The following is a 143,427-nucleotide window of genomic DNA, read 5'->3' as shown; positions in this document are numbered from 1 at the left end:
TTCTGTCTTTAATGGGCTCTGTTGCTCTGTGTGTTAAGACATTGGGCTCTTTGTGATGAATGAAGCAGGAATTTAATAAATAAATAGACCCGTGGAACCGAGAGGGCCGTCTGTATCTTTATCAGCAGTTCGGCAGCGGAGAACTGTAAACGGTTTAAGTTTCCATCCAGTTCAGATATAACATATCTTTTTAATTGAGGGCCCCTGCATTTATGGGTCTATACACATGCACACACACAGACACAATTAATTAACATAGAGAAATACACACACACACACACACACACACGTAAACATAGATACATACACATAAGTATACCGTTTTCTTGTTTTTGTATATTTGTAGACGTATTCCCGTGTTTTAGTTGAACTCTCCCAGAACGTTATTGGGTCTGGGACTGAATGTTTTGGGGTTCAGTCCCAGAACTCAAAACATACCTCTGCTATCGCAAACATAACTTCAAACGTAACTTTTTCTTTTAAAAGAAACCCCTCCACACATCCATGTTGACTTCCCCGGTTGGTGCATCAAGGAGACAGCGGGGAGGTCCACCCTCCGCGGCCTTGCCTTTGTCGGCCCGGCGCAACAAAAAGAAACAATCACGAAAGCGCTGGAGGGGAAAAAAAATGCAGAAAGCACAGAGCTATTGTCTCTCCGAGTTTCCATCCAGCACATAAACATAAGCGCTTCACATGCAAGTATGTGTTCGCTAAACAAAAACATGCCACTGGAATCTCAGGACCGTTAAAGCGCTACAATGCCAGGAAGGAGTTAGCTTCCCTCGAGGCCAACAACCTGCATGACATAACGACGCGCCGGTCATTAGGATCAGCGTGTAAACTACTGCTGGTAGACGCAAAGGGATCCTGATCTCAACTGTTAATGACACACAATTACACCAGCCTCAATGTTTCTGCTTATTGGCCTTGTTTGTACATGGGTGTGGGCGGACTTTTGTGTGTAAATATTAATTGTAACTATAGCATACAATTATATACAAATTCTATAAACTGGTTTATAGTTTCACTCTAAGAATCATGTACAGCCGTTGTCATAATAAATATATGCTTGGTAAATTGCTGCCTGTATCTTCCAATAATCATGGTCCAAAATTAAATCACAAAGCGGAAAAGGCTACTTCTGCTTCAAGAAGAGTCCAAAAAAATGTCGTTATGCATTGGTATCTATTTAAATGAGTCATATGGTTTTAAATAATTAAATTAAGTTAGATTAGACGTTAATACTGTATGAAAAAATGGAACAAAATATGTTATTACTATTGCAAAAGTCTGGTTTTCTGTGTATAAATATAAAATATAGTATGGGTATGAAAGGTATTTTTGTGTATACTTCTATTCATAAAAAACAAGAACTGGACCATCATGAGGTAGGATTACTCTCATAGTTTCTTTAGTTTATGACCAACAGCAGTTTGTTTTGTTAAACGATGAAGCCGTTGCTATTGCGTAACAGCATGGTTTTCAGTGTTCTTAGGGAATATAAATTATACTATATAGAGAAATTGACGAGCAGCTTGGGGAAAACAGAATTAATTACCGAGAGAAAAAACAACAACAAATACTGGACGGTTCCAGGAACTATTTAGTCGACCAAAGAGGCTATAGCCACCAGCAAAAAGAGCCAGTTAGTCTGCTCTCCTTGACAACTGTAACTGCGCACAGAAAACTTGAAGGAAAAATGCCCAGAATAATAGAAAAAAAAGATGGAAAGAAAGGGAAGGAAGAGAGAAAGAAAGAGTCCATTGGAGGGCCACTTCAGCGGTGGAAGTGTTCCAGCACCACGAGGTAAATCTGGCGCCCTATTGGTGGAAAGCTGGTGGAACACCAGACATGGCAGTGAAGCAAAGAACCCCCAGGATCTCTGCAGTTAACACCAGCAGAATCAGCTCAGGACAGACTGTCTTCAGAGGCTTTGCTCCACTGTTTGATAGCCACTGTTTTATTTTGTAATTATGTTGTAAGATTATACTTTACAGCATATTGACAGTTTGAAAATTAAGGATGGGGGGGTAGGACAGAGTAGTACGGTTTATGTTACTACTCTGTACGACCAGCCAAAAGACAGTAGGTTTGATCCCCCACTACCTACAGCCTATCTGTATATCTTTGAAAGCTATGTATCGTGAAATAACTGAAAACCTAGCCGAAAACATACAGCAGCTTTTCAAAGCAGAAGTATAACTTGACATTCAATGAATCATCCTCAACTGGTTAGATTTTGTGAAATACAGTATAAAAATCAACTTTTAATCATTATGTGCCTTCGTTCTGTATTCACTCTGCAGGTATTTATGCAGTACATGTTGATATTGTTTTATGGTTGATATGGATGTTTAGATAGGCCTCTGCAGGGTAAAGGGGAGAAGGGGGTAGTGGTGTGGTTTGGGGGGCTTCAGATAGACTGATAGCAGGGGGTCTGTCACAAGACCCTCAGAGGTCATGACCCTTACACTACCCACAATGCAGCCTACATGTCCCCTGTGTGTTTGTGTGTGTGTCTGAGGGGGGGGGGGGGATTGTGGGAGGGGGTATGATGATCCCCTGGCTATGCTCTTGTCTCCTACTTTTAAATAAAGATATGATCCATTTGAAGCCAACATAAACACTGGCTCCACCGTTGGTCAGTTTTGGAATGCTAAAAATGTCGTTTCAGATGAAGGTGTGCTGAAGATGGACCGATACATTCTGGAAGAGAACATGATACCTAAGCTGACAGTCAGTGGTGTGTCCAGAGTTGTAGGGGGGCCCAGGAGTGGCACATAACAAGATGCTCTTCACTAGCATTGAAGATCGGTGCATAGAAACATTTACAAAACGAACTAGACAAATGACAAATATTGCATACCATAAAAACAATGGATAACATTGAGAAGTTAAAGAGGAAGTGAACCCCCTGTTTCCGCTTGAATAACAACACTGTACTGTAAGATAAAATATTAATATATTAGAGAGTTCTATGAAGGGGAGGGGGGGGGGACTGTTACGACCTACAGCAACTTTACAATTTTATTGGCTACCTGATTTTTTTGAGTTGGAAAAATATTAATTAGGGGGGGCATGTGCCAACCCAGACCCTGCCATGGACACGCCCCTGCTTACAGTTAGCCTGACAGTGTGTCATCATGGGCTAGCAAAGTACAGGCCATCTGTACATGAGGTTTCACAGCTAGTCTATTGTTAGTTGCCACTACAGCTTTCCTGGCAGTTGGCCTCATTGTGACCTCACAGGTCTCAACAAACAGTCGGACTTCAACGACAAGTTCCCTTTTACTGGCTCTCTTTAGTGGCGACTAGACTGCTGGCGCTGGTGCCAGTTTGAATTGTGCTGTGTGATAGGATTCTGCTCCGGTTCCTGATTAGGATTACTGACTGCATTTTGTGGAAGTGAACTTTTAGGGAACTAGTTACATCTCTCTAACTTTGTAAAAAGTCAGTTTTGATTACAAGCCTTATTAGCTTATCTATCTATCTTATCTAATTTGAACTTTTCTTATAATGAAACTGAGGTTTCCTGTTAATTTGTATCCATCATCGTTTCTCAAAGAACCAAACAATACCTTTCAGCGTGAGCTGTTTTTATGTTTATTGGGTTGAGGAAACACAATGTAATTGCGTTAAACTGCTGGATAATGACCTCTTCCGAGTAACCAAGTGTGGTATTTCCGTGTTGTTTAGTTTGAGAGCAGAGGATAATTCCCATGGGAAGGGAACAGGAGATCTCTGGCTTGTCTCAGACCCCAACAGCACAACAAACTGTCTACGGTGCCTGAGAGGGTCATTTATGGCCAGGGAAAATTGATAAAATGACCATCAGGGGAAAGTTTATAACATCAAGCATTACAGTAAAAATTCAAGGGTTATTTTACTTACATAGCCTTGCATTTTCTTTACCTTAACTTGGAATAAACAATGTTCCAATAGACCTAAACAATGGTTAACACACTTACTAGATCCAAGATGTTATCAAATTCAAATCTTTCCCACTAATTACCTGAACAGGAAACAAGTTACCTGAACAGGTACCTTATCGGTTTTAACGGTTTAGACAGACGAGGCCTCCTGTAATTAAATCCTGTTGATCTGGTTGAGGTGTGGGGGTTTTGGGGATTGGTTTGATCAAACAGTGGTGCAGTCTAGCCCAGCCCCACGCCTTATAATGGACATATGAGGCGTGTGTGTGTGATACATATTGGCAAGAAGCAGACATTGGCATATCCTGTCATTGAAGATCTCATCATTAAATATACTGATAAAGAAAACTCAACAAACCAGGAGATACAGGGAATGATTTCAGCTTTATCAAAAAGAGACAAAAACAACAAAAACACAACATTGGCTGCTTAAAATATATCATTATCTTACATTCTACTTTGTACAACGATTAAAGGGAGGAATTGGGTTTGAACACACTGATTTTTTTGACACATGGGACAACAAACTGGAAATTCTGTTGGCAGGAACATGGGAGGGGAAGACATTTGCATAATCATAATTTGAATAACAGAAGTTCTAATAAGGAAGTTTTGAGGTGTCAGTATCAGGTTTCACCAAAACAGAATGTTAGGGGAAACTATTCCCCTAACATAAAGTGTATGCAAATATCTTAACGCCTAAAAAAATAATACACAAATAAACCTTTGTAAAACCAAATTGCAAATATATTAAATTACAAAAGAAAAAAGTTTGGAATATGGTGAAACACCTTGAATGATAAAGAGTAAGAGAAGATTCTATAGAAAAACTAAAGTTGGTCGTCAGGGAGTGTTAATCTAGCAATAGGCAAACTGGACGTTTTTAAAAGAGCTCTCCTTATCCCGGTGAACCTCTGCAGAATAACCTGCTGACCGTGTAGAAAACAATTAATCGAACTGAATTTGAACTGGAAAGATAGCAAATCACTAATTTGTGGAAAATGACAATTTCAGTTGGATTATGCTGAAATCAAATGTTGTAACCACCTATATGTTTCCATTAACAAGTGGACAATGCTAATTTGGTAATTAGCCAACTAAGTTAGCATTATCGAGTTAGCATCATCGAGTTAGCACTATCGTGTTGGCGTCACCACGTTAGCAATCACTGCGTTCGAACTACCCCATTGGCGTCACAGAGTTAGACAGAACCGCATCACAGAGTAAGCACTACTGAGTTAGAATCACTGCATTAGCATCAACAAGTTAAAATCACAGAGTTAGTAGCGATCCATGCTTAGTCAGTGGATAAGTACCTGACCAACCATGGTAACATACAAAAAGATACATTCAGTGACACTTCTACCATTATTATTTCAGAAACTTTACTTATTGCTATTCATCACATAAATTGTAAAATATTTCCTGTTTCCAATTGGTCTGTTCCAGCAACGACAGCAAACAGCCCTGTATTGACATAAATGTAAACTACTCTCACATGATTAAACTCCTTTTACACATTCAAAACAGACCCTAAACTCATCAGCCAGTGAGGAGACAATTTACTCAGCGTAACAGGAGCATATTCGGAGGTGCTTCCCCCGTTTGCTTTCTGCACTCCGTGTGCGAGGAGCGGAACCCAACGCCTCCACCCTAGCATAACGCGCCGTGTTTGGGTTAGCTTCAGACCACTTGATCTTCAAACCCACAGAAAGAAGCAACCCCACCTCCCTCTTTCTATGTTTCCTGCCTTCACCTCCCCAGCTGCATGTCTTTGAAGCAGTGATGGACTCAATGTTGACGTAGGTCAAAGGTCAACTCTTGAGCTCCGCCCGGGGGTCTGTGCCGCCGTGGTGCTGCTCGGAGAGTCTTGGTCGAAACGGCGGTCTCTCCACAGACCGGTCAGTTTTTGAAGGCCCCGTAGCGGCTGGCTTTGCTGATGAAGTTCTTGAGGAGCTCGTGGTCCATGTCGGTAAAGGCCTGCGTCTGCGTCACCGCCGTCAGGTGGTTCACACAGAACTTGAAGCAGAACTCCTCCAAGTCCTACAAAACCAAGAGCGCCAACCGGTAAGTGCCAAGAGCGCTACTGTTATTATGGTCACAAGATCATGTTCTCCCACTGTGCTCCCGCGACCACGCCTGAGATGGGCAGGAACCATTCTCCCTACACAGCCCCATCGTCCTTGGGTCAGCTGCAGAAAGACCGTCTCATCTCACCGCCTTTACTGACTTCAAAAACCTCCTGAAGGTTTTTGGAACGGAATCTGATTGTCTGTTGTCTTTGCACTTGAATCCTCCATTTTCATCGCTAGCTGTCCGGCTCTGTTCTGTGTCAGATTTTGCCCCTCATTGTGCACTGCCTGGATAGTTAAAGTGCTACTAGCGAGGAGCAAGAGTAGAGGAGAGTCGCCGCAGTGGTGACATCATGGCTACGCTGACCTCGGACCCCCGTGTGTAAGAGGCTGTGAGCTTACCCGGGCCTCGTACTTGACGGCGGCCGACAGCAGCTTGACGGCGTTGTCCTCGGCGATGCCCCTCTTGATGGTTTCCTGACACAGTCGCTTCAGACGCGCCTCGCGGTAGTACGTGGCGAGGTCCAGCAACCCTGATGGACACATCACGCATTAGAGACGCTGGCTCACTCCGAGCATTCAAAGCCCAATTATCTATATCAGTGGTTTTCAAACTGTGAGGTGCGCTACGCTGAACATTTCTAAACGTCATTTGCGCTGGGTATTTGTGTGACGCAGACAGATGCGCCAACATCATGTAAACAAACCAGGCACTCACGAGGACAGCTGGAGGTTGTATTGATGTTGAGTGTTACATTTCCTTGATCAAGTTTTTTTTTTATTAACTTTGAATGTAACATTTTCTATGTTAAATCCCAAATAAATTGTTGACATTTCTAAACGAAAGCTGGAGACTCCATCATTAAATGTATACTTTTTCGTGGTTATTCAGCTTCTTCTTCTGCTCCGGAAAAACACGAGCGCATTGCATTGTGGTATACGGGAGTAACATGTAGGGAACATGGTATGTTCACTCAAATTTTGGGTATTTTAAGTCCACTATATAGTGAATGAAATTTACCACTGAGAATTCGAACACCACTACAAAATGGCGAGCACCCTATATAGAGCACTTTATCCGTGATAGGGAACGATTTCGAACACAGCTAAAGACGCAAACTCATTGCTCCCACTAAAGTAGAAGTGAGCTAAAAAGGAAGCTAAACTGGCAGTTTACAGATTAAGCTGTTCAAGTGTATTTAAAAAAAGTTAAGCAAAAATATGCTTAGATAAAGATGTTAAAATGTGTTAAGAAATGTGTTTAAAAACGCACAAAGATGATTAGAATGTTTCAAAAATATCTTTAAAATGTTTCAAAAATATGATCAGAGATATTTAAAATGAGTAAAATACGATCAGAGATGTTTAAGATATGATCAGAGATGTTTAAAATGTTTAAAATAATTAAAAGATCTTTCAAAACACAGGGATTTAGAACATTTTTTTTTTGGGGGGGGGGGCTCAGCTGAAATTTGTTCTCTGAGGGGGGGCTCACTCTCTCCTACTTTGAAAACCCCTGATCTATATCAATATATGTTGTTGAACATATTTGGTGTACAGATCATTTTTTGTAATTGAATGTAAAGTGTCCGTGTGTCACGTGTGTGTGGAGAATAAAGACACCTGAATCTACAGACGTCTTCCAAGAGGGACTACACACCGGTTCACACTTAGGAGTTTGTGCTGCCATCTCCAGGATGCGACGTGTAACAACCACAGTTCCCTTTGCATAATGACAGACAGGAATCATCGGTCTGGAACTAACTGACCCTCTAGGAGGATCCTTTAGGAGCAGCAGAACATGGTCATAATGATGGGCCCATAGTGAGACGTTTATCAGTACACCCGTATCATGGGACCTTGATCAAAGCTGTTCCGTCGAGGCTTACATCACAGAGTAAAAATTCACCCAGCTATCAGTTCTTTGCTTTTAAAATAAGAACCCCTGAAATAAATATATGTAATATGGGTTGATTATTATATTAGATATAAGACTCTTATTTAGGGTTAAAACTTTTTATGGTAAAAATGATAAAAAAGGGGGCAGAACGGTCTCAAAAGTATAATACCTGTTTAAAAGGTAATATTTAGGGTTGAGTGTCTAGTGTGTGGTGTGTGGCGTGTGCACTTACCAATGGCGTCTTCGGGTGGCAGGTTGATGGCGTCTGTGTACAGGTATTCCAGGAAGGCGCGGTAAACCAGGTAGGAGAACTGGTGAATCTCAATGGCCGCCTCATCAGAGTCGTTCAGCAGAGCACGGAAATGCTCGCACCTGGCAGAGGGGCGAGACGGCAGAGTTTAGTCCTACGCCGTGGGGGTCCACTCCCAATCAGAGGGCTGTCCTTGATGGATAAAGCGATGGAGACTTTGGTTATCCGACAGGGCTTGTTCTTGGGGACTGAGCGACACCACCTCTGAGATAACTTACAATACATTAGACTCTTGCTTGTACTTCATTCTCCGTTTTGGGCAATTTCAAACCACAAGCCCCAATGTCACTAGTCCACACCCTCATTAATGACATGAATGTGATTTTGAAATGATGAAGTAGTGGTGAATAGTGGGTAGGAGTAGAGCTGCAGAGTACAGTGAAACTTTGTATGTATAGAATCCTATTTTGATTGAGCTAACAAAAAGAGCATGAATGCAGTGTGGCTGTGTCTTTGTCTGCTTTGGGCTTTGCAAATTTCCACCCAACATAGGGCTCAACATTATCCCATTTAAACTGTCATCTAGGTAGATAATTATAATCGACTATTTTGTGGAACAAGATGCAATGTGTTTTTGTTTTGCAGGGGAAGAGAAGATTTATCTACTTAAATTTCATTGCACGGCGTCTTCTCCATTGTCTCAAGCAGGCCCATAAATAAGTACAGAGCCAAGAGGTCAACACCAGGAAGCCCCATGAGATGTAAGACAATAGAGGACACATGGGCCACGTCTGTGAACCTTCAGAACACAATCGGACACGCCACAGGAAACCCAGTCTAAAACAAGCAACAATTCAATAGGTATGCACACATCACATGGTGGGCTACTTTTTTACATTTTCTTTTTTTTCTTTTAGCGCAGTATTCTCTGTGTGTGTGTAACTGTTTGTTTATCTATTCTTTTTCTTTGACTTTGTATATCCTGTATGTATTGACTGTTGTGCTTATCTTGTTAAACTTGTGTAAATGTTTATATGTTTACAGGCCTCTGGTGAAATACTAGATCTGGTTTCAATGGAGATTTCCTGTTAGAATAAGGATACATATTCAATAAAAATGTGATAAAATTAAATTAAAAGTAATCTGACGAAAACTGTTGAGATATAAATAATTGTGTTAAACATTTTGCGTTTCAGGTTTCGACCACAGTGGATTAATGGAAGACCTATACCATAAAATATGTTTACTTTACAAAAAACTTGATCTATAAAGACGAACGATAAACGTGACACATGGACGAACCTGGCCTGACCTCACATCTTTCTCTCTGTGTTAATGTTAGTGTGCAAATGTGTGAAAATTCGTCTTTGTATGTCTTTGTGTGTATGGGGGTGTGTGTTAAACATTTCTGCGAATAAGCCTGTGAGTTTGTATGTTTAGGTGCTAGTGTGTGGTTAGAGTGTGTGTGTGTGTGTGTTTGTGCGTTTATGTAATCATGTGATGTGAATGTGTGTGTATGTGTGGCTGTATCTTAGTTTCTGTGTGCGAGCGTGTAAGCGCGTATGTGTGTGAGCGTGTAAGCGCGCGCGTGTGTGTAAGCGTGTTTGTGTGAGCGTGTGCAGCCCGTGCAGCCAGCCTGGCTCCTTCCTCCTGTCAGCAAGGGGTGGCGGGGGTGTCCGGATACAAGGGGTCTGAGCGTGTTCATAAAATGATGGCGAGGAGAAAGCTATATCTGGGTCTGTGCAGGGACAGGAAACAGGCGGCCGACTCACAGACAGATGTCCCTCAACAATACACACCAGTGCCAGAAACCCGTGCCATGTTCCAGTTGGTCCACTTCTGCCCTAAATACTAGTGCACTATCACAGCTTTCAACAAGTTACTTTAAGATTTTATTTTTTTTTACCTTTTTAAGACTATTATAAAAGTTATTCAGGACTTATTTCAGGTCTATAAAATGACTTCCAAAGTCTATACATTTTTTCACATTAGAACAGAAAAAGGTCTTTGCAAAGCCACAAGTTATTTGCAGTGACAGCATTATTAGTCAAAGAATAGTTTGAACGTCATGGTTATCAGCTAATGTGACTTTAATTGCGACTACAGTAACTTTCCTGGCTGAAGTCAACTTTCGTCCAACATAAGCACGAACAAGCCCTTAATAACTTCTAAATCTGCCATTCCAAATAGTGGAATAATGCAAGACGTCTTGTCCTTTCCACACTTGAAGGCTATAGCGATGTCAGAATCAGGGAACAGTGTTTTAAACTGCATACCTATGTCTTCATTGCTTTTTTTACGACCGATGTTTACATTCCATGTGTATACCACAGGGCGTCTAACATGGACAACTTGTTTATTTCACCGGTAAACATCACACTGATAGATTTCGGGCGCGTTTCTGAATCCCCCTATACGCGTTCCCTCAACAGTAGACTATATAGTGTCAACTCTATAGCGATTAGGAAAGGAGGGAACAAATGAGCCAAATCAAAACGCATTCCCAGACTAGACCTTGCGCTGGTACATTGGGTTCTGCACCATTCAAGAGTCTCGGCTCCGGTACCTTATTTTGAGCAGAGCCTTGTGAACGTGGATGGACTTCCCGTCCACCATGAACTTGAGGTCTGAGATCTCGGGACTGTCAAACTCTCTCTTCAAGGACTGGGCCACCGTCAGGTAGTCATCGCCGTCTGTAGTACGGTAACAACAACAAAAAGATCAACAACAACGAGATCCAAAAAACAACAAGGGTAACCGATCTTATACGGTTTATGAGACAGAATCAGAATATGCAGACCAAATATACCATAACGGATTCCATAAAATACAGAAACAAAGCGGCAAGAAAGACAGACAGAAAGGAAGGTAGACGGATGGACAGGCAGAGAGAGAAAGAGAGACAGACAGACAGAGACAGAAGATGCATGGGCAGGATGTGGCCTGTCCAATCAAGGACACGATGGGTGATGTATGAGGTCATAGGTCACCCACCAGAGGTCGTAATTCTACGACATAATATTAGGGTTAGGGTAAGGCAGGGCGGCGCTGGGGCGCGCTCTTACCTACTGTGAGCAGGTGCCAGGTGACGGCGGGCGTGGCGAAGCAGGCGAACACGTCGTCGGTGGAGCTGAAGTGGGTGAGGTGGGGGCTGGCCACGGCCTGGCTGCGGCACTGCCCCCACATCAGCACCTGGCCGCTCTGCGTCCGCGCGGCCGACGTGTGGCTGGTGTGGCACGCCGCCACCTCCACCATCCTGCAAGGAGGCACACAGAGAGGCGTCTGCTGAGTGACGCACGCACGCAAGACGCAAGGCCCGGAGAGTCTGACCACTGAAAGAAGCTTTAGGAACGTTGGCTTATAACCTCCAAAAGAAATATCCTAAAGAAGCAGTTGTTTTGAAAATGTTTTACGAGCCACACTGGTTCAATCTATCCACCATTTGTTGATGACAGGTGTTCATTTTGGAGTAATTTGCACGTGTACTCAAAAACTTTTGCAACAGCAGAGAGAGAGCGCAGAGATGGTTGAAGGTTGTACTGACGGAACAAACCCGTTTCCTATTGGAGGAAAATGTAATTGGCTGTCGTCCTTACTCAGAAACAGCTTTTTTTGCCCGGGATAAAACTGATCCTGATTGTTATAAGTTCTAATAAATCGTGGATTTCAGTCCATGTGTTGGAAAAACACAAGGCATACCTAATTCACAGGACCTCCTCCATTTTCCTTACACGAGGTACTGGAATCTGTTGTGCATTCTCCTCTTGAGGGACGTTGAAGGTATATCCGGCATTTCACAGTCCTCTGTGAACCAATGAGGAACGGCCCCTCGGGTACCCGCCAGTTTGACCCCTCGTGACCGGCCAGCGACCTGCTGCTAATTAGACCCTGGGTGGGGGAGGGTGGTACTACCAACCTCTCTTTCTCTGTGTTGATGAGGGTGGGCAGGGCCTGGTTGCTCTTGTTGCCCGTGCCCAGCTGGCCGTAGGAGTTGGCCCCCCACGAGTACACCATCCCCTCATCCGTCAGCGCCAGCGTGTGTGCGTAGCCACACGCCACCTGTACACAACATCATCCCACAAAATCAAAATCATGGAATGACTGAGCCCTAACCAAAGGCTAGGACCACCCTATGATGGGTTATTGATAAAGCACTGTATGGAGTTATGCAACAATCTGGATCAAAACCTAGTTGTCATGCGTTCCCTCACATCACAGGACACACATCGGCCCCACCACACGGGGAGGAAAGAGGGGGCCGTAGTGCTTATTCTGTCATCTATGGGTACTAGGAGACCTCTGGAGCTACCTGGATGATGTTGGCCCCCTGCAGGGCAGCGATGCGGCAGGGAGTCTGCTGGTTTCCGTTGTTTCCCAGCCCTAGCTGACCGTTGCAGTTGTATCCCCAGCCGTAGATCTGCAGACACCAGGGGTCAAAGGTTAAAGGTTAAAGGTTGAATAACTGCCTCATAACAGAAAGATGGACATTTTGTTCATCCCCGTGGGGGAATTTTGGACTTAACAGTAGAAGAAAAAAGAAGTTAATAATAAATGAGTATAGAACAAAAGGGAACTAAGTTCACAACATTAATGCTTTACTACATAGAACATTAAGTATATCTCTGGATATAATCTTTTGTGATGGTGTATGTCTTTTACAGTTAATCTGACCCTTAAAAGGGAGACCATCAACACTAAACTCAACCAGTGGTTTGATGCCACCAAAAAGCAGTGCAATCGCTAGTTCTCACTGGTACAAATAAAGTGAGTGACTTCCCCTGGCACCAATTTGAGGCCAATCAGAAAGCACGAGCCGAGGCTGACTTTTGCCTATTGTCCAGCCCCACACTAGTGTGTCATTTCAACAACAACCCGCGCTACTCATTATGAAGTCACCCAGTGTTCTTATGTCCTCCAAATTTCCTGATCCAAACCAAAACAAACCAGAGGTAAACACGTCACCTCGCCGTTGTCCAGCACCGCCATGGAGCACAGCTGTCCGCAGCCGATGTTCACCACCATCTTGTTCTGCAGACAGCTGCTCACCCGCCGCGGCGTAGGCTGGTTGGCCGTGGACCCGGAGCCCACCTGGCCCGAGTTGTTGTAGCCCCATGCGAACACCTGGTTTAAACAGGAGAGAGGGACACAAACACCTGGTTTAACCAGGAGAGAGGGACACAAACACCTGGGTGACACATGATACACAAGTTCGGAGCAGAAAGGTTTTCTTCTCTGGCATCCCCAGCTGCATGAAAAAGTATCCTTGAGCAAGGCATGTAAGCCCTACCTGCTCCCTAACACACACCAACACACTGCTACATGCTACTATACATTGAGCCGTCTGCTCTTCATAAATATTCATTGTAGGTAGCATTGGATTGATAAAAAAGCAAGAACCGGTCATCAGCACCTTTGAGTTATGTTTTCTTTTTTTTAATCTTAATCCACAATAGATTTGATCCATCATTATATCTCATTGATTCGAGGTGATGTCGAGCATTTTTTGACTCTTTTGAATTTTTTTGACTCTGAAAACTGTTTCTAAAAAGTTACATGCCTCTCTCTCGGTGGTGAGGGCGATGGTGTGGTGGGAGCCGCAGGCCACCTCCATCACTTTCTTGTTGAGAAGGTTTGTGGAGACCAGGGCCGGTATCAGGCCATGGTTGGTGGTCCCGTTGCCCAGCTGGCTGTAGCCATTGTGGCCCCAGGCAAACACCTCCCCATCTGTATGAAGGGAGAGGAGCTTGATATACCATGTTGACATAGTGGTTGAGGTTAACATTGTATAGTATTACACTATGTATCACACTTAGATTAGGATAGTGTAGTGGGTATTTTTAACAATGAAGTACGGATCCAACTCTGGTCGGAACAGAGGATTCCTAAACGTGTACCATCAAAAATGTATGCATCCAAAAACCATTGAGAGAGATATATATATATATATATATATACAGTGGGGCAAAAAAGTATTTAGTCAGCCACCAATTGTGCAAGTTCTCCCACTTAAAAAGACGAGAGAGGCCTGTAATTTTCATCATTGGTAAACCTCAGCTATGAGACAAAATGAAAAAAAAAAATCCAGAAAATCACATTGTCTGATTTTTTAAGAATTTATTTGCAAATTATGGTGGAAAATAAGTATTTGGTCACCTACATACCAGCAAGATTTCTGGCTGTCACAGACCTGTAACTTCTTCTTTAAGAGGCTCCTCTGTCCTCCGCTTGTTACCTGTATTAATGGCACCTGTTTGAACTCCTTATCAGTATAAAAGACACCTGTCCACAACCTCAAACAGTCACACTCCAAACTCCACTATGACCAAGACCAAAGAGCTGTCAAAGGACACCAGAAACACAATTGTAGACCTGCACCAGGCTGGCAAGTCTGAATCTGCAATAGGTAAGCAGCTTGGTGTGAAGAAATCAACTGTGGGAGCAATTATTAGGAAATGGAATACATACAAGACCACTGATAATCTCCCTCGATCTGGGGCTCCACGCAGGATCTCACCCTGTGGGGTCAAAATGATCACAAGAAAGGTGAACAAAAATCCCAGAACCACACGGGGGGACCTAGTGAATGACCTCCAGAGAGCTGGGACCAAAGTAACAAAGGCTACCATCACTAACACACTACGCCGCCAGGGACTCAAATCCTGCAGTGCCAGACGTGTCCCCCTGCTAAAGCCAGTGTATGTCCGGGCCCGTTTGAAGTTTGCTAGAGAGCATTTGGATGATCCAGAAGAGGATTGGGAGAATGTCATATGGTCAGATGAAACCAAAATAGAACTTTTTGGTAAAAACTCAACTCGTCGTGTTTGGAGGAGAAAGAATGCTGAGTTGCATCCAAAGAACACCGTACCTACAGTGAAGCATGGGGGTGGAAACATCATGCTTTGGGGCTGTTTTTCTGCCAAGGGACCAGGACGTCTGATCCGTATGACGGAAAGAATGAATGGGGCCATGTATCGTGAGATTTTGTGTGAAAACCTCCTTCCATCAGCAAGGGCACTGAAGATGAAACGTGGCTGGGTCTTTCAGCATGACAATGACCCCAAACACACCGCCCGGGCAACGAAGGAGTGGCTTCGTAAGAAGCATTTCAAGGTCCTGGAGTGGCCTAGCCAGTCTCCAGATCTCAACCCCATAGAAAATCTTTGGAGGGAGTTGAAAGTCTGTGTGGCCCAAAAACATCACTGCTCTAGAGGAGATCTGCATGGAGGAATGGGCCAAAATACCAGCAGCAGTGTGTGAAAACCTTGTAAAGACTTACAGAAAACGTTTGACCTCTGTCATTGCCAACAAAGGGCCTGTAACAAAGCATTGAGATGACCTTTGGTTATTGACCAAATACTTATTTTCCACCATAATTTGCAAATAAATTCTTTAAAAATCAGACAATGTGATTTTCTACATTTTTTTTTTTTCATTTTGTCTCTCATAGCTGAGGTATACCTATGATGAAAATTACAGGCCTCTCTCATCTTTTTAAGTGGGAGAACTTGCACAATTGGCTGACTAAATACTTTTTTGCCCCACTGTATATAATTTAAAGGCAATAAATAACATACAATCAGTGGACAGGTCAGAAAAAACACTACCCTAGACCCCTGCTCACTAAACCCAAGTCAGGAGGACCCTAGCCGGGTCTACCGGCCACATACCTGAGGTTGCGATCACCACATGAGGTCCTGTTCCGTAGCTGAGCGACACAATCTTCTTCCCACAGAGGATATCAATCCTGCGGGGCTCGATGGTGCTCTGCACGTCCCCCAGCCCCAAGCAGCCGCTGCAGTTGGTTCCCAGAGCGAACACCTGTGGATAACCACCAAGCCAGGATCCATGTTAACATGACTGGGGGAGTTATGGCCAGTTTAGCAAGTAGCTGTAGGGGGGACGGAGGTGGGGAAGAGGGCACCATTGACGTGGGTCACATGGGAATAACATGCTAATCCCTAGAGCCCTCCGCCCAAAACACCTTTTTTTTCTTTTTTTGGATTGAAAGCCCAGAGTTGAAACAGGTGGTTCACTTCAATATAAAACACAACAGAAGCTTGACCCGAGGGACAGTAGGACGATGGAGGCTGGAACTGGAGCTTCTTATTTAGACAGACTATGCCGTTAGTTGAAATACAGTGAGCATATTGATATCCTTCCCTTTATAAACCCCAGAGCTACAAAACAATCAGATAGGGAATCTCAAGTAATTTGCATACATATTTCCCAGTGTTAATCAGTACGCTGGTAAGGACATTATGTAGGCTCTACAAAACAGGTGCACGCACACAAACAAACACGCATCACCGACACACAATTAAAGATGAAATATTGATTATTTTAAATCCGGAGTATGTCTATTAATTTAACTCCTTTATGATTTTTTTAATTCATAATGTAGTGCAGTCAATATTTACATTTGGTCTTCCGTAGAACATCTGAGAGTTAAGTATCAGTTATATAAAATTTTGTTATTCTTAAGGACTTGTTATAATCCTGTTTACACAACACTACGGCGAGGTTAACGTTGGCCAGACAAAAACAGCCACACTCCAGGTTGCTATTGGATGAGAGCAGGGCCTGCCCAGGTATTAGCCTACATGGCTAAATATATCCCTTATATCTTCTTAGCCGTGCGCTTGGGGGAGTGACAGACACTGCACCACCCAACAGGAGCACTGTGTTATGTCTTATGCATTCAAATTACTTTGTAGTGCTTTGGCAGAGGCCTTGGTCCAAAGTGACTTACAGGGAATTTTAAGGAGCAGGTAGGGGTTAGGGAATCTCCCTCAGGGATTCCTTAGCAAGGATTACTTAAAACGTTGGGGTTCAAACCCATGACCTTTAGGCTGGGAGTCACCCTAACCACTATAATAACCACTATAACCGTTCTTATATAATTATTACCCCCCCCCCCCACCACCATGTGATGTCATCTTGTAGAGACAAAGTGGATAATGATGTCAGTGGTGGTTACCTCATCGTTAACGGTGACGTAGAGCGCTTCATTTGCGGCACTCCCGAAGACACATGCCTGCCGGATGAGCCGGAGCTCCTCGGGAGGAAGGAGGGCAAACACGGGCCACTTCCCCACGTCCAGCATGCTACACGGCTAACACAACATACCACACATACACACATACACAGTGGTCAAAGGTTGATCAAAAACAACATTATGACAGCATGCATTCATGCGCATAGCATTTACTCATGTCTAGTGACTCCTTCCCAGCATCTGTGCAGTGAAATGTAGCGGGATTTAATACATCTGCAGGCATGATGCTATATTATTGTAGACTGGGTAGCCCGGCCCATTCTGCCAGCGATTTGAGTTCGCCCTGCAGAAGGAGCTGGCTTTTCCCCGTGGCGCGCTAGTGGCTGGTTTAACACAATGACGACAGGGACGCGACGGCAAGCAGCTAATTGCGTACAGAGTCATTTGAACTAGGCCCATTGATCACGCCTCTCATGCTGAAGAAAATGACAGCAGCTTCCCCGGACCAAAGTGCAATCTACAATTGAGCTTGGTCTGGCAATAGCCAGGCTAATATTATTGATTTATTACTCCACTTGCTTACTTGAGTATCAATTCATCATTTTGACAAACAATGAAATAGCCCATCTGATCTGTATGAGATGCAGGATTTGTGCAGTGTGCTGTATGTATAATACTGCAAAATAGCTCATACAAATAGAACCAAGTAATAAACTGTCCGACATTTTTGATTGTCATTCCCTACAGCTTAAAGTCAGCGTGCCTTGAATTTCTGGTTGGATTGTTGTGTGCATTAGCCCCATAAAGGCCACTGATCTAGAACTTCTCCTCAATGATACCCATCACTACCTCCTAACGCAAAGGAGTGGAGGTTCTGCTTGTACGGACTGTGAGGGAATCGAGAGGGACTCTCATCAGCCTGCCATGGAGTGCGGTCCATGGCACTGCACTGAAACCCCCTGGTCATGCATTTCTTTGACCCGCTATCAACAAGAACAAGAAGGAAGCTCTATCCTTCATACATTACTTTCTTTATTTGAAACACCAACTAATTCAAATTAAACAGTCTCATTATTTATAATTGCCATCTCTGCATGGAAGGTTTAGTCTAGTTACATCAGCAAGAACATTCAAGGCACTAATAGGGGGAGGACCAGCTATTAGCAGCTATTATCAACTAGCCAACATAACATCAACATTGTTGGGAAATGCTAAATTGTTCGTCATGCAGCAAATAAAAAAAATGTAAAAAGGCAATGGCTTGCTGGCATCCAAGTCACAGTGACATGATGTGTATCAGCCCTAAATTGTACTTGCATTACTCATTCATTATGCGTGTTGTGGTAAAAATACAGAAAAAGTTGGGGGCTGAACTAGGACCCTAGACTACGTTCGTATCCAGATTCCCTTCAACCACACCCTAGTGGTCTGGTAGGAAAGAACCGCCCCAAATCCGGTTTGGATAATTCAGTACGGCACGTTTAAAAAGAAACAATATTATATATTGTTATAAAGTTATAACTATAATGAACATAATATGATGTCGATAGATAGCAGAGAGGAAACGAAACTTGGTTCTTACAAATCCAACCCCTCTCAATCTAACTGCACGTACTTAAGGTATATTTATCATTCAACACTACATATTTGCCAAAAGCTGCCAAATAAACAAACAAAAATAAAAAAAATATCCTTTAGTAATGGCCCAGATAACTCAATTAATCAATTAACGAGCGCAAAACAGACTGCAACATGAAAAACCATCACTACCTTGTTGTGGTCACTAACTCGTTATCCTTACCTTGTTGTTGCTGGTCTTCAATTACGTCGAGGGGGGTTTAACATTGACCTTGTCGTTCTTGATCTTGTCATGGTCCGGGTGAACAACGTTTGTGGTTAAACCATCTCAGCCGTGTTGAGTGTGAGCTTCATTTGTGTTGTCAAGCTAACTCGAGTGACTGGTGCAGACTTGAGCTAGCCCCCCAGAGCTAGCCCAAGCTAATGCTGCGTTCAAGTAATCACGGAAGGATTTTCCCCGCTCTAGAAATTCCAATTCAGGTCTTAAACGTCATTTGTTGGGAAATGCAACATCTCAGAGGGAGAGGCCACTAGTTAGCCGTATATTTTTGTCTGCTCTTCACTATTCACTTCTATTCACTATTCACCACCGAGCGGAACATATATATTAAAAATAAGTTATTAACCAGTCAGAGGTGGGTTATTATCAGTGTTGTGCCTGAACCGGTTCATTGAACGATAGTTCATGAACTCGTTCATATTTTGGGCGAACGTGAACTGAACATACTGTATTACTGCCTGATGAACGTTACTGTGAACTCGTTCATTCTGGTGTCTGTGAACGGCACCCTCACTTGGTATAATTTCGTTCAATATGGGGGTTATTTGTTTATCACGGCGGATGCGCGCGCAGATCGCCGTGTTGTTTGACCGGTTGCCATGGTAATCTCCGTGTGGTTAATTTGCAGTTGCGGTTTTGCCAGCTTACTGTTACATTAAACTGTAATCAGAAAAGGCGGTTATATGCTATAGACCCTATAGTATCTGTCGTATAAAGGCTGGGACGAATTTCAAATCATAAATATGTACACTTTATTTTGAAAGTATAGACCGGCGCGATTCCCATTGAAACGAATGGCGCGGTGATTATTCTTCAAAACGAGAGCTGTTAAATTGTGGGAAATTAATTAAACTGTAATCCTTCAACGCGGTTATATGCTATAGACCCTAGAGTATCTGTGGTATAAAGGCTGAGACGAATTTCGAATTGTAAATATGTACAATCCATAACGTTAGCTCTCTGGCTCATAGTTCAGCGGATTAGAATACCTCGTAGAATTATTGCTTGTTGGCCGGAAACGGAATGGGGGGCTGTTCATGTTTGGTTGTAGTCTTTTCACTCGGTTATCCGTCTCATCAGTAGGGCTAGAACTGAGCGAAAAGACTACAACCAAACGTGAACACCCTTTCCGTTTCCGGCCAACGAGCAATGAGTCTTCCAACAGAAATCAATGGGATTTACAAAATGCGCTAAATGTGGAATAAAACACGATAGAAACTGTATTTTGCTACGATACTTGATTCAACCACTCTATTTCATCCTAGACAAACCACAAAGGGGGCTCAATGTTCAATATACCTGATAAAACGAATAGCTCACAGCAACATATTGAAAAAAAGAACTATGAACTAGTTCATTTTTTGGAACTGTGAATTTAGTTCAAAATTTTGAATTATGAACGTTTAACTAACTAGTTCATTTTAAAATTTGTGAACTGAACTTTGAACTAGTTCACGGAGAAAGTGAACTTTCCCAACACTGGTTATTATAGTATGACTTGAAAGCAGCATAGCCATCGAGCCCTTGCATACGCCACGTCCGGGCGTAAATTGCGTCAGGGCTGTGATGGTACCCAGATTATTTTAAAGACAGTGATAGTATTAATTTGATTGTGTATCCATTTTTTAATTATTTTGCTGTATTTTGATTTTGTTTACTCTTATTTAATGGTTTGTGTGTTTGGCAATTTAATAAGCTTTTTCTAACACAGCAATTGAGTTGAATTTAATTTAATTAAGACAAGCAGAAAGAAAGACAGACAGAAAGACAGACGGATGGACGGACAGACAGACTCCATTCGGCGCCGTCGCCTGCGTCAAAAAGTTGAGAAATGTTAAACTTTTCAGGCAGCGGCGGATCCGTCGGCCAATCAGATCGCGGAACCTTATGAAAATACACTCCACGTATCTGCTGGATTCATTTTGCAATAACAAACAGGAAGAGCAGGGAAAAGCTCTTCTTCCACATTTTTAAGACATGTGGAATGATAGGATTGTTTTTATTTACCTGTTGTTTGTGTCATCCTTTTGTATTTATATCCACACATCGGTTTTGTAGCGGGAAGCGATTTGATTGGCAGCAGTATGCGTCTACAAAGACTAGTCCGCTATACGTCAGACACGCCCTCGGTCATCCGTCGACGGACGCATGTAGTGTGAAGACAAACAGACAGACAGACAGACAGACAGACAGACAGACAGACAGACAGACAGAGTGACTGACTGACTGACTGACTGACTGACTGACTGACTGACTGACAGATAGACAGATAGACAGATAGATAGATAGATAGATAGATAGATAGATAGATAGATAGATAGATAGATAGATAGATAGATAGATAGATAGATAGATAGATAGATAGATAGATAGATGGATGCACATATTTTAAATTGCTAGTAATATAACAAATATTCCAGGAATGAGTGTGACGGTTACATCTGGATATATAGAATGAGAACCATGTAGTAATTACCTATGGCCACTTAGGGGAGCCAAAATAATATAACTGTACGTTCACCTGACAGACGCCACTATTTATTCATCGCACTCGTTGATTAGAATAAAACAACGTAGTTCAATGCCAAACGCAAATTAAAAGGTCTCTTTTTTGTTTTACATATGTAATTAATTCAGTTATTCAGATTCTGTGGCCCTTATTATGGAGGTATATCTGTGCCATCGGATTTTGAAAATAAAAAGCAATTGAATTCTAAGCACTGAATATTTAAAAATTTCAACTTAAATATTTTCAACGTCCCCAAATTCAACATGCCAAATTCAGCTGCAAAATTCAATATATGAAAATTCAGTGTTAACATCCGGGGACCCAAGGAAGAGCACTCGATCCTAGATGCTAGATCGCGGTCAAGCAATGAGAGCGAGAATAAGAGTGCCACTAGCTGGTTCTTTCTTTCTTGATACAAACGTTAATTCTAAACAGTATTTTACACAGTAGCCTATAATAGGAAATGCTCAAAGGTAAATCAAAGTCATTAAACACTGACTGTAGCTTTTTATGGGGAGAGAAGCAACAGTGGTGGACCTTGCTAAATGCCCTATCCATTAAATCAGTCTGCAAAATGCTAATCAAATCAAATCAAATCAAATGTATTTATTAAGAACATTTAATAACAAGGTGAATGTCTGTGTGTGTGTGTGTGTGTGCGGGGGATCTCATGTTTTATGTTTTAGTTATAATGCACACCGTTTTTAGTTTTTTTTACTGCAGTATGTAATTAACGATGAACTAATGAACTGTATGTGAAGTGTCTGTGATTGCAGTGACTTGGGTGGATTTGAATTACATGCAGCGTAAGGATAATTGTAGTGGGTCAAGGAGAGAATTCAATGGCTTTTTATTTTCAAAATCCGATGGCACAGATATACTTCCATACATTTGAACCATAGTAAAATGGAGGTAGAATAGATGGATGGCCATACACTGTAGATTGTACACATAAATTCTGAAACATAATACATATCTACATGTTTAAAGTAAAGCGTACATATACTTTTTCTATTTCTTATTTGCCTAAATTATATATACATTTGTGTTTTATATATTTATTTATATATTTGTCCATGTATTTTATTTTCGATGTCTAATAAATCTTCTATACATTCAGCAGAGAAACTAAAGAATATGGATATAATGTGTATCTGTCCCTTGAACCCCTCGAAATGACTCATCTCCATGGCTTTCTCTTTCAATAAATACGTCTGCAATAATAAAGTAAAATCAGGGAACATCCATAACTAAATACATCCTTTGAACTACTCCCTGTTGGCCCCTTGGCCTCCCTACCGATGCCCCATATATATGTCCCATGGATGTACGTCCCTGCATGGGATGCGTGCCACTATCATGTGCTGTCCATAGTCCATAATACATCCATGATGTATTACTATGCCCGATCACCTACATGCGCACTGAAGACGGAAATCCTGTCACTCGTAGTCTTGGAAGTAATCGTGATCTGTGACGCGCATGCGCAGGTGCAAGTCTTGTAAGCGATGGCGACATTCCAGCCTTTTCTGCTCGGAGCTGGCTTGGATGGAAAGTTACTCGATAAAACTGGCAAAACAGTCACCGTTGAGACACCATCCCCACTCGGTCACTAGAGGCATTACTTTCGCTGGCTTTAGTCGAGGTTGTTATATCTTTTTCAGGGGGGTCGGTCTATCTATCTGATGAGAGTGTGCGACGTCGTGAAGAGGAAGAAGAAGCTCATCTTAGCATTAGCGGGTTAGCTTTAGCATGTGACATTTAGCCTTCTGTGGTGTTTAGGTTAGGCTCTCCCTCTCAGGTTGTGCTAAACAAGTCACTCCTTAAACCCCACTACCGATCACTCTTTCTGGGATAAAGTGTTCTCGGTTCCTGCCCTTTGTGAGAGCCAGTGAGAAGCGCTGCAGACTGAGTAAGTACACAGCTCACTGCTATGTACACTCTACATAGCTCTACCAGCTGTCTATAATGTTTACCTTTTATCAACCACTCTTTTTCGTTTTTAATAGGGATATATTTTCCGTATATTTGTTGTGTTTATATGTGTTTTATATACATATATATTCTTATATGTATATCTATTTTTTTATCTATGCTTTATGCATTATTATTATTATCTTTTTTTGAATTCTTATTACATTCCTAAGCGTAAGCGACATTTTTGTCTTAATTCCTTCCATTGAGTGCCCTATTCATGACATGTTAAAGTAGAGTTTTATCTGTCAATATATGTGAAGCATTCCGTTGTTCAAAGTGTTAAGAAGTGATTGAACGCTTCAGACTTAATTGACAGAAAGTTGCTCATACAAGACAAACGCAGATTTGTCAAAAAAGGATGGCCCTATGTTCAGTATTGGCCAGTGTATCGTCATTACATAAAATCAGAAAAGAATTGTATGTTCAAGAATAATTTATTCCATCAAATTATGGTGACTGACGTGGAAAGGCTATACAATAAACAATACGTGATCTAGCCTGCTGCAAACTTTCTTTCTGGTTATTTTAGTAGTGCATATTCTACCTTGCTCTGCATGTTGGCTGGATGCAAACTCTGGGTGGCTTAAACACACACCTGCAGAGTAAATATTTGAAACGCAAGATATCAGATGGCTGTCAACTGGTAGACGGTGGAGGACATCATAATTTGTTCATTGTCAGAGCTGGCCATTTCCTTTGATCTGTTTCTTATTTGTAATTATTTTATACGAATACACGAAAGACTAATAACCATGAAGACAGAGTGAAATGACAATCACTGTCAAAATGACAAAAGTGTTTTCATGATCATTTTTAATAATACATATATCTATAAACCTAAGTGCATTGTAATATCATCTTTGGACACTTGATGGATAAGCCCTTGTTGAATTAGATAGACTTACTTAAAACACTAGAATAGTTGGTGACAATAAAGACAATATATTTATTACCTGGGTAAAAAAAGTGAACAAAGTGTCACGTAGCATCATCATTTCTAAATCTCTGTGGTAATTCCCCTTCACACCAAAACCGAAAAACAGCTGTGTTTCATGTTGTCATTTGCGCTTTTAGTCACATACAAGTTCGCTGTGCAGTGAGAGGTGCTGTCTTTTTATACTAGTCTACATAGAGCAAAACAATTCAAGTTATTTAGCTACAATGAATAAGGATTTTTATAGAAGTTTGTTCCTTCAGCCACATGTGAGTATACCAAAAATACTCTTATTTGTTCACTAATGACTTTGAAATTACCAAATGTTAATGATGGATATTTTGGTAACAGCTCTGATAATATCGTGGGAATTTGAGTAGAAAATCCAAGGTGTTCAGTTACCCGATATTGGGTTACTTAACACCCGTGAGACTCCTTTGTTGTAAAGAATTACAGTAAACTCAGCTGTATCTCAGAATGTGTGTTTATCTCCGAACCGAATGTGTATGATATCCTGTAAAGAATTGGCCCGTATAACATGGTTTCTCACCAGACCAACTTGTTCTTCTTAACAAGAGCACCTGCGTTGTTAATTCTACAACGGTGTGTCCCAACTAACACCCATTTCTCTCGAGCAACTCTTTTCCATATCCTAAACCACTTGTGGCAACTCTTGGCCTGAGATGAATGGTGGTATTGTTTTGTGATTAAAGTGAGACATTTAGTGACTGTCTGTCTCCATGAGCCTTAAGGTAATGGCAAGAGAAGAGCTCTGCTCCACTGGCCTCTTCCAAATGCATCATAAAACACCATACTAATCTCCCACTGTGCTCCCCCTCGCTATCTGCACTTCAGTCCAGTTCATTGACCACCGTGCTGTAAACTGACTTTGTCTAAGCCCAAGGAGGGGAGTGGCTAAAGCTAGCAGATAAGCCAGATCACAGCCTGACTCCGGAGCGCATGCGCTACCTCCTAATTACCTCAAGGACACGTGTGCCATTTCTCGCTTGCTCACTGCCCTCCCTCTATCTTCTCTGTATGTCACTGCCTCTTTCTTGCTCTGTATTTCTCTTCCTTCGCTCTCACTCACTTGGTCTCTCCGGTGTCTATCAATCTGTCTCCGTTCTTTCTCTCTCTGTCTCTCTCTTCCTCTCTTACATCATTCTCTCGCTCTCTGTCCCTCCCTCTCGGTTTCCAAAGTAACCTCATCATAGATCTCTGAAGAGACTGTGGTCATGGGTGCTGATGTATTCACCCAGCCGTTTAATGTCCATCTTTGGGCCGTAGCGTTAGACCCACACACCGATCCCGTCACGGGGCCCTACACAGGGAGCTTCTGCTGCTGCTTGAGAAAGGGCCGGATGACATTTTCCTCACTATCATTCTGAGTTTAGTCCATTTCCACCCAGCCACATTCCCCTCCTCCTGCAGGCTCTGTCAATTCCAATAGTGTAAAACAATTACCACCATGCCTCCAGCACACCGCCTGTAGCCTCTTTATTTCCCTCTATTTCCCTCCCTCTTTTTAAGTGAGATGAATGGCTGAACCAATCATCTGTTGAGCGGGGTCATTCATCTTCTCCCACACCTCATTTCTTCAGGCGGTATAACATCAGCTCATCTCCGTCTGTTGATGCATTGCTTTGGGGATGGCGATTGATTAGTCAGAAACATAGACTAAACTGTTGAACTCAGTATGAGTTCCTATGTCAAACTGGAGCATCCAGTGCACTGGGTCCACCTGATCCCAAAACGTAGACGGGTGCTGTCAATAATAAAAACCACACCACTACACAGCACGGCAAATGTTGTCGTGCATAGCTAGATGCTAACGATTTTCAAATTGTATACTTTAACAACACATAATAAAGAAGCTTGGCACATGTTTTTCTGGGTGGCCCATTAATTGTTGTATGTAAAACGTTTCAAACAGTATAGAGTATAGCACAGAGTATAGCCTACTACTTCCTGCTTCACCAGAAACCGTCTTGGTTGCAGGTTTAAATGGCCCCACGACAGAAGTTGCATAACTCATAAAATGATGCCCAGGGAAAAACATCTGTGGCAGGAGCACTAATGTCAAATGGGTTGTACCCGGGAATTTATGCACTATGTAATATCCTTAATTTCCCATCATGCCACACAGAATCACAAAGTGCCAGTATGTGCAATGAAAACAAAACACATGGCAAACTGCATTGGATGAGATTATTTCCCCTTGACAATTCACATTCCATTCCAAAATGAAAAATACATTATTTTGCACTGGCTGTAATATTTGACTATAGCTTTGCACTCCAGAGAGATGTGGTCATGGTTACAGATAGACTATATACCGTACTTGCCTCCATTAGGCTCGACTAATGACCTAGACAATACCAATATTTTACATTGATCTATGGTTATTCTGTCCATAATTTAATTGATCGTTATATTCTCTCTGCGGCTTAGAGAGTTATATCAGGGTTCCCAATGGCCTAAGAATCAGCAAAACTAATTACAGCCATTGCAAACAAATATCTGTTCACCCCCACTCCCCCAGCAGTTTTTATGAATGCACGATGAGTTCCACCGATCATACATACTAGGGATGGACAACGATCGTCAATAGTCGGTCACGTAGAAAATCGAATAATGAATTTGACTATCGTTATTTATTACACGGCTCTTCTCAATGCTGTTCAACGCTCCATTCACTTGCATGGACCTTCACAATTTCCGGTGGTAAATACTTTTTTGATAATTCACCGTTGCTAAGCATATAATGACCGCTGTCAAGGAAAGTGGATTTTTTTTTCTGTCGTAACACTCCGCAAGTAGTCCGGTAACTTATCAACCCCAGCGTCCTCGGTTGCTAAGCGACGTCAACGTCTTTGGCAGACTATTTCTCTGCTGATCAACACTATGAATGCTGGTAACAAATAGTGTTAAAAGACACACTATGTGAAGTAATTTTTTCGGCCATAGTTTCCATATGCTAAAGACATGTCTAGTTCACCGTCATGCAGGCTGTGTTCAGTAAAATAAATGGTGATCTGTTTTCAGCGCATGTAGGCCTATCTGCCTAAGCCCATGTTGAAATAATTTTGATGTTGAATGTTGATGGCGCAGTTGTTGAAATAAACAGATTGATTTCATACAAATCATAAAAGCCTCCCCCTGTGTCATTGTGTGTGCGTGCGTGGGGGCTTCTTGATTGACCGATTTTCGAATATTATTCGAATACTTCTCAGCGAATATCAAACAGTATTTTTGGCAGAAATGCACATCCCTAACGCATACAATGTTGTAAATTGTCCAATAATTAAGTGGGAAGTCTCCGTGCACCATGCAGATGTACAGGATGCAATTTCTTAAATTGTGTAAATTATTTGTACAATTTATATGGATTGCGATGCAGTATCTGATTGCATTTTTTCAGGCAGAAGTTGCAAGCTGAAAATGACTTGAAATAAGTGAATGTACTTATTATTGCTAATATTGTATGTGTTTCATATAAAACAGTAGTATTTAGGAGAGGCGTAGATGCTGTATGACTGTTTGGTACATAATACATGCACCTCTCTGTACTTAATACTTGATCCCCCTTTGAAGTAGTTTCTACAATTTGTAAAAGGGAAGGGAATCAGAAGGGACCTCACAATAAGATATAAAAAAAATCTATCTTGGAGCTTATACGATAACTATTAGGATTCTTTAAATACAGATATTCGATAATACAGTGCGATTTTATATTTTATGGGATTTAAAGTTTTTAGGTTGGTGTTCTCCAGGTCTGGAGAACTTTATTTATATGAACGGATGGAACACAACAAAGTGGATGGAAATTGACTATTGGTAGATAATACACCATTTATATTCCTAGTGCTAACCCGTGTACCTGTGTTTCAGGAGTTCCTGCTCGGTGGTGTGAATGAGGGAGGCATGGCAGACCATACCCCACCTCTGGAGTCCGGCCAGCTTCTCAGCCCTGATCACCCCCTGCTGGGCTCCCCACCTCCGCCTGCCATGGTAAACGGAGAGGGCCCCCAACAGGTACGGCCTCCACCTCTCTCAATCCCTCTGGTCCCCTGTCTCGATTTCTAAATGAAGAGACACCAACACTCAACGTCTCTGGCCTGCGCAACAGTAGCCGACGTCGTAGGCTTCTTGCGTGCCAAAAAAAATGTAATGTCATGTTAGGCTGATGGACGTCCGGCTTCCTTTTTCCTGCTTACTTTTCTGGTTTGTTTATGATATAATCATTAGTATCATCTCCACTTCAATGAGTTCACCAAATGTCACTGAATGAGGGAAGAGGGACCGCAGAAGCATACCTTCAGGAAATGGCTCCGTAGGTTTTTATGCAGAGGTTTGATTCATCCTTGAGGCTGTGTCCACACCACAATGGATAAATGTGAAAACAATATATTTGTGCAAAGGGTTTTTCCGTTATGCCACTTTAACCGGCTAGGATGGTCTGAATCACGATTATGTCATCATTTTCAGAGATGTAAGATTTGATTGTGTATACCGCGGCGTTGCACAATTTATGAACCCAGCCTTTTCCATTTCAATAACCGTTGGAAACTGTTTTCAGTGGTGGAAAATGACAAAGTGTTTGCGGAATGCCAAACTCTGAGAAAATAAATAGCTCATACATTCATCCGGCGTACCGTGGACATGGCCAATAAAGACTCAGCATGCTTATGAGTAGCATCCATAATGGTGGTAACTAAGGAAGTGTCCATTGGAACAAGATAATGGGGAACCATTTGATTGAGTCAGCAGCTGTATTTGCTTCTACGGTGTATCACTTTGATTTGACTCACAACGATGTTTGAACATGATTTCAAGGAAATTTTAATTTGCATCGCATACACACTGGTTCGGAAGTTCTTACAGGTAATGTGGCTGTCCAAATGCTTCAAGTGTGACATATTGTCTGGGCAGTTCGGTGGCTAACTCGAGCCAGGATGAAATCAGCAGGGGAAATCTAAAACCATTAGCTGGTTCCAAAACAAAACAAGCACAAATTTTCCATCCATGGTAGATTCAAATAATAATTGTTGACACTCTTTTGCTGGCTTGATGATCTATAATGTACAACAATACATTATGGAGCTTGTAAAGCGGCAACGTACCGTTGTCTAATGATGCATTAAGATCATGTATTCTAAACAATGAAAAGCATTTGGGCCTATACAATAGAGAACCAGGCAAAAAAACGACTAGGCACAACCGGAGGGACAGCAACCTGCTACCTAACTATCCCGAAAACAAAAATCAATAGTGAAATATACAGTACAGTATGAAAAAACATTCAACTGATGCATTCATTTGGTCTTAATGGTTTCAAAGCACAAATACCCACCAGAAGGCGGCGCTCCCAAGGCGACTGCCTGTATGGCCTATGCCTTTAGCCGGCCCTGAGAGAGCGCATAATCCCAGGTGTGTGGGCACGTTCCATTGGCCGCTGAGTAGTACTCGGTTCATCGAGACAATAATGCATTTGTCCAGACCGCCCAGCACCAAGTACTGTGTTGTTGGATGCTCTCTATGATTAAGTGGATATCATCCGATCTCCCCTGGTGTCAGACGGAGAAGTCCTGACACGTCTGTCACTGTGATGGTCATCAGTGAGTCGGGCCTAAGTGTCCGTGGAGCGAGGGGAACTCGGTCCACAGACCTGTGGACCTGTTAAGATAAGACCTGCTAATATTAGCTCTGGCCCCATTAAACTGGCCTTTCTAGCCCTTTTTTTTCTGTTTTTTTTTTTTTTTTACAGTGGAAAAACCCCAGGTTGAGGAAGGCTTTGTTCCGCACAAAATCAGATTTGGCTTGTTTTGTTGGCTGGCCTGTGAGGCGGCCATTCCTGTGGAATTTGGTTACCTTGCTTCGTTCCCCTGTGGTTACCTGGTTACCTATTGTGAGGTTGTGTGTTTGGAAAAATGTGGCGGTGTGATATTGACCACAATACTGCGTCTGTGGTTTGATATACTCCTGTACATTGGGATTCCAACTGTACAGATGCCATATAGTTGTTATAGAACCGCATTACAAGTACCAACCAGTAACACAACAAACGCAACAAATGAACACTTTGGTATCAAGTTCATAATATTGAAATGGTCTTTATCTATGCTTGTTAAAATCTGGCGTTCTGGCCCTTCTGCTGACTTTATCACAGAGATAAGATATCATAAAGTACTTGTTGCATAATAAAATGTCTGCTCTTAAATGCGGGTAAAATAACAGAAGTGTATTTACATTTGGGGCATTTAGCAGACGCTTTTATCCAAAGCGACTTATGTGTACACATATAACCCTTAAAAAATATGTCTGCACGTTTGCTTGAGGTGCGTATTTCAGGTCGAGCAGAACAGTTGTTCTCTCCTTGACCGTGGATTGTGTTGTTTTGGTGCTGTCTGGGATTTGCATTGCTGTGTGTTTCATTAACCTTTCAGCTTCTGCCTATTTGTGCAGTGGAAAGCAGGGCTGGGAGAAGCCTCTTCCTGACAGCAGTGTATTGAGAGATTTGTTGAGCTCTGAAACGCAGATATGGCGTCAGAGAGGGGTTAGGTTACCTTGTTTGTGTCTGTGTGTGTCTTTGTGTGTGTTTCCCGAAAGTGTTAAAATACATATTTTCAACGAAGTCTACTAACGGCTGATCCTATCCCCCGCAGTGAATAAGCACCCTTTTTTTGTTATTGTTACTTAGGTTACTTGTCTTGAATATGAATTTACAATGACCTTTTGCTTTTTTATTTTTTTACTGCCAAAAAGTTTGCAACGCTGACAACATACAACAGCGATGTGGTATATGAAAGGAGCCACACACCGTGGGATGATACTGAGCTTAACCCTCACACAGATAGCAGAATAAAGCGCTGCTCCGACGGAGCCCGATACATCCACCCACACCGTAGCGTTATACTGAGATGCCCAACCCTCTCTCGGACGGCAACATCAAAATCAACAGCTGTCCAGAACAAGCCTCACATATCCGCACACTAAAGACTCTTTTAACTTGTTTGAGATCTACTTTTCTTTCCAAAAATCCCATGTTTCGACTCTTGTTCTGCCTCGGACTGATGCAGGACGACCGTTCTGTTTTACGCTCCTCCATGTTTTGTTTGTGTATTTGTCGTGAACATGTAGTGAACGTCAAGCAGGGTCAGAATGTGGAAAATAATGATAGAAACGATAGAGAAATATAACCAACTATTAGCGAGCTGGACAGAAGCAGCTGGACAGAGGCTAGTCAACTATTAGCGAACACACTTACTCCCTCTGTAGGACGGTACCATTAATGTCCAGTAAAGATTAAAGTGACGCTTCAGACTTACGTCGTTATTTCTTTAAAGAAATACGTGTTTTGAGTCAACCCGGCGATACAAGTAACCTGTAAGCATAGAATCCAGATACTCCCATAAATAAATACAATTCTCCGACCCACGGTACCTAGAGAAATTCCTAGACCATTATCCAGGGCTTAGTCTTGGGCAGAGCTAATTGTAGCAAAGGGCTTTTATGGCAGGGAGGTTGGGAGATGTGTGTATTATGTGTGTTTGTTTGTGTCTGTGAAGGTGTATAAATATGGTGATGGCTGGAGACGTGTGTGTGTGTGTGTGTGTGTGTGTGAGAGACGGTGAAGAGAATTTGCAGTGATGGTTAACCCCTCTCCCTAGCTGACCCCTTGACCTTTTCAGTGAAGGAAGCGACAAGGACATCCGATTCTTTACTTCCCTTCCGTCCCTCCTCTGCTGGTTAGTGACGTTGTGTTTGATCTATTGGTCTGAGTCAGAGAGGGAGTTGTCATCGGCGGAGGGAGGGAGAAGTTATTACCTTGAGACTGCTCGGGGTTGGAGATGACTTGCTATCATTGGCTTATTCCATTTCTGTTTAATTCTCCCCACCTCTGTTGTCTGGGTCTCCGTGAGCTCCTGAAAGTTTCCCATTAGCACTCCCTGCCAATTGTGCATTGATTCCATAGTCAATGTCATGGATCTTTGTAAAATGATACATTTTTGGCCGTGCAAGTTTTTCATTTTCAAGCTCTGACTCAAGCGGTACTTAGCAAAATGGGACGTGTGGTTAGCTGGCCTTCTGCGCCCACTCATTGTCAAATAAAAGCCATAATACATTTTGTGTGCTTCTCATTTTGAGTCCTTGGATGACATCCACGTCTCTCATCTAAAGCTTGACAATGACGTGATTAATCGACGTCACAGATGATTCCCACACTGAAAATGCGTCTAAACTGATATTTTAAATTTTATATTTTATTTTCTTAAATTCTTCTTTTTACTTTTTCTCAAACAAGATTTCGCCTTTGCTGAGCTGCTCTCTTTTGATTCGTCTTGTGTTGTTTCGCTGGGCATAAAGTTAAAATATTTAAACTTGGGGTAACTTGGAAGAACGGAAGACAACGCACTGTTCTATGTGGTCGGCCTCATAATAAGTATAGTATTCATTTTAACAGTGTTTCCCCTATATGCATTCAGCAGCGGCTGAAAAATAAAATTGCAACAAGTTCAAGGCACATTTGCACAATGATCTGGTCTCAGCAGATACCTTACCTCTGTTGGATGTTATGTCTAATTTGGAAGCTCAATCCACCATTTTCCCCACCATTAAAAGGATTATTTTTCTAAATTTCCTTCCGGGGGGGGGGTGCATGCCCCCGGACCCCTAGCCCCTAGCACCACTGCTACAAAAAAATTGAGGGGAAACACAGCCATTCTGGCTGCTAAGTACGCTCATTATTAAAGTCATCATCATTTGTTGGCCAACTACCTTATCTTTTTCGATGAATAAGTGTTGATTATGTTTATGCTATAATCTGGGCTCGTACTACGTCGATTGACGGGGTGTGTGCATTGGGAAGAATGGAATCATTAGTGGCAGCTCTACACAGGATTAAAAATTATGTTTTAATCAATTTGTATTATGTAGAATAATAATGTAGAGCTGTTACTTTGTCAAGTGGATCAGCTTCCTATGTTGATGTATAGGACTTATTGTAAGGTAACAAAAAACGCAAAATTCTTATTTTCAAGGATCGTACTCATTAAAACTTACTTATGAATATTATATTCCTTTTCTGTCAAGTCTTTTCCAATTGATGCTACTCAATTCTACACACTGCCCCGTTAATGTGTATATAGATGTATTTTCTATAGACGTTTAATATTTGTATGTTAGTTATCGTTTTCAATTATCTTATCTTAGATTATTGGTGTACAGGCAGGCCCGCCGCTCCCTATACGCAGAGTACGCAGAGTGCGTAGGGCAGCAAGTACCTGGGGGGGGGGCACCAAAAATTATGGTTTGTAAAAAAAATAAAAAAATAAAAATAATTATTACATTATTGAATTAAAAAAATATATAAATTAGTTATGAAGAGGCCCACCGTTGTTTTTTCTTAATTGCATAACCTATCACTCAATTTCGGCAATTATATGTTTTTACCTAATATATAAAAAGAGGCTTCCCCCCCCCGCTCGCGTAGGGCACCGAAACGGCCAGCAGCGGCCCTGTGTACAGGAATGTAGAACTTTTCTACCTGAGCATAAATTAGCCAATCCCAATGCAGGCAAACTTGTAGTCAATACTTTCATGTTCTCCTGAAACAAGAGGGAGCAGAGAGAAAGGTAAGGCCATAGAGAGATTAGATGCAGCAAATATGGTCCATTGCCCACTGAGATGGTATAAATTACTGTGGAACAGGCACAAAATGTCAGGGCGCACGATGGTGCACAACGTTCCACAATAGGCATATACATGAGAAACTCTGGACCCAAGGCAGCCCCAATAATGGCCTCTTTTTGTAACTCACTGGAACATGAGCAAGGTTAATACAAAGCCTTGTGTCTGCTCTGAATAATACCTGTGAAGTAAGCAGAGTGCGCAGTTAGAGGGAGTGCAGGAGCGTTTGGAGTTAGTTCAGGTCATCAATCTTATGGGTTTCCAAGCGTATACACCATCAGCAGCTGTACATTGCTTCAGACTACTGCCAGTTCAATGCTGGCTTTGATGTTATAGAAAGAAGCCCCTTTTTGGTAAGCCTTTCAGCTGGACAGATTATACATAGGCGAATCATACGTTTTCCCCCCGTGACTGTGTACGTCGCGTGGGCTATAGTCACTGTTGGCGTGAACAGCACAGCGGCGACACGGCGCTCCTGTTGACGTCCTTCACACTGGCTGTGTGTCATCAGCAACATACATGGGAGACTAAGAGCTGGGCAATGTGATCCCCATCACGATCATCTTCACACCTCACCCTCAGGGGTTTTGAGAGTGTGGCAGAGCTGTGGCCTACTCTTCGGGTTTCAGTATAATCTCACACACTCTGAATCATCCATCTCAGGTCTGGAGGCTTCAGTCTCCTGACACGTCTGAGGGCCATTGGCAGATGGGGCGTGGATGAGGGTTGTGAAGGTGTAGATAATAAAGGGACTTTTTTCAATTTGTATGACACATACAAATTGCTTAGATTATCGGTTGCTCGTGGAATCAGAAAAAATCTCCTTATTAGGATGTTGTCAGTTGAGATGAAGGGGTAAAGATGATTACCTTTTACTACCATTTAGTTCTCAGGCAAAAGCCTCTATCCAAAGGGACCTGTCGTCAAACAAAATTTAGAAGCAGGTTTTGTGACACACTCATCTTTAATCTGACATCTGATTCATAGCCAAATTTTCAGCACATTTAATGGAAGGCTATATTCAAAATGAGTCTACAATTTAGAGGCATGAGGCTGCAGGTCAATGTACGTCATCCAATTATAAATCATTCAATTAATTAACTCATGCTGTCGTCATATTGTATTTTTGGTCTGGCATAAAAATGGAATCAGATCAGAATTACGTAAGGGATCTTGTATCAAGCACTCTTCCAACAGCGCACACAATGAATTTGAATATAACCTTCAAATGCTTTCATGTTTCAAACTAGTACTTATCAAAACGGTTTGACCACATCAGAAACAAAGAGGAGCAGCAGCTTGAAGAACGATTCTTGATGGCAGTTTCCGGTTTGTCGATGGTACGCAAACTACTCCAAAACCACATCACATGCGAGAGTTGTAACATGCAGGCCTTTGATTTAGCTGGAAACACTAGCGTATGGCTTTCAAGCTTTCAATATTTGGCAAGTGCGATGGAGACGTATTGGATGGAGTTTGTGTGAGTGTTAATGGTTTATTGGAAGCGTTGTATCAGGCGAGGGAATACCACCCTTGTTTGATAATGACGAAGGATCCTTACTATGAAACTACTTAAGATAAACAGTTTCACTAAAACATTACAATGCCAGTATCAGAACTGAACTCTGACTGGTGCGATTAAGAACATCCAGTAATAAAATGCAGTTGACATTTGGTCTACACTAAATTTGACATACAGCATATTAAATTTTTAAATTTAAATTTATTAAATTATTAAATTTATTTATATTTCGTAGCAAATTCCTCAGCTGGATTGACAACACACAGATTAATGATTTCCTCTACGCTGGGATAAAGTAAAAATGCGCTTATGAAATATCTTTATCATTCAAAGCCGAGGCCCTTGCAGTGTTTCTGTGTTTGAGTGTTTATGAAAACTAAATTACTCTGCGATTTGAGGCGAACAGATTCGTTGCAGATCATGATCAGATAGAGGACTAACCCTACAAATTGAACGGTGTCATGGGGTAGCCACACAGAGCCATTAGAAGCCCATTAAGCTACAGGGGGCTCATGATAAGACACTCCGGCTTATCAAGCTAAATGCTTGCCCCTCCAAGAGAGGCATTTGAATATACAAATGGCGTACAGTATACAGCCTAGTTTCTCAGTGCTCCCGGAGTTGTCTTAATGTGTTGCATTAGGCGGTGTCTTCTGGATGCACAAAGCAAGGTTTCCATAGAGACCCTCTCTCCCACTGTGTCTCTCACTTCCTTCTCGTTCTCTCTCTGTCTATCTGTCATTGCTGTTCTGTCGCTCTCTCTTCGTCTCCCTCTTTCTCTCTTCCTCTGCTGTGGTTGGGGGATGGAAAATCAGTACGTATTGTAATCCAAACTGAAGAAGAAGACTAGTTTTGTTTGAAGGTACTTTACCTTGCTAATTAGCATAATCCTACCGGTAACAGCATCATGTCTTGTTTTTCGTTTGTAGGAAAGTATACTTAATACCTCAGTTCTGATTGTTATTGTTTTAACAAGAAATTTTCTGGCTTGGTCATTTTTTTCCGTGATCTGTTGGACCTGTTTCTTGATCCAACCACACGTGGTTCTATCTCGAAACAGAGTCAGGAATGGGTGATGAATCCACTGCGCTACATTGGCAACCACCAACAACAATATTCTTTAGGATGAGAATTTTGAACTGAAGTACTGAAATGCCTTGTGGAGGTGTACTGCACCGTTATCATTTGGAGAACAATGCCAGCAATGTATACAGAACAATGTCATCATTCACCGACTTCGGCCATAATAGTTCCCCCTTTTTTATTTCTTTTTTTTCAAGGACCACAGATGCAGTGAGCAAAACACGCCTGTGTTTGTGTTTCCACTGGCAAAACACCAGACTGCGCTTTGGGTTTTCCATTGTGCAAGTGATCCAGCAATATTTACAAGCAGTAAAACCCTCCGTGCGTATCTCTCTCCCTCCCTCCCTCCCTCCCTCCCTCCCTCCCTCCCTCCCTCCCTCCCTCCCTCCCTCTCTCTCGCTCTCTCACTCTCTCCGCCCTGCTTTCTCACTGAAGTATCCCAGGGACCCAGGAGTGTGGGTCATCACATTTCTTTGACTGGTACAAGCGACTCGCTTATGTCGTCAGCTCCCGCCGAGTGACTGCATTAGCTCCTGGCTGGTTCCATCGCTGCCCCCCCCCCCCCCTCCATTTTCCCCTTCGCCCCCCCTGCATCAAATTGCTCCAGCTTCCTGTCAGTCCAGCTGCCGGGCCCCGCTGGTACACGGTAAACAATTAAAGAGGAACAAATCGTGAGGAACCTGAGCCCTGAGTCACCGGGTGAAAAAGCCAGGCGCGTCAGAGCTAAAAGCTACGCGGCGGGCAGATCACAGGCCTGGCCTCCTGGGCAATAAAGCAGAGCCCCGCCGGCTGCCTCTGAGGTGGCCTGCTACTCATCCATGCACCTCGCTTCGACACGGGCAAGGACCTGCCCGGCAGCACAACCCATCGGGAACACTGTTGTATTTATTTTTCTAACACATTCACATTCTCTTTGCTTGATTGAGATAGACGTTATGGTGCCGAAGAAGGGACACCGCTTCTGCCATGAGGCGTCCACTGAATCCAACGTCGACGGACAGTTAAAACTGATTATTTAGATGCATCCAACCAGATCGTGCAAAGTGGTATTAAGTGAATGAATACCTTGATGGCCTTTTGTAACTTTTTCTTACGTACACAACTGTTACGACGTACCTGAAAGTGGTCAGAGAGGAATTGATTTGTACAACATAGGGCCGCAGGTGTTTATCAAAACCGTGGTCACTATAAAGTCTGTTGCCTACGTAGGCCTGGTCGGTACACTAGCGGTTTTGAGTCCCTGATTTATTTTGTGTGTGACCAGGAAGACAGTGCACATAAGACGCGCTCAGCCATCCATGTGATATGTAACCTTTACTGAGTCGCCATGCGGATTTAGAGTCCTCAAATAAGGCTTCATGCTGTTAATCTGTTGCTGCCGGTCCTGTTGCTTTTGCGTGTTCCCTTGTCATTCTTTTGTTTGAAACCACAGTCTTTTCTGTGTGAAAATATCCACTACTGCTGCTAATAGACTTGGCCTTTCCATTGCCGGTCAGCATGGTGACAACATCACAACATGTCGACTAGGGCTGGGTATTGCCAGGTACCTCACAATTCAATTCAATTAGATTCTTTAGGTCTTCATTCGATTCGATTTCGATTCGATATTGATCCAATTGCTTCGATATTGATTCAATAATTAATTTCATTGTGCTTTAACTAGCAAAAAGGGAATACACCATTGTATAGTATTGTTCCTGAGCTAAACTTGCAGCATAAAAATAATAATCATGACATGGACAAATGTAAAAGGGCATGTACATTTAGGAATACTCGCTTCTAGATTACAATGTCTGAGTATGCTTTTTTTTAAAAAAAAAATTTATGGAAATAATCGATTTCAAAAAAGTTCTGAATCTAGAACAAATAAATTGCAGTGCATTGATGAATCTATATTTTTACCCAGCCCTAATGTCGACAAGTTCATGGCAATTATAGCAAGAGTTTCTCAAAGACGCATAGAAACTATAGAGGCTGTGATTCAAGGTATATGTTGGTTGATTTGATAATGTGTGTGTGTGTGTGTGTCATTTCGGCATTAGCTTCCATCTTTGACATTATTACACAATTTCAATCAAACATCTTAATTCAGCTCCAAAAGAAGGTTCTGTATATTTTCTTCAGTCCTTCTCTGAGCACGGTTGAAGGGTGTTTCCCCACTGTATAATGCTCTATGCAGTGTGGTGTTTATTTGGCCATGCAATAAATTCTACAGCCAGTGGACGTCCATCTCTGCAGGGTTCCCGAACAGTTCCTCGTTGGCAGGTTTTTTTGATCCCCACAGTAGTAGTGCGGGAGCTGCCATCGTTTGGTGGCTTCCTGAGCGCTCCTGACAGCGTATTAGTTAAGGGCTAAATGGACGTGAGTGCTAGCAGATTGTATGTTGCTTGATGTTGAGGGCTTTGGCATGAGCTGTTACCAGGAGATGTTATTTATTAATCCATTGAGGGGAAACATTTGAAAGCTCTCTGCCCTTGGTGCTGGTGGTATTGGTTTTGTGCCTGGTTATTCATTTGTAAACACCAGTTGGGCAATGTATCGTGACGTTTAAGAGAAAAAGAAAAGACGATTGTGGTGCAATATGGCAGTTGAGGGGTATTTTTTTTTTACTCACACAGGCAGTTTTCTTTGGAACTCTGTCACGGCTGGTCTCTTGGAGTGTCCAACTTTCATTCTCTTTTATTCAGAAAACGTAGCAAGGAAGACATTTGACTCAAATAACTTCCAAAGGTTGAATTGTTTATCTTTGACAAACCATTGACCACAGGAAGTTTCGGTGTATGATGTTGTTCAACGCTTCACGTTTTGTCTAGTTGTGAAGGAAGCTGTGATTAATGTTTAGTAAATTACTTAATTACGCTATAAACTGGAGCAGATTTAATCGTCTGCTGTGCACATTTCTAAGGTTTTATGATATGCTTATGGCTCTGTTGTGTTTTGGTCTAGTTAAAGTAATTTCATTTGGAGCAAGTATCATATTTTATGGGAATAGATGTTGAGAAAATTAATTCAGACTGCGGTGTTGTTGAATACTCATGGTAGTGCATTAGGCAGCCGTGGTGCCATAAGTAGAAATAAAGAGAAATGGCTCTCATTGAGTGGGAGCTAGGGAGAGAGCCTGCCACATCTCGATACGGAAATGCAAATAGTCATGATTCTTGAAACCCTCCCGAAAGTCATTGTCTCTTGAATGCATCTTCCAGTGGATTCCAACACAGAAGGCGTTTAAAAAATGGTATTGTGTAAGTCTGTGTCCATGGGGAGCCTTCTGTGAACTCTGGTGCTCTGTTGTTAAACACTGCAAAGAGGGAGACAGCTTTTTGAGCGAGGCACTTTGAGGGTGAATGAAAGATGACTGGTGTCGGGGAGTGAGATAATACTTGCAACCTCAGCTCTTTTACTGTACTCCCTCATGGAGAAACCCCTCCTCTTGACTTCTGAGGACGCCAGCTGGTCATTGGAGACTGGAAGACAAGTTTTTTCCTTTTTCTCTTCTGTAATGGTTTTTGAACTGTGCTGTTGAACTCTGAAGAATAAATCATTTTTAGGACACCTCAGGCATCGATTTAGCTAGCATACAGTCAATGAGCCAAAGAGTGTACATGATACTTTGGGAAATATCATGCGCACATACATAGGGAAACTTTCACATCGTGGGTAGTAACAACAAAGGAGAGGGAGAATGACTCTCACGCAGAGTTTAGGATTGGCCGTTGCTGAAGTCAGCCATAGCGAGAGAAACCAAGTTAATTTGTGGACATGTCTGCAAGGCTGCAAGCAGGGCTGCAAGGCGGTTAAAGGAATCGACACAACAAAGAAGTCAGTAGATTGGCATGGCCTCAATATCCAACTTCGTGGCTACGGTGGCAATGCAAATGCAAACTATCTTGACACTTTTCAACATTAGCGAAGATGGTAGAGATCTCTAGGTCCAAGGAGAAAGTATACATATTCCTGTTCAATCGACTAGTATTTATATAAACAAGGTTTATATAATTTGAATATCATTTTATATTATAGTTATGTTTAATATTTCCAAGGCAAATCAGTATTAATATCCCAGTAGCAGTAGAGTATCCCAGTATTACAAGAATATCGTATTCAATCTTTTATCAGGAGTAATAGTGGATGAAGATCAGTATGAGTATAGATTATGCAAATATTAATAGTGTATCCAAATATTCGCAGAGGCCGTGTTAATATTGTAGAGTGTGTTTAATATAGTATAATATAGTAATTTTACGGATGTGTGTTAGAATAAATGGTACTAATATTTGTAGTTGGTATCCAAATATTTAAAGGGCATGCTGGTATTAAGTGGGTATCTTGACTATTGGAAGATGGTATACGAATACTGTATACTAGTTTAGATTTTCATAGTATTAATTTATCAGTGATTGAGGTGTTTATATTACAGATTATGTTACGGATTATATCCGTATTAATAGTATATTGGAACATTAAACATGCAGTATTTGAGTATTAATGTTATTATTATGTTAACCGATCAGTATTAATAGAATGCATGTGTATCGGAATATTGATAAATGGTAAACTAGTTTTTTTATATTAGTAATGTTTTTAGACCAGCATTGGCCAGTATTGACATAGTACATACCGTTATATACAAGAGTATACATGGTGTACCACAGTATTAACAGAGGAGTGGATTGGAGTATTAATAGAGGTGATGTTAACGGAGCAGTGATAAGTGTATCACAGGATTAATAGTGTGTATACATCAGAGTATTACCAGAGGATATTGGAGTATTTATCGAGTTAAAGCCGGTTGAGCAGTATTGCCAGAGGGTGTGTGTAGTCTTGTGAATGACACGGACTAAACCGAAACCATAGCTGTATTTGTGAGGAGGTGGGGGGGGGAGAGGAAGTGGGGGGCTGCCATAGCATAGTCACCGTACATGTCAGCCACCATCAATGCGTGGGATGTTCATCTATTGTTGTCTTTGGGGAAGAAAAAAGCAGAAAGAGCACCCCTGCCCATCCATTCCCCATCCCTCCCTCCTACTCCAGCTCCCACGTAGAGCATGACACCCCGTTTACCTTCTATTGGTCTTTGGGTTGTAGCGTAGCCACACTTAGCTCCCCCACCACCACCTCCGCCGACGCTGCCAGGGCTCTGTAGGCGGCGCGGTGGAGTGCCCACACCTATCGGTCACTGACGCACAGTCAACAAGAAAACAACAAACAAGAACCACAGAAACCAACCGGGGGGATCTCCCCGAGACTTCTCTCGCCCCCTCTCTAAACGAAAGAGAAAGAGAGGGAGGGAGACGCGAGCCGTGCGTCTGTGCTTTCAGCTTCCTCCTCTCACAGCGCAGTGTGGCACGGACGTCGTTGTCGTCGTTGCAGGGGCTTATTTGTTGAGAGGTTGCCGTGGAGACTGGCGGGGTGGCTGAGGCTGTAGCGAAGCGAGTGAACGGAAAGGAGGACGCGTTTTCATATTCATCTTCCCTGGGAGCCGGCTGCCGTGCTCCGCAGCGGTCGAGGCTCGCCAGGCAGGGAGACCGTAGGAGCCGGACGCAGGCTGCTACTTCTTACCTCCAGCCCCGGGGAGCAGAAGCCCTCCGGCCAAAAGTCACAGCGCCGGGAGACTTACCCCCACTCCCCCGCCCCTGCACGCCCCCCCTAGAACGGTGCCACTTCCTCCTGGGCACCACGGGTCTGTTGGCTGCCTGGGTCCGGCTGGCGCTGGGCTTTATTAGTTTTTTTGCTTCTGTAAAAGCTAGTTTGTGGAAGCAGTGTGGGCACGCGCTCGGCAGCAGTTCGAGCTAGCGCCAGATGTGCTCGCATCATTAGAAGGGTCATATGGTTTCCCATGAGGCTTTGGGAGAGGAGGGAGAGGGTCTTATAGACTCGGGAGTGCCGTCTCTTGTTTTTTTTTTTTTTGTGACCGCTTGAATAGCATCGGCTGAATGAGAGAAAGAGATGCGGGCAACAGTAAGTACTAGTCTCATAGAAGTCTCTCTCTGTCCCTGTTTGCTTCTCTCCATTTTTGCTACCTCCTTCCTCGTTTCATCCCTGTTGTAATCGTTATTTATCTAAGGGACAAGAATGGCTTGGTATTGATTTTTGGATTTGAGTTCTGAGTTGGGGGTGGGGGGGTGTGTGGAAGGGAGATGAACAGAGAGAGGGACCGAGATGGGAGGGAGGGAGGGAGGGAGGGGAAGATGAAAGCAACACAACAAAAGAGAGGTGTTTATTTCACACAGAAACAGGGTGGGGGTAACACAAGCAGCCGGCTGGGGAGAGCTTTGACTCTGATTCAATGAGATCTCCCATGGCCACCCACTCACCTCGTCCCTCCCCCTCCTCTTGCTCCCCTCACCCCTCCTCCCTCCTCCCTCGTCTCACCACTTCCCCTTCTCTCCCCCACCACCGTCACGCAAATCACAGCCCCGCTCCGCTACGCCGGCTATAGTGCTGCCATTGGTGGTGGCGTGGGTGTGCACTAGCATGTCAGCGCGAGTGTGTGTGTGGGGCAGTCAAAAGGGGCTCTTCCGTTCCGTCCGCAAGCCTCATGAATAGAGAGCCATGTCCGACATGGAGGTGCTGACGATCGCTGTGCTGGGAGACCGCCGCAGCCCAAGCCCCTCGCCGTGGGAGGCCAGGTGCTACGACGGTGATTTCTACAAGAGCGAGGTAACGGGTGCGGTGGTGGCGTCCGCGTCGGGAGCGCTGGGGTGTGCTCAGCGTGGCGCGGATGCAGCCAGATATAAGCATTAGGATTAGCCCTGGGGGGAGTGGAGGAGCTGCCTTCTGGTTGCCTTTAATAACCACCGGACGGATAGAATAGGGATTTGATTGTCACTGTGCTGCTGTTGACTTCACTCCCACTTCCACGGTGTCTGGGTCTATTTATTGTTTCTATTTAATCAAGGTTTTCTTTTCTGTTTCCGAGAGACAATGGCTTGGTGATGGATTGTTTGGTTTGAGGCTGTGTAGCGACGGCTGCAGGGTGGAACAACCTGTGGATTTTCTCCCTTTTTTTTTCTTTCCTCCTCTCCATTTAAAATCCATACCGAGCTAATGCTAGTGGGGGCATTTGAGTCTAGTACAACGTTTATTCAACTGATGTTAAAAGCTTGCTGTCATTTTATATACGTACTTTAAAAGAAATGTCATAGTTGAGTGAATGTGTTCTTTTGTGCTGCCTCTTGCCATCTGTAAGGCGAGGGGAGAGGGAACCACTTGTGGATCTGGCTGCCTTTCTCTGGCAGAAACAGAACGGAGGCTCCATTATTTAATATGGAGCCAGGCAATATAATCATTCTGGGATATGAGACGAAGAGTCCCCTGGGACCTTGGTTATTGTAAGATGGTAATATAGGTTTATTATCGTCTCAAAATGCTGCTTTTTCAGTAATGCGATCTGATCTCTGAATGTTATAAGGCTCTTTCAGATAAGTGAGACTGAATGAATGCTGGCTCTGCCATCCCATTCCCATTTATAACGTGATCCTAAATGTTGCATATCTGCGGCAATATTGTCAAATACCGGTAATAACGTTTGATCCAAATCAACTATAATTTTGTCAATATAATCAGTTTCTTCTTGCCTATTATTTCTGTGGAATTATATTTGTATTCTGCGCATCTAAAATATTTCTCTGTTATTATATATATTTTTTTACATATTTCTCATATTGCATTAATTTTGTTAATTGCTGTTAACATATCAATATGAAAACACATTTACTTTATTTTACATTTGCAGCACTGTCGTCACACCCTCGTATTCTTTTCTTATTTTTTTTTATATGATTGCACCTTTTGTCATCTGGTCAAATAAAACCTTTCACGAAAAAACAAAATGCCATGTTAAAAAAAACAGCCAGTAAATGTGGCTGGAGAGGGCAGGTGATGACGGCAGCAGCCCGCTGTTGACACGATGGAGTCACACAGCCGTATGTTAATGACGGACCCTGGGCTGCTCCTGTGTTAAAGTCCTTATTGTCCGTATTGCACCGTCATCACAACTCTTCCTGTTATAAAAATAATGGAAAGCAGTTAAGAGCCATTTCGCCTTATTGCAGGCAAATAAAAAAATAAAATGATGGAGAATAACCGACCACTGTGCAACACAATCCCTGAGCAGGGTTATAAAATGTTGTATTTCTTTCTATTTTTATTATCCTTGATAATTCATATCCATATAGGGCCATATAGTTTTGCCAGGGGGTTGGTTTTATCAACTACTTATCTGTTTTAGCCATCCTTTTTACTATATTTTCAGGGCAAATAAAAAGCAGATGCTGCCATGAGTAAACACAGTAGTGCAGCCCCATGTAACATGCGTGTTTGATTTTAAAATTGAGAAATTGGTTTCTTACCTGATTGCTTTGTGTCCCCAGGTAATCCTGGTGCAGGTAAACCCAGGGGAGGCCTTCACTATCAGACGAGAGGATGGTCAATTTCAGTGTATCACAGGTAAGCTACCCATTTCTTTCTGTACTGACCCTTCTCAATCCCATCTCTATGAATCTCTAAGTCTAACCTCTCCTCCAACTCATCTCTACTGATCTCTGTCTATTCTCTCTTCCAACTCATCTCTACCGATCTCTATCTCTAACTTCTCTTCTAACTCATCTCTAATGATCTATATCTGTGCACATCCTTTTGTTCCAACTCACCTCTACCTAGTTATATCTCTACTAGACCTTCGCCAACATCTCATCTCTACCTATCACTATCTATACTAACCCTTCTCTTCTAACTCATCTCTGGCTATTACTATCTATACTAACCCTTCTCTTCTAACTCATCTCAACCTATCACTATCTCTACTAACCCTTCTCTTCCAACTCATCTCTACCAATTATTATCTATACTAACCCTTCTCTTCCAACTCATCTCAACCTATCACTATCTCTACTAACCCTTCTCTTCCAACTCATCTCTACCAATCATTATCTCTACTAACCCTTCTCTTCCAACTCATCTCAACCTATCACTATCTCTACTAACCCTTCTCTTCGAACTCATCTCAACCTATCACTATCTTTACTAACCCTTCTCTTCCAACTCATCTCTACCTATCTCTACCGACCCATAAAGATAAAATATTATCAAATAATATTTAAATATTAATCCCAGACAGGAAATTACGGAATGTCTACCTTTTAAAAATGTTAACGTTGTTAGACCCTTGTTATCTGTGGGAAGCAGACTAATAAACAAAAACGCGATTAAGGTATCATGTGTGTTGTCACTATGGAAACACGTTGAAGCCTGAACAGATGCGAATAAGCTGAATGTCCGTTCAGCCGCTAACCTCCATGCAACTCCTATGCAATGAAAATCTAGCCGTTACATTACCTTGCATAACATTAGCATTACCTACAGTACATCGAAAAAAAGACAAATGTATGTAAATATATACTGTATAATGTCTTTATTGGACCGATAGGCGGCCACTCTGGGTTTTTGTGAGCAGTCCATAGCCATGTCTAATACTGGGATTATTAATTAGAATACATTGTGACGAGTATGTTTGTCTTTGCATCTCTGCAGAATTATTTTGTGGTGAACAAAAAGAAAATCCAGGCAGCCGTGACATTTGTTTTAAAAAAAAACAACATCATGCTCCTATTCATGTGCCATTCAGCCCTATGCTCAGCAAACAATATGAATAATAAGCCGACATGATGAAGCCACCATGTCAATTAAACTTAGCAGACGTGGTTATTTATTTATTTAAATCCTTTTCCTTTCTTTCCTTTTCTACATTGTTTTTTTTTTATTTTTCATATGATACTTGCAATATGTTGTCCTTTCCCTTAGATAGAGACAGACAATAAACCATCACTGGCTGGGGTTTTCTAGAAGCCCTTTCGGTATTTCCGATACAGTAAATATGCGACTGGGTAATACTAGGAGGATGCTGGGTGGATTTAGGAGCAGGATTGTAGTTGGTGTTAGTTTGACTCCAGCCGAAGGTTTCTGGGTTTGAACCCGAATCTTCACATACGTGCACTTGCGCAAGATGCTTAACTCCAACCAACTCCTTAAGGACGTGTTTCTATGGATGAAAGTTTAAACTAAATATAATTAAATACTGGCAGCTTCGTCATTGAACCACCATATGCTGGACAGACCAGTAATAAACGGCTGATAACCCCATAAGAACGTCCCATTTACCGTTATCCTTCCATAGCATTGTCTTAATCCTGAGTATACATACACGCACCCACACCCTATTGTTGTTCTGCTTTGGTTCCCCTGCCAATAAATCATTTTGGTCTGTAGCACCGATACCATCTCCCACTGATATTCAGCCACCACCTATCCTGCGACATATCCAGCCCTCACCGGAAATGCAAGAAATAGCCAACGCAAATCAGTTCATCTGCCATCTTCGGCGTTCGCTGCCGATAATGTGACTTGGCATGCTTCTGTCGCTATTTAATTTGACAGATGACTGAATAGGAGTCATGTGTGCCGATATGTTATCATCACGAGGAATCTCTGTTTTCCATAATTACAGTGTTGATTGTGGGGTTTCGGCAGACGGCCCGTGTTTTTGACTAAGATGTGTTACACATGCTTATTTTTCCGGATGGCTATCGTTCCCTTTCTGCCCCGCGATTGTTCCTCAATTGGTGATTGCGCTGGCTTTGTGACGGCCAACAATGAGCTTTGTGGATCCATAGCTCTCCAGGCTTTGTGAGCCCCAGACAGCCACAGCAACTGCAGCAGGAGGTGTCGCTGGCAGGCCTGTAATTGTAAATGATTATGATATATTGTGGTCGCCGCAGAAGGGTATCGATTTCCAGCCCAACTTGCTTTGTTAGTATTATGACTTGTATCATTGACATCCGGATCGATAGCCCCTGCAGTTCACTCCTTCACTTTATTTATTTATTTATTTTCGCTCTCACTTTTATTTCCTTCCCCCCCCTCCCCCCTGAGTGGCAGGTCATTTGATTCGATGAAGGATGTCAAGGAAATGAAAGTCGGCCTGCCGTCGGTGTGTTCGCTTTGTCCATTGGGACTGGCGTAGTTGGCAGCCAGGTAAACCGGCTAGGAAGCAGGCAGATGAACAGGCTAGTTAGCCGTCTAGATAGCCTTTGTTTTGCCGCCAGCTTGAATGGCTAGAGAGCACTCTAGTTAGCTGTGTGCTTTGCAGCCGGTTAACAGCAGAGTTATTAGTCTAGTTCCAATTGTAGTTAGCATTCAAGTGAAGCACTTGCTAGAATCTCACTTGCCAATGATCAATTGTTAAATACCTAGCAGCCTAGAAGGTTGCCAATTTGATAGATACTTATGAAGCCTGTGGAGGATTGTACTCATTCTCCTATTTAGCGTAGTTAGTAGTGCATATAATAGCCTAGTAATAGATACCAGCCTAAATATAAGCGTTTTTTTTTTCTTCTTTCCTTATTCTTTATGTCCATGTTTTAAAGGCTGTATAACGCTCACCAATCCTCATGCCCTCAGGTTAATACCTTTGTCTCTTTTGTCACTACGTCTCTGTGATCTAGCTGGGTGGAGGCTTTGACGTAGTGCGTGCGTGGTCTGTGACACAACACTGTGATTAGCCTTTGGTTATGGAGGAGGCTCAGGTCACTGCCCGGGCAATTCCGTCGTCCCTACCCAGGCATCCGAGCAGCGTCCTCGTCACCAGGCTTTGGGTGCAGATATGGGCGATCATAATTGATGACATTAAGATTTTTGCATTGGAGGAGGCGGCATGGGCTACCCCAAGCCCCTGCTTGGGCGCTCCCCTGCTGGGGAGGGGGCCTATTGTGGTGATACTGGTGTCAGACGGGCGCTAGCCATGACGCCTCTGAACCATGAGACCCTTCCTCCCAAGAACGCGTGCACAGCCTCCTCTCGAAGGAAGACAAAGGGCCTGCCGTGCGCGGCTGTTAACTATCCTGTCAAAGGCTGCTCTCATCCATCTGTGACGTGAATGGAGAGATGACTCATCGTGGTGCAAAGAGAGGAAGTGTGTGTGTGTGTGTGTGCGCGCTCTTTGAGGGTCGGCTAGGTGTCTGCTACGAGTACTTCACTGTGCGTGCGCATGACGCTGTGCGTGCATGTTAACCCTTAACCCCAGAATGTGTCAAGGAGACACAAGCTGAAGGAGCTGGCCAATCAGGATAAACCCGCTCACCCCGGCACCCCTTGACCGAACACAACCACCAACCCCCCACCCAGCCCCAGCCTCCCCTACCCCAGACCTATTTGTCTGTTTAGTCATGTATTTTTAGCATCTTGGTGTGCGTAATTGCTACGTGCTAGCGCATGACATCCTGCCTAATAGGAAGCCACTCTTTAAAAGGAATCGGTGGAAGAAAAAAAAACACATTAGCCTTGGTAATAACCGGCTTGGGGGGAGGGGCGGCAAGCATCAAGTGGGGGAGGCCAATTAGTGTGTTCATTAAGCACTTAGCACGCCGCCCCTCCATGTCGTCCACGCATAAAGAGGGGAGGTCCTAACGCTCGCCGCCACCGTGCCCCACTCGCAGCCTTTTATCGTCCTCCATTTTTAATCCCAGGGGGGGAGTCACGGTGAGTGATGACCTGTGAGATGGGTTCAGGGAGTGTGTTGGACAGGCTCAGCATCAGGACAGTTGAGCTGGTTTAAGCCAGTCCTTTATCTGGCTCTGTCCCTCGTCCGCGTCACTCCGGATGATTCTGCCTCCTCTTGGTAGTCAGGGTGTGCCTTGGAGCTCCTCCAGAGATAGGGTCCCTCTCTCTGCTGATGCCATGACGGCCCCCCATGTCATGCTGACATGGCCCTGAAGAGCCAAGAGTTTGTTTGTCTGTGTGTGTGTGTGTGTGTGTGTGTGTCTGTGTGGGTCTGGCCTCTGTCCGTTTGAGGCAACTGCAAACCTCTTATGTGTTGATTCTCTTTGCAAGATGGTGGTTGTTGTCTTTCTGGTCTCTCGCTCTGGTTGAAATCTCTACTGAACCGGCATTCGGACCACACCAAACCTTCTCTTTTGTCCTGGACGTCATGGAAATGGAACGGAACTAGGTAACTGAATTGCTCTATAGAATTTGGCGGGGTCTCTAACATGACCACAAGGTTGAAAGCTACTTCTCAATAAGAAAAGCTCAATCGACCAAGTTTTACCTCACCTTATAGTGTGAGGTTTTAACTATTTCAAGCATGGTAATCATTTTCACAGCACAGTCTCGTTACATTCAACTGCATCGCAATAATCTACTTTTCTTTTGTGTTGATACAATGCTGGTGAACAGACCATTGTGATCGTCGTAGTGGTTGTGGATCAGCCACTCAAAAACCCCTTCCGATACACCCACGCACACACCAGGGCCGGGAGCTATGCTCAGAGGCACAACAACCCTTTTAATCAGGAGTCGAGGGATTGAACCGGCAACCTTGCACCTGCCAGACATTCTGCCCTCCGCCATGGTGGCAGAAAATCGGAGAGATTGATTTTGACAGCGATTTTTATTGTAAGCCTGAAGTCTGTCCCATAGAGAAGAGAACATTGTTGCTCTGTTAGACAGCCCCAGATTCAACCTCCTTTCCCAATATTCCCTTTAAAATGTACCTCACTAAGATAAGTGATGGCAAAATGGAAGCATAATAAAAAGCAGCAGGATTTTTGAAAAATACCAAAAGCAATATTGAGGGTTTAAATATTGTTAAGCACCACAAGCTGCTCTCAGCTTTCTTTACAGAAAGAACTTTAGAAAAAAACACATACTAATGTGTCTTTCATAAACTGTGACTAAGACACAAAGTGCCTAAAAATAATTTTGTTGTCTTATTTAATTTAAGCTTTTTTTGATCCTCTGCCTCACAAATCACAATCGATTTACTCTTGATTTGAAAAGTGAATCTTTTTACCTCAGAAGAATTGGATCTAAAATGGCTTTTTTTTTTAAGAAATTAAGGAAATTAAATGAAAGAAAAGCATGAGTCAGTTTTTAAGTAACAGTAAGTTTGTTTGAGGACCCTAAATCTTGCATGCATGCATTAACACATGCACACATGCACGCACGCACACAGAGACGTAGATGTTAAATAATGGGAGCTTCTCATTTAACCACTACATGCTGGAAAGGCCAGTGTTTTACGTCTAATAAATCGGTGTGAGTGTGTTGCCCTCTCTGGGTCACATCACTTTGCCCCAATGCAATAAGCTTGCACTGGCTGAAGATGAAAGCATAAAGACCTCTGCTTGTTAAGCCGTTGCTCTCAGAAACCACATGCTTGTGTACATGGTCATCAATGAGCAGATGCAGCCTTGGTTTGCGTACGTCAGTTTCAGTTTTCTTTGATTCTGAAAACTACACACAGAAAGAATGGTCTTCTTCTTTCTAGAATGACGCCGACATGTTTTTTTCTTTGGGTTGTGTGTGTGTGTCTGTGTGTGTGTGTGTGTGTGTGTGTGTGTGTGTGTGTCTCATCTGTGGGTGTCTAATGCTTGTGTGTGTATGTGCGTGTCTAATGCGTGTGTGGGTTTTCCAAGCAGCCTTGCCGGGAAGCCCTGCAGATTTGATGAAAAAATTAAAAGTCCACTGTTTACTTAGTTTTCAAACCGCAACACGCAGCTCCTGTTGTTTCCTTGAACCGTTGTTTGCAGAACAGCGTCCTACATCAGCCTGTGCTAATTCACACACGCACGCCTCCCTAAAAAGATGTGTAAAAACATACTCACAAAAACACACATCTCCGGTTGGGTAGTTTCTGGTTCCGATCTGTTTATAACGATGCTGAACAAAATGCAGAACAGAAAGCTCACCAAAACAATTCCACACAGTCGGGGTATATTTTTATTATTTTTAGTGAACCTTCCATTCTTCTTCTGCAGAAGTTTTGCTCTATTATCCCCCCCTCCCCACCCAGTGTCTTGCTGCTTACGAAACGCTATGCGAGCCATCGTTTTCGTCACTGCGCGCGGAATCCATTCATGCCTCTGTAATCTGGTAATGAAACCTTAGTCATCGCAAATTACTACCCTGGAGAGAGCTGGCCGAGCTTTTCCTCACCGCAGGACTGATCAAGGAATCATGCTATGGGCGTCCTGCATTAAGAAAAAAACCCAAGCCCCCTTCCTACTCCACGCCATCTGTCAGCACCACAGCTTGGTTAAATAAGGATGTTTTTGCTTATAAGTTGAAGTTCTTGTGTGTGTGTGTGTGTGTGCGTGTGTCTGTGTGTGTGTGATCACCTGCCCGGGCGGTCATTGCCAAGGATCCTGGCCTGGCCGCAATGTAATGATTAACCTCTGTCAGCTCCTCCGCCTGTCCATTCTCTCCCTCTTCTCTCTGCCTTTGTGGATGGGGACACTTTATCAACGCTAATTAATAATCCAGGCATCTGCTTCTGCTCTGGCTCAGGGTTTAATGGGGCCAACCTGGCCACCGGCAGCCAGCCACGCACCACCATCACCCCGACCCCCTTCTACAGCTAGAACACCCTGCAAACATCCGTCCCTTACACTACACCCCTCTTAAGCTCTGCTTCTTGGTACTTAAGTCGTTAAACCTAAACCTGCTGATAAGGCATTGTTTTTATATTTGGATAATTATAGAAACATTTTGTTTTGTCCTAGTCATGGACGCGGTGGACTTGGTTCTAATTCTATAGGACTGGTTCACTAACGCTTTCCATCCCTTCTGCTGTTCACTGCCTCATCTCATCCTCCTACATTTAATTTAACATATATGCAACAGTCTATTCACAGGAGCTACATGATTATTTATATACCTTGATTGCTGTAAACACGTCATACATGTGTTGCGATATATATATATATAGTTTTCTAATATAGACGATACAGATGGATGGTATGGTGATGTGACGCTGGGTGTAGGCTGCACTGTTTTCAATTTAATGGGATGATGTGGTCCCATGGTTAAATTGTTCTGGTTTCCTCTGCTCATTACTGATGAGATAATCCCATGTTCTGATCCCATTAAGACTCCCGTCCCACAAGCGCCTGGTGACGTCACTTGCTCGGTCGTCATGCCTGCATTATTGAATTCATAATGGTGCAATTATCATACGTAATTATAGTGGCAGTGCATTCATTGTTTTTCTTCCCAGCCCAAGCTTGGCATAGGAAAAGACTCGCCTTTCAAAAGGAGGGCAATGTATTTTTTTAGCCAAGAGAATACACAGGGCACTCATGATACAACACGTCGATTTTTTGCATGCCGATAGGATAAGTATATGTACCGTAAGTGTTGTGATTCTGTACAAATGGTGATACAATATTTAGATTTTATTATTCTTTTATTTTTTTAATCTTGTGTGGTTTAATGCTGGGGTTTGGGTTTAAATTTGAATGTAACCGAATGGAATGAAGTTGATGCGAATACAATAGCCGAACACAATACAGCGGCCTCTTTAGGGCGGCGGCACTAGGCTATCCTGGAGAATTAAATTGGTGCTTATGGCTTACATTTCTTTTCTTCTTCAGGTTACTTTAGTCTTGGGTTGTTGTTTCTGTTTCAAAAAATACATAAAAATAAGTCACAGAGCTGTCTGGTTTGCTCTGGCCCACGCGATCGATACCTGCGATTAATCTGACCCTCACAGAACACGATTGGAGTCTGTGGAGGCTGGGGTAGGCATCAATCTGTCCATGCCAGGGCATACTTGCAGAGCAAAAAACAAAACATGGTCTTGTTGTGTTTTTTGCCAAGGGAGTCGGCAGTAAGCAAAGAAATGCTTAATAACATAAATGTTGTCACACCATTTATTGTCGAAGAGTCGAGATCAATATGTTTGGCTTGCCCACCTGTTCAGCCTTGGCCCCAATTTATATAATTTGTGTACACACACACACACACACACACAAACACACACACACACACACACACACACACACACACACACACACACACACACACACACACACACACACACACACACACACACACACACACACACACACACACACACACACCAGAGCGCTGCAATGCGACCATTTTGCCGGCATATGTAAGTAAATATTTTGTTGTACGACCTTGAATTTAGACTTTTGGAGTACATGTGCCATAAAGTTATGCCAGGAGTTGGAAGCTGTTGATGCACCGGCTCAACAGAAATCAAAGCACAAGTTCCAGGAACTGTATTTCACCCCGAGAGTGGCTAATGAATGATAGCGCCGGCTTTTTTGCAACTGATGAGAATCATCAAGGCTGTGATTTTTTCACTTGCATTGTAACATGGATATGATTCCCACTTATATGTTCCTGTTATGTCCAACAAATGGGTTCAGAATCGAAACAGGACTGCAGGACACGATATAAAGCTTATAACATACTTGTACACCCAGCATCAGCGGAAGCTGCTGATGCATTTCTCCCGTTCCACCTGGTCAGTCCGGGTTAAAACCTGAACCCGGAGCGCACTTCAAACCAACCGGTTTGTTCACAACATTACAGTACTGTAACATACTTTTGCTTGTTTCCAAGCTTCGAAAGCTCCTGGGAAAACAGATATAGTTGCGATTTGAGTTTCTGTCTAAAATCTGTTTAAGAACATCTATTGTTTATTTGTCAGTTACATACAAATGGCAGCAGCCCAATAGAAAAACCTCATTGTAAGAGTCAAACGATCGCCTTATTTATCCCTCAATCTTGACTTGACTTTTGACTATTTTATTTAGTTGTGCCCCTACTGTTGTAGCCTGATATCGCCAGATCAATTCGCAAATGAGTACAAGGCTGCAACCTTGCAGTTCATTATTGATTTCAAAGGGGCATTATCAACAGGCACAGACCCAAATCCCCCTTGACGCAATTGGATAGACCTCCAACCAATCAGAGCAACAAATCGTGTGACACATCAGCGACAGCCATCTTGGTTGTGTATGAAAAGTGCTGCTCTGTTCAGCCATCGTATTAAACTGCTCCATAGTAGATATATAGTTGTGATTGTGCCGATTGTGGTCAGATCTGCGGGAAATCTGAGTGAACGGCAGAGGGGCTAGACGCACAATAAAACATGAGCTTGCAGATTAGTTTGGTTCCCAGTACTTTTATTGGCCTGTGGCCCTAAAAATACAGAGCAAAGTGCTTGCATGGTTAAAAGTCCATAGATCCCGGACATCCACCAACCTCCCCCCCTACCTTCTGGACCTTCTGTTGACTCTTCCCAGAAGGAGAGTGGTGTTGTTTGTGGCTATTCCTGTCAGGGAGGGGTCACCCGTACACACTGACCAACTGATGTTTGTTTTCCCCCTGGGGTCGGCTTCCTCTCGAGGATCGCCGTGGTAACTACGTCACTGTAACCAACGCTCCACTTGATTCAGGGAAGAGATGGGAGCACAGATGGGGTTGGAGGTAGGGGTGGTGGCGGAGCTGGGGGAGGGTCTGTGTTTTTTTTCTTTTATCTGATCTCTGTCATCACTTGTGCGTCATTCTGATGTAAAAGAGTGGGCGTGTCCCGCTCTCCTCCACCCCGTCTACCTCTTTCTCTCCCTCCCCCCCTCACTCGCTCTCTCCCTCTCACTTGCTCTCTTCCTCTCCCCCTCTCACTCGCTCTCTTCCTCTTTCTCCCTCGCTCTCTTCCTCTTTCTCTCTCGCTCTCTACCTTTTCTCGCTCGCTCTCTACCTTTCTCTCTCGCTCTCTACCTCTACCTTTCTCTCTCTCTCGCTCTCTACCTCTCTCGCTCTCTACCTCGTCCTCTTTCTCTCTCTCGCTCTCTACCGCTCTCTTTGCTCTCTACCTCACTCTCTAACTCTCGCTCTCCACCTCAATCTTTCGTAACTTCCGTCTATCTTCTCTCCTTGTCTCTCTGTCTCTCCCTCTGTCGGTCTGTTTCTCACTCTCGCTCACCTCGACCTCTTAAACTCTATCCTTTTTTTCTGGTTTCTATTTAAAACGTCCGTCTCCTATCCCGCACCCCACCCCGACCCAGAATCCTTCATATGAATGAACACAAAGTATCCATTCTGCGTCCCAGTCAACCAGGGCGGTAAACATTTCTCCAAGTAGAGCAATACCGGGATGCCGTACAGCCTTCTCGAACAAAACACGTCTCAAGTTGTACGGCGTCTTCTGCTCTATTCTCGTCTGTTTGTGTAGTGTCTCGCCTCTAGCAGTTTACAAGGTGAGAACACTGTGTTTGAAAAGCAATACATGTCTGAAAGTGACCTTCTCTGCAGTCGTAGTAGGCCCAGCATTCCGTCGAATCACAACGTATTTACCACTCCCACGCCAACGCCGGCTTACCGCTTTTAATGAGCCACACATCTGAGAGGGAGAGAGCGAGACAGGGCAAACCGGCAGTGTTTGGTGTACGATTTACGCGTTGAACATGCGTTCCGTTGAATAATGGGATGACCCTGATTGGCGTCTGAGGCGGCTGTGTTAGGCTTCAATCTATCCAAGCCAAGTGATACTCTGAGAGCAGTTGCGAAACATGACAAACCGTCTGCAGCCTTAACCTGTCGGCGTCCCTGAGCAAGACATTCTGATCCCCTAACAACTCCGTAATGTCATGCGTCTAGAATAATCAGGCACTTTGGAAATGATGTTTTAATAAAAACATCAGCTTTGCATGTAAGCTCTGTTTCTACGTCATCTACTAATATAAATGTTAAAAGCTTAAAGCTAAGCAAACTGTGAATTTGAAACAAAGGATGGTCGCTATGTTCAGTCACCTACCAGATATCTTGGTTCTGAACGCTAGGTGGGTGGGGGGAACTGAATGCGGTACTGTGCATTTAGTTCCCCCCACCCACCTAGCGTTCAAAACCAAGATAGAATAAAGATGGGCGCTTGTTAAGATCGGCCCATTCAATGATCTTTGTGATGCCCGAGCAGCAGAGAGTCGGTTGGCAGTTGATCTAAGGAGTCAACAGAAGACAGTTTGAACTCCCACTCACTGGTCAGTGTAATCTGAAATCAATGAGCAGGGGCAGGTGAGGTGGAGGGGTGGGTTACGTTGGCATATCGGTCTGTTGGCTCTCTCTCTCTCCGTTGCTTGGTCTCTTTCCCCCCGCCCTCCTTTTTTATTCCCTTGTGCTTTCAGTCACTACTTGGTCTCTTAGTCTTTTGATGGTCTCTCTCCTACGCTCTGCTGCTTTCTGAATGTAGATTCCTGTCCTCACTCGACCCGTGTTCTCAGGTCAACAGATGTGCCTGACTCCTAGAGAAGAAATTTCTTGCCGTTAAGATTGGGGAACATAAATATTTTGAATTGAGTGTGAGAACGATCTTAAGAGCAAAGACGATATATATTTGAGATGGTGTGATGCTTTCAAATTGCAAAGTGAATCCAAATATGAAATGATGCACGATCCAAACGAAAAAGGGACCAAAACATATGAAAATTACAAGGAAAATATAAATATCTTGAAAAATGAGTGGAAATGTATTCTGATTGAAATGGATATACGTGCGTCATGGCGGGGATCAGGGTGTCCACCGTAGCAGTGGTAGAGCAATTGTAGGGCCTTTGGCAAAGAAAGTCTGTTTATTAGACCTATCTTGTAATGCGGAGAGTTGCTCTGTGACTCAGCCTGTGATGCAATAGTCCTGGTCCTGGGCAGACTGACCTGGCTAGGCCATACCGTGTTCACCAGCCCCGAACAGGATGACAACACGGACCACCTTGGATCTCTTCAAAGCCCTGGGTCACTGTGGTCTAATGATCACAGAAATACTTAGTACTTACTGGATTTGGTCCCTTACCACAGTCTTTTCCGATTATTATTAACCAAGTACCGTGACATTGACTTACGTGCCGTGCTGCCGGTTGGAAATCACAGATTCCCCTGCAACCTTATGGCTGGGAGCCAAACCCGCTAGCCACTTTAGCAGTCACGTCGTACTGACCAGGCTGCAGTCGATTTATCCATTTCGCACCAAGATGACACTATATATTCAGTTCACGTCAGTATGAATGAGCATGGGACCTGCCACGGCTGGACTGGATGATGAAGAGGAGTCTGATGATAAAGTCACACTAGCCCCTCAAAATAGCTTTTCAACAGAATTAAATTTACTGGAGGCGATGGCTCTGTCAATCACTCAAACCTCATTTATGTTGCACATTTAATAAAACAGATGCAGCCAAATATGCTGAACAACAGAAGGAGCTCTTGTGTTATGAATATGTTTAGAGATTGGAAAAAGGATGGCATCATAATAAGCATATCGTCAACACATTCTTTGGCCAAAACATTCAATAAATAGGTTTGTTCAAGTAACAATCATAGAAAACTCCAAACTTTTCATTGAAATAAAGAGAGCACCCCTCTTTAATATTTACAAACCAACCTACCCATACAATACACTGCTTTGTTAATAACAACAAAAAGAACAATGTATTTCCTTGACCCTACTTCCCACCCATTATAGTCCTCTCCCTAGGGGTTGGCCAGCGAAATTGCTTTTCCTATGAACCCCATGGTCTATAGCAGGTGTTCCCAACCCATGGCCCGTGACCTTTTAATTAGATCCGAGATTTCTCACAACCCCAGCTCCCGCCATTGTTATGGCGGGAGTTACTTCCCGACTTCGTCTAATCCCACTCATCACATGCCTGTAACGTCAATGTTACACTGACGTAGTGGATGGTCATTTGATTGTGGCTGATGATCATTTTGCCCTTTGTGTACAACAAACCATTTCAATCAAAAACATACCATCCAGTATCAAAGGCTTATCTAGTCAATACGCTTAGTCTAGTCAGTGAGTCTTTTAACTTATAGTGCATTAATAAAGACACATCAGATACCAAAAGTAAAAATAGATGAATGGATCATTCTGAAACGAATCAACTTCCAGTCTGAGTCAACGTGGGCTGCAAGGCTCCCATGGTTGCCAGTATGATGAGGTGTACCTAAGGCCGACACCTCTCGGCCAAAAGGAAGGGGCTAGGAATTGGACGTGTAGCCTGAGAGGTATAGCATTGTGTTGGGAGAGCAATGCGGAGGCTGGGTGTTGGCCGCGGGCCACCACCGTCCCACAGGACAGCCCCTTGTGTCTCAAACGGCCAAGCCGGGGGCTCGACGGGACAGACCGGGTCAGTCACCGTGCGTCTGCGTGCGTCTGTGTCTCTGTGTTGCCCACAACATGAACAGCCAGTCCTTTACAGTGCAACGACTGGGAGGGTAGTGTGAGTCGGGTCTACTGCTGCTCTCTTCGCGTGCCATGTGGACATTGGCTCGGCCGAGCAGAGGGACGAAGAATGTGTGAATCTGTGAGCGTCTTGGCACCGGACGCTCTCTCTTTCTATCTCTTCTTCTGCTCACTCGGTTCTTATATTGCCCTCCCTTGTGCGCTCTCTTCCTCCCCATTATTCTCTAATCCTTTCGCCACTCTCCCCGTCTATCTTTCTCCCTTTCCTTCACTCATCCCCTGCTCTCTTCTCCTCTATCCGCCCCTCTGGTTGTCTTATCGTCTCCTTCCCAGTCCTCTTCGTGTCTCACTCTCTCGTTCTCGTTCTGGCTCGGGTTCCCAGGCTTTCTGCTGAGCTGGCTCCTCTTTTCTCTGAGCCTTGGCTTCTCATTGGCCACCAGTACTCTGTTGTTGTGGTTCTCTCTGTTGTTCCTCAGCACTTTTCTCTAGTTCTCTCTCTATCCTGCGCGCACACTCTCTATCTCCGCTCGTGCCAAGACTGTACGAGAGCAAATGCTGTCGTGGATTCAGTCAGTCGTTACTTAAAGGAGGACTGTCACGCACAGCCGGTTTCTAATATAAGAGAGTACTCTTGTGAAACAAGACTCTGCAACGTCCGCTCTGTGTTCGCAAAAAAGGACTGAAAATTTGGACCATTGACCATTTCTTTTAATCCGGTCCTACTTTTTCCAAATGGCGAGTGTGACATTACCCTTTAACCAAACGGAAGTAGAGTGTGGAGACTGTGTTCTTCCTCCTCCCTATTGCAAATAAGACAGCTCCCAGTCACCTGAAATCCCCATGTCGTTTGTTATGGATTGTAGTTGTAAATGCACTATGGCCTTGTGTGACATGGCAGAATGGATTTTAATATTGCCAAAATCCTTGTCATGTAGTTCTGTTTAAGACCTTCACATTCCCCATGAATGCGGTTTGAGAGTTGCATTTGAAGAACCCTGAACAGGTGTGGGTGGTTAGTTGTTAGCTGTAGGGTTTTAAGTAGCGAATTCATAATGCACATCAACAGACAAGGAACTTCCAGGGTCCACAAAGTAAAAGTCCTAACAAGTGATTTGACTCAACCAGCTGCACTTACTAATTAGTACAATTAACCAACACTTAAGCTAATGTAGACCAATGCAGTTCAGGTAATATGATTTGCCTCCAGTGTTTGCTCATGATTCTTTCATGTGTGTGTGCATTTTTTGTATTCATCATGCATCATAGGTGTTTGGCAGTTGAAACAATGTATTCTACTCTCTTCTGTTCTCAGGTCCTGCTCAGGTTCCCATGATGTCCCCTAATGGTTCAGTGCCTCCAATCTATGTGCCTCCTGGATATGTTTCACAGGTAAGTCCTAGTCATGGATGGGCCACCGTCTTCAGTAACCATACCTCCATGTTTTCATGGCTCATATTATGCACATTACGGTCTCAGGACTATATATAGAGAGGCAGATATTGTTCAAGTAATGAATTTCCCTTGGCAAGGGAATTGGTTTGCAGCCAGGTTCATATATAGGTAGAGATTTGTCCGCAGATTATGTAAACCAATGTTAAGCATCTTAAAAATATATATTTTTTTTACATATTTCGAATTTACTGATATTCATGGGGACATGTGTTCCTGACTTTTGTCTGGCTGTTGATGGACTGCTTTCTAAATTTTGGCTGTTGGGCCGACTGTTGATTGACTTCTGTCTGACTTTTGGTCTGATTGTTACTGTTAACCTACTATTGGCTTACTGTTGACCAACAGTTGTCCAACTTTTGCTCCGACTGTTGACCGGCTGTTCATTTACCGGCTTTTTTTTCCCTCTCGCACCCAACCAGATCATCGAGGAGAACGGGGTGCGTCGGGTTCTGGTGTTGCCCCAGCAACCAGAGTTCCACCCCGGGGGCCACTCTCCCCTGCATCACCCCCCGCCTCCGCCGCATGCCCACCTGCCTGCCTTCATCCCCCACCCCGCCATGATGCCCCCTCCGCCCTACCTCCACACGGGCATGGCCGCAGGAGTGGGGGACATGGGCTCCCAGTACGTCTCCCAGTATCACCCAGCACACATCTACTCAGAGCAGGGTGAGTCCCGTGCAACACTGCAGGGGCGGTTGTGTTTTGCGCCTTATCGGACAGGCCATTAAGGAAAGGCAGGGAAGTGCGGCAGTGGCTCAGGAGGTACAGCGGGTTGACTGGTAACCGGAAGGTTGCTAATACAATCCCCGGCTCCTCCTAGTGCCGAGGTGTCCCTGAGTAACACGCCTGACCCTGACTGCTCCTGACGAGCTGGCTGTCGCCCTGCATGGTTGACTCCGCCGTCGGTGTCTGTGAATATGTGAATGAATGGTTGTAATTCGCTTTGGATTAAAGCGTCCCCTAAAATGTAAAATGGAGTGAGTTGAGGGCAGTATTTGAACAAGTAGCAGGATAAACAGTGGGTATGTAAGGTGCTCTTGTTTTGGGCTGCTCTGGGACCAGCGTCTCAGGCCTTGACCTTATCTGTGATGTGTGTATGCTGACCTGGTTTGTGTTGTTGGTGTGTGTCTTCTCATGGTCCGCCCCTCCGTCTCCTCCCTCAGTCTCCACAGATTCCCACCCCCAACACGGGCGTCCACAGTTTGTCCACCGGGACGACCGGATGAGCAAAACCTACGAGCGCCTGCAGAAGAAGCTGAAGGAGCGACAGGGTGGAGGAGGAGGTGGGGGAGGAGGTGGTGGACCGTTGAAGGACAGCCCTCCGTCCTCTCCGCAGAAGAGCCGCGGCAGCACCCCCACCGCGGCTGATGTCCATAACGGAGTAGGGGGCAAGGGACTGGAGTTTGACGCTGGGCTGGCCAGCGCCGGAGCTGGAGCCAACGGTCTGGGTGGGCGAGGCATGAACAACCAATCAGAAGGTACGAAATCAAAAATTGTAATGCTTTAATGGCCATATAAGGAGATGGATATACAGGACGTTTACGTGATTTAGGCCATGGGCAAGTTCTATTTAATGCCATCAATTAACTTAACATCAAGCAGGAGCAGTTGACCGTCAACGAACAATGTGTATTAATTGCAGAATTTCAGTAATTCAGTACACCAAGTTATATACAAACCCACAACGGTGTAAAAAATTTACTTTTATCAGCAGCCAGTAAAGTGATATTGGAATAATATACATTCAATAGAGTTTTGAGGTCTTGTGGTTAGGTCGGAGTTTGAACCCCATGTCCACAGCCTACCCTGTAGGTGTCCTTGTGCAAGATGCCCTAAACCCTACTTAGTCCTTAAAGAAGTGTATCTAAAATAATCAGTTTGGTTGTTGTCTTGGTGATTAAAAAGTGTCCGCTTTATGTACTAATAGTGCAAACACCAGACAGTTCAACGGACTAAGCTGGCACAATGCCCGAGTGTTTGAAAGGGATGGTTTGTCCTGTGTCCCCAAATAGCCAAGCACTAAAGGCAGTAACCTCGGGGACAAAAGTGATCACAGAAGCAGCTGAACACTGCTGTGGTTGGGCTGTCACCTCCGTTCCTCTGCAGGGCCAGTCAGTAGACACAGCAGCTGAACACTGCTGTGGTTGGGCTGTCACCTCCGTTCCTCTGCAGGGCCAGTCTACTGACCGGCTGTTCAATCCCGAGCCGAAAGCCCCTCTGAGTAGTTTGCCTCTCGAGAACTACAGCTAGTTCTGTGAGCATTAGGGCAGGGGGGGGACCAGAATATCACTTTGCGGTATAACCAGCTGCATTGTGGAGGATGTTTATTCTTGGATATAGAAAATGTCACCTGAAAACTTCACTGGTGAAGAATAATACCCGCGGATACGTGCACATCGTTGTTTTTAAATAGGTCCCATCCATACATTTATAGATGATGTGGAGCTATTTCCGCCAGAGACTCTTCATGACTCATCCGCATCAGGGTGAGCCGGGCTGCCTCCAGCTATTATAAACGTGGCTGTAGGGGAGAGTCGCACGGAGCCAGAGCAAGATTCTGAAACAAATAACACAGCTTATCTCCTTGCCCATTTTCTTTACCTTTTTCAGAAGTGTTGCATTCATACACCTGCAGCTAACTAATGCCAGAAGCTGTTCTAAATCTAAGTTTGTAGAAAGCCTTTCACGTACCAATAGCTGATGGATGACCAATGCATTTTTAAAAACTGACACTGAAATAATCGTTCTCAAAGCTTACCTTTGGCATCTAAAGTCGTGCAAATAAGTCAAGGATGACAAAAGTGACTTGGATTCTCTTGTTATGGGGTTATGCAGTCGGAATAATTCATGCAGAAAAGAGGTTTGGCGAGGAGGTCAGAGCAAAATGACGGGATTGCAGAGAAAGATTTACAAAGGCATACTTCGCCAAACTCTCTCTATGGTAATTCTTGCACCTGCCAACATTTCCCGCTGATGACAGCAATGCCAACAATGTGTGAAAAAAAAACTAAAAATGGTCTAATTTATTTTAGCTTATTTCCCAGTCTCCAAGGAGACCCCAATGGTCTTAACTAATCGAGTTCAGTAACCAAAACATAACCGCATTGAGTATAAACAAGTTTGCGAAGAAATTCTTCAGTCTCGGACCGAATAAAAGTTGATTATTTAGAAGTATTCTGGCCACTTTAGATTTGTGCTTGCTGCTGTCGTCCGTGTGATATCAAACTTAAAATTGCTGTTTGTGTTTCCTTTAGAACTGGAGCAAGAGGTCAAGGCCCTGCAGACTCTGTTGAGCACCATCAGCAAACCAGTGGTTTGTACCGTCCTATTTCTGGTTGTATGAATGTTGCTCTCTCCTCTCTCTACCACTTTTATTCTCTCTTACTCACTAGTGCTCTTTCTGGCTTTTGGCCTCTCGCTTTCTCATGTGTGCCCTGCACTTCCTTTTTTCTCTGGGGAAGGGGAAATATTATGAAAACAACACTTTTTCTGGGATTTGGGGTGTTGTTTTGGGTCTCTGGTGTTCCCACACGCATACAAACTTCGAAAAAAGTCTGTACATGATTTTATGAGTGAGATATGCATTTCTGAAAGTACCCCGCGTACAGTTACCAAACGAGCGTGTCAGTTTCGGCGCCCCCTCCTACGTAGGAAGGGGGCACAGTTGAATATTACCTCCCACTTCCCCACTCCCCTCCAATCAGAGCATAGCTAAGATTTTGTGGACCAGCGGACGAGCAGCTCCGGCGGGGGGAGCTCGGCGGCAGCCCAGCAGCTCAGCTCCTGGAGTACAATCCCTTTCTCTGCCGGACTTCCGCCGAGCTCCCCCCGCCGGAGCTGCCGCCGAAGCGGCAGATCGGCAGCTCAGCTCCCAGAGTACAATCCCTTTCTCCTCCATGTCGCGGTTCATGGACTTCAGAGAGTCAAGGCCAACGTTCCTTTCCCCCAATTCTTCTCAACCATGGCTGAGATATCCCCCACTACGAGTCTTACTTGTTGTGGAAGTGCCAGAGACGTCAGACGCAGTCTTTATGATTCATAATATCGTCCAAGGCGCACATAGCTTTTGGCCGTGATATTACATATAATATTATATAAATACCCATATATAATAATATTATTATTATATTACAGTATATTATATAGATAAAGAGCTCCAGGAGTCTGTAAACGGCAACAATCTCTTCTCCTCCATGCTGTGGTTCAGTCTGACAGCTCATTGGTCAATGGGCAGCAGCTCATTTGCATTACACCAGAAACATTCTGAAGCATTCTGAAGGGACTGATTCATAGGGGAGTAGCGGTAGGTTAGATATTTTTTTCCTAAAAGCTATTTCCAGCAAACAGCTTCAAAAACATTTTTTCTGGAACTCAAATACTATGTTTACTTGTTCGGAAAACACCATAATATGTCTCCTTTAAGTGTTGCGAAGCAACCAGCATGTTTTCACCTAAACCCACATTACGGACTCTTTTATTTTTTTGAACTCGGGGCGTCCAGTATGCTCCAGCTCAAATGTGAGGCGCCATGGCAGAGTAAGGTGAGGCTCTCAGCAATTCTTTGTGTTTTGCAAGCAAAATAAGTGGTTCCTATTACTAACCATTATAAAATAGCTTTCCCAAGCTGTTGAATCACATTTAGCGTGATCAGGCCTACTGAGTACATACAGAGGAATCAAAATTGCGTTTATCTCCGACCCACGGTGCAATAAAATTTGGTAAAATAAGAAAGGTAATATTTACAATAAATAAAGTCTAAATAGTGCAAAAACAAAGTGGTGCATGTAAAATTAAATAAGAAAAGTAAATAAATTGAAATGTGCAACATGAGGAACATTATTTACAATATGTGCAATATGCAGGAACATGAGTAATCAAAAGTGTACATTTTAAGGCCATTGCGATGTTCTTTCTTCTCTACTCTTCTCTCAAACTCCCTCTCATTCTCTCGAGCTCTCGCCTCATCCCTTTACCCCTTTCTCTTTGTCATTCCATCCCTCCCTCTTTGTGCGCATGTGATGTGTTTAGTAATAGTTATGCATTGAGAACAGCGATGGTTTTTAAGTATGCATTGATAGTGACAGTTCTTCATTCTTCCCACAGTGATAACCTTACCGCACCATTAGCTCCCTTCGAGCTCGGCTCCTTTGTAGCGTCTTCTAAAACCCCCCAGCATTATGAGTTGTGATCCTCACGGTGTCGTATCTTTCCTAAAGCGTCCCGATGCGCCACTGTCGGAGCCATTGAACATCTCATTACTGTGTGTGATGAATTCCCGCCAACTGCTGCTCAGTGTAATCAAACCAGCAGGCGTGGTGTCCACATGCTCCATACCATGGTGGTTTTATCGACTCTGGTGTGCCATTGGACGCTATCCACAGCATGTGATCATGTCGCATTAGGACCCTGGTGCTGGAGAACCTTAGACATCCCTGGTTCTCATCGCTGGTCTGCTTCGGGCTCTGCTGGGATCGTGTCCCGGGAGGCACCGCCACGTTTTGATATCAGTCCAAATATGGAATGTCTGTATTTGTCCCATACTGTTATGTATGCCAAACAACACTGTGGATGATGTCCTGGGGACATTTTTTTTATTGATATTGACCGATTGGAACCGTGTCGTCCAAAAAGGTCAGGTTGAAGGGGGGGAATCTAATGATCAACTCCTCATGTTAACAAGAGATAAGTTGGTTGATCCATTATTTGGGTTGACAGATGAGTAATTCAATTTTAATAGCTGACTAATAAGCATCCATTACCATGCTTTTGCTGGACACCTGCTGCTCTGGGTTTCACAAATGCAAATCCTTGGTTGCTTTTCTCAGTTTCATACTTTAGAATTCCATCCTCAACAGGGGTTTATGCCAGCTGCTTTTAAAGATTTATAAAGCAAGAAATTCCGGTAACTTGTGATGAGCATTTGCCAATATTCATGATGCACATGCTAAATGATTAATGCATGAATTTATGACTCAAATCCATTTTATTTGCACAACCCTTTATCACAGTTACGGCCACAACAGGCTTCTCAGTCCACATTTGATTAGCCCCTTAATAATCAATAGATTATGTGATTAATTAATATTGAAAAGAACCATTAGTTGGAGCCTTGAACAACTATAACCCACTCCTTGTTTAACATTTAGAGCAATCAGGATAATCAGGAATTACAAACGTATAATCCTGTCATTCGCACTGTGTGATACAGTATGGCTCAAAACTTAACGGCAGGAGAGCAAAGCACCAACCATGAGATCGCTGTGACGGCCCCCAGGGTTTGGGAAATAAACCACACACATGATGTCCTTCACCTTAAAGACGGGATGCGTCACGCAGCTCTGAGCTGCTGTTGCTGCTGCTGCTGAAAGGCAGCGAGAACCGGTCCCTGAGAAAGGTGATGGGCAGCATCGATGGAGCGGCTCTGATTACACAGAGGGACTCTGCTTCAAAGAGGCAAACACTGAGAAGAGGCTCTGTCTCACCGACCGCTCCGCAGGGGCGGGGCGGGGGAGGGGGAGATAAGGCGGGCGCAGACGTACACGCTGCAGAGCGCCTCGATCTGTTCACCGGGACTATGAAGCTACGCTCCATTTTGATTGAATGGCTTGATTGTTCTTGGCCTCACTTGTAAATGTCTTGGGATTAAAGCGTCTGGTAATTGACTACATTTATATGTCAGGTAAATGTTACCCTCACAAGCACGGTGAACAGGCCCCATGTTCTAGTGCAAGTTCGATTCGTTTATTTTTGTAGATCTCAATTTAAACAGGCCAGAGTTTCATTAAAGTGCTCCGGTATTGGTAGATGCCAGACTTCAGTGGAGGATATAAGATTCGGGCCTCGCATGTCATGCTTCAGGCTGAATGCATGAGGATGCTTTTATTGCAGGAAAAACAGAATGGAGTGGAATATACATTATATTGATTGAAAACTCTGTTGGTTGATCTAAATGTCAGCAAGAGAACACCCTGTGGTTTATAGACTTTGGTTTGATATCTTGGGCACCTCGAGCCATTTAACCAAACAGTTTTTGCAATGAAATATGGCTTATGCTTGCAGCATCCCCTACCTTCATCCAGTCCCTCTCAGTCTGACTAATAACATGTACCCCCATGGCCCCAAGTGCCCCAAGTACCCCTTCATCCTTACCATACCACAAATACTTTCCTCTGAACTGATTAACTTAATTAATGTAATTATCGTTGTGTTGTAGGATTCTATTTCTTATATAAATTTCATCAGCAGCGGTAATTTTTATCATGATTCTATAAAATAGCTAAATTATTTTTTTTTGGTTTTCATTTTTCCCTCTGAAACCTGCTCATATAATCCTAGGATACGGTTGTGCCCCCGGTTGGTTCCGTGGTCTGTGGTGCTGACCCCAGTGTTTTTCAATGTTCAATGTTAACCCCAGGTGACAGACATCCAGGCCAGGGGGGCGGTGCTGAGCTGGAGCGCCCCTACCAGGACACCTGATAGCCAGGAAGGAGGTGTGGAGGAGGTGCCAAGCCTTCCAGAGCCAATCAACTACGAGGTGTCCATTTCGTTCAGTGGCAAAGACGGGAAGTACAACACTACCTACAGGTGAGTGGGAACAGAGACACGGGGTCAATGGGAGTTCAACTTTTAAACTGGGGAGATAAGGGATAGTGTAGTGGCTAGGTACTGTGTTTGATCCCTTATGTCCATTATCTACCTGTAGGTATCCTTACGCCTACCCGCTCCTTACCTGTATCTGATTGCACTGTATGGCGCTTTTGATAAAAGTGACTGGTACTAAATGACTAAATCCCAAACAAATTTTAAGAGGATAGATATTAGGCATCTTAAGCTCAATTAAGAGGTGCAGGAAATTAGCTCACTTGGGTAGCCAAAATGGAAGAGAGATGGATTTACATTCTGAACTGTATCTAATGATGTTTTATCTTCTCCTCAATTTTGTTTTTGATTCAGTGGTGAAGAACTAAGTGCAACTTTAGAGGACCTCCGACCAGCAACAGACTACTATGTCAGGTAGGTGTCTTCACTCCAGGATTACATTTGTTTTAGTTATAATTTTTGCTTTAAACCATATCATCTTTATTCAGGGTGTTATTTTAACAATAAAACAAATGCATAACTAAAATGTATTTGAAACTTATTCCATATAATCATCTTCTAGTTTGGTATCTGATCCAAACTGATAAATATAAAAATGCTAATGCTACATTTTAATGTATGCGATTGTTAAATTGCTAAAATAACCCCTAAACAAAGTTGGACAAAGTTGGATAAAGATTATAGTTTAAGGTGACAGCTCAATCACGGAACGGCTCCAGAGGGGAGCTCCTGTCTAACCTCTCCCCCCCCCCAGGGTCCAGGCTGTGTGTAAGTGTGTCCACGGTGGCCCCTCAGAGTCGGTCGCCTTCACCACACTCACCTGTGAGCCAGAGCCCCCCAACGCCCCCAGGAAGGCCAGCGGGACCAAGAGTGCTCTCGTCCTTCAGTGGAAGGTAGTCTATTCATGCTAAATGTCTATAGCGGTAGCTCTGTACGTCATCCTTCTGTCTATATATGGTCTGTCTATAGGGGTAGCTCTGTATATCATCCTTCTGTCTATAGAGGTAGCTCTGTATGTCATCCTTCTGTCTATATATGGTCTTTCTATAAGGGTAGCTCTGTATGTCATCCTTCTGTCTATAGAGGTAGCTCTGTACGTCATCCTTCTGTCTATATATGGTCTGTCTATAAGTGTAGCTCTGTATATCATCCTTCTGTCTATAGAGGAAGCTCTGTATGTCATCCTTCTTTCTCTATATCGTCTGTATATAGGGGAAGCTCTGTATGTCATCCTTCTGTCTATATATCGTCTGTCTATAGAGCTAGATCTATACCTCATCTTTCTTTATATATATAGTCTGTCTATAGAGGTAGCTCTTTACGTCATCCTTCTGTCTGTCTATAGGTAGCTCTGTACGTCATCCTTCTGTCTATATAGCTGTCTGTCTATAGCAGTAGCTCTATAAACGTCATTCATCCTTCTATACATCTTCGTATATGTGTCTGTCTATAGAGATATCTCTGTATATAAGTCATCCATCTTTCTATTCATCTTTCCTTCTGTCGGTCTACATCTCATATGAACATCCATCTGTCTTTCTATTTTTAGCTGTGAATAGTAATAATATATAATTGAGATGAATACAAAGTATAGTGATTGTCTGTATCACGGCTCTCCAGACACAAGTAAACATATGCTACAGTAATCCTTGGCCGAGAAATGTGTGAAAGGCATAAATCACTACTGTGTTTACATCTACCTTCCCTTACATTAACAAACCAGGCCAGGCTAAATAATGATGTCACAATATGGGGGAGGGGCTGATGCATATTTAGCTTGAGTTATTTCTGCTACAACAACAAACTGAGTCATCGGCTGGAACATAGCGAAGCAATGTCTGACGTGGCTATTTTCGTCTCGTCCAACATTATTAATGGCTCTCTTCACACACTAACTTGGTGCGTGAATGCTTCAAATTAACACAACTCATGCAATAAATGCATCAAAGCTGGGTTTACAAAAACATTGTGACACCCTTGACAAAGAAATTACTATTCTGCAGTCTAGGCCTGTTTTTGTCTTTTAGTAAGTCAAAACGCTCAAGGTTAGAGGCAGGCTAGTTGAAGGGTGTTGAGCTGAAGTTCCCAGACTGTTTGAGGATAAAATAAGGGAGAGACCTTCAGCAAGGCACTTAACCTCCAGAGACTTCGTCAAAGTTGCATAACTGCCAGGTAAAGGCTTGGTCCAATAATGTCCCCATCTCTCGTTGTTGTCATAGCGAGCAGTGATTGATTGGCAGTTTAATTTAGAATTACAAAAGAGAAAACTAATACCGTTTAGTGTAAAATCTGGTTTTGATTTACACAAATTAAAACATCCATCAATTTTATTCAGTAAAACAAAATGACGCACAACAGCTTTATTTGCAAACTATCACAGACAAAATCAGAAAGAAAAACACAAACTAATCGGTACATTTTGGGCCACAATATTGAATGTTACTTTTCAGCCAGTTCACTTTCCAATCACATTTGTTTGTTCACAGGCGCCATGTGACAACGGTTCCAAAATCCAGAACTACATTCTCCAGTGGGATGAGGTAATGTTAATTTCAACTTGAATCAATGAGTCTTAATTATTTAACATTTAGTGTGTTTCCTATCAGTTTTCCTATGTAAACAAGGGGCCACGTATCGACACATATCATACCTTTTTGTTAAGGTTCAAATATTTGACTTTAGAGTTTGGGTTCGGTGCCAGATTCTTATCAACATACATCAATTCATAAATTCATATAGATTCAGGTTCTGTGATAATCGTAATTGCCTCTTTTCCTTGAAATTAGATACGATTTATGTGACCCCTTTTATTTATCTGCAGGAAAATTCAGGCGTCACAGCAGCCGAGAGAATTATAGTTAACACAAATGTAAATGAGGAAGGCTTTTGAGGCTGTTGTGCTGCTTGCTCCACAGGGTAAAGACACAGGCGTGTACGAACAGTGCTACTACGGGCTCCAGAAGCAGTACCGCGTCACCAAGCTCTCTCCCGCCTCTCGATACTCATTCCGCCTCGCCGCCAAGAACGACATGGGCACCAGGTAGGCGACAATGACCAATCACCGCTCCAGGCTACAGCCAATACCCTCTGTCCGACCAATCACAGCTCAGGGCTTTGGCGAAAGCCCCTGTCTGTCTCACCAGTGACATCTCATGTCCTTGCAGTGCATTCAGATCTCATTGCCTCCCTGATCTATTCTCTCACTACATTATCTATGATGCTCATTGCCTCCAGTTTATCTAACCCTCTCTCTCTGTCCTTGGTGTACAGGGTCTCTCTCTTTGCCACCCACACCTCTCTTTCTCTTTGTCTGTATTTTTCTTTCTCTCCCTTCCTCCCTCCCTCCCTCACCCACCTCCTCGGTCTATCCCTCTCTCTCTCGCCCTTCCTCTCGGTCTCTCTCGCTCTTCCTCTCGCTTTCGCTCTCTCTCTATCAATTGAAATTCAAAATAGTGTTTTTGGCGTAAAAAGATTTACATTGCCAAAGCAGCCATGGAATAAATACTAAGTAGTAGAATATAAAAATACCATTCTTCCTTGGTAAGTTTATTAACATACATTACAATCAATTAATGTCAAATACTAAGCATTCTCTCTTCTCTCGGCGCCCCCGTCCCTCTCCCAGTGAGTACAGCGAGGTGGTGGACCTGTTCACCTCCTGCAGTGTGCCCTGCCCCCCCCTGCCCCCCGAGCTGGTGAAGGCGGGGGTCACATGGCTCTGCCTGCAGTGGCAGCGGCCCAGTACCTCCCCCAAGGAGGACGACGTCTCCTACGTCCTGGAGATGGAGGAGGAGGGCTCGGTAAGACCCCCGCAGACCCCCAGAGGCTATCCTAGGGCCCCGTGGCTGGTGGGATGGCGGTCTACTTCCCTGATAATCCAAGGAGACCGCCACTGAGCATCCAAGATGCCCTGACCCTACCTGCTCATTTAATGCTTGTATTGGAAACAAAATACAAATATATACCTTTTGGGTACGAGTGTCTGGTAAAGGGTTAAGGTGTTTGTGTCCATCCGTCTCCGTCCAAAGAAATGATAATTGCTTTATTGTCATGAAATTCCACAGTGACAATGATATACCCAAGCTACTAAAATCGGAAAGAATTATTAATGAATAACCATGAACAAACCAAAGACAGTCTTCCAGCGTAAATCAGGTATATTTTTCCCACCTGTTGGCCAAAAATGTAGCTTAGCATCAGTTACATTTTCTACACCTTGTTGCATATCCGTGCGTCAGTCTGTCTGTGTGTGGCTGTTTCTAGCTGTATTTTCATGTCTTTCTACATTCAGCAACTTGTAGTTTCTTTCAGTGCATTGGAAACACTCCCGTCAAATGAGACTTTAAATGTCTGGTGTCTGGTTATGACTCCCCAGGGCTATGGCTTCCAGCCCAGCTATGACGGAGAGGACCTGTCCTGCACCGTCAAGAACCTGCATCGCAGCACCAACTACAAGTTCAGGGTGAGTGCTTCCTCTGGGCTGACCAGCGAGTGCTGGTGTAAGCGCTTCCTTCGGTGTGTGTGTGTGTGTGTGTGTGTGTGTGTGTGTGTGTGTGTGTGTGTGTGTGTGGGTGTGTCAAGCCTAGCTAAGTAATCTGCAGTCTTAATTAAGGCTTTGGCCTGGCTGTGTTCTGGGTGGGTGGTGGAGGGGTGGTGGTGCTGGAGCGACCCAGTGACTCATCCTCTTGGCTGGGTTGGCAGCAGGGCTTCGGTGGGAGGGGGGCTCCAGGGTGGAAGGTAATGCAGCACGCCTCTTACGCTTCCTAGTCAGGGGAAGAGAGGAATTATTCATAATTTGCACTTTGCGTCTGAATGTTTTTTCTGAATGGATTCACATATTTTGATGTGGGTGCCTGGAAGCTATGCCATGACACATGCACTGCACAGGAAGAGATGGGTAATGAGCGTTTGACTCCCAGCCTCTATCCCAAATGTCTGCAATCTCTGTAAGCATCCTGGCACAAAACGCACTAACCTTTACCTTGCTCATTCATGCATCTGAAATGCACTGTAAGTCGCATTGAATATAAGCGTCCGCTAGATGACTTGATAGTCGTACATAGTGGTACTAAATGGTCAACTGTCATCGGCAGCCAACTGTTGAATATCCTAGGCTGTATTTCAGCAACAATAGCTTTCCATAAAGTTTAATTAAATGACTATTATACATTATGTGTAATTGTGGATTACGTTTATTTCGCAACCGAGCAGGGACAGCAGGTGCTGCAGCATTAATTAGGTGAGTGCTGCATGCAGCGCTCAACTATTGTTCTTCATAAGTTTTATTCTTTCTTTCTTTCTTTCTTATTCTCCTATCTCCATCCTCAATTTTTCACCTAGATTCCATTCAAATTTTAAAATATTCAGAATAGCTTGGAATCGCGCTATTCTTTTCAGATTTTTTAAATATTTTATACTTTTTAAGATATTCTACTTCAAAAATATCATCTTTTTTTTAACATGGGAGTCTGGTACCGACTGGTACTTCAAACTGTTTAAGACGTAACTAAATCAATTTTCAACCGTTTATCTTCGTTCAAACCATTTAACAAATCTACACACTTGTATCTTCAATAATATCCAAACGGAATTTTGATATAATTTAAACTTTCCTCAGAATCACAGTTTTAGTTTCAAACCGTCATATTCTACAGTTGGTCCCATTGAAGCCATCTGCCCATTCTGACACTAAAATGACTAAGACATCGTAACTCAGTCAAATTTCAAACGTTTACCATCATTCAAACCATTAAACAAATCTACACATTTGCATCTTCAATAATATCCAAACGAATTTCGATATAATTTAAACTTTATTCAGAATCACAGTTTTAGTTTCATACCGGCTTTGTTTTCAGTTGGTCAAATTGATTTACGTTGACGCTGGAGTGTGACGACGTTCAGCAGTGTTGCCAGATTGGGCGGTTTTTCTTGCTGGATTGGGCTACTTTTTTAGGACTTTCAGGCAGTGTTGCCAGATTGGGCTGTTTTTCCCCCACTCTATTGAGCTACTTTTAATCACGCACCGGCTCGCTATTCTCTGAAAGACACACACACACACACACACACACACACACACACACACACACACACACACACACACACACACACACACACACACACACACACACACACACACACACACACACACACACACACACACACACACCGGCAGGGCAGGGCAATACATTTGACCTTTTACATTTCTGCATTTTTAGCAATCCTTTACGCTTTTCATTCAGTCACTTTATTTGTTTCCAACCATTTACTTTTTCTTAAATGGTGTGCTTATTGTTAACTCCATTTCGACTTTTGAACTTTTGTTCAAATCCCTTCACTTCATTTAAGCCGTTTAATGTTTCTTTATGTCTTAATCTATGTGGCTTTATTAAAAAATATTTTCAACCTCACTTTGTACTACAGCACTCACCGCATTTTCTGCAGGAAATGCATTTTCTAGTTTCAAGTTGCAGTCGATAATTTCAGAGTAAAGGCATCAGGTTATCCCCCTGCGTTTCTTTGCAGTCTGTTATTTGCTGTGTGTAAATGAAAGAGGTAACCAAGTCTGACAGTCAGGTTGTGTGGGAGCTTCCATGGCAATCGATCTCCCCACCACTGTCAAGGTTGTTAGGTTTTACAATATGATAAATCCTTCGTAATGATGACACAGGAATGCAGTTGAATGATCCTGTTGGAGTCCAGTATATTCCCTCCGAGAGACTAAGTAGTAGAGTGCGGTGTGGACTCTCATCAAAAAACACGGCAATGTCTCACTTGTCTGATTATGTCTAGTGGTTTGGTTTCAGATGTATTCTTGCTTTATGACCACTATCACACAACCAGTCAGATCACGGATGGGAACGTGTAAGTGTGACTCTTGCTCTCACGCTCCTGCCAGCTCAATTTACTTCTCTAAATTTCTCTCCCATTTTGTCTCTCGCTCTCTCTTTCCCTAATTGTCTCTGCCTCTCTACTTTCCCCTTTCTGTCCATTTCTATCTTCTGCAGTGCTTTACCTTTAAGGGGACAATAGCCTTACTGCTGCAGTTCTCTGGAGTCATCGTTTGTTAAATATTAATGTAACAATAAAGTGTTTTTTCAGTATCTTACTGCAGTAGTAAAACTCGAATCAAATGTATGTCCCTGTAGATCCCATTTCAGCACACATCTTTACATATTTGCTTAAACCTTGACTTGCACAGTGTAAATACAGTGAATGTTCTGCCAGTTTTGTCGGAGGCAAAGTAAACACAGCTGTATTCAGAGTACACACTACAGTACACACTAAAGTACACAGTACAATCTTCATTGCTGTCACATTACACATGCTACACTCACACAGCAGTACACACCTCACTAAAGTACCATAAGCCTCCAAAGAACTGCATTGTGCCTCGGCTAAATATTTCATTGCTTTAGTTTTCGGTTAGCTCTAGTCGTTCTGTTAGCTCTAGTGCTTCTCTTAGAGCTAGTGGTCAGTAAACTCAAGTGATTCAGTAAGCTCTCGTGGCTCAGTTATCTCTCGTGGTTCAGTTAGCTTTCGTGGTTCAGTTAGCTTTCGTGGTTCAGTTAGCTCTGGTGGTTGAGTTAGCTCTCGTGGTTCAGTTAGCTCTCGTGGCTCAGTTAGCTCTCGTGGCTTAGTTAGCTCTCGTGGTTCAGTTAGCTCTCATGGTTCGGTCAGCCTTGTGGTCCAGTTAGCTCTCGTTGTTCAGTTAGCTCTGCTTGTTCAGTTAGCTCTCGTGGTTCAGTTAGCTCCCGTGGTTCGGTCAGCCTTGTGGTTCAGTTTGCTCTCGTGGTTCAGTATGAGTAGTGTAATACTGGGTATTTGTAAGAATGAGTTGTAAATGTTAGTGTAAACGTACTGTATTCTTGTGTATTTTTCATCTGATAGGGTTGGGCATTGTCTGGTTCTACAGGTCCAGTGTGTGAGCTTATACTGGTTTAACTGAATGCAAACCGGCTGTACTGGCAAACTTCATTATGAAGACCTGGTATACTAAAGTCGCAATTTCAATGTCACATTTCAACTGGCTCAAAACAACCTGGACATATCTGTTGTCAATGCTTATCGATAGGGATTTCATAAATGTTATCAATAAATCATATCCTAGAACTGATCTGTTCACCAAAATCCTACAAAGGACAAAAAAAACCATTCTAACTAGTAATTACAACAGACGCCATGGCAAACAAAGCAAAAGTGGATGGATTTGTGAAATGGAGGAGCCCAGCTCTCGCTGTAATATGTATAGTCCATTTTCAGGCCATCTCCATGACTTTGTCCATAGTTTTGTAGTAGTTCAGGTTGCCAGAAACAAACATGTTTAAAAGCTTACATAGCTATCACAGCATTGCTACTGTCTGCCATGCTGGTTTACACTAAAGTCATGATTTTAAGTTCAAGATCTAAATTGCGAGTTTCGGTTTTGAGAATCAGGTCTGGGTTGTTGGCAAATGATTTGGTTGATGTGTGGTGTACTGGGTTGGCAAAATCGTTGTGTTAAGGTGGCGAAACACAGGGCCGAAAATCTGCGTCGGTGAGACTTGAGAATTCGGTGACACGAGTCTCTTTGGTGTGTAGGGTGAAATCGGCCACGTCGGCGTTCTTTCCAGCCGATTCAACATGTGTAATCGGCCACTAGAGTCGTTCAGTCTTTTACCATTCTGATTGGTGGAGGGCTAGCAGCTTGACTAGCGAATAAGTGAAGCCCGGAAATGAGGATGGTAAACATACCAGACAAACATAAACTATAAATGTTAAATAAAAATAAATATAAAACTATAAAACGACAAACTAAATTTGGATATGCCCCTTGTTCTGCTCGCCGTTGTATCCACAGCTTCACACACTTAGTGCGTCTAATCTTTCTCCTTATTTTTCGCTTACGACTTACTTCTTCCAAAATAAAAAGCGCAAGAACTGATAAGGCCAGTATCTTTGTATCAACATCATCCATCGTTTGACAACAGTGACTGGTGATGACAGCGTGCTCTGTGTTTTGGTCTAGAGAGAGGACCTGGTATTTCCGGTTTTCGTTTTTTTTGGACCACAGTACAGATTAGTGCCGCCTGTTGTTTTGGAGACATTACATCTGAAGCGCAGAACATACGGCGTTGGCTGTAATCAAGTAGGTGTGTACTTCCCATTTGGGTTAATCAAGTCGGCCAGATTAATAGCACAACTTCATTTACCGACGCGAAACGGGCCCGGTGTGTCGCCGCCTTAACAACCACTGAAATACCTAAAGTTACATTTATCGTCATCTATCCTTTGTTTGTAGGTTCTATTCTAAATTCAGGATTTAGTCTAGTGTGTGACGGGCACGCAGAACTCATGTTTAACTGTTTAACTGCCTTTTGGAAGCGCGCCATCTTGTGCTGAAGCTCAATATCCTGGTGCGATTTGGCGTCTGACTAATTATCAAACCTGTTTGAAAAATCTTACACTGCCCAACCCTAATGAGAGATATGTATTCAGGAACAGATCCTGCTCTCTGGGATGCAAATGTCATTCAGGGCACCCGTCATCTATTGGCTGGTGTCGCTGTGTATCCGGGGGCAACGTATGGATGACACATTCTATTGGATATGTCTATTTGCGATGGGTAATTATATGGAGAGAGGGTCTCTCGGATCCCTTCATTACCCTCCATGTCGGTGTTCAGTCAGAGTTTGTTATCTATGACCTTTATGTTCACCGTCCCCCCCACCACATACGCACACACACCCACCACACATCTACACCGACACACCCACAGAAGCATAGAATTACCCGTACATATGCATACACAGATCCACACACACGTAAACAGACTTGCACATAGATATTTGTATACTCACACACACACACACACACATGTCACGTACACATACACACCAACACACAACTACAAATATCACACAAACACACATTAACATGCTCACACACGCAGACATGCAAACGCACTTTCACACATCCACACAGTAGTCTAGATACTAATTGACTCTCTCTGCCTCTGATTCATTCACACTCTTACTTGCACACAGACACAAACACACACCTTCTCTATTACACACACCCAAACCCACACGCTCTTTGCCTCATCTACACACACACTCCCTGCCCGTCAAGCCGAAGCAAGCAGTGGCCGACCATTCCAGACCACTCAGACCCAGTGGTATATTTCTGACAGATGGTTGTTCCTCTGTCTGCCTGCAGGTGGCAGCATACAACACGGAGGGGAAGAGCAACCCTAGTCACGTGGCAGAGTTCACCACCAGTCCAGACCGGCCCGGCTGCCCCTGCAGACCCCTCATCAGGGGCCGTGTGCTACCCAACAGCTTCAAGATGGCCTGGGGTAAGCCTGGTTCCCGACCCAGCCCTAAGCTGCACTCAGAGTTCATAATGGTTGTGTTCTGTTCACTGCGTACACTTGCTTTTAATGAGTACCCCTGCTAGCTGACACAAGGTAGTTGGTGTATTTCTGTTGTATACCCTGTGTGTGAATATGAAAATATTTTTATTCAACAGAACCTCCCAAAGACAACGGTGGATCAGAAGTCACTAAATACGTGGTTGAGCGGTCCGAGGGTTTGAGCGGTACGTTTCCAGAACCACATCTATCCCATATCCCATCGTTAGTCACTATCCAACCCCTACCAGTGTCTAAATGCAATGTCTAAAACCTACCTGTCTCTATTAGGGGTGCAAACGTATTAACATGAAGCTAATTAGAAATAAAAAGAAAGAAGAATTGTATTTTTTTGCCATTTTTCTGATAATATGTTTATGTAATTTTGGCAACGTTTTGAAGCAGGATATATCATTACGTGTTCAAAAGCAAAGTCATGCATTGTTGTTGAGAGGCTATATACAATAGGTTAGTTCGCCAACGTTTAGCAGCCAGCCAGGCTAGGTGGAGTTATATATTTCACAAGCTTTGGAATAAGGGCTGTTGCCAGGAAGGTCCTGACATCAAAAGTGAAAGTGAAATGTATAGCAGCATAGCGCTGCTGGGGTGGTGGATTAGAAAAAGCAATCATATATCAATAGCATTTTATTCAGTTTGAAAGTTCTTTGTTGTAAGTCAACAGATATTGGATCAACAGATATATACCAGTATGGCTAGTATCCAAGTGTGGCTAGCGGTGTTTACCTGCCCGGGGGACTCCAAAAAAACTCATACAAAAGGACTACTCTAGTACTCGTTTTGGACCTTGTGTTTGTCTGTACATTTTTGGTGCTAGCATCCCGAGTCTGTATCCACTGTCCAACTCGACCTGCCCCTTTCTAACCCTCACCTGTCTCAGTTTTAACTGTTGACCCCCTCCCTGTCTCAGTATTGTCCAACCCCTGCCTGGTGCTGTATTCCCTGTCTTACCCCTACTTGTCCCTTAATGACCTAGCTCAGTATGAACTGTCTAACCCCTACCTGGCCCTGTATTCCCTGTCTTACCCCTACCTGTTCCTTAATGACCTAGCTCAGTATGAACTGTCCAACCCCTGCCTGGTGCTGTATTCCCTGTCTTACCCCTACTTGTCCCTTAATGACCTAGCTCAGTATGAACTGTCTAACCCCTACCTGGTGCTGTATTCCCTGTCTTACCCCTACTTGTCCCTTAATGACCTAGCTCAGTATGAACTGTCTAACCCCTACCTGGTGCTGTATTCCCTGTCTTACCCCTACTTGCCCCTTAATGACCTAGCTCAGTATGAACTGTCTAACCCCTACCTGGTGCTGTATTCCCTGTCTTACCCCTACTTGTCCCTTAATGACCTAGCTCAGTATGAACTGTCTAACCCCTACCTGGTGCTGTATTCCCTGTCTTACCCCTACTTGCCCCTTAATGACCTAGCTCAGTATGAACTGTCCAACCCCTAGCCGTCTCTGGACTAAGCGTCTCACCTCCTCACCGTGCAGGGGTCTCCTGGGAGCTGGTGTACACGGGGCCGGCCCTGGAGTACGTGTGTGAGGGTCTGAAGCCCGGCTGCTCTTACCAGAGCAGGATCTACTGCATGAGCGAGGGGGGCCAGAGCCTGGTGAGTCATAATCTCACACACACCCTAACTCGCAGGGACACGCGCACACACACACACACACACACACACACACACACGGGTACACACGGGTACGCACCAACATGAACACGCTGGCATTCAAACACAGACACACAGGTGCAGACACAGGGGTGCGCACCTACTCGTGCAAACACACTTGTATACATGCAACGTGTGTGTTCAGCCGTGCTTGAGGTGGATACACAAAGATGAGCGCACAAGCACATGCAAATAGAGTGCAAGCACTCAGTTGGATACACAAAGTTACACTGACGAATGCATACAGCCCGCCCCACTGACGATGTAGAGGAACACGCACACAGACGCACATAGTGTGCATGCACGCAGACAGACAGATACACAAATACAAACGTTCGTACACACGGATAAACAAATGTACACTGTCTCCTACAAGCGTGCTCGCATCGTGATATCAGTGAGCACAGATCGAACCCCAGTCAAGACCAACAAGAGGACTTCCTGTGACTTTCTCCCGCTCATCCTCCCCACGCACTCGTGTCGTGTTTACAATCGTACCGCCGCACCCACCGCCAGCGAGCCGGGGGGGGGCTCACCGCACCGCTGCAGAGCAGGCCGCGTCATCCCGGAGTGTGGGGCAAAAGCAGCGCTAACGAAGTCTCACAAACGCGCTCCCGGCGGCATTCACGCTCTCCCAGGGCCTGTCTCGAGCCTCATCCACCCCCCCCCTCCCACCACCACCACCACCACCACCACCGGGTGACTCTGACAAACTCAACGTGACTTCAATCCTGATATGTGCTCTATTCCTAGAGATGATGGTTGTCCTCTTTTTTTCCTTTTTGGAAAAAACCGGAAATTCCCATTCAGCCGGAGTTCTTGAGAGACGGCAGCAGTTGTTTTTGTTTTTTTTCGCAACACTTCCTGGCGCATAAGCGTACACCAGATGAAAAAAAGGCGAAACGTGCTGTTCGATTAACCCTCGGCATGGCACGAGGCGGACGCCAATTTAGTCAAATTAGTGCAAGATTTTTTTGTGGCCGTCGCTCATTAGTGTCTGGCGTGTATCGCGGGTGCGTTCTTATTCAGGGCGGAGTATGGGTGGGGAGGGTGGGGAGGGGAGGGGGGAGGTGACTCATGGTGTTCTCAACGTGACTGAGCGCGCACATGCACGCTGATTCCTCTGCCAGAGAGGCAGAGAGTCTGCCATTTAGTTTTATTTATTTATCTCCGGCGGAGCGGCGCGCCGGTCACATATGTTCCCGTTGCGCTTTCCCAGAGAGAGTCGTGGTCGGGCTCTCGTGTTTTAACGCTTAGCGACAAGCGCGGACGCACCGTAGAGAGACGGGGGAGAGGGAGAGACGGGGGGAAGGGGGAGAGACGAGGGAGAGACGAGGGAGAAACGGGGGAGAGGGAGGGACGGGGGAGAGGGAGGGATGGGGGAGAGGGAGAGACGAGGGAGAAACGGGGGAGAGGGAGGGACGAGGGAGAAATGGGGGAGAAACGGGGGAGAGGGAGAGACGAGGGAGAAACGGGAGAGGGAGAGACAGGGGAGAGAGGGAGAGACGGAGAGACCGAGTGGAGGAGACGGACACGAGCACAAGCGCCACACAGACATGCTCAATGAAACACGCGCACACAGAACAACACACACACAGAACAGCACACACGCACGCGCACACAGAACACAGATGCGCGCACACAGAACACACACGCGCGCACACACTGATAAACACACGCACAAAAAAACACACAGGTGCAAACACAGAACCCGCACGCACAGAACAACACACATGCGCTCACACAGAACACACAGACACAAACACAGAGAACAGAACAACGCACACAGTTATGTCATTTGTTTGTTTGTGCTCTCATGTCTTTAATTGGGGTCTTGTTGTTGTTGTTGTGGTTGCCAGCTGTCGGAGACCCTGCAGGTCCAGACGCCCGCTGTCCCCCCAGGGCCCTGTCCACCCCCCCGGCTGGTGGGCAAGGCCAAGGCCAGAGAGCTGCAGCTGCGCTGGGGTGAGTCAGCCGCCAGCCCTGGCCGGCGTGGGCGCAGGAACCTTGGTCCCCCATGGCTCTCTCCCCCATGCCTTTGTGTTAGGATAAATGGACAAATTATCTAGCTGTATCTAGATGAATTGGTGCATACAAACGATCTTCATCCTAATATTGATAATGCAGTACAAATACAATCCAATGAGCTAAGAATTGTATAGCCTAGCTATCCAAATTGCGAATAGGCTGAGAAATGGCTAATGGAATTGAGTATCAGTTACAGGCTTCATATTAGCGTTTGATTTGGTTTGTTTATATCTACTGTCAACCAAAGTAACCCTAAACCTAAGCAACAACGTCATCTTTTGTGGAGCACATTGTTGCAACTGCTATTCCTTATCAGCCAATCAGAGAGCATTTGCGATGAACTTTGATCATCGCTGCCCCTGTGTTTGCACTCTTTGACCATATTTTCTGGCCTACATTGAATAATGAATAATTTATGGGCTATTGCTAGGCTGCCCTACACCAAAGTACACAATGCCACATGATGCTATGCAACAGCAAAGTACGCCCTTCCACATATAATGCTACACAACACCATATAACACCATAGCACCTGATGCTACGCTATACCAAAATATACCATGCAACATGATGCTACGCTACACCATAGTGCACTGTGCCACACGATGCTACGCTAAGACGTAGTGCACTGTGCCACACGATGCTACGCTAGAACATAGTGCACTATGCCACATGATGCTACACTACACCGTAGTATACTATTTCACATGATGCTACGCTACACGATACAACGCTATACCAGACATTCTTTAACAGTGATGCTAAGCTATGCTAACGTGCGTGTGTGTGTGTGTGTGTGTGTGTGTGTGTGTGTGTGTGTGTGTGTGTGTGTGTGTGTGTGTGTGTGTGTGTGTGTGTGTGTGTGTGTGTGTGTGTGTGTGTGTTTGCCTGCCCGCCCGCCCGCCCGCCCGCCCGCTCCAGGCCCTCCCCAGGTGGACGGCGGCTGCCCGGTGTCCTGCTACAGCGTGGAGGTGAGCGGGCCGCAGGCGGAGGACAGCCGGGAGGCGTACCAAGGGGCGGAGCTAGACTGCACCGTGGGCAGCCTGTTGCCCGGCCGGACCTACAGCTTCCGCCTGAAGGCCGCCAACAGAGCCGGGGTGAGGCCGCACACACACACACACACACACACACACACACACACACACACACACACACACACACACACACACACACACACACACACACACACACACACACACACACACACACACACACACGTTGCTCGTCGTTGTTGCCATGACAACTGAGCAACCACGACGGCCGCACCACCTACACCACCAGCACCGACCGCCAGGCAAAACAAAACCAGCTAAGACTCTCGGAGCTTGGCGGACTGAAGAGTCGAGCTCGCCGAGTTGGGCTTTGTGTTGTTGTTGTTGTTGTTGTTTCTTTGTGTAATGTTCTGAACACTTTGGGATTCCGAGTTAGTCATCGGCGCTGACTAGGCGCCCACGCGCTGTTAGGTCATCACACGCGGCCATCACCGCGCATGGAAGTCATGTATAGCAAATTGTTGATCGTGCATTAGTCATCCCCTGTAAATAATTATAGATGGATGGAGGGCTCTGAACCTTTTAACTTCATCATTCTTACTCCCGGGTTAGGGATTTAATGCGTTAGCCTGGTGATTCTGTTTTTTGACTCCCGCCAAAAGGTTCTGGGTTCGAACCCAAATATCCACAGTCTACCTGTAGGCATCCTTGTGCAAGATGCCCTAACCCTTCCTGCTCCTTAATCTGAAGAACCTTCACTGTTGGTGAATGGTTGACCACGTGATACCTGTTCCTTATGCTTATTGTGTGTGTGTGTGTGTGTGTGTGTGTGTGTGTGTGTGTGTGTGTGTGTGTGTGTGTGTGTGGTGTGTGTGTGTGTGTGTGTGTGTGTGTGTGTGTGTGTAATGTGTGTCGTTCCCCCTCCAGTTTGGCCCCTTGTCGGAGTGCTGTGAGGTGACCACAGGTCCCGGGGCCCCAGAGCCCTGCAGGGCCCCCAGCACTGTCTGCAGGTCCCCGAGCTGTGTGGTGGTCAGCTGGGAGGTGAGACCCCGACCTTACCGGCACCTCCATTACCTTTACAAAGCAATCACCTTCAATGGCCAAACCATGACTTCAATTACCATGCCATTACCGAACCAAGAGCCAAATTAACATACAGTTATCAAACCATGACCTTAATTATGTATTTTTTTCCCTGCGAGCACTTTGCTCTTAAGTTGACATTTTTAAAGGCAGAAGCCACAGAAGTAGTATCCTGGCAACCAGATAAATCTGCGAGTGAATGTTTTATTTGCTCTTGTATTGGGCCCCATCCTGTTTAGACTGGTTTCCAGGACTCCTGGCCTGAGTCTGGCGGGCCTGGATCACAACCCTTTATTTATCATGGGTTGGGTTTAAAACCGTGGCTTTACAGTAGCAGGGGCAATGTTGAGGCATTTTCATAAATCACCAAGATAACAAACCATGACCTAATTTATCATACTGTTACCAGACCATGACCCGAAGTAACCAAACCATGACCTAAACTAACATAGATTCCCCAGACCATGACAGGAAATTTCCAAACCATGACCACGATCTTCCTCAATCTCAGATTCTACGAATCTCGTAAAAGAAAAAGTACAAAACTAACCTCAATCTATAAATAAACATACATGTGATTACCAGGTGACCCGCAGAGTACAGGGTCCGGTTACAAAGTGCTGATGGCTGTGTTCTCCGTGGGGGGTGTTCAGGTGCCGCTGGGTAACGGCGCCCCGGTGACGGAGTACCGTGTGGAGTGGGGGGCCGCGGAGGGAACCATGATGGTGTCCTACTCTGGCCCCGCCCTCAGCACCGAGGTCAAGGGGCTGCTGCCCGCGACCAACTACTTCTGCCGGGTTCAGGTGAGAGAAAACAACCTCTGTCTGTCTGTCTGTCTGTCTGTCTGTCTGTCTGTCTGTCTGTCTGTCTGTCTGTCTGTCTGTCTGTCTGTCTGTCTGTCTGTCTGTCTGTCTGTCTGTCTGTCTGTCTGTCTGTCTGTCTGTCTGTGTGTGTGTGTGTGTGTGTGTGTGTGTACTCCTGATGGGGTGTTTGTGTGTACCTGTGTGGTTTCAGTTTTCAGCAGTTATTATTTGGAACGATGAATTCTATGTTGTCAGTTTTGCTTTGCCTGTGGATTTTCATTCTCAAATCCGGTGCTGCTGACTCACCACACCTTGGGCCAAGTAGAAATTCTTCCAGAGTTCTGGAAGCTCAAAGCAATTTTGATCTGGCGGCCAAACAGAAAAGTCAATGCCAGGTTTTTTTTTTACAAAAAAAAAAAGAATGGTACATATATAGAGAATGAGACTGCCACCCTCAGGACAGAAGGTGCCGCTGCATCGTGAATCGCATCAACACTGCCCCCTTGTGGTTGTTACTATCCATTACACACGTGTTTTATCTTTGTCAGCGGAGACCTGTAACTCGTGTGTGTCTGTCTGCGTCCAGGCGGTGAACGTGGCGGGCGTGGGCCCCTTCAGCGACGCCGTGCTCTGCCAGACGCCCAGCTCGGTGCCCGCCGCCGTCACCAACGTGCACGCCCTCAAGGAGTCGGAGATGCGCACCTACGAGGCGACGGCGCACGCACGCAAAGCCCGCCAGGGGGACGACGACGAGGAGCCGGAGGAGGAGGAAGACGAGGATGATGACGACGACGACGACGACGAGGAGGCGGTGTCGTCGCGGCGGGTGACGCGGTACTCGCCGTCCACGTGCCTGGGCGTGCGGTGGGAGCCCCCGTGCGACCACGGCGCCCCCATCACGTCCTACCTGATCGACCTGGGGGAGCGCCAGCCGCTGGCCGTGGGCCCCGTCACCCGCCACGTCCTGCAGAACCTGCAGCCCGACACCAGCTACCGGTACGCCCAACACACACACTGACTCCCCCCTCCTCTGTCTGTTTGTGTGTGTCCCAATATTTTAGTTATAGAAATATGAAATGCATGGCCACTAATATTGTCCTCGCAGCCAGAGCTGATTAAACATGAGTGACTGTGAGGATATTATCCTCTTTACGTGCGTGTGTGTGTGTGGTGTGTGTGTGTGTATAACGTTCTATTGAAATCGATGGACTGCCATAATGTGTACCGTCCATACAAGTATGTCAATGTGTGTCCATCGTTTGCGTTATCGTCCCCAAAAGCGGTCTGTATTGTGATATCGTCCCCAAACGTGTGTTAACGTGTGTGTGTGTGTGTGTGTGTGTGTGTGTGTGTGTGTGTGTGTGTGTGTGTGTGTGTGTTAATGTGTCCAGGATCCGGATCCAGGCCCTGAACAGCCTGGGGGCGGGCCCCTTCAGCCACCCCTTCAAGCTGAAGACCAAGCCCCTCCCCCCGCCGCCACCGCGCCTGGAGTGCACCGCCTTCAGCCACCAGACCCTGCGGCTCAAGTGGGGCGAGGGGCCCGGCAAGGCCAGCGCCTCGGACGCCCTCCAGTACCAGCTGCAGATGGAGGACCGCAGCGGCCGGTGTGTACAAACACAGGGCCGCTGACACACAGGGCCGCTGACACTGCCTCTGGGGCCCCACTCTGTTGCTCAGAGTGTCACACACAGTTTGTGTTTATTTCGAAGGGGATTATTTAAGAATTCTAGAGAGAGCAAACTTTTGGTTGTCTCCAACCTCTTTGTTTGTTGAACCCAGCCGCTCTGCTGCATCACCATCAGTAGCCTTTTGGTGCTTCCCTCCCAATTGGTTTTCCGCAGTCTTTTTCCAGAAGCATGTTCCAAGCCGTCCTGCATTTTCCTACAAATGGTAACAGGTGCTAACAGGAAATGGTAACAGAAAACAAATTCAATCCGTTCAAACCTGAGGGTTTGACGCATCCATTTTTGCGAAAACTGTAACTGATCCGCTCCTTTTACAAGAACATTTTTAAGCAAACTGAGGTCTTTGACCTCAAAAAGAATGCGTCCATTGTTTCTAATGCGTTTCCTGATCTGCTTGTGTTTCAGTTTCTGATCATCTCCATGTCTCTGTCCCCCTGCAGGTTGGTGTCCCTGTACAAGGGGCCGTGCCACACCCATAAGGTCCAGAGGCTTAATGAGTCTACCTCGTACACGTTCCGCATCCAGGCCTTCAACGAGGCGGGCCAGGGCCCCTTCTCCAATGTTTACACCTTCACCACCCCCCGCTCCCCCCCAGCGCCTGTCAAAGGTATTGTCTCTCTCTCTGACTCTGTTTGTCTGGGGGTGTGTATCGCGCTCTCTCACACTTTATTTAGTTCTTCCTGCCTGACTCTCTCTCTCTCTCTCTCTCACTCTCACTCTCACTCTGCCTGGGTCTCTTAGTCATACACTCCTGCTCTCACCGTCTCCCTCGCTTTCGCACTCAGTCGTCCATGATCAAATTTTGTTTTGAATAAAAATAACAAATGGCCACCAAAGCACCTTTCACTAGCGTTGTACTCTAGCAGCTAAGAACTCGGCCATGTGATTGCCTTTGTCGGTCCATCTATTTGGCAACGGAAACGCTTTAATGCCCCCTTGTGTACACGTTGATGTGACACAGAAGTATAAATGAAGGCAGCTCCGGAAAGATCTGCGTTGTGTCTTTTCCTCGTGACGTGGATCTATGCAGACACGCTGTTATTCAAGCTGAAGTCAATCAGCCAGCCAATCAATGTCATTTAATTAAAGTGCTTAGTCGACTAATAAGTGCCCATACTGTCTCTACTCTCGCTCTCTCTAATACATATCTCTCTCTGCTCTCTCCTTCAGCCCCCCGGGTGGAGCACCTTGAAGACCACGCCTGTGAGGTCTCTTGGGAGGCCCTGCCCCCCATGAAGGGAGACCCAATCATTTACACCCTGCAAAGCATGCTGGGAAACTCTGACTTCAAACAGGTGACAGGCTTTTCTCCCGGTTTAGCTAGTCTTATTCACGAGAGGGGGATGGGGGGTTGTATGCGTGCATTGTATTAGTCACCGCTGGGCCTTAATGACTCATCGTATAAAGATCATTGATCCATAGGATGGCTTCTGGGGACGGAAGCATGCAAGTGTGCCATCCTTTTATAGGTTCTCTGTTCTATGTTTTCTTTGTAAATGGACTGCATTTAGATAGCGCTTTTTATCCAAAGCATTTTACAATATTGCCTAATATTCATCCATTCATGCACACGTTCAAACACCGACGGCGGTGTCAGCCATGCCCGGCGACAGCCAGCTCGTCGGAGGCAGTATGGGTTAGGTGTCTCGCTCAGGAACACCTCGACACTCGAGCTAGGAGGAGCCGGGGATCGGATTAGTAACCTCGCGGTCCCCAGCCAACCCCGCTCTACCTCCTGAGCTACTGCCGCCCTATGTAGGCCATGACCCCTTCCCAACACTCTGCCCTCTCTCTCCCCCCCAGGCCTACAAGGGCCCCTCCACCAGCCACGTGCTGCACAGCCTGCAGCCCAGCAGCGACTACCGCTTCCGGGTGTGCGCCATCCGGCAGTGCGCGGACGCCCCGGAGCTCAGCGGACCCTACAGCCCCACGGTCACCCTCTCCCCCGCGCGCAGCGAGGCGCAGGGGGGCGGGGCCGGCGCCGGCCCGGGCGCGGCGGGGGCGGGGCTCCGGGCCGGCGGCACGGAGTCGGCGCGGCCGCGGCGCAGCCTCAGCGACGAGCAGTGCGCCTTCCTCCTGCTGATGGCGTTCGCCGTGATCGCCATCCTCATCGCGTTCGTCATCCAGTACTTTGTCATCAAATAAGCACTTTTCTCTCTCCGACCCCTCTCGCTCACACACACACACACACACACACACACACATAAACGGACGGTCACAGCTTTACTTTCTTTGTCGGTTAGTTCATCGTTGATTGTTTGATATCTGAGTTGTTTTGCGCACCCCCCCCCCCCACACCCTACCCTCATGGTTAATTATTCATAAGAAGTAGAAAGAGGATGGGACGGTTTCAGCTCCTTTCCGATTGGCCGTCTTCGGGAGAGAAGATCACGAGAGAGCCGTGATTGGCTGAAGGAGGGAGTGGGGCGGGGGGGGAGTGGGTAGATACTCTTACTCATGTAATTGTTGATTACAGTATCTGTATAAACGTATATTTATAGAAGTTATTATTATTATTTATATTTGCATTTCTGTGTCCAGTATAGAAGCGTTTCTGTTTTTTGGTTTGTTTCGTAGTTCCAGTAGGAGAAGAGGATGTAGGTGTTCTGGTAGCCGGTGTGTTTATGGAGGGACCTAGCATGGCCAGTGTCTGCGCCAAGCGGTGCAATCCGATGCTTTCAGAGTGGTGACACAAACGCCCACCCCACCAACCTCCCTCCCCCCTCACTCCCTGCCTCTCCCTATCGCCGCGATGAAAAACGCGGTTACACAGAGACGTGATGAATCCTGAAATTGTCGTGTGCGCTATAGAACATTCATTTAGCACTTTCCAAACTTTTTGATGTTCAGAATGTCTAAGGATGCAAAAATGACTGGAAGATATGTTAGTATATTTTTGTACAGCAAGACACAAAGTTTGACAGAGGAAATTCTGGATTATGCTGGTTATAAAGATTAGGAAGAAAAAAAAATAGGAAAAACCAAACTAACACAACTACTTGTGATTATTTTTTACTGTCTTATGGTTGAACTGTAGCTTTGTTGCTATGGACATGCGGCTGCTTCACTATGAAATCATGTTGTTCTGCACACAAAATGGACGCTTTCACCTTCGGTTTATTTTTCCTTTTCAGTTGGGGGTTTCCCAGCTAGCTGATTTTGCACCTTAGTAAGAAAAAAAATGAAAAAAAGACAACCCTTTGACTTGGCTGTGACTTGGTCTTGTGGCGCGTTTTTAATCCAACACGCTTGTGCGATTGTGCGAGCCCTTCTTGTGCTTTGGGTGTTTTTAAACTCGCCGTACCACAGGGTGTGTCGGGGGGGGGGGGGGGGGGGGGGTCTGGAGAGGCAGCCATTTTCCAAGGCTCCGGAGGGAGGAAAATCAGGATGATAAAAAAAGAAAAAAGCTAACAGAAAATAAATCACATCAACACGACGGCATAGGAGCGTGTTCTGCTGTTTCTATTTGTTTTTCTTAGTTCCTATTTTTTTATTTTTAGAAAAACACTAAAAGAGTGTTTTATTCCACTTTAATTTTTATTAGCTATATTAAGGAATTAATTTGTTCATAATTTGATATTAGTTCATAATCATGAGATAATTTTCTTCTCAATCCTAGGTCTATGTTTTACTTCTCTTTTTATCTTGATTTCTTCCATCTGGTCATATATATGTGTGAAGTATATTTTTTTATGATATTGAAGTAATATAAGTGAATACTCTCCAGAGAAAAATACAACAGGAATGTGGAAACGCAAAGGCGGCAGATTCAAAAACGTGTTATCTCATGTACTTCCCGTGAATTTAAATTTGCCTTCTTTCTCTCTGCGTGTTTGTGTGTTCGTAAAACAAGTTCTCTAGCGCTGCTGCGTCGGTCCTCTAGTCTGTTCTTGTGTTCTAGTGTTGGGTTGCGGGCAGGCCACTGTCCGTATGATATACAGGTACCTTGCAAAAACGTCTTGGGGTAATTACATGATTTGGTCTTTTCAGGCATTTCGCAAATGTCTTCTCTTTGTCCTTTAAAGAATTCAAATTCCTATTTTTGATAGTGATTGCAACGTGTGCCATTTTAACATCTCTTCACCGCGGGGTCCGCTGCCCTCGACTGGAGAGATTAGCAAAAACGCTACAAAAGAAAATCATAAAATATGCACAAAAAAGACCATTTTTATGTAATTTTAATGTTTGCAGTTACCTCATACACCGTACATTCCAAAATGAAAATTTGTTATACTATACATATTACCAGACATATCACTTTAAGATGTTGGTTATGATGAAAAAAGTATAATCATAGATATGTATCTGTATAGCCATGATATCTACAAAGAATCCATGCACAATAAAAGATTTATAATTCTTTATCGTCTGTTTGTTTTTCTTTGTATTTATCTGTGTCTTTATTTCTCTCAGATTTAATAACGATCAAATCATTGTTTCCCAAATATAATAATAATAATAATAATATATATATATTGGGGGCCCCCACAATGTGAAGCCAGATGAGGCCATAAAGTAATTTTGCCCCCGTAGGGCTGCTTATTTGCTTGTGTTTTGTTCAGACTTTGTTTCAAGATAGGTCCATTCTAAAATAGAGGAAAGAATTGACTCCATATGGCCGGGTTTTAATCTTGAGCAACATTTAAGTTCAAGACATTTAAGTTTTAAATGAAGTTAAGTTACATGGTGCAGGTTTCACTGTTTGAAGACCCATTATAAAGGATGTGTTGCCAGCAGACTGACTGCCATTTGGTTATCGTTCACTTTGGGAATGCATCCCTCAAACGACAGCAAAAAAAACCCACTGTTAATCTGACATGAATAAACATGCAAACACACCGTATGAGTTAAGGTGTATTGATTTTTCACATGGTCGTATTATAAGAATGTTTTCAGGTGGTTTGTTCAAGAGATAGGTTGGTTTCACGGTTAATATGTGCTACTTCTACAATGTGACTGACGATCCTTGGTATTATATAAAAGCCATTCATATTCATTGGTTGAATTAATAATGTCATCAACTACACAATCTGCTCATATACGCTATTGTGTATGAGCAGAATGGTTCTAAAACTTCTAGCATTGACAGTCACTTACATGCAGACGAGAAATGTTGATAAATTGAGATTGAATCAAATAAGCTATGCCTGCTATTGTAAAATGGCTTTTAATTGAGATCCAGTTTTAATAAACTTGACAACCATTACATCAATTGTGCTGTTTGTAAAGGATAATTGGCATCCATCAAGACTGATTTAAAGCTTTGCTTCGAATTAATCAAATTTTGGCCTTTTATGTTGGGCATATTTAAACCTAATGTTAACTATCTTGAAAGCGAGTCTGCATTCTCTCCTCAACTAATCTTGGAGGAGGAGATGCTCCCATTCTAATCCTGCCATCCATCACTACCATCATTTGGTTAGAAATGTAATTATTTTAAAATTACATGGCACCCACATGTAGGCACGCACACGCACACACACACACACACACACACACACACACACACACACACACACACACACAGACTTGCAGGAGGAGGAGTATTAGGAGGTGGTGGTCGTGGAAGGGAAAGAGGAGAAGGAGGAGGTGGTCGCGTCATTGTTTGACTGTGGCTTCACAGCACACAGGACCGTCTCTGCCAGCCTCTTCATTTAATCGACGTGCTCCCAGACACACACAGCAGAGGACATCACCAGCACCACGCACAGCTTCTGTCTCCACAGGTAAACCCCCTTCCTTTTCTACCCTGTGTAAAGTTAGTATTATTTTGATGATGTTTTTTTTTTTTTTACGTAAAGGCAACATACTATACTAATCAATTAGCAGAAGGTTTTATCCAAAGTGATTGTGAACATGGAAGATTATGGAGATGTTGAAGATGGATAATGTTATAATAATGTTGTGGATGACGGTAAGGATAAGGGGCACGATAGTCGAGCGGTTAGGTTGTTTGAAAAGCAAAAAGGTTTTAGGGTTGAGTCCTAATGTCGGCAGTCTACATTTAGGCCATTGAGAAAAATACCCTAGCTCCTACCTGCTCCTCAACAACTTCTGAATACACATTAAAGTCTTGTTTGGATGAACAATTGGATCAGTGATTCCTAACCGGGGACTTGGGTAAGCAAAGGGGTACAGTGGCAGGTTCCAGGGGTGACTTTGCTTCATTAGACCAACAGAACTGCATACACTACTGCATAACATCAAATATTAATATTTGTTCTATATTATGCTGATTGATCAAGTTAGTGTCAGTTATGGTTATGGAATATAGAATATCAATAACCATGTTTAATTATATTGGTAAAATATTAGTTGAAGGGGATTAACCTGTGGTTTGGTGTTGGTCAAGGGGTACACAAGACATACTGACAGGGCTGTGCTGGTCCATAAGAACAGAGAGGCTGGGCAAAACTGTGGCAAATGACCAATTCTAATAATATCCAATAATATTTTTAAGTCATCGTTACCAATTTATCCAAAAGGTTTTGTCATTTGTGGTACCTATTCATTCTCGTATGTAAATGTGTATATATTAAGCTCTGTTTTCATATGTATCCATATTCATTGGTGTGTTTTACTCATCTTTTTCGGTTGGGTCCGAGGCCATCTGTGAGAGTATAACGTCTACCTCTGTCTATATATTTAGTTTTTATGTTTATTTAGATTTTGTGTTTTCTAGTTCCAGACCTAGGTCTAGACCTTTCTCTAGGTCTCCGGGTGCGTCCTCGTGGAAACCTGAGCGTTGCCTCATGGTTCAGTCCTCCGGCACCATGCCTTGGACCAGACCCCAGGTGGAGCCCCACGACAGCGTGGACCAATACCCCGCCGACCACCACCACTACGAGGGCTCCCTGTTCCCCACCTCCACCCTGGTCCCCGTCACCGTCATCTGCATCCTCATCTTCGTGGTGGGCGTGGCGGGCAACACCATGACCATCCTCATCATCCAGCGCTTCAAGGACATGAAGACCACCACCAACCTGTACCTGTCCAGCATGGCCGTGTCCGACCTGCTCATCTTCCTCTGCCTGCCCTTCGACCTCTACCGCCTCTGGAAGTACGTGCCCTGGCTGTTCGGCGAGACGGTGTGCCGGCTGTACCACTACATCAACGAGGGCTGCACCTACGCCACCATCCTGCACATCACGGCTCTCAGCGTGGAGCGCTACATCGCCATCAGCTTCCCGCTGCACTCCAAGGCGCTGGTGACGCGCCGCCGGGCGCAGTACGTCATCCTGGCCCTCTGGGGCTTCGCGCTGGTGTCGGCCGCGCCCACGCTCCTCCTGGTGGGCGTGGAGTACGACAACGCCTCGCACCCCGACCTGAGCACCGGCCAGTGCAAGCACACGGACTGGGCCATCGTGTCGGGCCAGCTGCACATCATGCTGTGGGTGTCCACCACCTACTTCTTCTGCCCCATGCTGTGCCTGCTCTTCCTCTACGGCTCCATCGGCTGCAAGCTGTGGAAGAGCCGCATGGAGATGCAGGGGCCCTGCGCCCTGGCCCGCGAGAGGGTCCACCGGCAGACCGTCAAGATCCTGGGTGAGCGGAGAGGGGGTTGTGGACGATGGAACACGGTTTGCCGAGTATGGGTTAGCTGCCCTTAGAGCCAGATTGATCATCGGCGTGCGTGTCCAACAGCGTCATGTGACGTGCATCTCTGAAAGGGTGCAGCTCCGTGCAGAAATAGTGTCTGGTCGGCGCCAGCACAGCAGCGTTGCTGTAAAACGGTGACAGCACATGCCACGGCTTGGAGTGTGGGTTACCCACGCACTTCACTAACGGCACAACACAGTGTCTTCAAATTCCACTTATCACCTTAAACATTGATACACTACTAACCCTACTCATAAACCAACACCTGAACCATTAAACCCTTGATCCTATCTCTATTCCTAATGCCTGACTTCTTCATTCACTTATTTATGCAATGCTATTAAGCTAATTAAGTAAACTAATTTAAATGTAAAATAAATACTTCTGGTTGAACACGTCACTGTCTCAGTGTCTTAACCAACCCACTTAAATAGCCTACCAAGGTTCATCACCATAGAAACAAGCCCATGTGGGAACCAGAGAAATGTTGTGTAACTATTCCATGGTAAAAAAAATATTTTATATATATATATATATATAATATATAATATAATTAAACTAACCCAACTTTATCCACCGTCAGTAAACTGCTTGAGGCAGTTGGCGGAGAAGGGTTCAGATGTGACGTCTACTTCCACGATGCTTCCTCGTTTAGTCCTGTTCCTCTGTAGTCGGGGATGATGGAGCGACGCCAGGCTTGTTTGGAAGGCGCTTCGCGTCTGACGGCTCTGATTCCTTCCTGATGAAGGAAGATGTCATTCCCGGCCGCAGCAGCACAGGCAGATTGTCATCATTGGATGGCTCCGCCAGCCCGAGCAGAAACCACAGTTTAAAAGGCCGTAACCACACTAATCCGTCTTGTCCAAATATGTCATGTCGGCGTGCTTCGATTAATCCTGTTCATTAGGGGGCCGCCGGAGTCCATGTCGCGGGCCCCGCTGCCTTTTTTTTGTTCATGTTTGTCGGCTCCCTAATTGGATTGTCATCGAAAGCCATCATAAATCAGAGCTAATGGAAGTGTGCATAGCCCCAGGGAACCGCCGCGTTTTTTTTTATTCTGTGTGGTGCCACCCGTCTGCGGGGGGGGTCTTTAATTCAAGCTTTTCCCACAAGCGTGAAACGTTGTGATGGCAATTCTGTCGTCCAGGAAGCCATTGTGAATCCTAGTCAGTGAGGACTTTTTTAATTAACTAATTAATTATTCATCAGATTTGCATCGAGTTGTAGGTGACATTTTAAGCCTCTTCCCGCCTCTTGCCTCGTGTTAATAACATTGCCAAGGCCCAGAATCCCGGGAAATATGCCACAGGGACGGGAGCTGGGGTGTAATAATAGTGTAATTTCTCCCCCTCCTGTGCGCTACAGTGGTGGTGGTGCTGTCCTTCATCATATGCTGGCTGCCCTACCACATCGGCCGGAACCTGTTTGCCCAGGTGGACGACTACCACACCGCCAAGCTGAGTCAGGACTTCAACGTGGCGTCCATGGTGCTGTGCTACCTCAGTGCCTCCATCAACCCGGTGCTCTACAACCTCATGTCACGCAAATACCGCGCCGCCGCCCATCGACTCTTCCTGCTCCACCGTCGCCCGCGGCGTCGAGAGCTCTGCGGCCAGCCGCAGCTCAGCGTCATCGACGACATCACCACCCTCCACGAGACGCTGACCGGCGTCTGAGAAGAGATTGCGGTTCATTTGAAACGGCTGCTTGTTGGTGGGAAGGCGCTCATCGGTTTTAGAATAGTCTAACGGAGGGGTGTCCGTTTTCTCCAAATAAGGGCATGGCGGTTCCGCTTGCCGAAACGTCAAAGGTTTACATATCTAAAAAGAGTTCAAAGTTGATTGTGTTTATTGTTTAATGCATAGTGTAGTTAGCGATAGGTATATATGATTGATTCAGCTTCGTCATCAATTGTACTCGTGTTTGAAAAGTATGACTAGCATTTTGTAGCCTACTCGCAAAGTCATAAAACAAAAACCGTAGGCCTACTGCAAAAAATATTTGTATAACATAGGCCTACTTGCCAAAGGTTTGTTTCGAAATTAAAAAATAAGGACATTTGCTTCTGGTACTTTATGGACTAGTTCTAAATACTCCTATGTTAGTTTGTAGCTTATATTCTGGCCACAGTAAGCCTTTTGTGAGACTATTTCACGATTAAAGATTAACAATTGATTATTTACTATCGTTTGAGAGTAAGAAATTCCCTTTGTTCATTTAGAGCAAATATATCCGTTTCATTAGGTTTGAATGTATTTATAATTGCCCATGTGTCTGTTGTACCAAATATTCCCTACTTCACGCTTTAATAGCTACAACAACGGGGCCCCTTTCACAAATGAAAGGTGCTTTGTTTAAATTGCCTGATTACTTTTTCTGTGTGGCTGTAATCGTATTCTGGTGTTCAATTAGTAGCGTGGTTATCAATTGTATTGCTGAAGTGTTTGGTTCTCATTTGTCTTGAGGGATATGAGAGGAAATATATTAACTGTTTCATTTATGTTGCCTCGGCTAGAACACTCTAGCTGTGGATTTACAATTTGGGGTTTGTGTGTGTCTGTGTGTGTGTGTGTGTGTGTGTGTGTGTGTGTGTGTGTGTGTGTGTGTGTGTGTGTGTGTGTGTGTGTCGCTAGTGTGTGCATGAGCGTGTTTGTTTTTCGTGAGGCTATTGTAGCCTATATGTGTGTGTACACATTTGTGCATATTATGTGTGTTTCATTGTGGGTTCCCCCCATCTCTCCAGATAACTCCCATTAGGCAAAACAGATTTGAATGAACACAAGGTAAACTCTGTGTCTATGCAGGTCTGATTCCAGGACCACCTGAGCCCTGCGGTTGTTTGGGTGCATACGTGCTTGCCCATGGATCTAATCGGACGCCAATATTACATTACCTGCCTTGATCCCTGCAGGACGCGTCTCTGCATCACCATATATTCAAAGTAATTGTGGCACTAAGCACATTTCAGGGACATCAGGAGAGATTGCCTATGCCAAGCGGGACGGCTCTGCATGGACGTTATTACATTCTCTGCTACAAGAGACCATTCTCCTCACCTGAACAAGGCCCTCTTAATGTTTTCCCCAGTTTAAAGGTGCTGTAGGTAAGATTCAAGAGCAGTCATTTGAGGATAATTAGTTTGAAAAGGCCTAGCTATCTATTGGCTGTCCATGACGCGCTGTGAGAATATCCGCTTCGGGTGGACCTCGCCTCACTCTGTATGAGATTGATTTTAGAACATTCCCGGCTAATTTCTAACCAATCAGGACATCTCTTCCCTGATTAGCTTGGGGATCCATCTTGCATGTCAATCACAGGTTTGTGAATGCAACACATCCCAATGACGTGTAATGAAAGGGCAATGAAATGTAGGGAGGGAGAGAGCTCTCTCTACAACTCTCAACTCTTACCTACAGCATCTTTAAATACGCAAAAGAGCAATTTTTGTACTGTCTTGTGCCAAACCTAACATTTGATTGTCTTCATCCAAGTGGGTGAATCGCAGATGAGTCTTCATCTCCCGATCGTGTCACTTGCGTGTTGTCCTCCCATATGTTACACCGTCGGAATGGAGGCTGGGACACAGCACGACTCACCCTGCCTCTAGCGTCGGCACATCGCTGTGTCTCCTGTTGTGAAGCTAGGATTGGATAAACAAACTAGTAGACCGTGCAATGAAGTCTGACATCAAATCTTCTGTTCTCTTGACGCTTTTCAGCATCCGGCACAGTGACATGTACAAACCCTTCTTCTGCGGCTCTTAGTCAAGCACAAACACTATCAATAAACCAAACTCACCGATCAGTCACCAATATCAAAAACTCCCTGACCTCTCTCGCTTTGCAGGCTATTTGATATTTTATGCAGGTTACACTGGTTTTCTTTTGATTGAAAATTTATGCACAATTGTTTTGTTTTTATTGTTGATTGGTGTATATTTATGCAGTGCATTCTCTGTATGTTTCTTAAAATCCGCAATAGGTTCATTCAAATGGGGAAATGATGCATACCCAGCAGTCCAGATGAATTAAGATGGGGTGGCCTAGAGTGTCACAGCATAAAAAAATAACTAAAGTCACTCAGGGTGGCCAATCATTTGTTTGCGGGGATATGTGCCTCCCCAGAGCCCCTACAGATACGGCCCTGCTACCCCGGCGAAAACATCAGCCCTGTTGAGTCCCTTTTGCTATGTTTTATATCTCTGTTTCTTTGAATCCATCCTTATATAAATGAATAGTCAATGCAAGATGAATGTGTGCATGTAAGCCTATAGATAGTTTGGTTGGGTAAGTTGTAATATTTGTATGTGACGTTACATTTTATGTATATTTCATTTTAATAGGAGTGACAGACAATACATATAAATATTAAGTTACTAAGCAATTAAATAAATCTTAACCTTTAACATAATATGGACTTCAGTAGGGCAGCATTCGTTTGCGTTCCCTTTCTTTTTTGAAGTGCATTCAAGTCGTAAGTCATTAGACCTAATCTACATAGGCCAACTGTCTTGAGTGAAGTAGCATATGCTGTAAGATAAAGACAACATTTAAACGTAATATTTATTTTTGTTTTAATTGGTGTTGTGAGACGAGACAACATATTTTGCAGGTTCTGCATGTTTAATGCCTGAAAATGAGTGTGTTGGATTTATTTTCACCAGAAGGGAGAGCCAAATTTTAACGTTGAGCACGTTCAAAATACATACGCCTTCTTTATTTATTTATTATTTATAGCACATTACACGTACATACTATTTTACGTTTAATTGTTTCTTTTCAAAATTGAGTAACCCTGTGAAAGGTTTTCTAGAGAGGTCAATGCCTCTTCTATTGTTATCTAATGAAAATATAAAAACTTTTTGAGTTCTGCTTTTGCTTTGTGATTATGTTACAAAATAAAATGACCTATTTATTTTACAGCTAATAAAGTTCACGTTATGTAGGTTTGGTTTTAATGGTTGCTTTACTCAATGAATAAGCACTTTAATGATTTAAAAGCAAACAATAATTATTATAATTAACTGCAGTCCTAATTGATTAATTAATCAATTACAGCTGCAATTAACGTCATGTCAAAAGAAGAGGCTCTGAGGAGTCGCGTGGGACTTTCTCCGAGTTGAAACTTTCAGCGCGCGTCCCCGCGGCATGCTGCGCGGCGACGCGGTTCTCCACTCCTCCAAGCAGTCTTGGAGCCGTTTGGCTCCAAACATCCAAACAGACCAGCCCCCCGTCTTAACCTACCACTCCGTCTGGCTCAGAGCAGGGACTTTAACTCCAAGTTGAACTCCTTCCAAAAGAATCACCATAACCACTTCGTCTCCCCAGGATGGAGGTATGTAGCCTTGTCTACCTGTTGTTGTATTCCTTAAAAGTCTTACAACGATCCTTAAGTGTTTCCTTTGCGCTTTTCTACGTTTATTTACAGCTGAAACAATGCACCATGTTAGTGGCTGGCTGCTAGCAACATATGTCAACAAACAATGGAGTTACCACTGGTCACACAAGGCGGAGCACATCACAGAATGGTTCTGCTATGAGCTGTTATTGTAATTGATGGGCAGCGGGTGGTTTATGTCTGCTGTCATCGTTGCACTTCAGTGCGAGTGAGAGGAAATTTAAATGACGGCCCATCTGTCATCCGAACCGCTCCACACACACACACACACACCATCAATCAAACCCTTTAGTTTACATCGTGGATAGTCGTTTAAAGGGAAGGTGAAAGGATGCAGCCTTGCTTTGAAAAATTATTTTTATTTACAGTAATCAAAATAATAATTATAATAATAGGTATATTAATATTAATTCATTTTAGTTGCATATCGCAGGTAGGCCATGCCGAGTCACCACTCAAACGTCATGATATAAAAATACAAATTACCAGAGCAAAAGAGAAAGAAAAGATCAATAAGAGGTTACATTTAAGCATTTAAAAGCATAGGAAATAATAGGCAGAAAGAGGGAAAGATAAGACAGAGAGTAGAAAACAGTCAGAGACTGTTGATCAACTTGATATCGACTTAAGTGAAGGGTAAATCTTTGACAGCCAAAACCAATGTGCTGATTCGAGACATGTGTGTGTTTCTGCATGACTCGAGGTTAGAGTTGCAGAACATACTTCACCCTGTAACTTTCAAACGAGTCTCCAGCCACTCGTGTGTCACGTGGGGAGAGAAGGAGGAGGAATGTCAATTTTTCCGTGACTTTATTTTGAAGTGAGCCAAGGCGCGTATTATGAGGTTATACATAAGCAGTGGTGGACCTTATTACACATGCATCCCTGTTTCAGAGAAGGGCCCAAACTCAAACTATTTGAGCACATATGTGTTTATGTCTGTGTGTTAATAGAAACCCAAGAACCGGCAGACAATCGGTTCAGCCTGGGCACCTTGTAGACAGGTTTGTCTATTGTGTGTGTGTGTGTGTGTGTGTGTGTGTGTGTGTGTGTGTGTGTGTGTGTGTGTGTGTGTGTGTGTGTGTGCGTGCGTGCGTGCGTGCGTGCGTGCGTGCGTGCGTGCGTGCGTGCGTGCGTGCGTGCGTGTGTGTGTGTGTGTGTGTGAGAGAGAGAGAGAGAGAGTGAGACATGGCAAAGAGAGAGAGAGAGAAATATAGATATACATAACATGTATATATAGAGAGAGCAAGAGAGAGAGAGAGAGAGAGAGAGAGGGGCAGAGAGCGAGAGAGAGAGGGTGTGTCCATGGTTAGACACATTTCAATAAAACCGCTTTGTAAAACCATATAGTGGAAGCAGAGGGTGGCAAAAGTCTGAGCCATATGGTATACAGATTGATTGATTATGTAATGCACGGCTAGGAAACTCTGACACCACTGCGTAGTAATGACCTGTTGTTTTCCTGCTCTCGGCCTGCCACACATCGTTACTATTGCTGTCATAGGTGTTGGAATATAACCTGGTGTAGGCCTACAGTAAAGGGGGGGAAAGTGCAGTGACCATTTCAGATTGCAACCTCAGAAATGCAACATACATCTTGTGATCGAGTTCCCCGCATTGTTCTATAACCTACCTGAACGGTGCATTAGGCACTAATCACTAAGTAATGCACCTTTCAGGTAGGCTCCTGTAGGCTTACTGTATAGGTGACCTACCTGTACTGTCATACAGGCTAAAGTGGCTCATTAGCATTGGGTTGAATGGTTTCAAGTTAATGTCTCTTGCCCACACAAGCCATGAGGCCGGACACTAAGCCCTCTCAGCGTTCTCTACGGTCTCTACGGTTGGTTCGTTTGGGCAGGATAGTTTCTTGTGTTTGGGCTGTTTGAGTCCCAGCCGAAAGGTTCTGTTTTCAAACCACAATGTCCACAGTGAGCAAGATGCCCCCTAATCCCTATCTGCTCATAAATGGCATTTATCAAAACCATTTCACTGTAAGTCTTTTACAGTAAAAGCATCTGCTCAAACCACTAAATAGTAAATAGTCCTTGTTAGGTTGATCACTCTGTGGCTGTTCTACTGCATGTTGGGTTTATCTGCTGCCTTCCAGCCGCGTCGTCCTGCTTCCAGAGATGAAAGTCGTGCCACGTCAAATGCTGCTTCCTGTGAGGGATAGTGCCCGGTACAGGCCGATAGAGAGCCTGTGGGACAGAGAGATAAAGTGTGAACTGGACAGGGGGAGAGTGTGTGGGACACGGAGATAGACAGGGTGTTGTGATCTTAAGACAAACATTGTTGTCTGAACGTGTTGTATTGGCTGCTGTTTTGAGCGATGTGTACAACCGCTCCTAAACATTGAGTACAGAATACACACATTTTAAAGGGAGCAATCTTTGCAATTTGGTCACTGTTACTAAAATAAGAACATTTATGAAATATAAAGTGTAAAATCCTACGTTTATACAAGTCTCCGCGTACCAGTATGTGAATGTTCTAGTTTGCTCCGAACTCACGTCATGTTCTCATGCCATGTTTTCTTGAAGAAGTGAACAACTATTCTGTCTGGCTGCTAAGGTTGTTGTTAGGGGGTCAACATGGAGAACTTTAAACATTAGAAGGTGACTTTAAAACAGGTCTGCTGAAGTTACATTCTTACTGAAACTCACCTTTGCCCTTTGACGCGAGACCCGAGGCTCTTCTGTAACTCACAGTCCGATCAATAGGTGGATCAATAGGTAATAGGTTTTACTAAACAGAACCCAAAGCTAACTGTTGAACATGATTTCAGGTGGCCAAAATACTAAAAACCTTTCCAACATTTTCATATCTCAAACTCTCAAAATGTATGTCAAATGATATTTAGTTCTCCATTAAACCTTTTTTAATAATCTACTCAAAATGTCTTGCTGAGACTGCCAGGGTATTGTCTAAGAAATGCACACCTCAAGTGCTTCAAGCGCCACGGTAGACATATTTTTCATATTAAAATACTATTAAGCAACAATTTTAAAGCTAGGGTAGGCAATTTATTTCGTTTTTTTATATTTCATTCGTCATATTTGTTTTAATTATCTTTATATCAAATGATCTGTTTGATTGTTCTCATGATTTTTCTAACAGATTATCCTGTGGTGTGGGTTATGTTAAGATTGTATTTTACTTTCCCAAACCTGATCGGGGCCATAGAGGCAACTGCATCTCTCGCTGGTTTCTCGAAGTTGCCTACCCTTTTTTTTTATACATTTAATTACTTAATAATCTTCCTCCTAAATTAAAGTAAAAAAAATTCTGAGTAGTGTTTCTGATCCAAGTGTGTTGTTAATGATGTTGTTAAAAGCCTGCAAAAAGTTGTGGTCAGTGAATGGTCAGTACATTCCAGTCTTTGATATTTTCGTTTGTTGAACATTTTCTTTATTAAATTATTTTAAGACTCCAAACATGACGCAGCGAATCGTAGCCGAGACTCACAAATGATCTGTTTTATTGGATCCTAAAGAGAGTACTCCACCCACCAAATAAACACACGCACAGACGCTCCAACACATACACTCATACACACACCAAATAAACACTCACACACACACACACACACACTCAGTTCTCCCCAGACAGAATGCCAGGGAAGCAAGTGGAAAATTTGATTTTCGGATTAACTTCAATCAAAAACATCACATCATGGTTTCCTGAAGACGCCGTGTGAGGGTTTCAAACAAGTGCAGCATAGAGCCTAGCACCTGTAGCCCACCCCCTTTATTCACCCCCAGGGCCTCACTCCATAGCCTACCCTCAGGGTCCAACCCTGAGGTGAACCCCCTGTAGCCTAGCCCCCTGGAGCTCCTGGCTTAGTGACCATATCCCCAGAGCTCTTGTGGGACTTCTTATGGCTAGCTCCACTAAATGAAGGGCCACACAACCAGAGCAATATGCTGAGATTATCAATATCTTATTCAATGTTTATTTTATTTTATTCATTCATTTGTTCCTATCTTTCATTTGTATTGCTGTGTAAAAAAATATATACTTGAAAAATATCGTATATACAATTATATAAATGTATACACAATGTCTACTTTCTTAAAACATAGATCACTGCAGGGCTTGTTACAGCACTGACTATAACAGCACTAGCTAACCCTAGCACTAGTGCACGACACCATGCACTATCGGACCATAGCCACCGCTAACCAACATGGTAAGCTAGTGTTGTCTGACCAAGGCACTAGCTCACTGCGTCTTTAACCAAACAACTGCGGTGCTAGCGCTCGTGGTGAAGCTGTAACAGGCGGTTACCGGTCATTTCTCAAAGACGTGTCGGAGGGTGTGAGGTCAACATCACGTTCAACAGCTCTGTGATAGATTACACAGCCTGGTGCTCCTCCTCCAGCTGCCCATTTGATCCCCAGTGGTGTCATGTGCTAATAGGTTGATATGAGGCCGGGACAAAGACACTCTAAAATTACTAACTACACAAGAGCAACATCTACAGCAGTGGTGGTTATTCTTTTGACTATGTTTTGCTTTAATTCCATGCCTGTTAAAGTGCCCCTGAATGTGAATGTACATAAACCACTTTCTGTCCATGCTGCAGGGCCTCAGTTAAATATTTATATTTAACCATAGTTTTATTGTTTCATGGAAAAGACAAATGACCATTTGAGTGTAATCCTCTGTATGTTATACCCCTGTGAATCACTAGTACATGTACTGTTTACCCACTGTATATTGATCAGAGCTGTTGACATCTTTTTACATCTGTACACAGCCTCTATTAACAGAGACATATGGAACAATTATATACACACATTCATCTAATAAATGTAATACATTTGACCTGACTGAGTGACTTCCAAGAGAGGCTGACAACAACAAAAACATCACTCTGGTTGGAACCACGGTATTGGAATCACAACGTCTCCTCCCAACAACAAGAGCAGGATTTGTAATTATGATATCAGGTGCTTGTGACTTGACGCACAACTATTGCCTAAAAGCTTAGCATAGAAGCGGGTTAGGGACCAAGCCATTCCAAGCCAGCCAGCCAGTCGTTGAGAGGTTCCTGGAATTTATTGAGTTGTGTTTTATGATCATTTAATAACCATGAAGAATTTTACACAATATTGATATGTTTATCACCAATACTTCACATTTACTGTTTAGCACACTTTTACCCACAATTGATTTGTAGCATTTGTAATTCACCTACTGCACATTAACAATATGTGCATGTACAGCACATACTGTATATGTATATGCATGAGTGTATGCTACACATGTAAAGCATGTGTACTGTATTGTGTATACTTCACATGTTTACATAGGAGCCATCTTCCTGGTTCTCAGTCGCTGGTGCAGACAGCCCCAGATGTTCTTCAGGCTAAACCAAGGAGGATGTCAGTCCCTGGTTGGCTGTGTGTAGATCTGGTTGTCTCTCTTTAGCTCCAGGGTGAATGCTTGAGTAGAGGAGCACCCAGGAGGTCCCTCTGTCTGCCTCCAGGCCGGTTCCCAGGCCTGTAGCCCCAGAAATAGAGCCCTGCCTCTCCCCTCCCTGCCCTGGAATCCACCCCCACCCCCTCACACACCCCTGGGGTCCCAGTCGTGTCTTTCACGAACATAACTGGTACCCAGGCCTGGTTTCACTCAAAACATCTGCTGTGGGACTCTGTAGAGATGCATCGAGCCCTGGTGCCTGTTTTGGGAAAGCTGTCCCGTATACTGCTGTTATCTCATGTTGTCTTTACTTATCCTGTCTCATCTCATCTCATCTCTACTTATTCAATCTTATTTTATCTCATCACATCCCATCTTAACATTCATCTTAATCCATTTTATTTTATTAGATCTTATAGTGAGCCGCACTAAGATTTACAACAGAACAAAACAAACATTTTCCCATGCTATATCATCTGTTAACGTCCTATAGTAATAAACAGTGTTACTAGATTGCACCATCTTCACCGTCTTAAATATACCCAAAGGCCCAAGTTGTGCTTTCATTGAAAGAGCCATTTCCATCAATTCTAGTTTCACTATGTAGGTCCATTCTTTTTGAGTCTGTTCGAAGGTTATGTGAACGAAAGCATTGTTGCTCACACTTCCTTACATTCTGTCTCCAAATATACATGACCTTTAAGTTTTAAACCAAATAATGATTGCTCTACACTTAATAATTGGCAAGCAGGGGTTTTGTGTGCATGTGTGTTTGTGTACACGTGCGTGTGCATGCGTATGTGTGTGTATGTTTGTGTGTGTGGCACACAGTCCTTAGTCATCGGGAGAAAAGGAAGCAGGTTTATGTTTCGCTGACCTCCAGTTTGTGAGAGTTGATTCCTGACCAGAAAGAGCTTCCTCCATAGGCTCAGGTCCAGGGCCCCTGTCCAGCCTGCCCTGGTTTCAAGGGAACAGGAAAGCGTTAAACAATTAGACGCTTCAGCAAATAACGGCTGGGTGGTCCCTCGGGCGAATTCACCATAGTAGATCGGAGGAGATATGCTTCTGAAACATTGTTTGTTCTCACATCTTTCCATGTCTACAAGGACATATGTGGACGTCTTTACACCCTGGAGCTACTTAAATCATACAAATAATAAATACATAGAAATACTCCACCCACAAACACCGTATTTGCTATGTGCAGGCTGTATACTACAGTGCACATGCTACACGTCATTTGATCTCAGTGGTGGAGAGAGAGAAAGAGAGCGACAGAGAGAGAGAGAGACGGAGAGAGAGAGAGAAAGAGAGCGAGAGGGAGAGTCAGAGACAGAGAGAGAGAGCCAGCAGCAAAGAGGGCGTTTGCAGTAAAACATGTTTGGAGCAGAACTCCAGAAATGTTGGAGCTGTTGAATGTTGTCATACTTTAGGGTGGAGGCGAGAGAGAGGGGTTGAGGTCATCATGGCAGTGTTGGGGGGGGGGGGAGGGGGGTCTGTGATTAAAATGTGGAATGCCTTGAGTTTGGTGGTAATATCTGTGGAGTGCGGTGGTTCCCATGCTCTGGAGATGAAGTCCTGCAGCAGCAGCAGCAGGACTTCAAAAAATCAAATTATATGTTCATAATCCAAGATATAGAAATATTCTCTTACTGTATATCTTGGTCAAACGATAGACATTTCTACAGTCTGTCTGTGTTCACAGACTGTGGGAAAGTCTAAAACCCAACCAGACCCTTCGGAAACAGGCTTGCTATCAGCTCTGGTGCTGAGATGGCGAGTGAGCTAATGGTCATAGGAGAGGAGGGAGGAGGTGGGAGGAGAGGAGAGGAGAGGAGGAATGAGAGGATGGAGGAGAAAGGTAGTGAGAGGAGAGATGGGAGGAGGGAGGAGATGGGAGGGGGAGGGGAGGGGGGAATTGGTGAGAGAAGACGATGGAGAGGAGAGATGGGATGGAGGAAAGGAGGGGGAAGGAGGTGAGTAAGAGGAAAAGAGGAGAGGAGTGAGGAGAAGAGAAGGGAAGAGAAAAGATACCGGAGGAGAGGACAGATGGCAGGAGGAACGAGGATGGTAGAGAGGAGGGGTGTGATGAGGGGTGGCAAAAGAGAAGAGGTGGGGAGGAGGAGAGGGACGAGGTGGAGAGAGGAGAAGAGTGGAGATGGTAGGACAGGGAAGAGCAGGAAAGGAAAGGAGAGAGGAAGGATAGAGAAGTTGGGAGGAGGTAGAATAAAAGGAAAAAAAGAAGCAGGGATAGCGGTCGTAGGGAGGAGAGGAGGGAGGTGTTCCTGGGAACAAGAGGGGAGAGTGAGGGGTCAGGGGGTGATAACAGTGATAAGGACACGCCACCTCTCCCCGGGTTCGGACGGTTAGCAGCTGTGTTAGCATTGGGGGTGGAGGACATCCGGTACCATATCTTCATCTTCTTTGTGTTTTTTTGTGGGGCGGCGACAGTTCCCCAGATGTCTGTGCTCTCCACATTACCATGTTGGGTATATTTCACAATCCCACACTCCATTTCCAGGCGAGATAGGGAAGTGAAAGACTTTCACTTTTGTGGTTTAAAAACATGAACGTATTTGTGGTGGTACTAGAGAGCGGTTGAATTAGGATGAGGGTTAAGGCCAGGGTTGAGTCTTTATGATGACTCCTTCAAACAATGCAGTACATTGTCAAATGCGTAAATCCTGAATTATGTTATAGCGTGAAGACTCATGGGAATTGTAGTTGTTGCATGCTGGATTTAGGTTCAAACAGAACAGAGATGTAGAACGATACTATGGAGACTATAGTCGAACAGAAACTACAGTAAAAGAGTCTAGAACAGAGTTAGGAACAGAATAAACTATAGTTGAACAAAGACTAGCACAGAGTCTAGAACAGAAGTGACTATAGTAAAACAGAGACTAGAACAGAGTCTAGAACAGAAGAAACTATAGTGGAACAGAGACTAGAGAAGAGTCTAGAACATAAAAAACGGTAGGGGAACAGAGACTTGAATAGAGGATAGAAGAAAGGCTTTATTGGGAGTAGGAGTTTTAAAACAAACAAGAGTTTTTAAATTCTAGTGAAACATTCATTTCTGTTTTACAGGAAGGTTCTCCATTCAAGTCTGTGGCGGAGCTGGCGGGAAGGTTCCGAGGTCATACCATAGCATCACCGACCTCCAACGAGGAAGTACGCTCCTCCATTATTCCTCCGATGACCAATGTGTTGTTATATCAAAGCATTTAGAGAATCTAATGTCCTATAATACTTAATGCAAGTTGATGAGACTAATTTGTTGCACATTCTAAATAAGTATTACTTATATTATATTCCGGTAGTTTTTGATTTTGGTTATAAAGTGCGGTTCTAGAGTTTGGTTTCTGGTTGTGTTATATAGTACTATATCTTCTGGTTGCGTTATAGATTGTGGTAACTATCTCCTGGTAGTGTTAAAGTGTCTAACTACTTTCTGGTTGTGTTATACTGTTGGACTAATTCCTGGTTGTCTTATAGAGTGTGCCACCTGGTTATTTTATAGAGTATGCTAACTCCTGATTGTGTTATAGATTGTGGTATCTACTTCCTGGTTGTGTTATAGAGTTTGTAACTACCTCCTTGTAGTGTTAGTGTATAACTACTTCCTGGTTGTGTTATAGAGTGTGTAACTACTTCCTGGTTATGTTGTTGAATTTGTAACAATTTCCTAGTTGTGTGGTAGGGAGGATAACTACTGCCTTGTTGAGTTATAGTGTTTAACTACTGCCTCGTTGTGTAATAGTGTTTAACTACTGCCTTGTTGTGTAATAGTGTTAACTACTGCCTTGTTGTGTAATAGTGTTTAACTACTGCCTCGTTGAGTTACAGTGTTTAACTACTGCCTTGTTGTGTAATAGTGTTAACTACTGCCTTGTTGTGTAATAGTGTTTAACTACTGCCTCGTTGAGTTATAGTGTTTAACTACTGCCTCATTGAGTTATAGTGTTTAATTTCTGCCTTGATGTGTTATAGCGTTAACTATTTCCTTGATGTGTTAAAGAGGATTCATCTAAGGAAACTACCATGCGCTCTGAAGCTGAGCAGCCCGAGAGATGAGAAAGAGGGGGAGTCCCAGGTATGTTGGGTTAAATAACATGACCCCAAACTATACTATGATATATTACAATACAGTATAAATCAAGACACTCTCTGTTCCTTGTGTTTATGCAGAAACCTGTGATTCTGTTGCCGAAACCTTTTAAAGTGAAGATAAAAAACAACTCAATCATTGAAAAACTGCAGGTGAGTGAGGCAATCAGGGTTTGATTGCTTGATCAGGGTGATTGGGAGTGTTGCAGTGTATCCATGTCACCCTCTAATAACCCTTATGTCTGAGTAAACAACATGAATATGTTAAAAAATAAAGTCTGAGAAAATTGTTTCGAATTTAGAATGAGTTGTAAAAAAAACAAAAACAGTATCATTATTTTCATGGCCACAATAACAAATTTGGATAGATATAAGATTTTATTATCGCCCGACAGGATATAAGTGCTTTTATTAATTCCATTATGTTAATGGAGCAAAATGACGGTATACCTTCAATGGTCCAATGGCAACCACACACACACACACACACACGCACACACACACACACACACACACACACACACACACAGCGGAGTCTACCTCTGAGCTAACCCGCACTACAGGTCAACTCCCCCCACTACTGTATCCGGGCCAGGGCATTTACATCTTCGTGTAGATACCGTCTCTTAACCTAATGGTGTTCCAAAATGTCTCTAACCCTTTAAAGTAAACATTTAAACCTAAAGCAAACTTTTACCTGTTTGCCATAGGAACCAACCGTACCTGCTTTCAGATAAACAGAATTGATTGGATGACCGTGGGAAAATGGTAGTTCCAAAACATTAGCCTTGCATTAACATGTATGAAAAACGTTTAAAAATTAACACCCTCTTTTTATCATATCTCAGATGCTGAGCATAAGGTAATGTTTCTTCAAAGTTCAAACTACTGACAAAAATGTGCATTTCTACATTTAATTAAAACACAAAAACCAAGCTACCTCAATTATAATTACAATTATAATCATTATAATCGTATAATGTCTTACAATCACATCAACATAGCCATTCAAACAGAGTATACAAAACTTTAATAAAAATCGCTTCAAAACAAACACAGAGAGGCGGCTTTAGCGACCCTGCTGTCATCTGCTGGTGTAATAGTGTCTGCACTGTGGACTGCGCTGTGCTAGGGGGCGGGGTTCTTCCCTGATAGCGGGACAATCTGCTCAGAATGACGGGTTTAATGGGATCAGGACCCGCTGATCCCCTGGAGGGATGGTAGCTCTCACCAAGCTTTATTTAACCAGTCGTTCAGCGGGCAGCCATGGGACAGAAAGGCTGCCGTTTTTCACTCTTCTTCTTCTCCCCAGTGCAGGTAGGAGGGGGGCCGATTATGAAACTTTGCCATGAGATTGGCAAAGGAAATTTGATAAGGTGTTGCTCGGTAGAGAGGGACTGTGTGTTGTCAAAGTAGCTGTGAGGGCCATAGGGGGTTTGTATGTGGGTAACCAGCGTTCAGGAGCGGCAATAATCTCTGTGACGCAGACTAAACGGTTTAATGCGCATAGCTTTTAAAATAGATTCAGCTCGTGTTGATTTAGATATTTTACTTTCTTCAAAAAGGTTTTACAAAAACCTTAGTTTTTGCAAAACACATTTGGACTATATTTCCAGAAAAAATCAATCAGTTAAATAATGGTAGACCTATGATTAAAATAAATGTCCCTACATACATAGCTATCGGCTAATTTATGGTTTTATAGTTACATAGAAACAAGTAACATTGTATAGGCCTACATATATGTTTTGGTCTGATTTACTTTAATTTTAATTTAAACTCAAACTGTATTTATATTACTGTCCAATACTTTCTGCTGTGAGCTGGGAACAAGTTTCCCATCAGTCATAAATTAAGTTCCAACTCTAAGTCGATGGATCAAAGTCAAGTTTCCAGAATATTCTCACAGTCAGTTCTCTGTCTCTCTGTATGACAACTGTACCATCTCTCCTTCTCCATCCAGGCCAACCTCGCCCTGTCCCCCAGCTCTCTGTTTCCCTTACCGCAGACCCCCGAGGTTAAGCTCCGGACGGCCTGCGCCCCCTCGTCCCCTGCCCCAGTCCCCTGTTCCCCCAGTACCCCCCACAGCACACCCCTATCGCCACATATCCGCCAGTCCAGCGAGGAGGAGGAGGCGGTTTGCTTCGAGTCCCCGCCCGAGGGGACCCCTCTCCCCAGCTTCAACAAGGTAGGACCTCGGCTAAGCCTCCAGGCTAGCAGACGGGTTGAAACAGGTCCAGAGGCCGAGTCGACTCACTTTCCTTTTGTAAAGCCCTTCATCACAGTTTCAAAGGGCTTAAGATCCCTGTGGAAAAAACAACAAATGATGTGTCTCAGAGTGATATATTTAGACCACCGTCTCCAAAAAAACATTGATAAGATATAAAGACCCAAGGATGACATAGTTTCAAAGTATTCTGAAGTGAATTGAACATCTTGATGATTTGATAGATCTGTTCAATGACATAGCATTATACCACGCCACAATATCCTGTGCCTGGATTTACTATTACTATTTAGTCCTTCCGCAAAAGCGAATCACAGTGAGTTCAGATACGTCAATATATGCCAATAAGGAGCAGGGAAGGAGATACCTAGGTTGACTGCAGACAAGCGGGCAGAACCCAGTACCTTTCAGCTGGACGTCAAACAGCCTAACCACTGCTGCAACACCCTGCCCCCACTTCCTAGAAATCAACCCGCTATAGTTTCTCGAGCAGTGTTTGCTGTTGGCTGTACTCAGGCTGTGAGCAAGAACAACCCACAGGAAGTGGAGCAGTGGAGTTGTCACACCATGGGGGTTGCTACGGTGACGGTTTCGGGGCGCCCTAGCGATTGCTCCCGTGCCCCCTCCCTTTCTCCGTTTGTTTCGTATATTTTAATTGACTAATTAAGGGCGCCACCAGAGGGCACCCCCAACGCATTTGCCGCCCTAGGCGATCGCCTAGGTCGCCCATGCCGAGCGCCGGCCCTGGTGACATCACACGCCGCCGTGTCCAGGGACACGTGTGGCCCAGCGGGGGGGCCCTGCCTCTCTGAATAGCTGAAGATTATCGGGCAGAGGAAGAGGCAGCCACTCTACCGAGCGCTAAAGGCGCTAAAATGGGTGTTGGGAGATCGATCAATAATCCTGTTAGCCTTGTTAGCCTACAGGCAGGTAGCCTCGTTCTGCTCCACAGAACCATCACTGGACACTGACCATTACTCACTGTTCCCTGTGGCCCACCAGAAAAATGACAACAATTCAGGGTTGAGTTTAAATTAGTTTCTTATGTTATTCTGACAGCCTTGTTTTGGCATGTTTGCGACAACATATATAAAGAATGGAAACCAATGCTATTACCAATAATATATATTTTGCAACGTACACAGTAATGCACGTTGACTATAAATTCAACGTAAGATATGCAAAAAGTTTACACTGACGTAGTTACGTCCTTTATTAAGTAGCAAATACAATTTAAAATTATCCAGTGCTCTTGTTGCCAAGTAACATAAACGTTTTGTGTTTGTAGACGTGTGAATATTTACACAAATATATAAACTACAAACTTAGTGTTCACTAACCAGCCATTTGATATCTTGAAAGTTGTCAGTATGTAGTTAGGGACCATTTTTGATGAAGTTATAATAATAATTATAATTTTCCTTCTGGTTCACACAGACACGTGCACGCCTGTCCGTCAAGAGGCGCCCGCCCACCAGACGCCACCGCCAGTCCCTGGGAGAGGAGGGGGCGGGCGGGAACGGCCTGACTCCATGGCCACCGGAGCCGGCCAGCCCTGGACCGGAGCAGGACGCGGGGGGGGAGGCGTTGAAACGCATGTCACAGGACCCTACCACTCCTCTGAACCAATCAGAACGCAGGGAGGAGAACCACGCACAGACAGTTGGTGATGAAGACACGGCTGAAAACGCTGAAGGTCGTGAGGCAGATCTGGCAACCCTGGGGGGTTCGGATGCTTTGGAGGATGAACGGCGACCCACTGCCTCTGTTGGCATTTGCAGTGCTGCGGGCAAGGAGGAAATTACTACCAAGAATGCATTGCAAGAGGAGGAACGGGAGACGGCCTAGACTGCATAGCTGTTTCCATGCAGCAAAGGAACAGAAAATACATCAGGGTTAATAAGTTATTCGATAGTTCCGAGATCAGTACACAGATGACAGAACTACAGATTACAATATTCAAAGAGCATCGAGTATCATCAGGCAAAACTATTTGTTGAAAAACTAAAATATTGGTTTAAGTGTGTGCTTGAAAGCATTAGGTTTTGATGAATTTGCCCTGAGATTAAACTCTTATTGCCTTTGTCTCCATCTACCGGTCTTGTTGGGAACTAGTTTTTTGGGAATACAATCGTGGGAAATTACACGGAATCCCGTCAGTCGTATCGAACATTTCCGAGAAACGTCGGTTCTTTTTCGACGAGTTATGATACAACACATTTAGACTTTACTCGAACCAGACATTATTATACCTATTTAAGTCTTGAACACCAGAATTGATAAAAAAAATTATTGTTTATAACCATTTAAAGTAATTTAATAAAAGTTGACAATTTTCTCCAATATCAAAGATTTATACATGTGTGTGATCGGAGCCATATAAAACAGAAATGAAAAAAACATCGCAACTTCTCGCTTTTCCTGTAAAATTAGCACAATGAGTATGTGAAGTTCGTTGAAATGATTTCTTGTACTGTCGGTAAGAGGGTATTGCTACATGAGGATGACATTCATTTGCAAGGGAAATGAATGCGCGCACGCACACACACACACACACACACACATACACACGCAAATAAGAACATAGCGTTTTGCTTATTTGTGTTGAACCGTCCAAATAACGGCAGGTTGAATAGATAAAGGGTTTATATAGTCATCATAACAACACTAAATTTAGTTTAGATGCAAAGTGTGACCTTTTCTATTCCTCCCCGATTGACATCTCCTCACCCCACCCTCCTCCACTGGAGAGACAACGCCTTTGACGTAGCCAGCGAAACTTAAAGGAATTCACCTGGCGGATCTGAAGTGTGTGTGAGAGGAGTGCTCTGTTACCTTTACAACTTTACTACTAAAACAGTGTCAGAGGCAGGAATTAGAAACGGAACATCTGATCGACGCGAGGAGCAGAGCAACAGCCATTTACCTTAAAGCTCTAACAATACCCTGATACTTCTGGGAACTTATATCGGTGACTTGGGCAACAGGAATAGCCAACTTTCTCGGGGAGTTCCGGGTTTATGTAACACAACTATAATTCAACCAGCGTATTGCCCGAAGCATAGACATGGAACTGCAGTCCTTAGGGACGAATAGGAGCAATGGCGATGGAGCAGATCATGTGTCCGCCAGTGAGCAGGTGGGTTCAATTGTCCTCATCTACAAGTTCTATCGAGCGGTGTCACACCATGAGTCGAGCGGTGTGCCGCTCCACACGCGTGTTTGGGTGCACTGCGCTGAATAGGCTGTTTAACCCTCGGTCCGACAGTATGGACTCATAGTTTAGTTTGGCTTGCAGACTAGACCTTGTATATTTATATTTGCCCTCTGTCCGACAGTTTGGACTCATAGTTTAGTTTGGCCTGCAGAATAGAGACGTATATTTACCCTTGGTCCGACAGTATGGGCTCATAGTTTAGTTTGGCTTGCAGACTATAAAGACCTTGTATATTTATTCGTATACTCCATGCCCCCGTGGTGTTTACTCCGGCCACGCTTTAGTGGATTAATTTGGTATGATGTGTCCGATCTTACCTTGTATTGGTTGTTTTGCCGCTTTAAGTAATATTTCGTATTCCAGTGGCAGAGGTTTGGTTTGAACATTGAATGTGGGATAATTTAACTGGCGCGTATGAGGGCCCTGGTTCTCCCTAAGCAATATTTGAGCTCCATAATTTCAGTTAATGCTGGAAATGACTTTAATTAGTAAAGGAAAAATGACAAAATTCAGCCACCAGGTTACAATACAAAATATAGCCCAATGGATTAATCTGCAGCAATGCTGTCAACACACATATAGACATTTTACTCTTCTGTCCTCCTGTTTCTTTCGTTTGGGGAATTGTGCATGTGTGTTTTTGGGATTAAAAAAAGGGTTAGAAAAAGACCCCCACCTGTCGGAGAAATTGTTGCGTCTATATAACGTCATAGTAACGTTTAAACTTTTTGATTGGAGGGGTCAAATGCACGGCCTCTAAAAAATGAGTGCGCTTGACCCAAAAGTCAAGTTTGCTTGTTTATTTCTCTACATTACTTATAAGGGGTCGGTACCTCACACAAAGAAGTGAAATAAACATGTTGCGCATATTTTCTTGTCTTCCTACTTTGTTCATAGTGATAGAAAAAAAAAAGATGATTACACGCATAAACTTATTTAAAGTAATCAGTGTTAGGATATGGAGTTGGAATGAGGCGTAATTTTAATGCCGTATTTTTCTTTCCCTATGTAGGTTCCAAATGGATCGACCCCTGCCGAGAAGAGTCCAATGCTCTCCCAGGTAAGCTGCTCATGCGTCATACTAGTGTAACATATTCCCCCTCATTTTGTTAAAAAAATGTAAACATTGGTGTTATTGCAGGACAATCCCTGTCACGTTGTGTGTTGTTATTATTTTGAATGCGGAATGTTCACTTTTCCCTTTAAAGGAGACTGGAGGAATTGAAGGCATTCATTTTGTTTTAAGTTTAGTAAAGACATGTAGGAGTCCAAGGGAAGAGCTGAACAGAGCAGTAAGCTGTAGTGTATGTAAGGATCTATTACACATTTTAGTACGATGACTCTTCCTCTTGAGGCGATACCTCTTATAATCACTTATCTTGTTGAACCCCCTTTCTCTAAATCCGTTTTTTTCATGTGAACACCAAAGAACACACTCTTTATTTTCTAATGTGTTGGAGACAATCTACAGACAACTGTAGAAGAATCTTTAGAGAAGTTGTTATGTTCTGGTCAGTGACCCAGACAATATCACAAGGTCTTGGCAACACTGCACTCCCTCGTGGAACAGAGTGAGGTCAGACCTCAGCCCGCAGTTCCTCTGAAACCATGTTGCTCTGTCTTTAACCGTAACAAGGAGGGTCAGGTGTGGGGGGGGGAGTCATGTGACGCGAGTGCGGGGAAATTACCTGTTTTTTTTTTTCCCCTTCCTAAGTATCCTGAGAGCAATGGAGACGCCTCCATTGAGGTCACACCGGATGTCTCGAACGAGCGCCGCAAGAAGAAAGTGGTCCGTACAGACTTGTTGCTTCAAGTATTAAGTGGCCTGCTATTAATATCAGGGCAAGCATTTTGCATGTTTGGCGTCTTGGAAGTTACCCAAAATCGTAGTTATCAAATATTACCCCATTCTTCTTCATTCGTGTAACAAATAGTCATGTTGGGTTATTTTATTTTTATGAAGACTGAATTTTATTTTTTTCATTGAATGCGACAACCCCTATTTATATTCTAGTGCCGTAGTAATGAACGGTTGGTTAGGTGGCAGTACGTCTGAATGTTGTGTTGTGACGTAGGTTTGCGAGGTGGAGCGGCTGACGACAGCGCTCAAAGCAAAGGTCTTCTGGAAGTGTAGAGTGTGGATGATCATCCTCTTCCTCCTCGTCTTCATCGCCGCTGTAATCTTCATCTCTATAGTCCTGTGCTCAGGTAGTTGCTCTGTTGATAGCTTCTATAGAGTCAAGGGAGTAGGAGAAGGTGTTTGACTCCTGGCCGCATGGTTCTGGGGTCAAACCCCAATGTCTGTGAGGATACCTGTAGCCATGCTAGAGCAAGATGCCTCAGTCATACTGATGAAACTCAGGGGCTGATTGAGGGTGCACACCTGGATTGTGAAATTGGGGAATCAACGCATTTGGAAATCAGTGCACATACAGGAGGTATCAACTTCTCCTAAAGCTGCGCTAACACACCTCTGTAATAAACTGGTTTAAACATCAATATTCACACACTCCATAGACCTATATCTGAAATAACTAATGCATTTTGAATAAGAACGTCTGATGAATTTTGTACGAGAGTGAAGGTTTTGGGTTTTGAAACTTGATTTGTGTCTTCTCAGTCTTGCGTAAGGATCCGGACGAGACATTTGACCGTTCATCCTATAAGATTCCTCGAGCCTTCAATGGAACCCTTTGGCTAACCAATCAGGTGGAGGAGCTCCTCACCTCCTCCATTCAGCGTCAAGCCCTGGCCTCGCAACTTCAAAAGAAGGTGTGGCCTAACTGTATAACAAACAGTTAGCATGAATATCAGTCACACTTTGGTGTGACTAATGTATAAAGACATTTATATCTGTGTAGATTGATTTCAAACTGTCAACAAAACACTATTGGTTTGTTTGAAGCAGTTGAATTGTTAAACCTGTTAACCTGGTTTCACAGCCTAACAGTGTTTTTGTGTTTGCCACAGCTCTATGGCCTCTACAGCGACTCCCCCGCTCTCGGTCGATACTTCTCTAACGCTGAAATCTACGACATCAGGTTATTGTCTCACAGCTCATCAGAGCCAGATTCTGTATCTGGCCTTAAAGTGTTTGTCTCTGTGTGTTGTGTGTGTGGAGGTCTATGTCTTTTTCGGTGTGTCTGTTTTTGTGTTTGTGTGTGTGTGGTTGTTTGTAGGTGTATGTCATTGTGGGGCACTGTCTTTGTGTGCGTCTGTGTCGTTGTGCGTGTCTCCGTCTGTGTGTGTGTCTAGGTGCATGCGTATGACACCCTCTCTTCCTGTCCACCAATAGGAACAGCTCGACGGAGGCTGTGTTCGGACTGAGCTTCCTGCTGCCTCGCGAGGACCAGGAGCGGCTGAGGAACTTCACGCTGAGCCGCCAGCTCGTCTACAACGTCCTGCGCCAGTCCCTCTACGACGAGGACATCAACCCCCCCGGGGCCCTGTATATACAGCCCAGCAGCCTCCAGATGAACTGAGGTCTTCCAGGGTCCCCATGAACACCAACGAGACTGTGAGTGTGTCTGTGTGTCGGGTCAGAAGTGACCCGGTAGATCAGCAGCCAACAGCCTCTCGTGAAATTGTGAAGGTCATGACATCACTCTGCTTTGTTATGTTACTGTGGGTGCCTTCAACTCTAAGGAAGAGGAGCCTCTCTCTCTCTCGCTCTCTCTCTTCTCTCCCCAACACTCCCCCCCCCCCCCCCCCCCCCCACACTACAGGGTTCTGTAATCCAAGATTTCCTCTAATTGGGGCCGACTGCCTCACTAGATTGCAACTTCTATAAATTATGTAACCACTAAACCATGTGCATCCATACAAATGGTGGCAAGGCTGGGCCTAGTAGCCCTTTGATTTCATTCACCTGATTGTAGCCAATGAATTGGACGTCAAGTACAATACAGGCGAATTGTGGTTTTGCATCATGTTCATGACCAGATTGAATGTTTATGTTTGACTGTCAACCAAAGTTTCTGGTTTTGATCCCAAATGTCCACAATCCTCCTGTAGGCATCCTTGAGCAAGGTGTTCTACCTGTACCTTAATGACAAGAATCTGAATACACTGGACGTTACTTTGGATGAAAGTAGCTGGGTTCGAAATTGTTCCCTATCACGGATATAATGCAATATATAAGGTGTTCGCCATTTTGTAGTAGTGTTCGAATTCTCAGTGGTTTTTATTTAATTCACTATATAGTGGACAATAAAATACCCTAAACGTCATTCACTGACGCAAATGACATTTAGAAATGTTTAGCATAGTGTCCGAATTCTTGTTTGTCCGTTCCTTTCATAGTTCACTATATCATAAATACTATATAGGGAGTAGTGAGTGAGTGAATAGAGAACGATTTCGAACCCAGCTAGTGCCTGATAAATGTACATTGATAAATGTAACATTGGTAAATGCAATGAGGCCTAATATTTTATATTAAATGTTTTATACAAGAAAGCGTTGTGTTGAATGGTTTATATTTTCTTGCAAGAGAAGAGAAACAAATGCAAAATATTGTATCTTTTTTAAATACAGCCATTTTATTGTCTCTATCACATTATCGTGCATTTTAGAACCAATACTATGAGCTCACATAAGTGTCTTCTTCTTGTGCATTGTACATTCTTACAGAAACCAATGCCTGACAAACTAAATATGGCTTCCAGTGCTTGCAGTTCCTTTAACAAGACAGCAGTGTGGGCATGTTTGCGGCTGGTTTCTAATTTGTTGGGGCCGTTTTAATGTATTTGGTTAAGGCTAATTTAAAGGGATGAAGAATGCCGCCATCTGGTGTCGACCAGTGGGAGCGACCAAGGCCGTATATCAGGGCATGCAGGTGGGCACAACGAACAGTGAATGCCAGAGAGCCCACGGTCTTTTAGTACTCCCAACAAACTAACTGAATTTTTGAGTATCCAATCCACACAGCCTACCGGACAGACCACGTCAACTTCGACAGGCCAAATGGGTGTTGTCCTGCTTACTACAGAGAGGGTTTCGTATAATTTAATTAATTAATTAAGGTCTTTTTTTTTTTCTTCCTCCATCGGCCCCTGACGGCGTCTGGGCCCCGGTGCAGTGCACCAGTTGCACCGTAGATATTTACGCCACTGCAAGAAACCCTCGAAGGCATTAAGGCTGTAGCCTGGACCTATTGGGCTTTAGCTAGCACCAAGCCAAATAAGCTACTGACATAACATATTTATTATATATTTTTTAGACCAATTAGATTATGTAATTTTCAGTAGGCCTACTCAAAAATATTGTCTTATCTTTATCTCCTTCAAAACGAACAAGGATGAAAAAACTAACAAAACTGTTAGTAGGGAAGCTTGGAGCAGCTGTGTTTAGGGTGGTTGAAAGATAACTTGGAACCACTTGTTCATCCAGACGCAACCTGTGGTACCCATACAATTGGTGGTACGTGCAGGACGTAATGCAAGTGGTGCGAGCTGCGAGTACCACTGGTGGTGCGTCCAGGTACTGCAGGTGGTACGCGTACCACCTGCAATAATTAGGTATAGGTAATACAAAATACATATATTATAAATACTGTAGTATAATGGCTTGTTATTATTGAAAATAATAGTTGTGTTTTGTGCATTCTATCGCAGTTTCCATTGTATTGTTTCCCATTGATGTTTTTGATGTTGTTATTTAGTGTTATTAGTGTTATTTATTGTGACCATTAGCAACGTTTCTGACATTTTTTTCACTGTTTCCCACTGGTTATGGCCTTCCTGCAGTAATTATTGCGTATAAAGGGGGCGTTGCCACTCTCCATTGGCATTGGGCGTTTAGCCAATGCCAATATTACAAATATATTAGGGTCTACATCTATCAGTCTCTCCAGCTTTTCTGGCCTTTTTGCCCCATGCTTCTACACATTCAGGTGTTTGGATGGTTGGTTTAATTTTGATAGTTGTGTAGACGTACAAAAATGGTTACAATGAACTTATAACCTAATAATTAATAATAAGATTACTCGTAATCAACTCATAATTGATACATAATTAATAACATATTCACAACATATCCTAATAGACATGATCGATAACAGATTAATCAACTCCAAATGAATACCTAATCAATAACAGATTCACTAGATCCTACTGGACACAATGCCCAACAAACAACTGAGCTGTGATGTGACTCTGGCTGAGACCGCCTTAATGCAGACTTCAGACTAGGTAATCTTCTGTCGTTGGCTCTGCTAAAACAAGCATGCTAATCGTTTGTGGGCTGGCAGAGTTAAAACGCTGTCTGCTTGTGTGAGGTGGAAAGCATGCAGGGCTTTGAGGCTGTGATCTCCCATCACGGGTCAGACAATCAGGTCACAGAGGTTAGGATAAAAGGTAGAATGAAACCAGATCGTAATCAAAGGGAGACACCGGGCCAAGCTGATGCTTCACGGTTCACGCTATATTCATCTGATAAAAGAGTTGCTCAAATGTCGTGCTGTCTAGAGAGCGGCAAGGGAGGGCCTTCTTTTGGGGCTGCCTATTTTCTGCTCTATCTCTCTTGACAATTCAAATATTACCCAAGTACAGCCTGTTGTTGCATTTAGTTGCAAGAAATGTGGTTCATAATATTTGATTGAAAATCTGGTGGCAGGAGTCAAGGCTCGTAACGGATGTTAAATAATCATTCTAGGTTTTTACTCCTGCAGTAAATTATATTTTTTGAAGTTGTTTGTCTGACGTTCTTATCGTCAAAAATGACCCACTAACATGAACATTCAGTAAAGCAGACTGATACATTAAATTATGGAGCAGAAAAGTGTTAGACAGGGTTTGTTAGATAGTGAGTACCGGCCACTAAGGAACAGGTAGGTTGTCGGATGGTGAATACAGAGATGGGTCACTAAGGAGCAGGTGGGGGTCACACCCTGAACACAGATACATGTCACTAAGGAGCAGGTGGGGGTCACACCCTGAACACAGATACATGTCACTAAGGAGCAGGTGGGGGTCACACCCTGAACATAGATACATGTCACCTAGGAGCAGGTAGGGGATTAGATAGTGAACACAGAGACAGGTCACTTAGGAGCAGGGTGGGGTTAGGCGGTGCATACTCTGATGGTGGAGTATGCAGATAAGGGGATGCCTATTGGTTGCCCTATTTAGAGGCAACCCAATTTGACCCCATTGGTTTGTGAGTGCGCTTCAGATGCATCTTTTCAAATTAGTCCTCCAGTAAGATCAGCTGCGGCAGCACGTGTGGCACATGGTTTCACGTTCGAGTATTTATTAGTTTCTTAAATTGCCTTAAATGTTTATTATTTGAAAGAGTGAGGCTATTACAGAATGATGGAAAGACATAACCTTTTGACAGTTTTGTTATCCCTATCCAATCTAAGGTCAACTACGTCTCGTTTGTTGTGGTTTTACCGGTCAGTTGTTTCTGCAGATATCTTCCTCCTTTCTCTACAAACATGAGCCCTGCCTCCACAAACATGATTCCTCGAAACAAATTAGTGGCAAAAGAAAATGAGCTGCTCCATTCCCTCCGATTTGAGCATGTCTGCCAACCTACTTTAGCTGTTAATCGAAAGTCAGATTGGTGAGAAAGACTTAATGTAAGTAGAATTACATTCCATTGATGATTACACACCGGTTGTACACATAGTGTTGCTTGATGGTTGGTGGTGGGGCTCCTCCCATCTCCTCCCCCTCCCCTCCTCCTCCACAGGTGATGTGAGGCTTTGGGAGGGATTACACTTGAGAGGAATTCCCTAAATATCTTACAGGGTTTCCCTCAGATCCAATTAAGGCACAGTGGTTGTTGCTATCCATATCTATCTGTACAGTGTCAAGAAAAGTACGTTAACATTTTGGAATTTCATTGTTTTCTGAATCAATTTGTCAAAAAATGTGATCTGATCTTCATCTAAGTCAAGGGTATTGACAAACATAATGTGTCTAAAAATAATAAGGAATAGAGAAAAAAAATCTTATCTTTCATGTCCTTATTGAACACACTCATTCAACATTCAGAATGGCAGCAATAACCTCAACCAGGCGCTTCCTGTAGCTTCCTGCAGTGGATAAGACCTTCACATCGTTGAGGAGGAATTTGAGCCGATTCTTTCTGGCAGAACTGCTTTAGCTCTTTCATATTATTTGGATATCTCATGTGTATGGCCCTCTTCAAGTCAACTCTATTGGGTTGAGGTCTGGGCTCTGACTTGGCCAATCCAAAAGGCAGAGTTTGTTTTTCTGAAGCTATTCTGTTGTGGACTTGCTCCGGTGTTTTGGGGCGTTGTCCTGTTGCATCACCAAACTTCTACACAGGTTCAGCTGACGTTTCTTTACTTCATTGATGTCTTCGTTGTGCTCTTGGTGTTCTTTTGAATGGGCGCCCACTTCTTAGTAGAGTAGCAACAGTGCCAAAGTGTCTCCATTTGTAGATTGTTAGCCTAACTGTTGACTGGTGAATTTCTAAAGTCTTTGAAATAACTTTGTAACACTTGCCAGCTTTATGTAAATCAACAATTCTTGATCTTCTGAGTGGTTTTTATCAGTCAAAGTAGCTGTAGTCCACACCTCCAAACTTATTATCTTAACAAGAGTCCATTTGTGCTAAAACCTTTCTCCAATTAGCTTTTTGAGGTCATTAATTAAAGGGTTCACATACTTTTCCCACAATCAGTATGAGTTTTTTTTGGTTGTTCTCAAGAAAGACATGAAAGTTCAAAGAAATGTTGTGTTATTATTTTAGGCACATTTTATTTATCAATACCCAATATTTTTATATTTGAAGAAATACAATAAAACATTTGAAACACAACAATAGAATACAAACTTTGGGCTAATTTAGAAACGTAACCCTTAAATCACTGAAGACTTTCCATATTATGGATCCAGTTTGAGCAACCCATCCACACATGCATACAACGAATGCATGTGTGAATGGGTTTATTTAAATGGCTCTACAAACAGTCACTGTTTGGAGGAGCCAAAGGTACATATAACCTGGCCTGGTGCCCTTCCTCGAATACCATGTATTCTGGAAGGGGCTCCCACCCCTGAAGCTGCGTGCCAGGTAACTCCAAGGCGTTCCTGGAAGACTTATCCCATTAGAGGGGTTTATTTCCCCCTTGAGATACTAGAAGACTAAGAGATCATGCCAATGACACACCACCAGCTTCTGTCAGTCCCCTAGCACTCCTTCTAAGGTGATCTCCATCTATCCCTCCGTCCCCACTCACCAACCACCTTGGTACTGCTGCAGCCACTGCTCTCCGGAGACATCCTCAGCTACCGTTGTCAGCAGAAGAAAGGTGCTCATCGATCGAGAAGCAGACAATATGGGTGCCCACGGGTCGAACCTGGATGCCATCTTGGAGGAGGACATGCATCACTGGTACAACAAGTTCATGCGGGAGTCGCCATCGGGTCTCATCACCCTGTTTGAGCTGAAGAGCATGCTGCAGATGAAAGGCATGACAGAGGAAGCCAGCAGCTATGTGGACCAGATCTTTTTAACCTTTGACATGGATGGGGTAAGAGGACCACGTTATGCATGCTTTAGTGGTTACTCTATTCTGTAGAAGGCCCTGCACAGGTCCCCATGATGGTGAAACAATCATGGGATGTCTATGGAGGTTAAGGAAGAGCGTGGAGCAGCTAATGTCATGAGCTAGTGGCGTGTGTTTTTCTCTTGGAGATGATAGCCAATACTGCTGTTTATTCCGAAAGAAATTGATCATATATATTATGAAATAATTTTTGGAAAAGTTCAAGAGCAAGTCTAGTGTAGAGTATATTAAAGGTATAAAGTGTATTGCAAGGCTTCACCGCATTTTTTTTATCTTCCAGGCATCAAGTTTCATAGTGCATTCCCTGCTTTGTCGTTCTCTACAGGATGGATACATAGACTTTGTTGAATACATTGCAGCAGTAAGTTTACTGCTCAAAGGGGAAATCAACCAGAAACTCAAGTGGTACTTCAAGCTCTTCGATCAAGATGGGAATGGAAAAATCGACAAGGACGAAATGGAGACTATATTTAAGGTATGAGTCCTTTCAATGGCGTGAAGAGACCCTCAGGTGTGAAGAGCAGTCCTCTCTCTGTAATCCTTCGCTTGTGAAGCTTAACGTACTTAATGGGGGAGTTAACCTGCACATGAACTAGACTATTACGTGTAATCTCTGTGATCTTGGGTCTTCTTGTAGTTATTGATATCTTTGCCTTCTATTGCTTTCTTACGGAAGAAAATTAGGGACACGTGATGTGAAACAGAATTCTGACTTTAATCTCATAATTCTGATTTTTAAAATAATTCTGACTTTATTGTCAGAATCTGAGTTTAAAGTCACAATTATGGATGGGAAACACACGCTGACCAACGGAAGATACAGAGGAGGATTAGGGCACACGTGCATTTTCTTTATAGTTCTGAGATCAAAGTCAGAATTCTGAGAATAAATTCAGATTCTAATCTCAGAATGCTCAGAAAATTCACATGTGGTCCTAATCCTCCCCCGTACTTTCTCAATGACCTAAATCGCAGATTTAAGAAAAAATACAGCTGAAGACAGCCTTTATCTTGCATTTTAGTTACCTCGTCATGGGGCGTGCTCTGCTTTTAAGTCTTGCAGCAAGCGCCTGTATCATAAGTGACAATCAATGGATTCAGTGACATGACTTTAAAGAGTAAGGGCATCTTGCTCAAAGATGTTTACAGGTAGACTGGAAATGGGGTTCGAACTCAGAACCTTTTGAGTTCAACACCCTAGCCACCAGCGACTAGACTATCCTGCCCCCCCCCCATGTGATTCATTTTAATTCTCACCATGTTGCAATGGCGATTCTCCAGCTAAAAAGTGGACATACTTGCATCAGTGATGCTACCGCTAACTTATGGTATTGTTGCTCTTGTAGGCAATCCAAGACATCACTAGGAGTTACGAGATCCCACCTGAGGACATTGTGACTCTTGTTTATGAGAAGATTGACGTAAATGGAGAAGGTAATCAGCATGAATGCACTATAGCACAAGAGCAAGCCACACATATTGATGTGGCCCAATTCTTATTGGCACATGTATATAATATTTATAACTGGCACATATAACATGAGGACTGTTGACTGTAAAATGATCATTTTCTTAAAGCCAGCTAGTACAGAACCTCACAAAATGTATGGCAACAAAGGCATCATCTAAAAGAAGAAACTATATATACACATGCCTATCTTGTATAGCTCACATATATACAGAAAGTCCCCCAATATCTAGATTGTTCAAAGGAACAGGCATTCAAACACATTGACCCAGGAATGACTGGTCACATAAAAATGAAATGAAGATGACTATTAATGGCTGGTAACTTTCTCCCTGAAGGGGAGTTGACCCTGGAGGAGTTTATCAGCGGAGCTCGGGAGCATCGGGACATCATGGATATGCTCTCCCAGATGATGGACCTCACCCACGTCCTGGAGATAATCGTCATGGGGCAGAAGACCAAAACTGTGAACTGACAACAGAGGGGATTAACAATGGAAGAGAGAAGGGTTTGGGAGGGGTGGAAAAGGCTGGATCAAAGGCAAACCATATTGTGTTCAGAGAGCTTCAAGTGCCAAGTTTTGTTTTTGTTTATCTCTGGAGATGGATTTTGGATGAGTTGACTTTGATCAGTAGTCTGAAAGATAGGTCTCTGTTTGTCTCTAAAGTTTGTAATGTCCTCTTTAACAGATGAACCTATGTGTGTAATGCAAAGCACACGCACACCTTCAGCTCTTTCTTTAGGTTGCATGGATACCGTTTTAAACGGTAGTTCTTTCAAAGGTACGAATAGATCCAGAAACCCATGTCTAGTATGATGACACACAAGATGTTTCGTTTTAGTTTTAGTTTTGATGGTATTTCAAATAGACGAACATGTTGCCTTATCCATCATCTGTTTTTGATTTCATATTCACTGCAGTCTTGTGATCTTTTCTCAAAAGTTGGCCAACGTATTCCCTACCACTTATAAATTATGAAGATAGGGAAATACATTTTTGCTATCACGGAATGCTATTTGGCTTTCTGTGACGCACAACAAATGTACTTTCCTGAAGTATGAGGCAGCTGTGAGGCATACATTGATTGTAGGCCATCCTGCGTGAAATGGACTATAGCATATGATTTATTTAGGTAGGAGATGTCACCTGTACATTTTGGGAAAAACAAGTGTGCTTAGTGTTCAAGATGTTACATTAGATTAATCTACCTACGCTAATGACCCTAAGCCTCTTATCAACAGCTTGCTAAATGGTTTAACATAATGTCTCACAAGTCGAGGGAAGGATTTCATTTATAGTGAGCCCGCAAAGGTTAGTGTCCATGCAAAGGTTAGTTTCCATTAGTAGTTTGCAATTGATGGCAATATTGCTAAATACACACGCATGCAAGCGCACACACGCATCCAAATAAATCTTATTTATTCCCGGTTTTCTTTTTCACCCTGCAGTATAACAGTGAGATCATCCAGACCCAACATGTGTTCTGTATTTAGATTTCGGAGGGCTGCTGAAGTTCAAGCTACCCAAGTTCAAACACATTATTTGTGCCATGTTTCATGCAAACATTTGAGCTGAGGACTTGCCATTTTTAAAACATCATGTTCTGGGCTTGACCTTGGGTAAAGACAGAGCCGAGCCCCCCTCAAGATGAATCCCTGCAAAAGGAGGTCATTTATGGAAATTATCTATCTGTGTAGTTAATGATTTAACAAGACATGCAGTGAGTTGCTGGACTTTCAGACACTATTTCAAGCCCGGAGAAAGTTCAAATGAAGTAAATCAAATATAGATAAGAAATTGACCGCACATAGCCTCCACAATGCACCCTAACATCTAATCTGACCTCAAGAACCACTCCCAGAACAGGCCACCTTTTGCATCCTATAAAAGCAGCGCTCTGTGCTCTTGGTGCTTTGCACTGCACGCAGGCTTTGCCCTCCTTCACCACCGCAGCAGCAGCCAAGCCAACAGCCTCACACCGTAACCATGCAGTTGGCCGATAACAGACTCAACAAGAACAGCATGGTGCTGGCACTGAGGAAGTACAGTGCTGCCGTGAACCACATGGAGCACACGGTTCTCCTGCCCAACCTACTGCGGGACGTCCCCTCCGACGACATCTGGGACGGAGAGGTGGAGGAGGAGGCGTCTCAGGACCTGTACCAAAACTATCTGACCCTGAAGGCCATCAAGGTCACGGTGGAGAGTGGACTGATCCCGCTGGACGACCGACAATCGGCCAAGACCAGAGCAGCGACCCCAAGCCTGAGCCTGACCTCAGGGTCCCTGGTTGAGGCCGACCAGGAGGCCCTGTTTCACTTCCACCTGAGCGGCCTTTTCTCTGTGCTGGGTCACCTCACCAAGAAGTCCCAGAGCCTCACAGAAAAGTACAAGGAGATCATTGGAGTGGCGTATTGAGACGATGAAATGTGGACTTTGATGCACCTTGTCGAAAAGCCTCAGAGCGGGGTTCATATCTTGCATATGATGTAGAATATAGCTCAGAATGTCCCGAAAGAAACTGTTAAAACTGTTTACATGTAATGATAAAACTGATGCAGGCGGAATACTGCAATGGAATAAAAAACGTTGCCAGAAATGTTCTGCATGGCTGTATTTTGTGGGGCTTTTGATTTATACCTTTTCCCTCTTTGCATTCAATGTTGCAATATCTGTGTCATCTGTGATTTTTCCATATTATTCATTATGTAATCCAAGAGCACACTAAATCCTGACTAAAAGCAATTTAATGTTGAGTTAGTAGCAGGTTTGTATATTTGTTTTGATAGCCTATTTTCTCCTAACTTTTAAAAGGAATAATAAATAGAAATTAGAGTACTTTTTAAATCTGATTTTTTTAAATTTATTTACATAGATATTTCACAACAAGTAATAGAACAAGTTTGCATCACAGAGTGGTGGGTGGGAAGGTGTTTTGCAGCCAACTGTTCTGCCTTGTCCTGTCCAATCGATCGCCAGTGTCTAGCGGACAGGGTGGAAGGGCTCCATGACCTCGGCTAAAGTCTTCTTCTCTGATGGGACATAGAAATTAAACACATGAACAACGTGATTACTATTTAAAATCAGTAGGCTGCTCAATGCCCTCTCGATTATTCATTTTAACTCAGTAGCACTAACATTTTATTCAACCTTTAACTGAATGAGGGTACGATAGGTATGATGTGCTGTGTAATCCAACTTTAGAACAGGGGGCTAGATCTACAGTACATTAGACCATTATCCACAATTGTATGGAGGTCACTGCGTAGAATTATGACTTAAAGTGCAGAAAGACATGACAGTACCTTCTAAAAATATATATATATTTGGGACTTTTTTATATAGCTAAATCACCATAGCAACAGCATACATGATATACCGAGGGCTCCATCTTACATAATCAATATGTAAAGTAAACGTTGAGTTTTTTTTTAATATATATCTTGATTTCCCATTTCCAAAATTGTAGACTTGCAATGGATTATCTTAAGCATTCAGAGAGGATATTTCCATACACTAGAGTTAGATACATATTGGTTGAAGTGAGAACCAAAGCATTAATATCTACCTGCCCTGTTAAAAAAATATGAGAGATGTGAAGAAATGTTCTCAATAGCTTCCATTCGACAATAACATGTTTGTAACACGTTTGTCTTTTTTCTCTTAATTATCTTTGGCTTCTCTACACTTAGCTCTAGCTCTAACTGGAGACCTAACTGGCATTTTAAACACCATTGATTTACTTTAAGGGGTAGATATGTATGCTACTTCATTTCTTCTAGATAAATTAAACAATGGGTTATCCTTTGCACTAACAGGACAAACAGTTTAAGTGCAAAGTAATGTGTTAAAATAGTACATGCACTACTAAGGCCCAACCAATAGAATAAAGGTGTTTACCACTTCTTGGAAAGGCGTCTGGGTGCAGGCTGATGTACTGGTACATGTCTCGGTCGAGTTTAGAATAGATGTAGTTCTCGTATTTGGAGATGTGGTAGCCAAGGAACCAACCAATGGTCGAAAATAAGACCTGTCGATGGACACCTATAAAAGAGGAAGAAAATGGAAATTTAGCAATTTTGCGATGAAAATATTGTTGTTCATGTCCGCAGGTTGAAAACAGATCGTTGTGTGTTGTCGGATGTTCCCAGTACCGCGGTAACCTTTAGAGTTAAACCAATAACAAAGGCCATTCACACGCCTGCTTGGTAAATTATCATTATATGTATTTCTGGGGGTCGTCCTTTTTCAGTGTCCAGAATATATATATTGTGCACACTGTAGAAAACCGAACAGACGTCTCACCTGATTTGAGAGGCGGCCTGTGGCAGAAGGCGTTATGGAGCATCGCTGTACTCCAGCCGACAAACCCCAGCCACACCGAGTTCCTGTTAACAATGTCAGGGGGCGGCAGGGCCTTGGCCTCGTCCGGTACCAGACCCATGTTGAGACGATAACCTCCCGGTACCGAGTTATTGATATTAGATTATGATCTCCTCTCCCGGTTACTAGCTCTCAACTCAAGGGCAATAGGGTGCAACACTGAAACTTCGCCGGTGTAAACACGCAGCCGCTTGATGGGTTCCGCTCGTTTATTGTTTGGATTTTACTTTATGCGATTAATCTTCTAAATTAACTGTGTGTAAACGTGTATATTTATGAAATTAATTCAATTAATTACAGCTACTTTAAAACGGTTACATTAGCATGCCACTTGCATCTTCATTTCAATTAAATTGCTTTGGGATAGCAACTTTAAAAATAAGAAAGATCATCTAAAAGGATGGCAAATAAATACATATATCTGAGCATAATTTGACAATATACCATAGAATTATATCTTTTTTCAATTGATCACCTTTTATTATCTATCTGATCAGCCCAGTCTAGGCAAATCAGGGACTGATGACATCATTGGAAACGCAGTCCTCGCTCTCTGACTTCGGAGAAGCTGCAGATGATGAGGGATACGCCAAGCCCAGCTGTAGCCGAGCCTTCTTTCATGTTTTCACCGATGCATATCAAGTAACGTTACAATTGGGGAGTATCCCCCTTGTTTCGGTGAGTAAAAAACGACCGATTTACTGTTGAATCCGCCCAGGGTTCAGGTTTTATGATTTCTTCTCTTCATGCATTTCATTTTCTCCTAGTGCCAAAATGGCCAGTGGGACGGTAGCTCTCTAGTTCTTGCTCCAATTGCTATCTCCGTTGCTCTTCCACCCTGTATTAGACAGATTAGATTACACATAAAGAGTGAAATAACTCGAAATATTTCCCTGCATGAATGTGTGCATCCTCGTTTAGATGCTAAGTAACGCCTCGTCATGAAATACACTTAATTAGGAAACAAGGGGTTTAAAGGCGATCCCGAGAAAGCCACACATTTCTATAGGCATACGTTAGATGGCATAGGATTTTTCAATCTACGTTAATATAAAACAACATAACCCTTCGGATTGTAAATTCAATTCTGCTTTATCTTATGTTTTATCTGTGGTTGAAAATTCTAACTATCGCTATTGTCATGTGATCTGGTTCGGTTATTGATTCGACCCGATGGATAATGTCATCATGATCATGTGTCAGAATGACAGACATGGATTTGTTTTCACTGAATCCAACCATTTGTCTTTAAATTGGACTTCTATAACGTTGTTGTAATGTTGCAATTTTGGGGTGTTTTCTCTCGAAGCACCCTAGGGTGCCATATGCAGCCATAAACCACATATATAGTACACTCTCATACATTCATAGGTAAAGCATTTGCGATACAGCTTTGTCACTAAAGTCAGAACATAAGCTTGTTGAGCACATTATTATCCGTGGGAGAAAAAAAATCTCGATAATAAACGGTAGGAGGCCTTATATACTCACCTCAAGCTTATTTCTGACTACACATACCAGTGTCAACGGCCGGCAGTTGGTAAACTACTTGCATATATATTGTAGATGACTGCTACAATAATTTAAATAGTACACAGTAAATCTACATAAGTAATGCAGATTGTAACGTTATCAAAAATGTATTGCATTAGTATCACTGTAGAATATCTACTACCATATCATAACAATGTGATTGTGAATGTAAGTCACAACCTCATATTGTCAGTAACAGACTAATACCAATCTAATGTTGTTAATAAACTAGTTAATGAACTTGTTTATGAACAAGATAAGGTAGGCAGTAGGCACTGTTTTGCATTATTTGATATGGGTACCTAATTGTGACCATTGCCAAATGTAGGGCTGGGCGATATGGACCAAAACTCATATCTCGATATTTTTTGTTAGAATGGCGATATACGCTATTATAACGATATTTTGAATAAAACGGGTAAAGTGTGCAGTTTTAACTCCACGCAACAAGTATTCGCCATCAACCATTTATTTAGGTTTAGTTTTTTTTTTTTTTTGCTCAACGAAGCACAGTTGTGCTTTAACAACAGATACGTAATTGATAATGTATAGGACGCCGGTCATTATCGGGAAAATAAGCCCCGACAGGGCGACCAGGAGACCGACGTGCAGCGGAGTTGTCTTGCTTCGCCCTGAAGGGGCTTATTTTCCCGATAATGACCGGCGTTCTATACATTATCCCGCTTATTACACGGCTACTTGCCTAAATGAAAAATAACTTCATGGTGTGTCTTTTTACAATTAATTTGTAACCAGTATTCGTAGTGTTGATCAGCAGAGACAACTTTGTCACAACTTTGGCAGGTCTGCCAAAGTTGTGACGTCGCTTAGAAACCAAAGACACCGGGGCTGACAAGTTACCGGACTACTTGCGGAGTGATACCAAAGACGTCATTAGAGGCAAAAAATCCTTTGTTTTCCTTGACAGCGGTCAATTATACTTAGCAACGGTGAATTATCAAATATAAATTCACCGCCGGAAGTTGTGAAGGGCCCATGCAAGTGAACGGCGCGTTCCACGGCATTGAGAAGAGCCGTGTAATAAAAAACAATAGTGTTGCCTGTTTGAAACACACGGAACACGCACAGGGGAGACGTTCCCTCCAGGGCCGATGCTATCGGGGGCAACACCCTTCACTTTGACTGGCAGTGGGTCTGCTTATAGGTCGGAATATGGTCGGAATGAAGCGGCCACCGATTCTTGACAGGCTGGGTACTTTATTCTTACACACAACCGGACTTGTTCATTACTTCACTAAACTGACACGCACGCTACCGCTCGCTCTCCTCGCTCTTACACTGACTCGCTGACGTCACACACGTACACTGCCAGTGATATGCGTGCGATACTTTCTCGTGCTCACGAGAAACATTAAAAACATTTTTTTTACCCCACGTCCCTTTACAGGTTCCGTACTCTCTACCACCATGTGTTTATTCAAAGTTTGTTGTGATGCGTAACGTGGGTGGGAGAACACTGCGTACATGTAAGGGGCGGGATTGAGCAGCTGAACATGGCTTGTAGGCTCAGAGAGCAGCGGTCGGCCTTATAAAATAGCGCTCACAAGGCAACATCAAAATATATATATAATATACCGGTATGGCGATATTGTCTCAACTACATATCTCTTTCAAAAATATACCAGTATAAATTTTACTACCGGTATATCGCCCAGCCCTAGCCAAATGAAGGCAGTAACAGAGATAATACAATAACTTTGATGACATTTGACTGGGTTAGACTGGCTGGATTATTTCAATTAGAATTAAAATGTATTTTTTCATTAGATGGTGTGCATCCAATAGGCATATATAGCCAACCCGGCCACCCACAGAGATTGTTCGCCCTCACATTACTGTAAAGCTTTTTTAGCTAAATGCATCTGCCAGCATATTATTATAATGGTATATAATATTATATGGCTTTGTCATTTTGATCTGTGTTGTTTTGAGTTCCGGGAGCTCTTGCTGTTGCCTTGGTCTGCGCTGACTCTGTTCGTCTCGTTTGACGCCAGCAAAAGGATTCGTACACTTAGAAGCTAAGATGGCGTGACGTTGTCTCAGATGTGAGGAATACAATGTCAAATGCTGTCCACTAATCATGCATATTTGAATGGCAATTTCAGACGTTAATGCATTTTTGCCTAACTCCTACCTGCTACTGAATGACCTGTCTCTGTGGTCCCTGACTATCCCCGACCTGCTACTTGATGACCTGTGTCTGTAATCACTCACTTACCCCTACCTGCTCCCTAATGATCTCTCTCTCTCTCTCTCTCTCTCTCTCTCTCTCTCTCTCTCTCTCTCTCTCTCTCTCTCTCTCTCTCTCAATACCTTAACCTCTTAGGCCCGAGCCGAAACGGGCAAAAACGATCCGGTTTTGTTTTATGCGGTTCAGGAATATGTCCGTAAAGACGGAGCCATTGCGAAACCAAATCGAGCTGTAGTAACGCTGTACTTAGTAAGTAAGTACTTAGTAATAATATTGTATAGTACTTAGTAATATATATACTTACTTAGTAAGTAAGTACTTAGTAATAATATTCAAGGCGCTGGTTCTCCACAGAAAGAAAGTGGAGCGCATCAAGCCTGCGCGGATACAGCCTGCGCGCTGTATACAAACATTCAGTCACGAGGAGATTCAACTTTTTAAATTTAGCAGAAATACTTTTTAATGTACAGTTAGCAATTAAATGTATCAAGGGGCTTTATTAAAAACTACAAAAAGAATACAAATAAAATAATTAATAAAAAATTAAACGCAACTCTGAAGTTCCCCAGCTGGTGGGGGGCTAATGACGTCATCGTTTGCGTTTCAGGCGTCCACACGAATCCTAACACGAAACCGCATTCGTCCGGATAGATTTGAAACCACATCTGAGGGTGGTTTCAGAAATGTGCGGTTTCGGGCACCGGATTCGCCGGCACAGTCTGGACAGTCGGCCGAAACGCACAAGACTTAGGCTCGTTCACACTACATCCGTCAGTCGACGGATCTCATGGACTTTGCATGGGGCATCGCGAAATGTATTGTGGGTCCGTCCGTCCATTCGGCTCCGTGGCCTGCGTCAAAAAGTTGAGAAATGTTCAACTCTTTAGGCAGCGCCGGATCCGTCCATCAGATCACGGTTATGCAAATACACTCCATGCGTCTACTGGATCCATTTTGCAATAACAAGCAGGAAGAAGCAGGAAAAATAACATTTCTTTAAACATTTTCTAAAGAAATGTGGAATGATAATTGTTTTTAATCACCTGTTGTTTGTGTCATCTTTTGTATTTATATCTACACATCGGCTTCGTAGCAGGAAGCGATTGGATTGGCTGCAGTATGCGTCTACAGAGACTAGCCCACAAACAACAGGTGGCTAAAAACAATCCTATCATTCCACATTTCTTTAAAAATATAAAACGGCCGGATTTTTACTGCTTCTTCGTTATTGCAAAAAGGATCCAGGAAACGCGTGGAGTGCATTTGCATAACAGCGATCTGATTGGCCGACGGGTCCGCCGCTGCCTGAAAAGTTGAACATTTCTCAACTTTGTGGCGCAGGCCACGGAGCCGAATGGACGGACGGACCCACAATGCATTTCGCGAGCGCCCCATCCAAAGTCAATGTGATCCGTCGATGGACGGAGGTGGTGTGAACAAGCCTCAAAATCGGCTTCGTGTGGACGGGGTCTGAGTCGGAACAGAGGTGCTAACATGCTCTATGGACAAGCAGAGTGTTAAATTGAACTAAAGTGACAGCAGCTTTCCATTCAGAGGTTTTCCATTTCCTCTGTTATGGCGATCAGGAGCAAACATCTGATGTGCTTGCCTCTTTCACATATTTATTCAATGACGATAGTTAACAAGACAGAAAATAATCAACATAACAAATCCATCTTAATAGGGAATTTGTGATAACGTTGCATCATTACGCTGTGATAGGAATGCTGTGGTCCACAAACTGCTCCATCTATTCAACCTCTGGGCCCTCAAGGCCATTGATCTAAAATTGCTCACGGCTCTTTAATTCACCAAGCATCCTTCCTGTGTTTCTATCCCTCATTCCCGCCCACAGCCCCTATCCCTCTCCCACCCACAGCCCAGCCAAGATGAGCATGGAAGACTATGATTACCTGTTCAAGATCGTCCTGATCGGGAACGCCGGCGTCGGAAAGACATGCCTCGTCCGACGCTTCACTCAGGTCGGTGTCCGTGGCAACTGAATGTAGAGGGTAACGCAGTCAGGCATTCTGGCTGACTGGACCAGGTTGCCGGTTAGATTCCGCTGCCCCGTCTGCTCTTGAGAGGTGTCTTTGAGCTAGCTTTGCAATTGGACCCCCCGATGAGAAGGGTGTCATCTTGAATAACTGTCTTCTCTGAGTTCTAGTGCTACATGGCCAGTGGCCACATAAGTTACGATGGGCTTGGGGTGGTCCCAGCGATTCGCTCTAAAAGTGCCACACAAGTTCTACAAGATCTGAAGGGCAGTTTTACCACAAGTTATGATGTTGATCATCCATGACAAGCCTTTTTAACCCTATGGTGACATCAAACATGGGAGTGTATGATGTCTCCATATTGTGTGATGGATAGGTTGGGATTCGCCAGTTGGTACAGTCCACCTGGAAGGGCTGGTTGGTTGATCTATCCATCATATGTCAGGGATGAAGTAGGGAACCCTTTATATTCCAACCCATCTTGAATGACCCAACCCTTCAACCGTAATCATTTCTCTGTGGTTTCTAGGGTCTCTTCCCTCCTGGCCAAGGTGCCACCATCGGAGTGGACTTCATGATTAAGACGGTCGAGATCAAGGGGCAGAAGGTGAAGGTAAGAGAATCTCAGATTACTCTGACCAAAGTAATGCTCAGTAATGCCAAGTGATACTCCTTTTGCGGGTCATCATCTGACTCGCGCTTTGTTGTTTTTTGCTCCTCGGTTTAGAATTTACTTTGTTGTTATGCTTCGCTTTAATACACTACAAGAGTTAAACTAATTGTAATACAATAATTATCAGAAATTTGTGGAATGGTAATACTAAGTATCTATTTTGTAACTTGACTTGACTTTCTGGTTATCTACTGTGCACCCTTGTCTAGTTAGAAAACTAGGTTGTGCAGCAATACTCGCATTTTGATCGTGGTTGATTTCTTTCCACATAATCCCTTGTAGGTAGCTTTGATAAATGCTGTTTGTGTGGCTAAATGTGGCTAAATGTCAAATGCAAAATCTCATTTCATCTCTTCTTCCTTGACGTCTTGGCTCACAGCTGCAGATCTGGGACACGGCGGGCCAGGAGCGGTTTCGCTCCATCACACAGAGCTACTACCGCAGCGCCAACGCTCTCATCCTGACCTATGACATCACCTGCGAGGACTCCTTCCGTTGCCTCCCCGAGTGGCTGAAGGAGATCGAGCAGTACGCAAACAGCCAGGTGGTCACCATACTAGTCGGTGAGGAAAGCAACAACAGGGCTTTGGATAGTGATAGGTTGTTTACCTCCCGGATGAAAATGTCCCCCTGGTCAATGTTCACAACCTAACCAAAGATAAGATGTAGTTTATAAAACATGACATATTACGGTCTTGCAGCACAAACACAGATACATAAAAACTACAAGAAATATAGAGAAAATATGAGCATATACAAAATAGGATTAGTAAAGGTGTAGATGCAAAATTGTATGTACATTATATCCAGTTTAAGTAGCTAATACTAGTATATGCTACATCACTGTAACTACAGTGTAGTGTAGTGTAGGGATAGTGTTCTCGTTGTTAGTGTTCTAGGTGTTTGACTCCCAGCTGAAAGGTACTGGGTTTGACTTCTGTCCACAATCAAAGCTGTGGGCATCCTTGAGTAAGATATCCTTACAAGCCCTACCTACTCCTTAATCACATTAATTAAATTCACTTGTGAGTCACATTGTGATCAAAATTTAAATATTATCATGAGAAAGATGTAACGTGAAGAACAACGCGCATCTGTCTTCTAAAATAAATACTTAATTAAATGTAATAAAATGCATTGCTCACAAAAACTTAAGATCCTTAATGCGTACTGCAGATAACAGGAGATTCAAAAAAGTTTTTTAGCATGCATAAATAAAAAAGCAACCGTGTTTTGTTCTTCTGTATATGTAGCTGTCCCACTTTAGGGACCGATTTAGGGTGAAATAAATGTAGCAATAGTCAGCAGCTGAGCTCTCATGATGATGAATGTAAGTGATCATTAGCCAATGCACGCGGAAGCAAACACACATTGAAAACACGGGCACATTTAGGTTCACTTCACCAGGTAAAATAAGTTCTAGTCCCATATGCACAAACCTCAAAATGTATTGGGAGAAGGCATTCAGGTGTTATTTGTAATTTCGATGGGATTTCTGTGAATGGATTTGTTCCCTCCAAAATACTTAGCACAATGTAAGATTCATACACAACATTCATTTGAGGTTTTGCCTCATATGAATGATGTTTAAATGTTGTGCTTAACGCCAAATGTAATCGATTCATTCAACTTATATGTAGCATTTTATATTATAATTATATATGATAATTATATATGGAAGAGGATGAAGGATGGAACAACAGCCTTTCTTCTACAGACCCGACCCAACCAATCTACAGAGGGTAATCACCCACTTCCTGTCCCCAACAGGTAACAAGATCGACCTGGCTGAGAAGCGGGAGGTGCATAGACACCGGGCGCAGGACTTTGCCGAGTCCCAGAGCATGGTGTACCTGGAGACCTCGGCCAAGGAGTCGGACAACGTGGAGAAGCTCTTCCTGGACCTGGCCTGCGAGCTGATCCGGGAGGCCAAGCAGAACAAGCTGGACAACAGCGATGCCGCGCCCATGCTGGGCGAAGGCAAGAACATCAGCTACCTGAGCTGCTGCAGCATCAACTAGCAGCCCCAGTACAGCCCTCCTCAGGGGGTCGGCTGGAGGACAACATGGTCTGCCATGGAGCAGTCAAAACATGCCCACCAATAACCGACCACCCCCCCCCCCCCCCCCCCCCCCCCCCCCCCTCCCCCCCGGGGGCGAGATGAGGCTTGAGGCATCTAGGTGTTATTCTATCGCTATTAAAATCCAACCCTGCCTTTTCTAGAACCTCCAAATTCTACCAGGGATTGCCGGTGGTCTTCAATTGGCCAGCCCGGGAACCAATCTGTTATGGTTTCCTCGTTGGGGAAACAAATTAAGTGGTGGCCATTTTGGATAACAACAATGTGTCTTGAACTGCAACAGGATGCAAAAACTTCAGGATAATTTGGGGTTTCTCAGCATGATGCTTCGAAGGTTTCATGGTTGGACAAGGTTTACAGACGTTCTGTGCGTGTGCATGTGTGTGTGTGTGTGTGTGTGTGTGTGTGTGTGTGTGTGTGTGTGTGTTTGTGAGTGTGTGTGTATGTGTGTGTGTGTGTGGTGTAGGACGATTCTCTGGTGCTGCGGCTGAAATACAGCACCTCTCTACTGTAGTTCAGAACCAATCGCAATGTTCACCAGCAGTGTTATGAGTGTTAAACGCAGGGGAAAGTATCATGTAGTTGATGTGTTTTGATGGGGATGGTTTTAAACTGGGACAGCCATCAGTTTTCTTCTGACCTTCCAGTCCTTCTTTGTAACATGTCAAGCAAGATTGGGATTCAAAAAGCGAACGTTAAACCTACGCTACTTAACCTTTTCCACTGTAGCCAACATCTTTTGTTCAACATTATTTTAGATTATGAGCATTTGAAAGAAAAAATGAAACCAACAAAGGATTTTCTTCTCGCTAAATTAATCTGTGGAGAGGGCGTTACATAAGGGGTTGGAGAGGTTGTTACATTAGTGTTGGAGAGGGCGTTACATTAGGGGTGGAGAGGGTGTAACATTAGGGGTGGAGAGGGTGTAACATTAGGGGTGGAGAGGGTGTAACATTAGGGGTTAAGAGGGTGTAACATTAGGGGTGGAGAGGGTGTAACATTAGGGGTGGAGAGGGTGTAACATTAGGGGTGGAGAGGGTGTTACATTAGGGGTTAAGAGGGTGTAACATTAGGGGTGGAGAGGGTGTAACATTAAGGGTGGAGAGGGTGTTACATTAGGGGTTAAGAGGGTGTTACATTAGGGGTGGAGAGGGTGTAACATTAGGGGTGGAGAGGGTGTTACATTAGGGGTTAAGAGGGTGTTACATTAGGGGTGGAGAGGGTGTAACATTAGGGGTGGAGAGGGTGTTACATTAGTGTTGGAGAGGGTGTAACATTAGGGGTTAAGAGGGTGTTACATTAGGAGTGGAGAGGGTGTAACATTAGGGGTGGAGAGGGTGTTACATTAGTGTTGGAGAGGCTGTAACATTAGGGGTGGAGAGGGTGAAACATTAGGGGTGGAGAGGGTGTAACATTAGGGGTTAAGAGGGTGTAACATTAGGGGTTAAGAGGGTGTAACATTAGGGGTGGAGAGGGTGTTACATTAGGGGTGGAGAGGGTGTTACATTAGGGGTTAAGAGGGCGTTACATTAGGGGTGGAGAGGGTGTAACATTAGGGCTGGAGGGGGTGTTACATTAGGGGTTAAGAGGGTGTAACATTAGGGGTGGAGAGGGTGTAACATTAGGGGTGGAGAGGGTGTAACATTTGGGGTTAAGAGGGTGTAACATTAGGGGTGGAGAGGGTGTTACATTAGGGGTGGAGAGGGTGTTACATTAGGGATGGAGGGGGTGTTACATTAGGGGTTAAGAGGGCGTTACATTAGGGGTGGAGAGGGTGTAACATTAGGGGTGGAGGGGGTGTTACATTAGGGGTTAAGAGGGTGTAACATTAGGGGTGGAGAGGGTGTAACATTAGGGGTGGAGAGGGTGTAACATTAGGGGTTAAGAGGGTGTAACATTAGGGGTGGAGAGGGTGTTACATTAGGGGTGGAGAGGGTGTTACATTAGGGGTGGAGGGGGTGTTACATTAGGGGTGGAGAGGGTGTTACATTAGGGGTTAAGAGGGCGTTACATTAGGGGTGGAGAGGGTGTAACATTAGGGGTGGAGGGGGTGTTACATTAGGGGTTAAGAGGGTGTTACAATAGGGGTTAAGAGGGCGTTACATTAGGGGTGGAGAGGGTGTTACATTAGGGGTGGAGAGGGTATTATATCAGGGGTGGAGGGGGGATGACATTAGGGGTTAAGAGGGTGTAACATTAGGGGTGGAGAGGGTGTTACATTAGGGGTGGAGAGGGTGTAACATTAGGGGTGGAGAGGGTGTAACATTAGGGGTGGAGAGGGTGTTACATTAGGGGTTAAGAGGGCGTTACATTAGGGGTGGAGAGGGTGTTATATTAGGGGTGGAGAGGGTGTAACATTAGGGGTGGAGAGGGTGTTACATTAGGGGTGGAGAGGGTGTAAGATTAGGGGTGGAGAGGGTGTTATATTAGGGGTGGAGAGGGTGTAACATTAGGGGTGGAGGGGGGATGACATTAGGGGTTAAGAGGGCGTTACATTAGGGGTGGAGAGGGCGTTACGTTAGGGATGGAGGGGGTTGAGGGGAGTGAGTTCTAATGGTGGATGTATTTTATTATTGCTTTTCATCACTTCAAATGATTTTGAACTAAAGTGACGGGTGCAGTGAAAAATGCCATATTCAGAAGAGCCGGTTTTGAATACCTTAGCATTACATACATTGCACAATCATTGCTATTCCTACTTAGGATACTAAGATTTGTATGATGATGATTCACTGAGTATGGTGGACTTTTCTAACGTTAATTTAGATAGTTAGCTGTTAACTCCTCGCCCACACGCCATCACAAACTGTGAAAGATGTATGTTATCCCAGTAGAAGTTGTTAATTTTTTTGGTTTAACCTGCTGCTATAAGACATTAATTTGTTTGGCTATTATGCTTGATAACGTTGACTGAAACTAATCTGTCAGTATGCTTAAAAAAACACGTGTGACGTTGTTGTGAACAAGCTCCCCCTGTGGAGCCTGTTGGTAGTGCAGACGTTGGCGTACACAATAAGAACGAGGTCAACACTTTTCCTCAAAGTGTAACAACTGAAATGGAATACCGTTTTTAATCAATTAACATGTACTTTTAGCTGCCATTGGTTTAACTTATGCCGAACCGTGTGTATCCCTGCCTTTTATCTTCGCTGCCTAGCCATGGATTCTTGATCCTCAGTTGTTTTAAAATAGGTGAATTCATATAGTTTTGTATGAAGGTCGTGTCTGTGTTTCAAACGCGTTCTTCGTGAGGAATCCTGATTGTCCAGCATGTTCTGCCAATCTCTTAACTCTCTCCTTTATATATTTGCCATACCTGTAACGTACTGTATTGCACAATGCCATTTACTGCACACTTTACTGTAGTGTTTACTTTATAAACTTTTTTTTTTGTACTTGACTCGTAGTTTATCTTGGCACTTTGCTGATAATGGTGTTTTTCTTTCCTTTAGGCTCTTTTTTTTATTTTTAAAAACTGGCTGGTGAGTTACTTTGTTTGCCTTCAACGATAGATTAAATCGTAATTATTCGTTCATTGCTAATCCCTTGCATTTGTTAGGGAATCGCAAGGGAGAGAGCGGTAGGATTTCCTTTGTCTTATGCAAAGTATTCCCTAATGCTACTCTGTATAACATTAAATAATAATTACACTACATGACTCCCTGAATGTCTTTTCGGTTTATATCTTCACTCTTGAGATAATATAATTGTTTATTATTAATGATCTTTATTTATTAAGATAAAGATTATTTACTTAAGATTCAATAACTGACTGATCTGACTTCAATCATTTAGATATATTACTGTGTATTAGCCTTATTAAAGTATTGCAGTTTTCAAATGCTTTAGCAAAATATTGTACTGTCCTGTTAATAGCCCATTTAATAGAGAGTGAAGGGATGGGTGAGCGAGATACAGTATATGAATCTCTCTCTGTCCGTCTCTCTCGTGAACTCAAAGTACCAGCAGCACTTGCAACTCAGCTGGTTTCATCTGTCATCATTCTGCTCAACGTCTTAAAGTTTACAGCTCGCAAACTGTACGGATTTTAAGAAAAGTACAGAAAGCGGAATTATTGACGACTACTGAAAGGTGTCCAGCTGCTTTAGGCACATGACCACGTGTCTAAATTTACACCTCGCGTGACTAGTCTGGATTTGGATTTGCTGACAGGCAGGTTTGACTTCCTCTTCTCCGCTGAGCCGGACTCGTCTCGTCTTCACACCACGGCAGAGACATGATCCACAACCTACCTCATTGTCTGAGAGGATCACCATGGAGCTGAACCTGAAGGCTGGGAGTCCTGGAGGAGGAATGTCAGCCTGGAAGGTGGTGCTGCTGTTGGTCGGAGTGCAGTGTTTACATGTGGCCGCCCTCAAATCGCAGCTCTTCACCCGAGGGGACGCGTTAGATTACTCCTCCAGAAAGGCGGTCGACTATAAAACCTTTTATTTGAACCAGAAGGTGAGTTTTGTGTACATATTTTGCACTTTTATTTCGAGGTGTAAACTGTTGTATACATCGTTTGCATGAACTATAGTAACATGGGCTTTGTTTACTTTTTCCCCCCAATATTGTTTCGTTAAGTCCCCTCTTAGTAGAATAAATATGCATTTTATATTTCTTAATAAACCTGTGCAAAATCTTGCCAACTAAACCGCCGGCTTTTGTCTTCAAGGTAATTTGAGAGTAACTTAAACCCTTTCACACTTTTTCGCGTATTGTCTGCTAGACAATAGGTACTTCCCGCCGGACTTCCGTTAGGGAGACCTGACCGCTACGTCCTGGCGCCCAGCCTGAGAGGGTGTTCTGGGGCGGTGTCTCTCATCATCAGTGCTCATCGTCGGTTACACCGTTAGCGTTTTCTTGCAGCTCTTATGTGTTGTTTGGTTGGTGCTTAATGTGTGGCTCTTGTGATTGCTCTTTCAACAGCATATCTTCTGTCTTGGTTGGTTGGTGGTTAATGTATGGCTCTTGTGATGGCTATTTCAACAGCAGGTCGTATGTGTTGGTTGGTTCGGTTGGTGTGGTTAATGTTTGGCTCTTGTGATGGCTATTTTAACAGCAGGTCATAC

At 43.8% G+C, this 143,427-nt stretch overlaps 10 protein-coding genes across 10 annotated transcripts in view; 8 read left to right on the top strand and 2 right to left on the bottom strand.

Annotated features, from left to right (window-relative positions):
• Positions 1 to 4,297: 4,297 nt before the first annotated feature.
• rcbtb2 (regulator of chromosome condensation (RCC1) and BTB (POZ) domain containing protein 2) lies at positions 4,298 to 19,121 on the bottom strand. The gene is made up of 12 exons (XM_079733445.1): positions 18,951 to 19,121; positions 17,132 to 17,266; positions 15,822 to 15,972; positions 13,712 to 13,878; positions 13,117 to 13,275; positions 12,464 to 12,571; positions 12,071 to 12,213; positions 11,220 to 11,410; positions 10,721 to 10,847; positions 8,137 to 8,276; positions 6,407 to 6,537; positions 4,298 to 5,975 (listed from the first exon to the last, which is right to left on the bottom strand). Exons 2-12 carry the CDS (start codon positions 17,255 to 17,257, stop codon positions 5,835 to 5,837), a joined length of 1,584 nt encoding a protein of 527 aa, XP_079589571.1. The 5' UTR covers positions 17,258 to 17,266; positions 18,951 to 19,121; the 3' UTR covers positions 4,298 to 5,834.
• Positions 19,122 to 23,027: 3,906 nt separating this feature from the next.
• fndc3a (fibronectin type III domain containing 3A) lies at positions 23,028 to 89,791 on the top strand. The gene is made up of 26 exons (XM_079732109.1): positions 23,028 to 23,428; positions 28,319 to 28,462; positions 45,095 to 45,170; positions 60,080 to 60,156; positions 60,639 to 60,885; positions 61,383 to 61,697; positions 63,474 to 63,532; positions 67,634 to 67,803; positions 68,173 to 68,232; positions 68,573 to 68,711; positions 70,305 to 70,358; positions 70,734 to 70,858; positions 71,444 to 71,618; positions 72,194 to 72,280; positions 78,016 to 78,154; positions 78,328 to 78,396; positions 79,718 to 79,836; positions 81,753 to 81,858; positions 82,843 to 83,018; positions 83,841 to 83,954; positions 84,650 to 84,799; positions 85,386 to 85,795; positions 86,191 to 86,403; positions 86,925 to 87,091; positions 87,655 to 87,779; positions 88,288 to 89,791. The coding sequence occupies exons 2-26, from the start codon at positions 28,352 to 28,354 to the stop codon at positions 88,627 to 88,629; spliced, it is 3,825 nt and encodes a 1,274-aa protein (XP_079588235.1). The 5' UTR covers positions 23,028 to 23,428; positions 28,319 to 28,351; the 3' UTR covers positions 88,630 to 89,791.
• Positions 89,792 to 93,257: 3,466 nt separating this feature from the next.
• Positions 93,258 to 95,759, top strand: mlnr (motilin receptor; the record flags this gene model as incomplete). The annotated part of the gene is made up of 2 exons (XM_079732421.1): positions 93,258 to 94,029; positions 95,449 to 95,759. The coding sequence occupies 2 exons, from the start codon at positions 93,258 to 93,260 to the stop codon at positions 95,757 to 95,759; spliced, it is 1,083 nt and encodes a 360-aa protein (XP_079588547.1).
• A 3,551-nt stretch (positions 95,760 to 99,310) lies between these two features.
• On the top strand, positions 99,311 to 113,513 carry LOC307073973 (capZ-interacting protein). The gene is made up of 6 exons (XM_079733945.1): positions 99,311 to 99,417; positions 107,998 to 108,081; positions 108,929 to 109,003; positions 109,099 to 109,170; positions 110,981 to 111,205; positions 112,682 to 113,513. Exons 1-6 carry the CDS (start codon positions 99,412 to 99,414, stop codon positions 113,090 to 113,092), a joined length of 873 nt encoding a protein of 290 aa, XP_079590071.1. The 5' UTR covers positions 99,311 to 99,411; the 3' UTR covers positions 113,093 to 113,513.
• Positions 113,514 to 114,032: 519 nt separating this feature from the next.
• Positions 114,033 to 118,913, top strand: c15h3orf52 (chromosome 15 C3orf52 homolog). Its single transcript, XM_079731702.1, has 7 exons — positions 114,033 to 114,383; positions 115,474 to 115,521; positions 116,176 to 116,250; positions 116,537 to 116,669; positions 117,082 to 117,233; positions 117,432 to 117,502; positions 117,757 to 118,913. The coding sequence occupies exons 1-7, from the start codon at positions 114,312 to 114,314 to the stop codon at positions 117,941 to 117,943; spliced, it is 738 nt and encodes a 245-aa protein (XP_079587828.1). The 5' UTR covers positions 114,033 to 114,311; the 3' UTR covers positions 117,944 to 118,913.
• A 4,861-nt stretch (positions 118,914 to 123,774) lies between these two features.
• guca1c (guanylate cyclase activator 1C) lies at positions 123,775 to 125,948 on the top strand (the record flags this gene model as incomplete). The annotated part of the gene is made up of 4 exons (XM_079733920.1): positions 123,775 to 123,969; positions 124,331 to 124,480; positions 125,352 to 125,439; positions 125,812 to 125,948. 4 exons carry the CDS (start codon positions 123,775 to 123,777, stop codon positions 125,946 to 125,948), a joined length of 570 nt encoding a protein of 189 aa, XP_079590046.1.
• Positions 125,949 to 127,460: 1,512 nt separating this feature from the next.
• Positions 127,461 to 127,892, top strand: thrsp (thyroid hormone responsive; the record flags this gene model as incomplete). Its single annotated transcript, XM_079733584.1, has 1 exon — positions 127,461 to 127,892. The coding sequence occupies one exon, from the start codon at positions 127,461 to 127,463 to the stop codon at positions 127,890 to 127,892; it is 432 nt and encodes a 143-aa protein (XP_079589710.1).
• A 429-nt stretch (positions 127,893 to 128,321) lies between these two features.
• Positions 128,322 to 130,003, bottom strand: ndufc2 (NADH:ubiquinone oxidoreductase subunit C2). Its single transcript, XM_079731513.1, has 3 exons — positions 129,780 to 130,003; positions 129,375 to 129,518; positions 128,322 to 128,506 (listed from the first exon to the last, which is right to left on the bottom strand). The coding sequence occupies exons 1-3, from the start codon at positions 129,916 to 129,918 to the stop codon at positions 128,457 to 128,459; spliced, it is 333 nt and encodes a 110-aa protein (XP_079587639.1). The 5' UTR covers positions 129,919 to 130,003; the 3' UTR covers positions 128,322 to 128,456.
• A 422-nt stretch (positions 130,004 to 130,425) lies between these two features.
• rab30 (RAB30, member RAS oncogene family) lies at positions 130,426 to 138,303 on the top strand. The gene is made up of 5 exons (XM_079731361.1): positions 130,426 to 130,535; positions 135,458 to 135,584; positions 136,129 to 136,212; positions 136,652 to 136,835; positions 138,043 to 138,303. The coding sequence occupies exons 2-5, from the start codon at positions 135,492 to 135,494 to the stop codon at positions 138,291 to 138,293; spliced, it is 612 nt and encodes a 203-aa protein (XP_079587487.1). The 5' UTR covers positions 130,426 to 130,535; positions 135,458 to 135,491; the 3' UTR covers positions 138,294 to 138,303.
• Positions 138,304 to 142,491: 4,188 nt separating this feature from the next.
• Positions 142,492 to 143,427, top strand: part of prcp (prolylcarboxypeptidase (angiotensinase C)) — a 12,567-nt gene continuing 11,631 nt past the window's right edge. The window contains exon 1 of the mRNA XM_079732265.1: positions 142,492 to 142,816. Within this exon, the coding sequence (XP_079588391.1) occupies positions 142,628 to 142,816 (189 nt within the window). The 5' untranslated portion in view covers positions 142,492 to 142,627. The remainder of the gene's footprint in view (positions 142,817 to 143,427) is intronic.

The sequence above is a fragment of the Pollachius pollachius genome (assembly GCF_949987615.1).
Source record: "Pollachius pollachius genome assembly, chromosome: 3".
Lineage (NCBI taxonomy): Eukaryota > Metazoa > Chordata > Actinopteri > Gadiformes > Gadidae > Pollachius > Pollachius pollachius.
This window is presented reverse-complemented; position numbering and strand designations above follow the sequence as displayed.

Excerpts from the sequence above, each read along its gene's own strand:
- rcbtb2 (XM_079733445.1), bottom strand. The coding sequence starts at position 17,257 with ATGCTGGACGTGGGGAAGTGGCCCGTGTTTGCCCTCCTTCCTCCCGAG. Across the intron at positions 15,973-17,131 it reads ACGTCACCGTTAACGATGAG|GTGTTCGCTCTGGGAACCAA; the intron begins GTAACCACCACT and ends GGTTATCCACAG. Across the intron at positions 13,879-15,821 it reads TGTGGTGATCGCAACCTCAG|ATGGGGAGGTGTTTGCCTGG; the intron begins GTATGTGGCCGG and ends CCCTTCATACAG.
- c15h3orf52 (XM_079731702.1), top strand. The coding sequence starts at position 114,312 with ATGGAACTGCAGTCCTTAGGGACGAATAGGAGCAATGGCGATGGAGCA. Across the intron at positions 114,384-115,473 it reads ATGTGTCCGCCAGTGAGCAG|GTTCCAAATGGATCGACCCC; the intron begins GTGGGTTCAATT and ends TTCCCTATGTAG. Across the intron at positions 116,251-116,536 it reads AGCGCCGCAAGAAGAAAGTG|GTTTGCGAGGTGGAGCGGCT; the intron begins GTCCGTACAGAC and ends GTTGTGACGTAG.
- LOC307073973 (XM_079733945.1), top strand. Across the intron at positions 109,004-109,098 it reads AGAAAGAGGGGGAGTCCCAG|AAACCTGTGATTCTGTTGCC; the intron begins GTATGTTGGGTT and ends GTGTTTATGCAG. Across the intron at positions 109,171-110,980 it reads CAATCATTGAAAAACTGCAG|GCCAACCTCGCCCTGTCCCC; the intron begins GTGAGTGAGGCA and ends TTCTCCATCCAG.
- fndc3a (XM_079732109.1), top strand. The coding sequence starts at position 28,352 with ATGGCAGACCATACCCCACCTCTGGAGTCCGGCCAGCTTCTCAGCCCT. Across the intron at positions 68,712-70,304 it reads CTCTCGTCCTTCAGTGGAAG|GCGCCATGTGACAACGGTTC; the intron begins GTAGTCTATTCA and ends GTTTGTTCACAG. Across the intron at positions 86,404-86,924 it reads ATGGAGGACCGCAGCGGCCG|GTTGGTGTCCCTGTACAAGG; the intron begins GTGTGTACAAAC and ends GTCCCCCTGCAG.
- rab30 (XM_079731361.1), top strand. The coding sequence starts at position 135,492 with ATGAGCATGGAAGACTATGATTACCTGTTCAAGATCGTCCTGATCGGG. Across the intron at positions 135,585-136,128 it reads TCGTCCGACGCTTCACTCAG|GGTCTCTTCCCTCCTGGCCA; the intron begins GTCGGTGTCCGT and ends TGTGGTTTCTAG. Across the intron at positions 136,213-136,651 it reads TCAAGGGGCAGAAGGTGAAG|CTGCAGATCTGGGACACGGC; the intron begins GTAAGAGAATCT and ends CTTGGCTCACAG.
- ndufc2 (XM_079731513.1), bottom strand. The coding sequence starts at position 129,918 with ATGGGTCTGGTACCGGACGAGGCCAAGGCCCTGCCGCCCCCTGACATT. Across the intron at positions 129,519-129,779 it reads CAGGCCGCCTCTCAAATCAG|GTGTCCATCGACAGGTCTTA; the intron begins GTGAGACGTCTG and ends CCTCTTTTATAG. Across the intron at positions 128,507-129,374 it reads AGACGCCTTTCCAAGAAGTG|AGAAGAAGACTTTAGCCGAG; the intron begins GTAAACACCTTT and ends ATGTCCCATCAG.